This window comes from Eretmochelys imbricata, chromosome 4 (genome assembly GCF_965152235.1).
Source record: "Eretmochelys imbricata isolate rEreImb1 chromosome 4, rEreImb1.hap1, whole genome shotgun sequence".
In the NCBI taxonomy this organism is placed as follows: Eukaryota; Metazoa; Chordata; order Testudines; family Cheloniidae; genus Eretmochelys; species Eretmochelys imbricata.
This window is the reverse complement of record NC_135575.1, coordinates 137,145,597-137,289,775: the sequence shown is the minus strand read 5'-3', so window position 1 is coordinate 137,289,775 and position 144,179 is coordinate 137,145,597. Positions and strand designations below refer to the sequence as shown.

Below are 144,179 nucleotides of genomic sequence, written 5' to 3'. Positions count from 1 at the left end.
CCATAGGGCCTAATCACATCAGCCACACTATCAGAGGCTCGTTCACCTGCACATCTACCAATGTGATATATGCCATCATGTGCCAGCAATGCCCCTCTGCCATGTACATTGGTCAAACTGGACAGTCTCTATGTAAAAGAATAAATGGACACAAATCAGACATCAAGAATTACAACATTCAAAAACCAGTCAGAGAACACTTCAATCTCTTGGGTCACTTGATTACAGACCTAAAAGTGGCAATTCTTCAACAAAAAAACTTCAAAAACAGACTCCAATGAGAGACTGCTGAATTGGAATTAATTTGCAAACTGGATACAATTAACTTAGGCTTGAATAAAGACTGGGAGTGGATGTGTCATTACACCAAGTAAAACTATTTCCCCATGTTTATTCCCCACCCTCCACTGTTCCTCAGACGTTCTTGTCAACTGTTGGAAATGGTCCACCTTGACTATCACTACAAAAGGTCTCCCCCGCCCCCACCCCCAGCTCTCCTGCTGGTAATAGCTCACCTTACCTGATCACTCTCATTACAGTGTGTATGGTATCACCCATTGTTTCATGTTCTCTGTGTATATAAATCTCCCCACTGTATTTTCCACTGCATGCATCTGATGAGGTGAGCTGTAGCTCACGAAAGCTTATGCTCAAATAAATTTGTTAGTCTCTAAGGTGCCACAAGTCCTCCTTTTCTTATCACTAAAGTGGAAACTTTTCCTTTAATTTCAGTGGCTGACAGTTGGGGCTTCTAAGGGCTATTTCAATACAAATTATTATGAAGTCCCAGCTTGTGGAAAGATCAGGCACCTGACTGAGGTAAGGACAGATACAGGAGATAGCCTTAGATTTAAATGTGGAAAAAAATTAGTGGTCCTGGTTCACTGTGTTCACAGCACAGAACCCGTCCTATAGTAGGTACTGCCTGGCCCCTAGGCTGGCAGCCTCATTAGATAGGCCAGAATTGATTGAGCATGGAGACAGAGACCCCTCCTCATGTTTAGAGGCTGGTCCCTCACACTATCTATATCTTACCTGCCCTGGATAAATAGAGGACTTTTGTCACCCAGGGGGCTATCAATCCAGCAGTGTACTTACAAACAACCACCATATTTACTTCCAGAGAACTTGAATGGTACATTTCTTCCCATAAGTAATAAGTATGAGATTTCTCCCTCACTGACTGAGTTCTAATCCCTGTGGAATCTCTAGCAGATTGACCTGCAGTGACAGTGGCTGGGAGAGAACGGTCTGTCACAAATGCAACATTGATTAGCTCTAGTTAAATGCTAACTTATGTTATTGGAATTCAGAGGTTTGCAGCTTACATGGCAAATAGCGAGCAGCTTAACAGCAGCAGCTGGGACTGTTTTCTTAATATCTACAGACTGCAAGAGGGTGCTGGCTGGGATGCAGTTTGACGACTATCAGGAGTTTAGATACGACCGTGGCTGACGCAGTACAGAGATCTAGGCCGAACAATTTCTATATACTGTTTTAGTTGCCTAAGTACATGATCTGCAGGCTTCAAGAGAATGTTTCCGGATCAGAGTCCTACCTGTTTTGAAGAGAGAGTACGGTTTCATGCCATGAGCAGGGGGCTAGGAACCAGGGCTCTTGGCTCTGCCTAGATTTAATTAACCACTTATAAGATGCCTATCGGTGTAGTGTCTAGGCTGACTCACTGTATGACCTTGAGCAAATTATACAGGATCAAAGGATCAAAAGCAGCCACTCACTTTGGGAGTGTCCACTTGGCAGTGCCCAGTTTAAGATATTTTTGGCCACGTGTCCTAAAGGGCTAAGCACTCCTGCATGGGGCCAGGTTTTCAAAGGTGCTTGGCTTCCATTTAGGCAACCAAATGAGCAACCAGCTTTTCAACAGAGGCCAGCATGCTGGGTGCTGAAGGGTTGTGAACACCTGGCCAAAGGAGCACAATACATTGCTGCGGGGTGCTCAGCAGTTCTGAAAATCTGGCTTGACTTTGTTCCTAAATGCAAGCTGAGCTCTTTTGAAAACATGGGCCCAATGGTGTGCATGAAGGGCCCAATTTGCAAAAATGTACAGCTTGAAGCCCATTGAAGTTGAGTACTCAACACCCTTGAAACATTACCTCATTAACCTCTTCCCTCCCATTTCTGTACAATGGAGTACTCCCTGCCTCACAAGGAGGCATTAGTATGTGTAATTCCCTCCAAGATCCTTGGCTGGCAGATACCACCTGCAACTAAGTGAGTTGTTATTTCTTGTCCTGTTCTTCCAAAGGGACAAAAGAGGAAGTTGAACCAGCTCCTTGGCTGGAGCCAGGCCTTCCTTCAGTTCCGCTCCCATTCATGACCTAGGTTTCAAAGGGTGGAACCAAGGGCTGTCGATTACTCGCAGTTAACTCATGCGATTAACTAAAAAAAAAAATTAGTCATGATTTAAAAAATTAACCATGATTAATTGAAGTTTTAATCGCACTGTTAAACAATAGAATACAAATTGAAATTTATTAAATATTTTTGGATGTTTTTCTACATTTCCAAATATATTGATTTCAATTACAACACAGAATACAAAGTGTACAGTGCTTTATATGTTCATATTATTTTTATTTTATATTATTATTTTTGATTCCAAATATTTGCACTGTAAAAATGATAAACAAAAGAAATAGTATTTTTCAGTTCACCTCATACAAGTACTTTAGCGCAATCTCTTTATCATGAAAATGCAACTTACAAATGTAGATATTTTTGTTACATAACTGCACTCAAAACCAAAACAATGTAACACTTTAAAGCCTACAAGTCCACTCAGTCCTACTTCTTGTTCAGCTAATCGCTAAGACAAACAAGTTTGTTTATATTTATGGGAGATAATGCTGCCCTCTTCTTGTTTACAATGTCACCTGAAAGTGAGAACAGGCATTCACATGGAACTTTTGTAGCAGACACTGCAAGGTATTTCAGTGCCAGATATGCTAAACATTCATATGCCCCTTCATGCTTTGGCCACCATTCCAGAGGACATGCTTTCATGTTGTTGTTGTTTGTTAAAAAAAAATCATGAGTTAATGAAATTTGTGAATGAACTTCTTGGGGGAGACTTGTACGTCCCCTGCTCTGTGTTACCCACATTCTGCCATATATTTCATGTTATAGAGTCTCAGACGATGACCCAGTACATGTTGTTCATTTCAAGAACACTTTCACTGCAGATTTGACAAAATGCAAAGCAGGTACAAATGTGAGATTATTAAAGATAGCTACAGCACTCGACCCAAGGTTTAAGAATCTGCAGTGCCTTCCAAAACCTGAGAGGGACAAGGTGCGGAGCAAGCTTTCAGAAGTCTTAAAACAGCGACACTCCGATGCAGAAACAACAGAACCTGAACCCCCCCAAAAAATCAAAAATCAACCTTCTGCTGGTGGCAACTGACTCAGATGATGAAAATGAACATGCGTTGGTCCACACTGCTTTGGATCGTTGTCGAGCAAAACCCGTCATCAGCATGGATACGTGTCTTCTGGATTGGTGGTTGAAGCATGAAGGGACATAGGAATCTTTAGCGCATCTGGCACATCAATATCTTGTGACACCAGCTACAACAATTCCATGTGAATGCCTGTGCTCACTTTCAGGTGACATTGTAAATAGGAAGTGGGCAGCATTATCTCCCATAAATGTACACAGACTTATTTGTCTGAGCGATTGGATGAAGAAGAAGTAGGACTGAATGGACTTGTAGGCTCTAAAATTTTACATTGTTTTGTTTTTGAGTGCAGTTACTTTTTTTACATAATTATTATTATTAATAATTACATAATTCTACATTTGTAAGTTCAACTTTCATGACAAAGATATTGCACTACAGTACTTGTAATGGGGGAACTGAAAAATACTATTTTTTGTTTTTTACAGTGCAAATATTTGTAATAAAAATAAATATAAAGTGAGCACTGTACACTTTGTATTCTGTGTTGTAATTGAAATCAATCTATTTGAAAATTTAGAAAACATCCAAAAATATTTAAATAAATAATATTCAATTATTAACAGCACAATTCATCACAATTAATTTTTTTCAATTGCACGATTAATCACAATTAATTTTGTTAATAGCTTGACAGCCCTAGTGGACACTGATATTAGACCTGACAAACACAAGCCTTTTCCTGTAACATTTTAAATTATAGCCTCACATAGGTCTCTGGGCACTAGGACATAACTTTGTCTGCTGTTTTACATCTGACAGCAGAAACTCTAGGCGCAAAAGCCTGCAGCTACAGTAGAGCTCTCTGTGTCTACGGACTTGTGTGTTCTGTTGTTGAAAGGAAGAAGGGATTTATCGTGTCTGATCAGACCAGTTATGCTCCAGGTTCAGTATTGTGCTTTCTGCAATGCCAACTTGCAGTACAGCGTGGCAGCGGTCCTACCACCCACAATCCACCTTTGCAATTTTTCAGCATGCGGCATACCTCTCTCCTGACCCCTGCAGCTTTTGCCCTGAAGCACAGGATTTAATCATGTCTACCACAGTAGCCAATCTTGCTTCCACTGAAGCAATGGAAGAGCTCCCATTGACTTCAGTGGCAGACAGATTACACATCCTAATGGCCCAAACACGCTGGGCACGGTCGTGCAATTAGCCAGCTCCCATACCATATTTATTTGTAGACCCAGCATTGATGCCTGCTGCAATGTGTGTGTATTCACCGGACATGCTGAGAACCAGCATTTGCACGGCGAAGGCAGCATTCCTCAATGCTAAGCAGACAATTGCGCCCACAGCTGGGCACTCAATCCATTCGGAGTTTCCAAATACAGTGATTTTGTTGATACAACGGAAGTGAGAGCATTTTGTACTGATGCATTTACTAGGTTGGCTGGTTGTATCAGCTGCTGAGCCCAAACATCAGCAAAAGAGGTCGAAGATCATATCCTCAAGTGCCTCAAAAGAGGAAGTGCTGTGCATGTGGAAACTGTCACACAGGCAATAACCAAGACACAGACTACTGCTGGAGTTTCTAATGGCCTGACTTCTAGTAACATGTTATTGTGCAAGTTAAGAGAAGGGTAATTAAGAACAAGGCTTCAGGGTGTAAACTGATCTTGTGCAAGGATCAGAAGGGGTGCAGTGGTGTGAAACCACTCTCCTATTGTGCCATTGATGACAACTGTACTGCTGGCCTTGGCATACAGTTGTTTAATGGTGAGAATAAGCTTACGACCAACATTGTACTTCTTCGTGGTTGCCCAGAGAGCTTTGTGCCATACTCTGTCAAATGCCTTCTTGAAATCAACAAAGATGTGGTAGATGTCCTGCTGGTGGTGTAAGTACTTCTTCCACAGAACACGAAGGTTGAAAATCTGTTCTGTGGTACCTCTTCCAGCATGAAAGCCAGCCTGTTCTTCAACGATGACATTCTCTGCTTGTGGCTTCAATCTATTCAGTATGACTTTCAACATCACATTGATAGGCTGGCTGATTAGGCTTTTGGTCTGGTAATTTTGACACAATTGCAGGTTGCCTTTCTTTGGCAGAGTGATGATTAGTGACTGTGTCCACATGGAGGGCCACTCACCAGTGAGTACATCTACATCGATTACTATTTCTTCTCTGAATTTCATCAGTTCAGCTAGGATGTTGTCAATACCTGTAGCCTTTCCATTCTTGAGTGATTTCACATCTGTCTCCACTTCTTCAGGCAGTATTGGAAAGTCATCCTCCTCTGTTGAATCTGGGCTGTCTAGGACACTAGGATCTCCATTTGTCTGGTGATTATGTAGATCAGAGCAGTGATTTGTCCACCTATTGATGATGTCCTTTTCTTCTGTAAGACTGTTCCCTTCTTTGTCTTGAATTGCATTAGCTTTGGTTCATCTTTCCTTCGTCAGATCTTTTATAACCTGGAAGGCTCGTTTACTATTTTTATTATTGATACACTCTTCAATTTTAGCAAAAAGAAAAGGAGGACTTGTGGCACCTTAGAGACTAACAAATTTATTTGAGCATAAGCTTTCGTGAGCTACAGCTCACTTCATCGGATGCACCTTAGAGACTAACAAATTTATTTGAGCATAAGCTTTCGTGAGCTACAGCTCACTTCATCGGATGCATTTGATGAAGTGAGCTGTAGCTCATGAAAGCTTATGCTCAAATAAATTTGTTAGTCTCTAAGGTGCCACAAGTACTCCTTTTCTTTTTGCGAATACAGACTAACATGGCTGCTACTCTGAAACCTTCAATTTTAGAGCATTCTTTTTCGATCCATATCTCTTTGGCCATCTTCATTCCTTTCTTGATCTTTCTGTCAATTGCTCTGTATTTATCAGCTCCATCAATGCTGCTCTTGTCTCTCTTGAGTTCTCTTCTAATGTCACATATTTGTAGTATTTCTTTTGTGACCCATGGTTTTGTCTTCTTATGGTATTTCCCAAGAATTTCCATTGCTGCCTCATTCATTATAGCGTTGAAATTGTTGTTCATTGTTTCTACATCTTCCTCTAGAGCAAGCAGCGGAGCAAATTTTCTGCCAATCATTGCTTGGAATTACTCTGCAATGTTTCGGTCTCTAAGTGTTTCTAAGTCAAACTTGATTCTGGTGAACTTTGGCCTAATGATTTTCCTTAGCCGCAGCCAAAAGTTTAGCATCAAAAGGTCATGATCACTTCCAATATCAGCATCTGTGAAGCTCCTTGTTTTAGCTCTGTTGATCTCAGAACGAAATCGGTTTTGCACCATGATGTAGTCGATCTGACTGTGATGTAAACCATCAGGTGCATGCCACGTTGATTGTCTAGATGCTTTATGTGCTCCTAATGTGTTTGCAAGAACCAGACTGTTATAGTTGGCAAACTCCAAAAGTCTCAGTCCTCTCTCATTGGATACCGCATTACAGAAAGGGCCACAATTATCTCGCCAATCTGCCTGGGCGTTAGTACCCACTTTAGCATTCTAATCTCCCTGTACAGTCAGGATATCTTTCTTGTGTACCTTATCGATGATGTCTTGGAGCTGATTGTAAAAATCTTCAATTTGCTCATCGTCATAGTCTGTTGTAGGGGCAAAGACTTGTACCACTGTGATATTGAACGGTACTGCCTTTAGACGGATGGAAATAAGCCTGCTGGATATTGGGTGGCATCCTAATACTGAATTCTTGATATGTTTTTATGCACAAGAAATCCTACGCCATTGACATGTTTGTCCTCTTCACTGTAATAGAGTACATGGCCTTCTTCCGTTAGTGCCTCTCCAAAGTTCTTCCATCTGACCTCAGAGATTCCTAGGAAGTGCCAGGTGTATTGTTCCATTTCGTACATGAGTTCTTTCAACCTGCCTATTGGTTTCAATGTCCTTACATTCCCTGTGGATATGGTGATGTTATCTCTTCCACGGTAGAGAACCTCTTTGTTGGGGTTACACCAGTAGTATACTTGTCATGTCCGCCCTGGTGGGAGATGATTGCCGCAGTCATAATTAACCCGAGACATGGAACCTTACGGCAGAACTTGAATGGAAAAACAGGTAATAGAGATGAGATTCTTCTGTAAAATCCTGGGCATCTTCTACTTGGACCACATCACTAATGAAGAGGTCTGCAACATCATCACCCAACGCGCTGGGTCATATGAAGACTTCCTGATGACTGTGAAGAAGCACAAGCTGAAGTGGTACGGCCATGTAACACGATCATCTGGCCTATCCAAGACCATCCTCCAAGGGACAGTACAGGGGAAGAGAAGAAAGGGTAGACAGAAGAAGAGATGGATTGACAACATAAAAGAGTGGACAGGAATGGACTTCACGGAGACTCAAGCACTGACACACAATCATCAGGGATGGAGATAATTGGTTGATTGCTCATCAATGATGGTGCCCCAACAACCAATGCGGTTATGGGAGTGATGATGATGATGATGAAGAAGCAAGAGTTACAGAGTCAGGTATGGTTCCAAACAAAACAAAACAAAACAAAACAAAACACGCTTTCTAGGGACTGAAACTCAGTTGTAGCAAGTACAATCTTTGCGTAGGCAGTTTTCTCTCTTACACGCAGTGATCAGCATCTCCAGCCCTCCAGGCCAGAGGATCCAACGTTCACAGAATCAGAGTGTGCCACACGCTTTGTTCCCTAACTGAGGAATAACTAAGGAGTTCTCTCTCCTTTTTATAGTCCACTAAACCTTTGAAATATATATTTGCAAAGCAAACCCAGACAAAGTTAATCTCTCCTGCTGTGGTGTAGACCCCATGCTGTCTTCCTCATCCTCTGGTCAATTTGCTTTTTCTATTGGCTTAATCACTTTGTTTACCGTAGATGTAAATGTACTTCCATTGTCTCTGGCTTCACCTTGCTCCATTTACATTGGAGATCCAGGTGAAATAACATTCCTTTGTCTCCGACAAATGTGTTTATTCTCTCTGCTCAGATTGCTTGGTCTGAACCTATTTTAGGAACATATTCCCAGCACACACACAGTTCTTTACACACCAACCATACATACATCACTCACTAAAATATTAACAGCCAGTGTGTTGCTGGTTTGTATATGACACCTTACAAGACACTGGCTAAATATTGGGTGTGCCCTTTGCCAGTTGGCATAAAGGGGCTCTTAGGGTCACAGTCAACCCTGACTATTGACCCTATAACTTGCTGAAATAGGGCTGGCCATGCCCCCTACACTCCCCCTTAACCTGGTACAGAGGAGGCATCCATTCTTCCTTCTCCTATCTCATTAGAAGGGGCCTAAATAGCTCAGCCAGGCCCTCTAACTCACAAAGACAGGTGGCTACCAGATTACCTCAGGGGGATTTGTAGGCTGTCTCAGTGGGTGTTGTGTAGCAAGCCTGGGGAGTGGGTAAGTGTCGAGAGAGGCCACTGTGTCATGATCTCCATTCTCACTCTGGGATGTGACCTCACACCAGCCCTGCCTACCCTGCCGTTCTTGGCTACAGGATCTGGCCTTCTGCCCCCTCCTCTGGCTCCCCTGGTGGGTCTGGCTTTCCTAGGCTGGCTGCCATGAGGCAATTTTTAAAGTGAAGCCCCTCTTTTTATTTGCCTGCGGAGCGGGTGAGAGGCTAGAAGACACCTTGTCTTGGCCCATTGCTTGGAGGAGGGTGTAAGGGATGCTGTCTCTTCGCCTCGACCATGCAGTGACCACAGCACTTAACAATTGCCTGCCAAGTGCGAGCTGAGTTGTGCTCTGTACCTCCCCTCTTGCAGGGGAGAGAGAAGGCCGGAGAGTCTGGCTTCTCCCCTGCTGGGCAATGAGTGCCCCAGGACAACTGGAGTTCACTGTAATCACTCTCCTTTTCCTGAACCATTGCCCCACATCTTGACTTCCCTTTATCTTAGCTCTGACTAAAAGCATTCTGGAGGCAGAGAGCATCCATTATAGTGTTGTGGAGTGCCACTTACAACTGCAGAGCTACCTAAGTGAGATCAGTAATAATGAAGCTTTGCTGGGTTAGCTTAACAGAAGCCCGTGTTATGCAAACAGTGAAAAAAAATCTTGGTTGAAATTAATTCTTGCCCGACTCCTGTAAGCATCAGGGAAATGAAACCTGGTGCTTAGTCCCCAAAGCAACAAGCATCACCTACCCAAGCATTCGAAAATCATGAGTCAGACCCCACAAACTCATGAGATTTTAAAAAAATAATAAGTATAGGGCACTTTTGATTTGCCTTCTGGTTTCTGAGCATTTAGGCTTTATGTCTTCAAGCTTTACTCTGTAACCTGGAGAGCTAGACAGTTACAGGGACTTTTGTTTCAGAGGGGTAGCCGTGTTAGTCTGTATCAGTAAAAACAACGAGGACTCCTTGTGGCACCTTAGAGACTAACAAATTTATTTTGGCATAAGCTTTTGTGGGATATAACTCACTTCATCATATGCACGGAGTGGATTTTTGTGTGGTTATTTTAAATGAAAGCAGTGATCCTCATATAATTACTTGACTCAAAGAGACAGTGCTTTAACAAAATACCCAATATCATGAGACGCATGATAAAATAGCGAGGGAGATCTTTCGAAAGGTGCAAGATAGCTGAAATGCAGCAACCAGAAGTCAAGGTTTGCCAGAGTTGAATCGGGTTAGAAGGGACTGCAAGGGTCATCTAGTATAACCCCATGCCAAGATGCAGGTTTTGTTGTGTCTAAACTATCCAAGACAGATGGTTATCCAGCCTCCTTTTGAAAACCTCCAGTGAAGGAGCCTTCCACAACCTCCCTAGGCAGTCTGTTTCATTGTCCTTAACACAAATATAAAGGGAAGGGTAACCACCTTTCTGTATACAGTACTATGAAATCCCTCCTGGCTAGAGGCAACATCTTGTTACCTGTTGAGGGTTAAGAAGCTCAGCTAACCTGGATGGAACCTGACCTGTCATAAATATAAAGGGAAGGGTAAGCCCCTTTAAAATCCCTCCTGGCCAGAGGAAAAATCCTCTCACCTGTAAAGGGTTAAGAAGCTAAAGGTAACCTCGCTGGCACCTGACCAAAATGACCAATGAGGAGACAAGATACTTTCAAAAGCTGGGAGGAGGGAGAGAAACAAAGGGTCTGTGTCTGTCTGTATGCTGCTTTTGCCGGGGATAGAACAGGAATGGAGTCTTAGAACTTTTAGTAAGTAATCTAGCTAGGTATGTGTTAGATTATGATTTCTTTAAATGGCTGAGAAAGGAACTGTGCTGAATAGAATGACTATTCCTGTCTGTGTGTCTTTTTTGTAACTTAAGGTTTTGCCTAGAGGGATTCTCTATGTTTTGAATCTAATTACCCTGTAAGGTATCTACCATCCTGATTTTACAGGGGGGATTTCTTTACTTCTATTAAAAGTCTTCTTGTAAGAAAACTGAATGCTTTTTCATTGTTCTCAGATCCAAGGGTTTGGGTCTGTGGTCACCTATGCAAATTGGTGAGGATTTTTACCAAACCTTTCCCAGGAAGTGGGGTGCAAGGGTTGGGAGGATTTTGGGGGGAAAGACGTGTCCAAACTACGTTTCCCAGTAAACCCAGTTAGAGTTTGGTGGTGGCAGTGGAGATCCAGGGACAAAGGATAAAATTAATTTGTACCTTGGAGAAGTTTTAACCTAAGCTGGTGAAAGTAAGCTTAGGAGGTTTTCATGCAGGTCCCCACATCTGTACCCTAGAGTTCAGAGTAGGGGAGGAACCTTGATATGACCCAAAGGACCAATAAGGGGACAAGATACTTTCAAATCTTGGGGAAGGGGGAAGGCTTTTGTTTGTGCTCTTTGTTTACATGGTTGTTCTCTCTTGGGACTGAGAGAGGCCAGACAGAAATCCATCTTCTCCGACCCATCCTAATCCAAGTCTCCAATATTGCAACCAGTATAGGTAAGCCAGGCAAGGCGGATTAGTTTATCTTTTGTTTTATGTGAATTTTCCCTGTGTTAAGAGGGAGGTTTATTCCTGTTTTCTGTAACTTTAAGGTTTTGCCCAGAGAGGGATCTTCTGTGTTTTGAATCTGAATACCCTGTAAAGTATTTTCCATCCTGATTTTACAGAGATGATTTTTACCTTCCTTCCTTTTCTTTCCTTCCTTTTCAATAAAATCCTTCTTTTAAGAACCATTTGGTTAGGATATTATTCTCAAGCCTCCCCAGGAAAGGGGGTGTGTACGGCTTGGGGTGACATTTTGGGGGAAGACGTCTCCAAGTGGTCTCTTTCCCTGTTCTTTGTTTAAAATGCTTGGTGGTGGCAGCATACTGTTCAAGGACAAGCCAAAGTTTGTACCTTGGGGAAGTTTTTAACCTAAGCTGGTAAGAATAAGTTTAGGGAGTCTTTCATGTGGGTCCCCACATCTGTACCCTAGAGTTCAGAGTGGGGAAGGAACCCTGACAGTCCTACTGTTCTTACAGCTAGGAAGAATTTCCTGAAATTTAATCTAAATCCTGCTATGTTGTAGTTTGAGCTCATTGCCTCTTGTCCTGCCCTCTATGTCAAGAGAGAACAACTTTTCTCCATTATTTTTATGGCAGCCTTTCAAGTATTTGAAGACCACTATCATGTCTCCCCCTGAATCTCTTTTCCAAACTAAACATACCCAGTTCCCTCAGCCTTTGCTCATATGACTGCCATTCCATCCCTTTGATCATCTTTGTCACTCACCTCTGGATCCTTTCCAGTTTCTCCACATTCTTTCTTTACGTTGGTGACCAAAACTGGACACAGTACTCCACCTGAGGCCTAACCAGTGCCGGGTAGAGTGGTGCTATCGCCTCCCGTGACTTGCATGCTATGCCTCCGTTAATGCCACCTAACATTGCATTTGCTTTTTTTAATCTGCAACAGCATCGCATTGCTGACTCGCGATGAGGTTGTGATCCATCACAACTCCCAGATCCTTCTCAGCAGTGCTGCTAGCAAGCCAGTTTCCCCCCATTGTGTATTTATGCATTTGGTTTTTCCCTACGTGTAGCACCTTACATTTGTCTTTGTTGAATTTCATTTTGTTGACAATAGCCCAGTTCTTCAAATTATCAAGATCCCTCTGCATTTTAGCTCTTTCCTCCACAGTGTTGGCTTAGCTTTGTGTCGTCTGCAAATTTGATCAGTATGCTGTGTATATTCCTATATCCAGGTTCTTAATAAAGATGTTAAACAACACCAGGCCCAGAACAGATCCCTGTGGAACTCCACTTGAAACCTCCCTCCAATCTGACACCATTCCATTAATAGTTACTTTTTGGTTGCCGTTGTTTAATGAATTATATATCCACTTAATGGCAGTTCTGCTGAGCCTGCATTTCTCCAGTTTACTTATCAGAATATCACGTGGGGACTGTGCCAAAAGCCTTGTTAACGTCCAGATATATCATGTCCACCGCATTTCTTGCTATCCACCAAACCAGTTACCCTATTAAAGAAGGAACTCAAGCTGGTTTGGCATGATTTGTTCTTAGTAAATTCATGTTGGCTGCTAGTGATCACCCTTCATCCTCCAGGTATTTGCAAATTGAATGTTTTATACATTGCTCTTGTTGCTTCCCAGGTATCAAAGTCAGGCTGACTGGTCTATAGTTCCCCAGCTCCTCCTTTCCCCCCCTTTTTAAAGATGGGCACCATGTTAGCCTTTCTCCAGTCTTCCGGGACCTCTTCTCTTATCCATGAGTTTGCCCATGGTTCTGAGATTTCTTCAGCTAATTTGTTCAATACCCTTGGGTGAATTGTATCAGGCCCCGCTGATTGAATTCATTCAAATTGGTCAGATGATCTGGCATGTTCTTTACTTCTCCCGATCTCCATCCCTTCCCCCTTATTGTGTATTATAGGAACTTCACTGGTTGTCTGATCATGTTATTTTTTGTGAGAAGATTGAAGCAAAGGAGGCATCGAGCAGCTCTGCCTTCCTATCATCTTCCATTACCACTCACCTTCTCCACTGAGCAGTGGGCCCACGTCATCCCTGATCTTTCTTTTTTGTCTGAGATATTCTTTTGTCTCTAACATTTCTTGCCAGCTGTAACTCATTCTTTGCCTTTGCTTTCCTGATTTTGTCCCTACACACTGGCACTATTCCCATATATACTTCCTTGGTGACATGTCCCTCCTTCCATTTCCTGTATGTATCCCTTTTGGCTTTTTAGATCACTAAAAAGATCCCTGTGCAGCCACATTGGCCTCCTGTGGCTTTTCTTATCTTTCTTCTGCATCGGAATAGCTTGATGTTGAGCCTCTAATGTTACATCTTTTAGGAACTGCCAGCCCCCTTACACGCCTTTTCTTCCTAATTGGTCTTTCCAGGGGACCTTCCCTACCGTTTCTCTGAGTCAGGTGAAATCTGCCTGTCTGAAGTCCACTGTCCTTGTTTTGCTGTTCTCATGTTCTCCTTTCCATAGGATCTTGAATTCTATCAGATCATGATCACTTCCTTCCTTGAACCTCCAAAGTTTTGAATTTTCCTCTCTGTTTAGAACCTATGATCTGTGAACAGGTTCTACATGTGGCAAAACAACTTCTCCTCATTTGGATACAGACACCTTGAAAAATATTTTAAAGATTGGGATAACACTCAACAGTGAGAGCCCAATGACATCTGCCCCTGCACAGGGGTGTCAGAAGGAGCTCAGAGAGTCCCTTCCACCTCATCTAGTCTGGCAGAGAAGGCAGATGTGGTTTGGCTAGAGGCTGTGTGCGTGTGGGGTATTGGCTAGCACTGATCCAATGCTCCAGAAGGGGTGTGGGTGTCTAGGTGGGATCATGGCCCTGCCCACAACCGCTTCCCTTGCTGCTTGCCGGGAGACAACTAGCTGGCTGCAAAGGAGTAGTAAGTCCCATCGCTCCCCAAGGGGAGGGATAGTGTCTTTTGACAGCATAATGCATCTTGACACTGACATTCTAGCTGTGCACCTGCTCCTGCTCTCCAGAACAGCTTTGCTGCTGAAGAAGCATAATTGAGCCCTTGGGGATGGAGGTTTTTTATTTGGGGCTACATGCTTGATGATCAGGATAAGCAGGTATTTATTGCCTCTAACTTTTCCCCCTGGGCTATGTAGTGACTCTGTTCTTTGCCCTTCTCCCTTTAGGGAGTTCCCTCCCCACTCATCTAACAGCATCAAACCACACTTTCCTGTTAATGGAGGAGGCTTTCCCAACCCCTTGGAGGGCACATTTGACATGTGGCAAGGACAATGATGTCAAGAATGGTTGCCGAGGCAACAGAATGTCCATAAAGAAATGCAGTTGTGGCTCAGGCCTGGCCTCTGGCTTAGTTTTGCCTGAGCATGAATTTCTCCTGAATGGGATCCAGGCCGTGGGTGAGATGTCTGGAGGCAGGCGCCAGCCAACTCTAAAGGGAGAACGGCTCCAAGAACTACACTGGACACAGGGAAATGGTTTTCAGACAGATAAGTGACTTCTGTATACAGGAGTAATTGGATCTCTACAATGGTGGGACCTCATCTTGGAAAAATGCAGTGACTGGCAGTGTCTGCATCTCAACAGAACCGGAGCAGAAAGAGAAAAGGTGCAGAGAACAACAACAAAATGATTGCAGGGTGGGGGCGGGGGGAAGGTTCTGTAAGAGTTTTTAAGGAACAGAGCTATTCAGGAGCTGAGCCTGTGAATACACAGCCCCTCAAGAGACTAGCTGAGGGCCCTCAGGTCCCATAGACAGCAGTGGCCCTCAGCACTTCTCCAAGAAATGCTTAGTTTCTCGCAGATTTGGTTCCATTACACAGGAATACCCAATGGTATAGGAGAGACTAACTGGGTGTTCCTGAAGTCCCCATCCCATTATGGAAGATTAAGAGACCACTCAATAAAATTAAAAGGGCAACTAATTTCAAAAGGGTAAACGAGAAACATTTTTACCAAGTACGTTGCAAGGAATTGGCTACACTTTGCACCACTGCTCCCTCTGCAGGAGAGAGAGTCGAGCTGCTCAGCTGTATGACATCAGCCTTATGCGGCTAATAACGAATGGAAATTCTTTGTCAGGGCGGGAGCCTGTGCTTTTGCAGTAAGAAGGAGCCGAGTTCTCTCTCTGCTGTACCCTTGAAGTTCCAAGTGGCTGTGATGGTGTACGGCATGCTATTAACTGGGGAGGTTGTCAGATGGCCATAGATTTATTATAGCATAACCCTTGGAACTCCCTGAAGGCTACATTGATGCAAATACTGAAGTATCGTAAGTTTCCAGAAAAGATCTGCCACCTATGAATAAGAATAGTGTCCTTCAGTTGCGTTAGCTAACCAAAAAAAGATGCGGGCTATCAATATTCCTCCTTTGAACTGTCAACTCTTTTCAGCTGGAATCACTGAGAAACCCCCATGGGTCAGTACAAAATGTTGTTCATATGCTGCACTACAGGGTCAGCACTGTGTTTGTTTTTCACACATTTTCCACAGAAGCATTTGATATTGGCCCTTGCTGAAGGCACCACGTAGGCCTAGCTGGAGCTGGAGAGCGTGACCTAAGGAAGTAACTCATGGTTGCTTTTGAGCCTGAAAAGTTCTCTGGCTACTTCTGAGGACAATGTCTTACAACTGTGACTGTAATTGGCCTCCGTGCAGAGGACCAGCCTAGTCATAGTAGTGCTTCGGTCCCAATTTACTAGGCGCCTACATCCAAATCCACAAAGGGACTTAGGCGTTGTGACATTCAACCGCTATATAAAGAATGGGGGGAAAGAGGTGCTTAAGAAGGTGACCCACAAAAGTCAGCATGCTAAATGGGGAGCTGCCTAGAGTAGCCAATGGGAAATGCCAGCAAGAGAGGTGTGTCCCAAGTCCCAGCCCTCTCTCAGAGTTAGGCATCTAAGTCCAGGGTAGAGGGGGGTGCCTCACTTTGCTTGCGATTCACAACCTGGACCCCCTCGCCTGGAGTCAGGCAGCGTAGGTACCTATAGTGTTTCTTGTGAGAATGACTTAGGCACCTGCCGCACTCCACCAAAGCAGTAATGATGCCCACCCTGTCACTGTTAGCCCTGTGGTTAGAGCAGTCACATGGTATGGGGGAGACCTAGGTTCTATTCCTCCCACTTTGCCTGGGGAGGAGGACTTAGTCGGGCATGCGCTTAACTTCAGGCACATGACACATTTTAGTCAATGGGACTTAAAAGTTAAGCATGTGGTTCAGTGCACAGCTGAATTCAGGCCTCAGAGGGCATCCAGGGCAGGGAGGGGCAAAGGGCAGCTACACATCTCTCACTGAAGTAGAGGAGAGTCAAACTGCTGTGTGTTCTTTAACCAAAAGACAAGAGAAGCTCTGCTCTAAATAGTAAAAAAAAAAAAAAAGAAAAAAATAGAGTCCTCCGTGCACCCCCCAAAATACCCCTCACTTTAATACACTGATGCAGTGAAGTGTGAGGGCATTCTCATAGTTGCTCCAGCCCGACCAACGTGAGGCAGCTTGTTTTAATGGAAAACACACGTGTTATGGATGCAATTGATCTGATGGCTATAGCACAGCGAAGCTGATTAGATCACTTTAACTATATGCAGTGAAGTGTCATTCTTGCTTTTATAAATAAAGGTCAAGCGCAAGGCACTTCCTGTTACTCTTGCTGACACGTGGCTGCCCTTTAATGATTCATAGTCTCTACACGCTGCTTGGCAAACAGATGGGTTTGCATTTGTTTTGTTTTTGAAACAGTTTTTGACGTATACAAGCACAGCACAGGATCTTAAAGGGACATGGTTAGATCCATACAAAGTGCAAAATGTATTCCAAAAAACCTCTTCACAAAATCTAACCTCAGTAGAAACGAATCCGTAGAATTGGTTACACTTCTACGGAGATTTATTACTTTTAAAAGAATAACATTTCCTTGCAGTGTTTGCAACACAAGCATTACATCAGCAAAAATGCTGTATGAGAACAAGAACCTGAAACTGATTAGAAACGGACAGCATCAAAATATTAATATCTTGCACTTTACATAATGTTTTTATTTATATAATCTTAGGGCTGTCAAATGATTAAAAAAATTAATCGCGATTAATCACACTGTTAAACAATAATAGAATACCATTTATTTAAATATTTTTGGATGTTTTCTACATTTTCAAATATATTGATTTCAATTACAACACAGAATACAAAGTGTACAGTGCTCACTTTATATTTTTTATTACAAATATTTGCACTGTAAAAAGAAAAGAAATAGTATTTTTCCATTCACCTAATACAAGTACTGTAGTGCAATCTCTTTATCATGGAAGTTGATCTTACAAATGTAGAATCATGTACAAAAAAATAACTGCATTCACAAATAAAACAATGTAAAACTTTAGAGCCTACAAGTCCACTCAGTCCTATTTCTTGTTCAACCAATCGCTCAGACAAACAAGTTTGTTTACATTTGCAGGAGATAATGCTGCCCGCTTCTTGTTCACAATGTCACCTGAAAGTGAGAACAGGCGTTCACATGGCACTGTTGCAGCCGGCGTCGCAAGATATTTATATGCCAGATGTGTTACAGATTCATATGTCCCTTCATGCTTTAACCACCATTTCAGGGGTTATGCGTCCAGGCTGATGACAGGTTGTGCTTGATAACAATCCAAAGCAGTGAAGTCCGACACATGTTCATTTTCATTATCTGAGTCAGATGCCACCAGCACAAGGGTGATTTTCTTTTTTGGTGGTTCAGGTTCTGCAGTTTCTGCATCAGAGTGTTGCTCTTTTATGACTTCTGAAAGGATGCTCCACACCTCATCCCTGTCAGATTTTGGAAGGCACTTCAGATTCTTAAACCTTGGGCTGAGTGCTGTAGCTATCTTTAGAAATCTTACATTGGTACCTTCTTTGAGTTTTGTCAAATCTGCAGTGAAAGTGTTCTTAAAATGAACAACATGTACTAAGTCATCATCGGAGACTGCTATAACATGAAATATATGGCAGAATGCAAGTAAAACAGAGCAGGAGACATACAATTCTCCCCCAATGAGTTCAGACAAAAATTTAATTAACACATTATTTTTTTAATGACTGTCATCAGCATGAAAGCATGTCCTCTGTAATGGTGGCTGAAGCATGAAGGGGCATACAAATATTTAGCATATCTGGCACGTAAATACCTTGCAATGCTAGCTACAAAGTGCCATGCGAACGTCTGTTCTCCCTTTCTGGTCGCATTGTAAATAAGAAGTGGGCAGCATTATCTCCTGTAAATGTAAACAAACACGTTTGTCTTAGCGATTGGCTGAACAAGGAGTAGGACTGAGTGGACTTGTAGGCTCTAAAGTTTTACATTGTTTTGTTTTTGAGTGCAGTTATGTAACAAAAAAATCTACATCTGTAAATTGCTTTTTCATGATAAAGAGATTGCACTACAGTACTTGTATAAGGTGAACTGAAAAATACTATTTATCATTTTTACAGTGCAAATATTTGTAATAAAAATAATAAAGTGAGCAGTGTACACTTTGTATTGTGTACTTGTGGCACCGTAGAGACTAACAAATTTATTTGAACGAGCTGTAGCTCACGAAAGCTTATGCTCAAATAAATTTGTTAGTCTCTAAGGTGCCACAAGTACTCCTTTTCTTTTTACGAATACAGACTAACACGGCTGCTACTCTGAAACCTTTGTATTGTGTGTTGTAATTGAAATCAATATACTTGAAAATTTAGAAAAACATCCACAAATATTTAATAAATTTCAATTGGTATTCTATCATTTAACAGTGCAATTAAAACTGTGATTAATCGCGATTACTGTTTTAAATTGCAATTACTTTTTTGAGTTAATCACGTGAGTTAATTGCAATTAATTGACAGCCCTAATATATCTTAATGCTTAACAAAAGCGTATAAGCACTGCTATTTCTAACATGTAGATGGCAAAAACTGAGGCTCAGAGAGGTAAGAATGACTTGCCAAAGTTCACCTAGTGTGTCAACAGACTCAGGTTTCCTGATTCGCAGCCTGGGCCTTTGCCACAAATGTAAAATTCACAAGATTGATTTAATTATCCAGGCAGAAGTGCAAAAAGCTTGGATGTGATTTTAAGCTCCTTAGGGAAGGGACCATCATTTTGTTCTGTATTTGTACAGCACCTAGAACAATAGAGACCTGATCCATGACTGGGGCTCCTAGGGACTCCTGCAATATAAATAATAAAAAGCAAGCAAATGACATTAATAGTGAAAAGTGCATTTGATTTTAAAAAAAATTCTATTGGATTTAATATCTGGTGCATCTACTAGTGACGTAAGTAATGAAATCTTTTATTTTAAAAAGTTGATATTTGACCCCAATAGTAGTGAGAGTGCAAAACTGTGGGCAAAAAGTCTCATCCAATCCTTGGATGCATAAAGAAATAGATGCATAGAGAAATCTTGAATTGGAGTAGAGAGATTATTTTACCTCTGTATTTGGCACTGATGTGACTGCTTCTGGACTGTTGGGTCTAATTCTGGTGCCCACCATTCAGGAAGGACGTTGATACATTGGAGAGGGTTCAGAGAAGAGCCACAAGAATGATTAAAGGATTAGAAAACCTGCCTTATAGACTCTTAATCTAATCTATTTATCTTAACAAAGAAAAGGTTAAGGAGTGACTTGATTACGTGTATATGTATCTTCCTGGGGAAGAAATAATGCTCTTTGACCTAGCAGAGAAAGGTATCACACAATCCAATGGCTGGAAGATGAAGCTAGACAAATTCAGTCTGGAAATAAGGCATAAATGTTTGACAGTGGAAGTCATTAATCATTGGAACAACTTACCAAAGGTCATGGTGGATTCTCCATCACTGACCATTTTAAAATCAAGACTGGATCTCTATCTAAAAGATCTGCTCTAGGAATTATTTTGGGGAAGTGCTATGGCCTGTGTTATGCAGGAAGTCAGACTAACTGCAGTGGTCCCTTGTGACCTTGGAATCGATTAATCAAATTTAAATGAATAATCAAACTTTAATTTTATTTGAAAAAAACCTTTCCATTTTATATTTTAATTTACAGTCCACTTACAGTAAAAGCTGTTTTATCCGGCATGTTGGGGGGAGCCAGTAAGTGAAAAATTCTGGTTAACTAAGAGGGAGGGAATTTGGATGTGGGAGGGGGCTTGGGGCAAGGGGTTGGGGCGCAAGAAGAGGTGCAGGGTTGTGGGGTTCTGGATCTGGGCGCGCTCACCTCAGGTGGCTCCTCTCAAGTGGTGACCTGTCCCTGCTGCTCCTAAGTGGAGGTGTGGCTAGGCAGATCTGTGCACTGCATCTGCCCGCCACAAGTGCTGGCTCCGCAGCTCCCATTGGCCAGGAACTGCGGCCAATGGGAGCTGTGGGGGCAGCGCTTGTGGGTGAAGGCAGCATGCAGAGGTGCCTAGCCACGCCTCTCCCTAGGAGCAGCAGGACAGATCGCTGCTTCCGGGAGCCACTCAGAGTCAGGTAGGGAGCCTGCTGGCCTTGTGCCAACTGGACTATAAACCGGCCTTTTAATGAAGATCAGAAATGCCAGTTTAGAGAGCTTTCCTGGTGGTAAAGTGCCAGATAACACAACTTTTATTGTATATAGCTGAAACACAAGCCGATTCTGATTTAAAGATAACTGAATTAGGAAGGGTGTTCTCCTTATAAAAAAATAGTAAAGCAATGGCCCCAAACACTACAGTAAACAGTGCCTTGAACATTAGCATTTTGGATTGTGACTGAATGCAGAAGACTATAGTAGCTCTTTTTATACATCATCAACATTTTCATTATACCCTGATAGAGCTCTGCTAGATCTCTTATTCTAATTAACAAAACCAAATGAGTTGATCCTAAACTTTCTTGCTGAGGGGGAGGTGCTAATTAGAATTGGGCTAAGATGCAGGAGCTGGGAACCGTGTGTGAACATTAATTCACATACGAACCATAATTTCTCTTTGATGTTTGGCCCTTTCAATTCATTTTTTGGAAACAATTTTATTTTATTTTCTGTCTATTCACTAGGAAGTGCAGGGAAATAGAGAGAGCCATGATTTCTCATGCAAATACTCTTGTGTGAATGTTCACAGCACTTTCTTTTTATTATTACAGACAAGGACCCCATTGTGCTGGGTACTGTATAGACACATAATGAGAAACAGTCCCTGCTATAAAGAGCTCACACTCTAAACAGAACACTCTAAATAGAGGCATGAAGAGCTGAAGTAACTTGCCCAAGGTCATGCAACAGGTCAGTGGCAGAGCTGGGCACCATAGCCCTATCCACTAGATTAGTGGTTCCCAAACTTGTTCTGCCACTTCTGCAGGGAAAGCCCCTGCTGGGCTGGGCTGGTTTGTTTACCTGCCACGTCCGCAGGTTCGGCCGATCGCGGCTCCCAGTGGCTGCGGTTCGCTGCTCCAGGCCAGTGGGAGCTGCTGGAAGCGGTGCGGGCCGAGGGACGAACCGGCTGCCACTTCCCGCAGCCCCCATTGGTCTGGAGCAGCGAATTGCGGCCACTGGGAGCTGCGATCGGCCGAACCTGCCGACGCAGCAGGTAAACAAACCGGCCCGGCCGGGGCTTTCCCTGCACAAGCAGCGGAACAAGTTTGGGAACCACTGCTCTAGATCATGCCACTTCAAGTAACTTACTAAAAGCTGCTTCCTGGTTAGGGAGGCGAATCAAATAGCATGTGATTAGGTCACAGAACACAAACATCACACTAGAAATAGCAAATCATTGCAGCAATACGAATAATCCATAGGCTGAAATTTAATCACCAAAATCATGTCCAACGGCTTTGAAAAAAATAACAAATCTGTAGAAATCCAAGTCTGTTTTTGCATCCTTTGCGAACAGAAGTTATTCTCTAGGCATAGTTTGCCCAGCTCTGGTATTAATCTGAGGTCCCCAATTTGTGATGGTGTTTGCTGAGATCACATCACAATTCTTGCTGACCTGAGGTTCTTTTTTGCTGTTGGCAGAACAAAGCCGTGGGACAGTGTTCACGTACTGTTTGCCTAATGTCACGGTAACAGGACGCTCAGCACCTAAAAACACCATGTTTCATCAGCCTTTTTTTTACTTTGACACTTAACGCAAAAAAAAAGTAAGTGTAAACCAAAACATTTAAAAAAAAGCAGATTACGGGTATGTTTACACTGTGATTAAAAAATCCGTGACACCAAGTCTGAGTCAACTGATTTGGGTTGGTCGGGCTCGGGTGCGGGGCTAAAAATAGGAGTGTGGACGTGCAGGTTCAGGCTGGAGCCTGGGCTCTGAGATCCTCCCCCCTCATGGGGTCTCATATGCTCAAGCCCAACCATCTGCACTGCTATTTTTAGCCCTCCAACTCGAGCCCCACGAGCCTGAGTCAGCTGACCCGGGCTAGCCACAGCCGTGGTGTGGGTCTTTTATTGCAGTGGAGACGTACCTTTAGAGAGAGATGAAACATAGACACTTGACCAAATTCTAATCCAGCATAAATCTGGATTTAAACCGGTGTAACAGAAAACAGAATTTGGCTCCTAGTAATAATGATGCTTTCTAGTAGGCTTCCAAGTTTACATTCCTTGTTACCCGCTTATCTGCCTCAGGATATACTGAAGGATGCGTACAGAAGAGGACTAGCCAGACTTTGGGCCCAATCCAAATTAAGTCAAGGGCGGAATTTCCACCGACTCCAGTGAAATCAAGACTGTAGTGGTCCAATGTGAGGTCTGTAAAAGAGGAATAGAATTGGCCAAACTTTCATCCCTCCCCGGCATGGAGTTAGTACTTAATGAATGTCCTAGCACAGTGTCAGGGGCCAAGAAACAGATAGCGAATTGAGATTGTGACTCCTTATGGCTATTAAGGAGCTCATAGGGATTTTTATATCTACAAGAATAGGGTTGCTCTGATGTGCTAGCCAAAATCCAATCTGGGTAATTACATCCTATCTACCTAAAAATCTTTGGTTTCATTTGCACACAATATTCTTCCCTTCTTGACCTAATCTGTAGTATGATGCTGCTTTCTGTGTCCCACTCCATCTGGCAGTAGAAGCAGAGCACCAAAGTCCAGGTATCCTGGTCTAACTGCTAGGCATTACTGCCTCCTTTTTGCACCTTCCTGGGAAAACATAAAATAATCTAGCAAATTTGTCATTCTTATTTTAGCAGTACTGCTGCTTTTTCCTTTTATTCTACACGCTGGACACACATCAACACAGTCTGCAACTTCTGAATTATGTTATAGAGATTTTAACGTCACAGCAGGCAAAACAGTTTAACAAAGGAAAATTTTGTGCCGACTTTAAAGAGCAATAGCTTGCTAATGTTCTCTTGGGAACCAGCCATCAATCTAGCTTGCTGGATTCCTTACTGAAGTGTGTGTGGGAGGGGAAATTCTACTTAGAAATAGTTCTCATGCACAGGAGGGATGCAAGGTTCTTCATCCTTCCCTGGTTTTTAAGCTGGTTGATATGGACCGGTTTTTGACCCTTGAAGTGCCCCTCTTTAACAAGGGGGAGGGTGATGCTCTGACATCTACTTGTGGTGGCTTTCGGCTGTGCTGCTGCCGGCGTCTGACTGGTGTGTGTGATGGAAGAACAGACTTCTATAAATAATTCATCTTTTGGGGGAATTTTAGCTCCAACTGCCAGTATGAGGAAATACTGGAAATCCATTGTTACCTGCTTTTTGGTGCTATAAATAGACTTCTGTCCTGGAGGTCAAGAATAGTCCTTTCCTAGCTGCCCTGAGGGTCATGTTGCAATGACTATATTTCCACATTTAAGATGTTGCTTCTGTTTTTGCTGTCTTTCTGCTTCCTCCATGCATCTGGCCCCTTTATGCAAGGGGTGGCCCGTCTGGATGCTGTTGCCTTTCTCCTATGTTGAATTTGGCTGGCTGGTTCTATTTTTCTGCCTCTCTTTTAAAATTCAGTATTATTTTTATTGGGTCAGGTTAATGATGCATGGATCTGCTGCTTTCCAGGTAGGGGTGCTGCTTCTACACCTCTGTGTCTCTTCCCATTGCCCCACACTGATGCTATGATTGGCTAGAATGCAGCATCCCAAATCTCCTCCCAACAGAGGGAGTAGTCAAGGAAAATGCTGCATAGGGAATTTCAAGAGATTTCCTCCTCCCTTGTTTGGTTTAACACAGGGGTGACTTGAGCCATTGTTTGGTATTTAGATGATTTACCATTGTTAGATTTATTTACAATGCACTTATCCATCACTCTAGACATCTTGCAAAATGGTTATTGAATAGTAGTAGGGATTAGCCTTCCTTAATATAGCTTAATTATTGTAGCTGTGTATGGAATGGCAGATAGCGTAGAAGGCCTTTGAACAAAGGACAGTCAGTCTCTGTGAACAAGGTTTTTGGAACCAATCATAGCTTGCTTTGGGATATCCTTCACATATGATTTGAATGAAAAAACTTTTAAAGACAGCCTGCCAGGTTTTTCAGGTCCGAAATGTAGGTGTTGTAAACCTTCTGTAGAAATATTGTCTTGAAATCGAGGAAGAGGCGGAGAAAGTCAATGAGAACTGGGTTGTTTTTTTTTATTGTCAACATTCCACTGTTGTTTGTGACCCACATTCTGTAGCATTGTGCTAAGTATTCATCCATGAGCACTGCCTCAGAAAAAGAACGTAGTAGTAGAATGTTGTATCTATTTTAGAATATTTCTCTCTAGCACACATTTTGTGGTGTAGCACTCTGCTCTACTTTTAGGTTTTGTCTTATAAGTGCTGTGACATGGGTAAACGAACTGCTCTGGCTCTGGCCAAGGTCATAGGCGCTAGCTAAGAACTGACAAACTCCTAGTTGGAGACCAAACCAGCTCACCTGTATGTTCGTTTTGTTAAAATAGATATTTGTCTTATAAGAATGTATTTAGTGTTTAGATTCTATGAAATGCTTGTAAGTTGCTGCATGCATTAATCTCACTTGTAAAGTCTGTATTCCATTCAACAAGGTAAAATATAAGGCCAGGTTTACATTACAAATTTACATCAGTATAAGTCGCTCTGGGGTGTGAAAAATCCACACGCTGGAGCAACAGTTATATTGATCAGTGCTATGTCAATGGGAAGGCTTCTCCCATCAAGGCAGCTACTGCCTCTCGTGGAGGTGGACTGACGACACCAATGGGAGAAGCTCTCTTGTCGGTGTAATAGCGTCTTCACTAATGTGTTACAGCCGAGCAGCTGCAGCGTTTTAAGTGTAGACCTGCCCTTAGTTTTATAATTGTAAAAATGCCTGCTCTGAACTTGTGAACTCAGGGCAGCTCTACACCTTAAAATGCTGCGTCATCCAGCCGCCGTTTAATGAAGACGCTCTAAGCCAGTGGTTCTCAAACTTTTTTTTTTTGCGGACCACTTGAAAATTGCTGAGGGTCTTGGCGGACCACTTAATGATCTTTCCAAACGTCATTTGTACCGTTAGCTAACTATTGTAAAGCACTTTGGATAAAAGCGCTATATAAAACAAATGTTAATTAATGGGTTTTTTTCTACAAATAAAAGCACACAACTCATATTTTAATATCTGTAGTCTTACCTTTCTAATGTGATAAATATGCCCTCTCTCCCCTGCCGTAGCAATCCCCAAGCTGGGTCTGGAAAGGAGAGCGGTCTCTCCCTTTCTCCCCAGCCACAGCAGCTCCCGAGCTGGGGCTGGAAAGGAGCGGGGGGGTCTCTCCCTCACCACAGCAGCCCCTGAGCTGAGGCTGGGAAGGACTCCGTTTCTCCACAGCAGCCGCAGCCCTGGAGCTGGGGAAAGTTGCCTCTTTCTCTAGCCGCTGCAGCCCTGCATGTCCCAAATTCCCCTCACCCCCTCTTCTCACCCCACTGCTCCCTCCCACCTACCCCCGATTCCCCCCAAGACCACCACTTCACCTTACATGTGCGTCTTCTCCAGGGTCCAGGCACCTAATTAGTGAAGCCATGCCTGCATGGCTCCACTAATTAGGTGGGTGGCCCTTCATTCTGTTGTGTGCGCGCACCTTAGAGGGCACCTTAGAGGGAACTATCTGCGGCCATCTGAATGAAACTCTGTCCGCGGATCACAGTTTGAGAACCTCTGCTCTAAGCCAATGGGAGAGAGCTCTCCCGTTGGTTTAGTTAATCCACCTCTGCAAGAGGCAGTAGCTACATATCACTGTCTACACCAGTGCTTAGGTTGGTATTACCACGTTGCTCAGGGGTGTGGATTAGTCACACTGCTCAATGACGTAGTTACACAGAAGTAATTCTGTAGTGTAGACCAGGACTCAGATGGGATCATAGGACAAAAGCTTTAATTGACCCATCCACGCATCAGGAAGTATGTGTAGAAGGCCTCATCCCAACAGTTTGAACACTGGAAGAGGGAAATAAAAATATCTGACAGGTAAATGTTTCATCTCTTTGCTGTTTGAACTCTCAAAGGGCCAGACACATTAAACTAAGGCAAAAATCCCTTGTGGTTACCCCTGGGTCCACCCTGAAAAACCTTTTGAATTAACAGATTATGACTTCTCTGTCATCTTTCGGAACCGCAGATGGTAACTCATGTGTGTGTATGCTTGCTTGCTATAGCCTGTAAATAACTCTTGTTTCTTTTCCCTAGTTAATAAGCTGTTAGTTAGTTTATTACAGGATTGTCTATAAGCACTGTTGTTGGTGTCAGAGTAACAGCCGTGTTAGTCTGTATTCGCAAAAAGAAAAGGAGTACTTGTGGCACCTTAGAGACTAACCAATTTATTTGAGCATGAGCTTTCGTGAGCTACAGCTCACTTCATCAGATGCATACCGTGGAAACTGCAGCAGACTTTATATATACACAGAGAATATGAAACAATACCTCCTCCCACCCCACTGTCCTGCTGGTAATAGCTTATCTAAAGTGATCATCAGGTTGGGCCATTTCCATTGTTGGTGTGTGATCGGAGATACAAATTGATCTGTGTTATTTGACTGGTCCCTTGGGACTGGAAGAAACCTGAATATTTTGTGATCTTTGGTATGGAAAATCAGTTACCATGTCCAGCTTGCCTGGGTAGCAGAATAGACCAGAGACCCTAAGGGGACTGTCGTGACTCCATGGTAAGACTGTTATAGTGATCCAGGAGTTTACATTTGTTACTGGGTTGGTGAAAATTTAATTATAGGACATACCACCAATTTGGGGTGTCTGCCATTTCTGACAGTCTGCCCCAAGGTTGGCACCCACGGTTGTAAGCTGCTCCAGACATTGTGACAGTGGTGTACATTTTTGCTTGATTAGTCAAATGTCACTAAAGTGGGGACTCAATCAGAGAAATGCTGTGGATTGAAGGCATAATAAAATACTGTATCTGAGATTTATAACTACATTTGCTATGTCTGCTTGATCTTTGCCTTTTTTATATTTTAATGTTTAATTTTTTTTAAAGATTGCAGAAAGCAAAATGGGTTGGTCTTTTCAAAATAAACAAAACAGCATAAGTGGTGAAAAAGTAAATTGGACTGTTCTGGATTATTCTAAATTATCTAAAGTATAACACAGTTTATTTTTAAAAAAGTTATTATTTTAATCTGACAATGTCCCTTTTGAGTAAAAATTATGCCCTGATCCTACAATGACTTATGCATGTGCTAAGCTTTAAGCATGGTAATAAGTCCGTTAACTTCAGTGGGCCTGCTTGAGTGGTTAAAGATAATCATGTGCATAAATCTTTGCATGATTGGAGCCTTAATCTATAAAGCCTGGTGTGGCCCAGTGGATTGGGCACTGCAGCTGGAACATCAGTATTATTAAACTATTAATTAGTAAACTTAGAGGATAATAAGGTGATAAGCAATAGCCAACATCGACTTGTCAAGAACAAAGCGTGCCAAATCAACCTAGTTTCCATCTTTGACAAGGTATCCAATCTAGTGGATAGAAGGGAAACAGAAGATGTGATATATCTGGACATTATTAGCGCTTTTGAGACAGTCCCACGTGAGATTTTCATGAGCAAACTAGGGAAATATGGTCTAGAGAAAATTACTATAAGGTGGTTGAAAGACAATGCTCAAAGAGTAATTATCAATGGTTCACTGTCAAATGAGAGGATGGATCAAGTGGGGTCCTGCAAGAATCCATCCTGGGCCCGGTACTGTTCAGTATTTTCAATTACTTGGGTGATGGGGTGGAGAGTATGCTTATAAAATATGCAGAGGTCATCAAGCAAATGGGAGATAACTAGCAGCAGTGCAGCATAAGAAGACTTGGGTCCAAATTGTCCACATCGTTCTTAAAGTGTGGCACCCAGAACTGGACACAATATTCCAGCTGAGGTCCCCTGAGCTCTAAGTAGAGCAGAACAACTGCCTTCTATCCCTTATATATGACACTGCTGTAAATGTATCCCAGAATATTAGCTTTTACAGCTGTAACACATTGTTGGTTCATATTCTATTTGTGATCCATTATCAACCTCAGATCCTCTTCTGCTGTACTAACTGCCAAGCTATTGTTCCCTATTTTGTATTTGTGCATTTGATTTTTCCTTCCCACATGGACTACTTTCCACTTTTTATTGAATTTCACGTTACTGATTTCAGAGTAATTCTCTGATTTGTCAAGGTCATTTTGAATTCTAATCTTGTCCTCCAAATTGCTTGCAACCTCTCCCAGCTTGGTATCATCCATAAATTTTATAAGCATACTCTCCACAGCGTTATCCAAGTCATTAATGAAAATATTGACTAGTACCAGACCCAGGACTGACCTCTACATGACATCACTAGATACGCCCTTCTAGTTTGACAGTGACCTATTGATAACTACTCTGAATATGGTCTTTCAAACAGTTATACACGCACCTTATAATCATTTTCATCAAGACCACATTTCGCTAGCTTGCCTATAAGAATGTTATGTGTGACAGCATAAAACACCATACTAAAATTAAGATATACCATGACTTCTGTTTCCCCCATCACTAGGCTAATACTGTCAAAGAAGGAAATTTGGTTGGTCCATGGGAGGGGGTGGGGTGGGATGAGGTATCTGGGGGATGGTGGTTGAGGATCCATTGGGTATTGGTTGGATGGTGATATAGGGAGGATGGAGGGCTGGACTTGGAGGGTGTATTTGGGAAATGGTGGTAAAGGGGTCTTGGAGGATAGGGATGGTAGCATAGGGCAGTAGTTCTCAACCGGAGGTCTGTGGTTCCCTAGGGCAGTGGTCTCCAAACTTTTTGAATTGTGCACCCCCAGGGCCAGCTCTGGGGAAACAAAATAACAAAAAACAAGAGCGGCTGCCGAAGACGGAGCCGGGAGAGCCGAGGTGCCGCCGAAGAATCAAAGGTCCAGGAGTGTTGTTGCTGCCGTGCCGGAGCGCTCCTTTGGCGGCGCTCCTCCTGCCACGCACCCCCACAGACGGTTTTGCGTGCACCCCACTTGGGAGACCACTGCCCTAGAGGTCCAGGAGCCCTTTCAGGGGGGCCGCAGAGCCCCACGGCAGAAACCCAGTGGGCCGAGCCCTGGCGTTGAAGCTGGGAGCAGCGCGGGGCTGAAGCTGGCAAACCTTCCCCAGCCTCCCCAAGCCAGGAGCAGTGGGGGGCTGAAGCTGGGAGCCCCCCCGCCCATACACAGCCCCTTGATACCCCCAGCCTGCACACAGCCCCTAGCTACTCTCTGCCTGCACCCTGAGCGGTTTTCAAACTTTTTGAGCTTTGAGTTATAGTTTTTTGGTTGCGTTCCCCCCACAGCGCAGACATGCTCAGCGGCCTCCCGAGTGAGTCAGGGGCTGGAGGTGGTGCTCCCTCCCTGGATCCCGCTGGGAGGAACAGGCTTGAGCCCTGCCAACCCTTGCCCCCCCTATGCCCAAGGGACCCCCCTTCCCGCCCCGGAGCTCCGAGGCACCATACCCGCCATGGCTCCGACACCAGGGGTTCTCAACCTTTTCCTTGCTGAAGCCTGCCTTAACATGCTATAAAAACGCCAGGGCCCCGGGGGCAGGGACAGGGTATGGGGAGACTGGGCACTAGGGGGCTGGTGATGTAGGGGTCAGGGGGTTGTGCCATGATATTGGGGGACTGAGGTATGGTGGGGCTGGGTGGGGTACCAGTGATGTAGGGGCCGCAGGGTATGGGGTGGGCTGGCTGGGGTACCAGTGGTGTAGGGGCTGTGGGGGAGCGGGTGGGGACAGGGTATGGGGGGGTAGTACCGGGGGGCTGGTGGCGGAAGGGGCTGGGGGGAGTAGTACCGGGGGCGGGTGGCAGAAGGGCGGGGGGGCAGTGCTGGGTGGCGGAAGGGCCCGGGGGGGGGAGCAGGGCCAGGGGGCCAGTGGCGGAAGGGCCCGGGGGGGGGGTAGTACCGGAGGGAAGGGCCCGTCGGGGGAGCAGTTCCGGGGGGCTGGGCAGCGGAAGGGCCGGGGGGGGCAGTGCCGGGAGGAAGGGCCCGTCGGGAAGGGGGAGCGGGCCGTACCAGGGGGAAGGGCCCGGGGGGAGCAGTGCTGGTGGGCGGGGGGCGGAAGGGGCCGGAGGGGGGAGTAGGGCCAGGGGGTGGGTGGCGGAAGGGCCCGGGGGGGGCAGTGCCGGGGGAAGGGCCCGGGGGGGGAGCAGTGCCGGGGGGCGGAAGGGCCCGGGGGGGCGGGTAGTACCGGGGGGGGGAGCAGTGCCGGGGGTCGGAAGGGCCCGGGGGGGCGGGTAGTACCGGGGGGGGAGCAGTGCCGGGGGTCGGAAGGGCCCCGGGGGGCGGGTAGTACCGGGGGGAAGGGCCCGGGGGGGGAGCAATGCCGGGTGGTGGAAGGGTCCGGGGGGGGAGCAGTGCCGGGTGGCGGAAGGGTCCGGGGGGGGGGAGCAGTGCCGGGGGGAAGGACTCGGGGGGGGGAGCAGTACCGGGGGGCGGGTGGCGGAAGGGCCCGGGGGGGCGGATAGTGCCGGGGGGCGGATAGTGCCGGGGGGCGGAAGGGTCCGGGGGGGCAGTGCCGGGGGGCGGGTGGCGGAAGGGCCCGGGGGGGCGGGTAGTACTGGGGGGAAGTGCCCGGGGGGGGGAGAGCAGTGCCGGGGGGCGGAAGGGTCCGGGGGGGCAGTGCCGGGGGGAAGGGCCCGGGGGGGGAGCAGTGCCGGGGGGCGGAAGGGTCCGGGGGGACAGTGCCGGGGGGAAGGGCCCGGGGGGGGGAGCAGTACCGTGGGGCGGGTGGCGGAAGGGCCCGGGGGGGGGAGCAGTACCGGGGGGCGGGTGGCGGAAGGGCCCGGGGGGGCGGGTAGTACTGGGGGGAAGTGCCCGGGGGGGGGGAGCAGTGCCGGGGGGCGGAAGGGTCCGGGGGAGCAGTGCCGGGGGGAAGGGCCCGGGGGGGGGGAGCAGTGCCGTGGGGCGGAAGGGTCCGGGGGGGCAGTGCCGGGGGGAAGGGCCCGGGGGGGGGGAGCAGTGCCGGGGGGCGGAAGGGTCCGGGGGGGCAGTGCCGGGGGGAAGGGCCCGGGGGGGGGCAGTACCGGGGGGCGGGTGGCGGAAGGGCCCGGAGGGGCGGGTAGTACTGGGGGGAAGTGCCCGGGGGGGGGGAGAGCAGTGCCGGGGGGAAGGGCCCGGGGGGGGGGAGCAGTGCCGGGGGGCGGAAGGGTCCGGGGGAGCAGTGCCGGGGGGAAGGGCCCGGGGGGGGGGAGCAGTGCCGGGGGGCGGAAGGGTCCGGGGGGGCAGTTCCGGGGGGAAGGGCCCGGGGGGGGGAGCAGTACCGGGGGGTGGGTGGCGGAAGGGCCCGTCGGGGGGGGGGCAGTACCGGGGGGCTGGGCGGCGGTCCCGGGGGCCGGGGCGCTTGGTCCGTGCTCCGGGGGATGTGTCCCGCTCGCTGCGGGGCGTGTCGGCGCCGGGCTCCAGCTCCACTCCCCCGGCGCGGCGCGGCGCGGCGCGGTGGCGGCCCCCGAGGCAGGGCCGGGGCCGGGGCCGGGGCCGGGGCCGTGCCCCCGCGGGCTCCAGGCCAGGCTGCCGGGCCGGCGGGGGGCGGGCGGGCGGAGGGCCCGAGGCGGAGCCGGGGCGGGCCGAGCGGGGAGGAGGCTGCGGAACAGGCCGCCGCTGGTTGTCGCCTCTCAGCGCAGCAGCCGGGCGAGCCGAGCGCCGAGCCGAGCTGGACAGGCTGCAGGAGCCCTTCGCCGCCGGCCGCCGCACAGCCAGGTACCGCCCGGCCTCCGCGCTTCTCGGGGGCGGCTTGGAAGCGGGGGGCAGCCGCGGAGCCCCCAATTCCCAGGAGCAACTCGGCCCCCGGGGCCGCTTGGGAGGGGGAAATTGGGGTGCTCCGTCCTGTAAACCCCCCCAGCCTTCCCTAGGGGACCACAGACCCCTTCCCCCAGTTCTACGTGGGAGGGGGAATTGGGGTGATCCAGCCTGTAACCGCCCCCCCCATTCTTCCCGAGAGAATTCTCCCCCACACCCACCCTTTCCCTAGAGGAGCCCATACCCTGGCCCCCCTGGGCACTGATGTTCTGTCATAGCTTCAGCTGCCCCAGGAATTGAGGGGGGCTTTCACCCTGGGGATCTACATATGAAACAGCCTGTGTGGATAAGGTGATCAGATAGCAAGTGTGAGAAAGCAGATGGGGGTGGGGGGTAATAGGTGTTTATGTAAGACAAAGCCCTGAATATTGGGACTGTCCCTATAAAATCAGGACATCTGGTCATCCTACTAAATTACTGGTAGATATTATTCTCTCCCCCCCCCCCCCTTTTCAGAACCCTGCTTTGGTGTGTTTGTTTCAGATTCTTCTTGTGTCAGAGTCAGACTCCTGCCACGCAAATGCTGTGCAGTTAGTGCTCACTGAGGCTCCTTTCTTGACCTCTTTATGGTCTTCTGTTTTTGTTGATGTTGCAAATTGATGGATGGAGAAGCAGTGAATCCTGAAACAAAGCCGGTTCCTTTCCCCCAGTCGCATTACTACACAGGGTTTTGACACTGACTACCGCTGCGTCTCACTGCAGTTTGAGATGTGCTCCACTTAGATAATGCACAGTGAACTGTGTGTGTTTATGCATGCACGCTCCAAAGCATAGAGTATATAATAACCATAATAACAATGGCGGGGGAGGGGGGTGTATGTTTGGTGGGTTCATGTTTCATTATATAGAAGTAGTGAGAAATCTGTGGAATATCTGATGTAGCTCAAGGCCAGACTTAAAAAATTGTCTTGGAAATTTACCAGACACCCTCCAAAATTTCCCAACTCTTCTGTGCTGAACCTTGATAATATTAAGGAAACAGCTAATTATACTTTGACTCATTCGTTTTTGAACAAAATTGCTCCAGGCAAGTAGAATTGTGCAAGGTGGGAGTGAGACAATTATTAATGGCTTCAACCTTATCTTTATGTCAGCTCATAAAGTAGTTGTGTGGGGTTGGTTATATATGTGTGTGAATATATTTATATTAAGGAGTTTTTCTGGTAATAACATGACAACAAAGCTCCAATAATAAATGTCATCAAAACTTCAAGATTATTGATGTAAATTATGATCTGCAAATGTTTTAAGTGTGCATTAGGTGTTTCTTGTTTGTACATGGGTTTAATAATGCTGTGGTTTTGGCACTAGTTTCTGATCTCCTGCACTCAAGTAATTTAATTGATGTCGGGTGGAGTTATACAGATTTACATTGGTGTGACTGAGATCAGAATTTAGCTCCAAAGCTGCAGTCTTATAATACCTTGGTAGCACTGTAGTGTCAGAGTCACCGTAAAACACCTTATGTAAATTACTGGCTACGAAAGATTTGTATTTACATAAATAATCTCAGGATTATGGTGACATCATGAGACTAAAGCTCAAGTAGTATCAGCAGAAACATCCTAATAAAAAGTGTGTGTGTGTGTGTGTGTATATATATATATATATATATAAAATAATACCCCACCTCCAAATCCACTTTGTAATCTAACCAAGATAAGGTTTGTGCTTATCAATAATTGTCCTCCTGTATATGATACAATTACACACACACACATTAAAATTCACTTTGCTTATGTATGTATAAAATTACACACGCACACTTTCTGATCTGCCATAAAGACAAGGTTGAGGCCAAAACTCTGTCCTTACCTCACCCTGGTGATGCAAGCTTTACTTAATATGCACAATATAGTATGTAGTTCTGAGAGTAACCAGGCTGGTTGAGTTAAGGACATGGTGTAAGCCTAGAGTCATCACAGTGTATTGTGTAAGAATCCTGTGTGTTTTGAGTCTCTAACAAACTCAGTTTATTGACATACTGATAATACTTAGCATTTATATAGCCCCTTTCCTGCTTTTAGTGTGAACCTAACATTCATTAATTCCTTACAAAACCCTTAGAGTTGGTGAACAGTTGTCACCATTTTATAGTTGGGGACATTAAGCCATGGAGTTTGATGTGGTCAAGACCACTCATGGAGTCAGGTTCATAAATGGAGATTAGAGCCCTCTTTTAGTCATTACCCCTCTGGACCATGCCTCTATATTGAAAACAGTCTGACATTGCCATCCTTCAGCACTACAGATATTTTAAAAAAAGAAGCAGCAGCTAAGATACAAGTTTAACAGTGGACAGGCCTGTCCAGGACTGGCAAAGTACTTTAACGAGTTAATTACATTACCACTGAAATGCAACCACCCCTGGGGTGGAGGATAGAAACCAGCTTGCGCATAATGTTGTCTGGGGTGTGGAAATTGTGGATGAACTAGTTTGAAAAGTGCCATGGGATCTCTAATGTCCATATTTAGCAGACAGAATGTCTGCTTTTTATGGGTTCATTTGCAGGACCCTCTGCTTTTAATTACATGCATGGAGCTAACTTATTCACCTCAGCCAGAACCAGACTTAACATTTTGGGTTTGGCCTCGGAGACAACTTTTTGTGAGTCCTCACTCCTAAAATGTACAGGGATGGCCTAGGAAGGTTGGAGAGGGTTAGTAGGGTGACTCCTTGGGTACGTGTACTCTTGAGCTGATGGTACAACTTTCAGCATGGGAATATGTATATACATTAGCTTTGATAGAGCGAGTGTGCTAAAAAATAGAAGTATAGCAGCAGTGGTGCAGGTAGCAGGGTAGGGCATCTGCCTGAGAAAGTACCTAGGATCTTGGGATGAGGGGTGGGGGGGTTGTATTCAGGCAGCTAGCCCATGTTGCTGCCTACACTGTAGCAACCACTTCCATTTTTAGCACATTTTTAGCTTGATCAAAGCTAGTGCACGTACATCTGCTTGAGCTGTAAGAGCCTTCAGCTCAAGTGTAGACATACCCTTTGGCACACATAACTGGCTCATTTTATACTAATGGTGGTTTGTCCACCCCTGCTGCAGAAAACTCTCTTTCCAGGAAAAATGACTAGATTTTTTTTAAATGAAAACTGAGATTCCTTTTTTAATTTCAAATCAGAAATGGGAAGGACAAAAGCTTTGACCTCTGAAGGTTGAAGCAATGAGTCAACCCTGCAGGGTCTTAATTTATATGGGCACATATTATATATCAAAAGAAATACAAATAAAAAATTCATATCCCCTGCACTGGGTGCCTTTGACAAAATACTAAAGATAGATTCTACTATATTCACAGACCTAGCAGCCTCTATGACCACCACTAACCAAAACTAATAAATGTAGAAATATACTCACCCATGGCCATAGCCACCACTCCTTATCATGCTTTCTCTCCCAAAAAGGAATGAAAATATATTGAAATATTGGGTTTCACAGAGTCCAGGTGTTCCATACGTTGGAGTAGGGGGTGTATTTGGCTATGAATAGTAATAGTTGTACTCTCACTGGTGGTCACCATGGCAAGCCTTTGCAATTGCCACTTGCAAGTAGCTAACATTACTATGGTATTTCCTGTAACAGATTCCAGGAATAGTGTGGGTGGTAACATGAACTATTTACAACAGAAGATTTTGATGGCAACCACTGCTAGAGCCAAAGCCCCATGTGCTGCACAATAAACTAGGCTTAAATGGTGTAGCAAGATCTTTGGGTTGTGTATCACAGTAGCTTCATTTAAAGTGAGGTTCTACTCTGAAAAGTGCCCTTGTAAAAATATTATTGTGAGGTTCTTTTTCAGCAGTGCTCTGTATACATGTACAAATATTTTGAGATGTGTGGTTCTCTTCCCTCCTCCCACCCCAAAAAGAAGAAGAAGAAAAAACCCTGCTAGCTTTGCAAACTCAGCCTGAGTTCTGTTTGCACATCATACCTATAATAAAAGTTCTGCAGGTTAAATTAGCTCCTCATTGACACAAGCGCAACCCATTGTCTTCCACTGGAATTGGCACCCATAACTTTTTGAATAAACCGGTGTCTTTTTTTTTTTTAACTAATTTTTTTTTCAAATAAAAAGGAGGGTCTTTGATGAATTTAGTATAAATGGCCTCTGTTGTCTGGATATGTTTATTTTGCATTTCCCCCACACTTTCAGTTCTTGATGTGCTGTAGATTTTTTTCTTGACAACCTACAACTGCATCACAGAAGTTGTCAAGGGAAATGCTGCAGGGAGTGGTTTGGCAGCTGGGTAGAAGACATTTGGGGGTTTTGGCACCTGGGAAGGCATGGGATGCAGTTTGGATTGGGAGATAAGAACATTAAATGGATACCTCTGATAAAATGACCAGAAGCGAAATACGTAATGTTGACTTTAAATTGTTATATTCTGGTTTCATCACTGAGCTGAATGGAATAGGACGCTGTTCTCTAGAGCCACTGTTTAAGGTTTTCTGCAGATCTCAGGAAGACAACACTGTTTATTCTGTATTTATGTTTTCAAGGTTACCTTCAAAAGCCTGAAGACTAGAAATTTAGGCTTAGATTCTGAAGCACTGCTTCACAGGCAGAAAGATTTGCAGCCATCGATTTGAGGCATACTCAGGGCCTTGGTTATAGAACATTTGCTCTTCAAAGATAGGTTTCAGAGTAGCAGCCATGTTAGTCTGTATTCGCAAAAAGAAAAGGAGTACTTGTGGCACCTTATGCTCAAATACATTTATTAGTCTCTAAGGTGCCACAAGTACTCCTTTTCTTTTTCAAAGATAGTTTCCTCATTGCCCCTCTAGGATAAATATTATCTCCATTTTGCAGCTAGGCAGGGAGGTGAAGGCTACATAGAAAATCCGTAGTAGAACTGGGATTAGAGTTTTGGGGCCAAATCTTCATCTACTGTAAGTCAGTTTAACTGCATTGGCTTCAAAAGAGCAACATCAGTGGTCTCCAAACTTTTTAAGCACACGAGTACTTTTTAAATTTAAGTGCAACCCAGGATCTACCTCAAAGAAAATGTAGAAATAACAGTAATCACACAAACCCAAACACCCTTGCCCTGTCCCTGCCCTGCCCCATCTCCGAGGCCCCACCCTGCTCACTCAATTCCCCCTGCTCCCCGTTGCGCGCTGTCTCCTACCCTCATTCACTTTCACCATGCTGGGACAGGGGGTTGAGGTGCAGGATGGGGTGTGGGCTCTCGGCTGGGGCCGAGGGGTTTGGAGTGTGGGAGGGGTCCTGGGCTGAGCCTGGGGCAGAGTTTTGTGGTGCAGGAGTGGGTTGAGTGCTGGGGGACGGGGTTGGGAGGTGGTGCGGGGTGCTGGCTCTGGGAGGGGGCTCAGGCAGCGGGTTGGGGTGCAGGGTGTAGGCTCTGGGAGCGGGCTGGGGCAGGGGGTTGGGGAGCAAGAGGGAGTGTGGGGTTCTGGAGGGGGCTCAGGGCTGGGGCGTGGGGGGGGCGGGATGCAGGCTCTCACAGGGAATTTGGGTGCTGGGGGGGGCTTAGGGCTGGGGCAGAGGGTTGGGGTGTGGGATGCAGGCTCTAGGAGTGAGTTTGGCTGCAGGAGGGGGTTGAGGGCTGGGGCAGGGAGTTGGGGTGCGGGAGAGGTTTGGTGTGGGGGCTCCGGCTGGGCGCCGCTTACCTCAGGCGGCTACCAGGCGATGGCGCAGCAGGGCTAAGGTAGGCTCCCTGTCTGCCCTGGCCCTGCACTGCTCTCGGAAGTGGCTGGCATGTCCGGCAGTGGCTCCCGGGTGGGGAGGGGCAGGTGGCTCCCCCCCATCCACAGGCACCACCCCTGCAGTTCCCATTGTCCGAAGTTCCCCGTTCCTGGCCAATGGGAGCTGCAGGGGTGGTGCCTGCAGGCGAGAGCAGCATGCAGACCCCCTGCCTCTCCTCCGCCCCAGGAGCCCCTGCCAGACATGCCGGCTGCTTCCGGGAGCAGCGCGGGGCCAGGGCAGGTAGGGAGCCTGCCTTACTCCCGCTGCGCCACCAGACTGTTAGCGGCCAATCTCCCTATTTGGCTGCAGGAGAGTTGGCGACCCTGTCGCGATCAACTAGTTGATCTTGGAGTCTGTGACTGAGATCGACTGTCAGAGGCTCCATGATCAACCAGCTGATCGTGATCTATCAGTTGGTGACCACTGAAGCACTTAGATGAGAGGAAAGTGATCAGGAACAGTCAGCAACAAGAAGGATGTGGAGAAATAGGAGAGAGTCCAGCGAAGGGCAAAAAAAATGATTAGGGGTCTGGAACACATGACTTATGAGGAGAGGCTGAATGAACGGGGATTGTTTAGTCTACGTAAGAGAAGAATGAGGGTGGATTTGATAGCTGCTTTTAACTACCTGACAGGTGGATCCAAAGAGGATGGATCTAGACTATTCTCAGTGATAGCAGATGACAGGACAAGGAGTAATGGTCTCAAGTTGCAGTGGGGGAGATTTAGGTTGGATATTAGGAAAATCTTTTTCACTAGGAGGGTGGTGAAATACTGGAATGCGTTACCTAGGGAGGTGGTGGAATCTCCTTCCTTAGAAGTTTTTAAGGTCAGGCTTGACAAAGCCCTGGCTGGGATGATTTAGTTGGGATTAGTCCTGCTCTGTGCAGGGGGTTGGACTAGATGGCCTCCAGAGGTCTCTTCCAGCTCTGTTATTCTATGATTCACTGAGCTACACTTATTAGGAGGATTTGACCTCATGAATTCATAGTTCAACTGTGTGAAATTTCTGATCACAGTTTTTTTTATTAAAAGTGCCATATTGACTTTGTTGACATCCTGTATCAATTTCATTTAAATCTGCCTTTCCTTTTCAAAATTAACAAGGTAAAGGTGTGTGAAAGGAGAGGAACCACCTAAAACAGAAAAATCGTCATATTCTCACAGTTGATATAACTGCAGAACTGACAAACAGTGGTAGATCTCTTCCAAAGAACTGATAATTGTGTGTTCTGTTCTTCATGGTTCATTAGTTTGCTGTGTAATGACAAATTTGTTTAAGATGTTTCTCCATAATTAGCTAAATTTAATTCACCAAAGTATATTATTGGCCTGTTTAGAATTACATGTTTTCATGCCGTGAAGAAAAGAATAGGTTTTATTTTTAGGTTTGGTGCAACACTGAAGTTAAACAAACATGTAGTTCACTAATGCAGAAATAGTCAGTTGCAGCTACCTTGTAGCTGAGGTGTCGAGAATAACCTATGTTGTCTCAGCAGAGAGAGCTGAAAGCAGTACAGTCTTACACTACCCCTAATCCAACTCTCCTGTTCATAGGGAGTACTTCTCCCCCATCCCCAAGAATTTAGGATCTGTATTGTAGATGTGGCCTATGGCAGCCTAACTATGCCAGCATAACCTGCTAGCATAGACATAGCATATGCCAACAAGAGGAGTTCTGACAGCATAGTACCGCCACCCATAGGCGGCGACTTCCTTTGTTCCCGGGGGGTGCTTGACCTCTGCTCTGCCCCAGGCCCTGCCCCCACTCCATCCCTTCTCCCAAGCCCCCACCCTGCTTCTTCCGCCCCCACCTTGCCTTTTCCCTCTCCATTCCCCCACCTCTTCCTGCCCCCACTCCTTCCTCTCCCCTCCAGCACCTCCTGGTAGCACTGAACAGCTGATTCGCGGTGCGCGGAAGGTGTAGAGAGGGAGGGAGAGGAGCTGATTTGGGGGGGAATGGGCATCTGCACATCTACCAATGTGATATATGCCATCATGTGCCAGCAGTGCCCCTCTGCCATGTACATTGGCCAAACCGGACAGGCTCTACTTAAAAGAATAAATGGACACAAATCAGACATCAAGAATTGTAACATTCAAAAACCAGTAGGAGAGCACTTCAATCTCCCTGGACACTCAATAACAGACTTAAAAGTGGCCATTCTTCAACAAAAAAACTTCAAAAACAGACTCCATTGAGAAACTGCAGAACTGGATTTAATTTGCAAACTTGACACCATCAAATTAGGCCTAAATAAAGACTGGGAGTGGCTGGGTCACTACAAAAAGTAATTTTCCCTCTTTTGATATTCACCCCTTCTTGTCAACTGTTGGGAATAGGCCACATCCATCCTAACTGAATTGACCTCATTTGCACTGACCCCCCACTTGGTAAGGCAGCTTCCATCTTTTCATGTGCTGTATATTTATACATGCCTACTGTATTTTTCACTCTATGCATCTGATGAATTGGGTTATAGCCCATGACAACTTATGCTCAAATACATTTGTTAGTCTCTAAGGTGCCACAAGGACTCCTTGTTGTTTTTGCTGATACAGACTACCAAGGCTACCCCTCTGAAATTTGACAAATTAGATGTCTTCAAGTCACCAGGGCCTGATGAAATACATCCTAGAATACTCAAGGAGCTGACTGAGGAGATATCTGAGCCATTAGCGATTATCTTTGAAAAGTCATGGAAGATGGGAGAGATTCCAGAGGACTAGAAAAGGGCAAATATAGTGCCCATCTATAAAAAGGGAAATAAAGACAACATATGGAATTACAGACCAGTCAGCTTAACTTCAGTACCTAGAAAGATAATGGAGCAAATAATTAAGCAATCAATTTGCAGATGCCTAGAAGATAATAAGGTGACATGGATATGTCAAGAACAAATCCTGTCAAACCAACCTAATAGCTTTCTTTGACAAGCCTTGTAAATAGGAGGGAAGCTGTATATGTGATATATCTTGACTTTGGTAAGCTTTTGATATTGTCTTGCATAACCTTCTCATAAACAAACTAGGGAAGTAGAACCTAGATAGTTGGAAAACCATCCCCACATCCCTAGAGAGTAGTTATTAGTGGTTCACAGTCAAGCTGGCAGGGCATATTGAGTGGAGTCCCACAGGGATCAGTTCTGGGTCCAGTTCTGTTCAATATTTTCATCAGTGATTTAGATAATGGCATAGAGAGTTCACTTATAAAGTTTGTGGACGATACCAAGCTGTGAGGGGTTGCAAGTGCTTTGTAGAATAGGATTATAATTCAAGATGATCTGGACAAACTGGAGAATTGGTCTGAAGCAAATAGGATGAAATTGAATAAGGACAAATGCAAAGTACTCCATTTAGGAAGGAATAATCAGCTGTACAAATACAAAATGGGAAATGACTGCCTAGGAAGGGGACTGCAGAAAGGGATCTGGGGATCATAGTGGATCACAAATTAAATATGAGTCAACAGTGTAACACTGTTGCAAAAAAATAAACATGGTTTTGTGATGTATTAGCAGGAGTGTTGTAAGCAAGACATGAGAAGTAATTCTTCCGCTCTACTCCATGCTGATTAGGCCTCAGCTGGCATAATGTGTCCAGTTCTGGGCACCACGTTTCAGGAAAGATGTGAACAAATTGGAGAAAGCCCAAAGATGAGGAACAAAAAATACTAAAGGTCTAGAAAACATGACCCATGAGGGAAGTTTGAAAAAATTGGGTTTGTTTAGTTTGGAGAAGAGAAGACTGAGGGGGGACATGATAGTTTTCAAGGACATAAAAGGGTACAAGGAAAAGGGAGAAAAATTGTTCTCTTTAACCTCTGAGGATAGGACAAGAAGCAATGGGCTTAAATTGCAGCAAAGGCAGTTTAGATTGGACATCGGGAAAAACTTCCTAACTGTCAGGGTAGTTAAGTTTGGGAATAAATTGCCTAGGGAGAATATGCCTGTGGAATCTCCATCACTGGAGATTTCTCAGAGCAGGTTAGACAAACGGCTGTCAGGGATGGTCTAGATAATACTTAGTCCTGCCATGAGTGCAGGGAATTGGACTAGATTACCTCTCGAGGTTCCTTTGAATCCTATGATTCTATGATTACATGATTTAATATTGTTCATTGTTGAGAATGCTGACTCACACATGTATGTTGAACCAAGCATAGTCAAAAAGTTAAATGCCATCTTCCTCAAGTGTGGATACTTGGAGTTCAGCACAAGAGTTGTCCAGAACATTTCAGATGTACTTTGTATGCCGCACCTTAAGCACTTCATCCGCTTGTAAATCAGTACACTCTAGCTGTGGTTTTGTTTTTTTCAACATCTGGAAAGGATGCTTTTGCTTGATCACACCAAGTGCCATTTGCATGTACCACGAATGCGTTCCTTACAAATAGGAAGATGTCATTAACACTTTCAAATTCTTGGAACCTCTGCTGGAAGTTTTGAAGAAGCCTGTCTAGAGATGATACCATCTGATTTACGTCTGGTGTGTCCTGGCAATTTAGCAGCGTTGGGAAATGCAGCATCTCCCCAGTTTCCAAATTGCTTTTGAAGAGACTCAGTTTGTTTTGATAATGGGGATCCACTAGATTGTGATTTTGTCCTCTGTAGCTTTAAGTTGAAATCATTTAAGTGGCCTGTCAAAGGAACAAGGATGGCCAGGATGCTTATGGTTGCAGCATCCCTCAAAAATGCATGTAGCTCTTCTGCCTTTTCCCTGGAATGTTATGTAGATATTCTTCCACGTGAACTCAAATTTCCCACAGCCTTCTTAGACTTGCCCCCTGCTCAGCCAACAGATATCATCATGAGCCAATAGGTCATCGTAATCTGCAAATATTTCTGAAAGAAAGCTTTTGAACTGTCTTTGTTGCATTGATGACTTGGACCGAAGGAAGTTGACAACTTTAATCACCATTGACATTACAGTAGCATACTCCTCTCTAACCTTTGCACAAAGTGCAGTTTGGTGGATTGCACTGTGATAGGAAATCCAATTGGGGTTCAGATCTTGCAGGCGTTTCACAAGCCCTCAGTGAGTACTGAGCAGGGCAGGAGCGCATTCTGTTGTAATTGACACAATCTGAGTCACATCAAAACCTTAATTAGCCAGAACAGTTTGAACAGAATTTAAACATATCCTCGCCGGTTGTGTGATTGCTGTGTGGTATAAAGGACAACATATCCTCCACAACTTTATCTCCATCAAAAAAATGTACATACAGCGCTAGCTGTGCTGTGTCCCTGATATCACAGGATTCATCCCCTGCCATGGAAAAATTTCTAATTTTCAGTTTCTCACACAACTGCTTGAAAACGTCTTGTGCCATCATCTCAGTGCACCTAAAACCTGTGATGTCTGAGAGTAGCCGTTGTCTGAAGACATCAACAATGTCTCTCTTCTCCACAGAAAGGGTTTCAGCTGTAGAAATGATACACTGCTTAATAATGTCCGCATCTGGAAAAGGGTTTCTGTGTTTTGCCATTACCCACACACCCCCCTCAGTGAATCTTCAGTAGCTTTTTCCTAAGCACAAATAGCCTTTGAGATAATATTTGTGCTCTGAAAATATGCATCCTTTAATGACGTGATCTTGTCTGATCTTAAACGGAAGCCCAGTGGGTCTTTGTGGTCAAAATCCATGTGCTTCGTTTCGTAGCGCCTTTTGGTGTGGCCGCTTTTAACAATAGCCACAGTCTCTGTACAAATTAAACATACGGGTTGACCATTTGGATGTTGTGGCAAAATAAAATAGTAAGCATCAGTCCACTCTTCTTTAAACGAATGATTTTTGGTGTCAACTTGCCCTTTTTTTTTAATGCCATTTTTAAACACGGTGCCATTAAACACTGAAAGTCCCAGAGCTGGGACTACCTTGGCTCACCTTTGCTCCTCCTGCTCCTCCTGGGGCTCTTCACCTCTCCCCCCACAGTCCAGGGAGGGAGAGAAGAGGAGGGAGCTGCACAAGAGCCGAGCCCTTCCCTTCTCACAGGAGTAGAGGGAAGGGAAGAGCAGAGCTGCTGGAAGCCCCTGAATCTTTTCTTCTCCTTCCTGTCTCCTGTAAGAATTTGCGCCTGCCGAGGGGCAGGGGCAGAGAGCGCTGCCAGCTATCTGCAGCAGCCCTGATTGGCAGCAAGGGAAAAAGCAGCCAATCAGAGGAGGTTTCTCCAAGACAGACGGGAAATATGCACCCTCAGAAGCTTAGGTGGAATTGTGGACATTTTAATTGCGGGGTTTGTGACCCAGGGGCGCCATTTCAGACTGTGATTGGGGCGAAGGGCGGCAACTTTAACTTTGGTTCATAGGGTTGCCTCCCCCTTCGCTTGCTGAATTGTCTCAAAGAGCCTGCCCGCAGGTAGGAGACAGCCCTGGCTGAGCATGGGCTGGTGCAGGTTAATGACCTGGTGTCTCCCCCTGCCCCACGGTAATGGGATTTTTGGTTTGGGTGCCATTTAGGGTTGCCATGTCCCCTTTTCGACCAGACTTTGGGTGGAGTGTGGGCGTGACTTTGAGAGGAGACCGAGTGGGGGCAGGCCTCAGGGCATGGCCACGGTTTGGGCACATCCAGCCTCCCCAGATGGAAGAGCCATGCACCGGCCATGGTAATAAACCATAAATCCAGTGTTTTTATTAAGCCTGTGATTTTTAGTGTCCAGCAAGGTTATGAATTTAAATTCCCAAGCTCATCTTTTGAAGGTGCTGTGTGGATTTTCTTTGAGAACAATACAAGAGAGGTTCGATGTGGCGTTATTGCTTTGTGAAAAATGTTTGCCAGTGGGTGATATGGTGTTTTTATCTTTTATCTTTTTTCTGTGCGAGTTCATTCGAGAGAGTAGTGGTTGTCCTATTTCCCCCACATAGTTGTTATTGGGGCATTTAGTGCAAATGTTCCTCATAGATTCCCACCACAGCTTCAACAACCACCATCCATCCATCAGTCAGTCTCTCTCTAGAATACTCCCTGTCAAGGTTCCTTCCCCACTCTGAACTCTAGGGTACAGATGTGGGGACCTGCATGAAAACCTCCTAAGCTTACTTTTACTAGCTTAGGTTAAAACTTCCCCAAGGTACAAATTAATTTTACCCTTTGCCCTTGGAATTTCCACTGCCACCACCAAACTTTAACTGGGTTTACTGGGAAACGTAGTTTGGACACGTCTTTCCCCCCAAAATCCTCCCAACCCTTGCACCCCACTTCCTGGGGAAAGTTTGGTAAAAATCCTCACCAATTTGCATAGGTGACCACAGACCCAAACCCTTGGATCTGAGAACAATGAAAAAGCATTCAGTTTTCTTACAAGGAGACTTTTAATAGAAGTAAAGGAATCCCCTCTGTAAAATCAGGATGGTAGATACCTTACAGGGTAATTAGATTTAAAACATAGAGAATCCCTCTAGGCAAAACCTTAAGTTACAAAAAAGACACACAGACAAGAATAGTCATTCTAGTCAGCACAGCTCTTTTCTCAGCCATTTAAAGAAATCATAATCTAACACATACCTAGCTAGATTACTTACTAAAAGTTCTAAGACTCCATTCCTGTTCTGTCCCCGGCAAAAGCAGCATACAGACAGACACAGACCCTTTGTTTTTCTCCCTCCTCCCAGCTTTTGAAAGTATCTTGTCTCCTCATTGGTCATTTTGGTCAGGTGCCAGCGAGGTTACCTTTAGCTTCTTAACCCTTTACAGGTGAGAGGATTTTTCCTCTGGCCAGGAGGGATTTTAATGGGGTTTACCCTTCCCTTTGTATTTATGACACTCCCACATCAACATCACCTTCTTGGACACCACAGTCAGCATCAGCAATGGATCCCTATTTATAAGAAACCTATGGATTACCACACTTACCTTCACAGATCCAGTAACCACCCCAAACACACAAAGAAATCTGTTATCTGCAGCCAGGCACTCAGATACCACAGAATATGCTTCGAGGAGAAAGTCTGGGATACGTACCTTAACACACTTAAAAACCACCTTCACTAAACAAGGATATTCCATCAGAAAAGTAGATTGCATCTTGGAACGGACCACCCAAATACCCCGAGAACTTGCTTCAATACAGGGAAAAAAACCCCACCTCTCACCACACACCCCACTTGTCAACTACTGCCCTACACTGCAACGCATACTGGGTATCATTAAAGAGTTAAAACCTATACTTGATGGGGACTACTACATCCTGAAAGAAATCCTTCCTGAACCTTCTCTTCTGGCCTTCAAACAACCCACCAGCCATGCCAAGCTCATTATTAGATGCACGCTCCCCACAGATCAGGACACACCAACTCGAAGCAGCACCAGACCCTACCATAATAGCAGATGCAAAACCTGCAGACATATCTCCACTGTTGCGATGATCAGCACCCCCCCCCCCCCACAACACACCTTTCATGATCCATAGGTCCGACAACACCTTAAAAAGATGAGCCTGGGAGCTTAAATACATAACTTTGCTGGACAGTAACAATCATGGACTTGATAAAGACACTGGATTTATGACTTATTAGAACAATCTATAACCCTCTAACTCCCCTTTTTTGTTCTCTGGCTGCAGAGATGTTGATTAGTCACTTCTCCTTGAATGGGGTTTTTTGCTAAGTGATCTGTTCCACCTTGTATTTAGCTGTGACACTCTGAGTACCTTTCCCAGACCTGAAGAAGAGCTCTGTGTTAGCTCAAAAGCTGGTCTCTTCCACCAACAGACATTGGTCCAATAAAAGATATCACCTCACCCGCCTTGTCTCACTGAAAATACAATGCTATTATATAATTCCTGATATGCTCTCACCTGGAATATGGTGTTCATTTCAGGTGATCCCAAGACAAAAATAAATAAAAAACGCAGAAACAGAAAGGCTTTAGAGGTAGGTGACAAAAAGGATTAAGAGACAGGAAGTTATATTTGCCTGGGCAGAGATTGAAAAGACTGAGGTTGCTTAGTTTTGAAATTTGATGAATATCAGGGGCTGTGAGAGATAAACGGGGCACTCCTAATAAATTTTTTTTAACAGTACAGGAACAAATGGACCTTCAATGAAATTGAGGGCCAGGAAACTTAAAACGGACAAAAGGAAATAATTTTTAACACATAATTAACTTGTGGAGGTTATTGTTGAGATATCACTGCGGCCAAGAACATAGTAGGGTTTTTAAAATGATTAGACATTTTATAAAAAGAAAAGGAGTACTTGTGGCACCTTAGAGACTAACCAATTTATTTGAGCATAAGCTTTCATGAGCTACAGCTCACTTCATCGGATGCATACTGTGGAAAATACAGAAGACGTTTTTATACACACAAACCATGAAAAGATGGGTGATTATCACTACAAAAGGTTTTCTCTCCCCCCACCCCACTCTCCTGCTGGTAATAGCTTATGTAAAGTGATCACTCTCCAGTGCATATATCTTATATATCTTCTTACTCTATGTTCCATTCTGTGCATCCGATGAAGTGGGCTGTAGCCCACGAAAGCTTATGCTCTAATAAATTTGTTAGTCTCTAAGGTGCCACAAGTACTCCTGTTCTTTTTCCCAGTATTTGGTCACACACAGCTACTATTACACACTACTTTTCATACGGGGCATAGAAGTTTGCGTGAATTACTATAGAAATGTTGAAGAGAAACCTTTTACTCTGGTGTCACTGCTGCTGTGTTTGTGTGTGTACAGATATATCTCATGACTTTATATCTTTTGACGCATTATAAACCAATGCACAGGGTGGGTCGGGTTTTCACAGTTCATGGGAGCCACGTGCTGCAGGAAATAGTGTTGGTAATGCTCTTCTTTAAGAACTGATATTGAACCAACTCCTGAACATGGTCCTCTTCTGCTTGAGGTGCTGGCTCTTCTATGGGATGTAAAATGTAGGTCCTGATCAGCTGTGGCCAGTTAGAATCTCCTGGCACTCTTCAGGCTGTGCGGCGGACCAAAATTATACGGAGTTATGAACACATTGGGAATGGAAGTCTTCGTAATTCTGAACAAAATGTTATGGTACTTTCAAAAGTTTAAGGCTGATCATTGACTTAATACAGCTTTGAACCTTTATGATGCAAAAGAAAAATGCTGCTTTCCCTTGCTGCTACTAGTTTACGTTGAACACAGGACTGTACTGTGTTTGCTTTTTTTTTTTTCCCTGTCATCTCTTCTACTGCCTGATTGTATACTTCAGGATCCAAATGAGGTGTGTGGTTGACTGGTCAGTTTGTAACTCTGGTGTTCGTAACTCGGAGGTTCTACTGTGGTTTGGATAACCATGTTCTGCCTATCTAATCTCTCCCTTCAATTTTAGTTGGACAATGATAATCTGCTTCACTTCATATCCTAAACTGTTATGCACCATAGTGTCACCAAGGGCTGTTAAACAGCTGATGCATTTCACCCCAGAAGTACATTTCAGTGGTGGGTGAAATTATTGCTTTGCTTGTAGGATTGGTAATAGTTGGGCATTTGGGGACGAAAGATGCTATTTAAACACAAGACATTATTATTACATAGCAAATGTACGGGGACAAATGTTAGAAACATTATTTATGAAGATAAGCTACTAAACCGAGGCATGTATGAAATCTGTAACATATAATTGCAATTAAACTACATTTAAGCACATCATTTGAAATCACAGCTGTCCTTTAAATATACATGATAATTTAAAATCTCAGCCAACCTCAATAGTAACATATTTAACTGGTGTTTGATAATTGTCATTGCTTGATCATTATGTCCTTAGTAAAATGATTCTGAGAAGCAATTGAGTAACAAAGGAAGCAATTGGGTTGGCATTTGATGGCTCTTGGTGGTTCTATGTGAAATGAATTCGGCCTTTTCTGGTTTCAAACAGACAGGTGTCTACATCACAGAACACCTCAGTGGCACTAGTTGAAATCTACGTGGGACATCTTGCATATTATGTTCATATCAATTATGGGGTTTTAAAAAGAATATTAATTATTCATGCAGAAGGCAATAGCTCCACTGTAAACTGAAAAATTTAGATATATTCATTTGAAACTAAAGGGGAAATTTTATATAACAGAATGTCATTATCCCAGTTGAAATTGAGCTACTCCCATTTACAAGATTAACCCTTAATTCAGATTAATTTTCCTATGTGTCCCTGTGTAGACAAGCCCCAACAGTGTACAAAGGGTGTTTTTATGGGATTAACTGAGGGAGCTAACCCCATTGTAAAGGCTAGCCTGGATATTCCTGAAACATGCAAGCGACAAATGTTTGTGGATTACCCCTGGGATTAATTTATGTACATCACTTACTCCCCCCCCATCTTGCTATCAGGGAGGATTGATTTAAATCAAAGCCATTTAAATCACCAATTTTAATTGTGATTTCCATCAGCAAGCAGGAAACCTTGATTTAAATAATTGATTTTGATTTATTTTGAATTTGTACTTTTTATTTATTTTCCTAAAGAAAGGTGGATTCTCATTGGTTGGTAATTATTAAAAATATTGATTTGCAACTAAACTTAGTCTTTACGCTAAATTTGGTGCTTCTTTTTGCTAACCAGGATAATATATCTATACACATTTATTTAAATAATTCTATAGTTTAACATATATTTATTCAGATTCTTAATTTTTACATTTTTATTATGTTAGAAAATGGTGAATGATGCATTTCTCATTGGCAAGATGATTAATTTTGTATTTGCGTCAAGCTCTATTTGGATGGACATTCAAATTCCTTAAAAATGCACAAAAACAGCATTTTAAAATTTTATTATTAAATAAAACTACGTTAAATGTGCTGGATACATAAGAAAAAAGTTTATCAAAGAGTTTATTAAAACAAGTTTTGCATTTAAAAGTAACTGATTTACTGAACAAAGAAGGTTTCAGAGTAGCAGCCGTGTTAGTCTGTATTCGCAAAAAGAAAAGGAGTACTTGTGGCACCTTAGAGACTAACCAATTTATTTGACCATAAGCTTTCGTGAGCTACAGCTCACTTCATCGGATGCATCTGATGAAGTGAGCTGTAGCTCACAAAAGCTTATGGTCAAATAAATTGGTTAGTCTCTAACGTGCCACAAGTACTCCTTTTCTTTTTGAACAAAGGAAGTTATTGAATTGAACTGATGGTTTCTGGTCCCCCTGTCCTTCAAGATTTTAGAAATAGAAGATCTCATAGTCTCTCACACCTAGTTTTTATTCATAGAAAGGAAGAGGAAAACAAGCTTTCCTGCTTTTTCAACTCCCAATTGGTTTCTTAACTGTGATTGAACTAGTCATTGAACTGAACTAGTTGAAAAAACTGAAATGAAGAAAATATTCTCTCTGCACCAGCAGAAGCGGCTACTGCTGTCAAAAGCTGGTTTAGCACTTCAGTAAACTCTGGTTGCAAGTGCTTAGCCAGTGACTTCCACCAGGTCAGTGGCTTGAGTTTCTTTAAAGCTTCAGCAGCAAACATGTACTGCTTAATATTTTTTGTATTTAATTTAAATGACTTAATGGATTATAATAAATTGAGACCTGCTCAAGTCTGGTCCTGCTTTGAGCAGGGGGTTGGACTAGATGACCTTCTGAGGTCTCTTCCAACCCTGATATTCTATGATTCTATGAGGCCTTATCATAGGTTGTCAATTTCAAATGTAATTTTAAATATGTGTATTTTAAAAAATAAACTTTAATTTAATTTGAATAAAATAATACAATGTAAAATTTTTGAAAAATTGTTTTTCTTTTTCTTCTTTTGTTTTTTGCTTGCTGTTAGTTCTTATGGAGCTTAACCTTACATCTGCTCAGACAAGACACGTATTCATATACATCTTTTATATGGTACCTTGTCCAATTTGTATCTCCAGCTTTCCTTGAACTTTGAAACATCTGGCTGTGGTAACCAACAAATACACTTGCATGATGTCAAGTATCAGGGGGTGCCATGTTAGTCTGTATCCACAAAAACAACAAGGAGTCCGGTGGCACCTTAAATCTGTTAGTCTTTAAGGTGCCACCGGACTCCTTGTTGTTTTTAACAAATACACAATATTTTCTCCTTTAAAAAAATTGTTTTAGGTGAACTTAATGCTGGCAAAAAGTAATTTTATTGACAACCTTTGACACCAAAGTCCCGTTTATCACTGAATAGGTACAGCACAGTCAGCCGTTGTGCAGACTTCCTCGCCAATGTGTCTTTACCCTGATCTGTGGGGAGAGGTTGGGTGGAGTCCCTCTGACACTTTCAAATCTTATGCCTCTGGAGACTTGCTAACAAGGGTGTTGGTTAGGATGTATAACAGGAAAACAACTCTGGGCTTGTCTACACAGGGAATGTATTCTGGAATAAAATAGGGTGTGAATTTAAAAAGCAATAGCTCCCAATGTGGATACTTAAAAAGAAGAATGCCTTTTACTGATTTAGCTTAATTCACGAAGTGGATTCTGGTCAATTTCCCTGTATAGACAAGCCTTAAGACCACAACTGAGTTCTTATAAGCCACTGAACAGCTGTCAGATACATGAGACTGTGTTGCAGCTGACTTGGCCAGATTTGAATTTTTGACCTACAATACAAGTGAATTATAGCTGTTTGTTGTGCAGTGTGAGCGTGTCTGAATTGGGTTGACAGATGGTGGTTACACAATTTCCCATCAGAATTTAGTCTGATCATTTGCTCCCCTCTCTTTCCCAACAGCCCCCCACCCATGCCTGACTAATTGGCCTGCCTCGCTGAGCCCCCACACCAACTCTCAGTAGTAATGCAGTACACTCTGAGCAGTTAGTGTACAGCGCTAGTAAGAGAAGAGAAGAAACACTCTTTCCAGCCAGGCTAGTGAAACTAGGTCATTTAAACAATTTAAAAATCAATTTCATGTACGCATTCCCTTACTGATTCTAAATACCGTCAAAGAGTTTCTCCTTCTGCCTGTGCTGTTGTCTGGACACACAACCTGTTTACAGATGTTTAAGGCCTTAAGGGACCATTATGATAATTTTATCTGACCTCCTGCATAACACAAGACAACTTCATCCAGTAATTTCTACATTAAGCCAATAACTTCATCCAGTGATTTCTACAGTAAGCCAATAAATACAGCATCATTTTTAGAAAGATATCCAGTCTTGATTTAAAGGCTTGAAATAATGGAGAATCCACCAGATCCCCTAGATAAGTTTTTCAGTGCTTAATTTTTCTATTAAAATTTTCCACCTTCTTTCTAGTCCAGATTTGTCTAGTTTAGGCTTCCAACCATTGGATTTAATTATACCTTTTTCTGTTACATTAAAGAACTGTCTGTTATCAGAAATCTCTTCCTCATGTAGGTACTTGGAGACTGTGAGAGAAACCTTCTTTTGGGTAAGCTAGATCAGTGGTACTCAAAGCCGGTCTGCCGCTAGTTCAGGGAAAGCCCCTGGTGCGCTGGACCAGTTTGTTTACCTGCCGCGTCTGCAGGTTTGGCCGATCGCAGCTCCCACTGGTCACGGTTCGCCGCTCCAGGCCAATGAGGGCTGCGGGAAGGGCGGCCAGCATGTCCCTTGGCCCACGCTGCTTTCCGCAGCCCCCATTGGCCTGGAGCGGCGAACCGCGGCCAGTGGGAGCCGCGATCAGCCAAACCTGCGGATGTGGCAGGTAAACAAACTGGTCCGGCGCACCAGGGGCTTTCCCTGAACAAGCGGCGGACCGGCTTTGAGAACCACTGAGCTAGATGGATTGAGCTGCTTTAGTCTGTCATGGCTCGGCAAATTTCCCAGGCCTTGAACCATTCTTGTAGTTATTTTCTCTACCCTTTCCTTTTTGTTTTGTTGTCTCTTCTTTTTTCCCATCTGTCCCACCCCACCAGGATCTTGTAGTTCTTATTATGATCATATTTGGATTTCAAGCTGCATGGGAATGGAATTTTGTCTTACTTTTTAACTCCATGCATACACCTATGGCAATATAACTCATAGATTCCAAGGGTAGAAGGGATCATTGCAGTCATCTAGTTTGGCCTCCTGTACAGGCCAGAGAATCCCCCCCCAAATAATTCCTGGAGCAGGTCTTATAGAAAAAAACATCCAGTCTTGATTGAAAAATTGTCACTGATGGAGAGTCCATTATGACCCTTGGTAAATTGTTCTGATGGTTAATTACTCTCACTTTAAGAATGTATGCTTTATTTCCAGTCTGAATGTGTCTAGCTTCAGCTTCCAGCCGTTGGACTGTGTTGTTAGATAGACTGACAAATATTTCTTCCCCATGTAGATACTTATCGACTGTAATCAAGTCATCCCTTTATCTTCTCTTTGTTAAGCTTAGATACACTCAAAGAGCTCAATCACTATAATGCATGCTTTCTAAGCCTTTAATTATTCTTGTAGCTCTTTTCTGAACCCTCTCCAATTTATCAACATCCTTTTTGTATTGTGGGCAGCAGAAATGGACACAATGTTCCAGCAGTGGTCACACCAGTGCCAAATACAGAAGTAAAATAACCTCTCTACTCCTATCTGCGATTTCCCTGTTTATGCATCCCAGGATCACATTAGCTCGTTTGAACACAGCATCACACTGGGAGCTCATGTTCAGCTGATTATCCACCATGACTCCCAAATCCTTTTAAGAGTCATTGGTTCCCAGGATAGGGTCCATTAACCTGTAAGTGTGGCCTACATTCTTTGTTCCTAGATGTAGACGTTTACATTTAGCCATATTAAAATGCACATTGTTTGCTTGCGCCCAGTTTATCAAGTAATCCAGATTGCTCTCTTTCAATACTGCTCCCCCAATTTTTGCGTCATCTGAAAACTTGATCGTTGACGATTTTATGTTTTGTTCTAAGTAATTGATGAAAATGTTAAATAACATAGGGCCAACAACCATCCTTGTGAGACTCCACTGGACGCACACCATCTTGATGACAATTCCCAATTTACAATTATGCTTTGAGACCTGCCTGTTAACTGATCTGTAATCCATTTAATCTGTGCCAAGTTTATATCATTCCAATTTTTTTAATCAAAATGTCATGCTGTACCAAGTCCAATGCCTTGCAGAAGTCTATTACATCAACACTATGGCCTTTATCAACCAAACTTGTGATCTCATTTAAAAAAAAGATACCAAATTAGTTTGACAGGATCTGTTTCCCATAAATCCATGTTGATTTGCATTAATTACATTACCCGTTTTTAATTCTTTATGAACTGAGTCTCATATCAGCCACTCCATTATCTTGCCTGGGACTGATGTCAGGCTGACAGGCCTATAATTACATAGGTCATGTGGATGTAAGAACCATATCTTTGCTACTTAAGGTTCCAGTCCTGCTTCTTTTGAAGTCCATGATAAAACTCCCACTGGCTGGAATGAGAGAAAGAATAACTTCATCTGCTTCTGTTGTGTAAACTTCGCTTGAAGTCACTGGGTCAGGTTCTGTTCTCTGTTAGACCAATATATGTCTGTCTGAAATGTCCATAACAATTGGCTGTTGGGGAAACGTCCTAGAGTTAGTTGAAAAAATGTTGATGGAACAGTTATCCATTGAAAAATGCTGCATCTTTGCAATTGACATTTTTGCAGGGAAGGTGTTGATTTCAATATAATTTTTGATGGTAAAAATTTTTAAATTATTTGATATTGAAATGGGAGTATTTCATTTCAGTTTCCTTGTTTCAATTTATTTTTTAAAATGTAATTTTAATATTTCTGTATTTACATATGTAACATTTTGACATTATCAGAACAAAACATTTCTGTTGGGATTTTTTTCATGTTTTCTAACTGAAATATTTTTGGAATTTCCATACTGCACATTTTGACTTTTCATACCAATTCGGGTTGAAGTTTTTTCAAAATGTCAGTTTTCTCACCAGCTGTAATTTGTCCATAAATGACTATGATTTTCAATATGGGAATAAAAGGTAGGAGTAGTTGACTTCTTAAGCCACAGTGTGATGGGGTGTGCAAACCCCACACTGAGCAACAAGGGCTTAAGGGCTCATTTTGGGCTCAGCCAGCCCTGCCTCGCCACACCTGCAGCAAATGCTCCATCTTCTGGAGGAATTAAAAGGTGGCAAATTAGCTCAGTTGGTGAGCAGTGCTGAAGGTGAACAGACCTGCAGCCCACAGCTCCAGCAGAACAGAACAGAACAGAGCAGAGCAGAGTGAAACCTAAAGGCTCTGATGCACCTGCTGAAAGGGGTCCTCCATGAGGAAAGGGAGGATCCTTCACAGAGAGAGCAGAGAGGGAAGTATCCTGTGGCCCTGGACAGTGGCGACTCCCTCTTGCTTCCTTTTGATTTGAATTTTCCCAGCAGGCAAAGGCCTTGGACTGAGGTGACTCCAGGGAGGGAGACGAGAAGAAGAGGCCCAGGGAGGACAGGTCTTGGTTGCCAGGTTTTGGTTGCCAGGTTACTGGTAGCCCAAAGGGCCCTGGGTCAGAGCTCAGTGGAGTGGGAGGGCTCGGGCTCCCCTCCCCACAACCCCCTTGGCAGTCCAGGGTTGTGGCCATGACCACTAGGCCACGCTTCCCAACCAGACCCTGAGTGGAGACCATTACACATAAGCAGTCGGAGCCCAATTCTCATCTCACACTGGTGTGAACTGGGCATAACTCCATTTTCTTCAATAGATCTACTCCTGATTTACAGTGGTTTAAGTGAGACCAGAACCAGGCCCCCTGTCTTTATAAAGAAGCACTGATAATTAATGAAGTTTTGTTGCAGTTGTGCCCAAAGACCCCATTCAGGATTGGGGTTCCATTCTGCTGGCTGCAGTGCAAACAAAAGCATGTAGTCCCTTCCCTAGGGAGTACACAGGAGAAGAAAATGAAGTGCTGGAGGATGTGGGGCCATAACTTAGTACTCTGCTGCTTGGCTTGTCTGGTTTATTTGTTGCCATTTGCATCCTCCTATTCCAAGGCAGATTGAATGTGATATTCTGATGCCATTATGAAGTGTACTTTCTATTATCCAATTAAACAACTAGCTGGATGTGAGTAGCAGCACGTAGGCACAGTAGGCTGGTCCAGACTAGACATGTTCCTTATTTCTCCTGCACTTGCAGAAAGTGGTTTAGGGTTAGTTCAAAGACTGCTTTGAAGACTGGTTTTGTATAACAGTTTAATTTCATTTTAGGCCCATAAATGCAGCACGTTTGTTTCCGTTTGAGTTGTCATATGGCAGCTGTTCTGTTATGAAAAAGTTCTGAAAAATCTGGTTTAGCTCACATTTTCACTTCCAGTATGGACAGGGCAGACCTCTCCAAAGTTGGGACTGCCAATAATAATAGACCCTGTCTATGCTAGCAGCATAATGATGTTTAAAAACACGTAGCTGTTTTAATTATTAAACCCCCTTTTAAAACCTTTTATTAAAAGATTAGCTATTTAAAATGGTTAAAACTCCATTTGGACCCCAGGGCATTTCAGCACTGGGAAGCTACCCTATTATAACATGGTACTCTGACATGTAGCAGAAACATTATCTCAAAAAGCTATATCATAATATGGAAGAAAATGTAGTGTAAACAGGGTCAGGAGGCTTGCAAATACCAGAATACAGTAATTGGAACAAAGAATTCAGTACTCAGAAAAAGTGAACTTTTAAAACCTCACGATTGCTCCAGAAGTCTTGCTTCCCTTACTGAGAAGGAAAAAAGGTGGTGCAATAAATTTGTCCCAGGAACAAATGCGGATAAACTGGCCAGGAATAAATTTAGGCTGAAAATTAGAGGGTTTCTAATCATTAGAGAAGAGAGGTTCTGGAACAGCTGTCTAATGGGGACAGACAAACTAGCTAGTTTTCAGATAGAGCTTGACAAGATTTTGAACAGGATTTTATGATAGAGTTGCATGTGGTAGCAGGGGACTGGACTTAGTGACACAGGAGATCCCTACCAGTTCCTATGTTAAGGAGTTTTACCTTTTTGGAAAGGTTTGTAGATGAAATGACTTGCAATAAAATTTAAGACTCTATATAGAATAGATTAGATAAGATTAGAATAGGAAGATATTGTAATATCCACTTCATTCTTTAGAGGTGCTTCCTTGAGAGTTAGAGCTTTCATCTTGGTAATAAATATAATAATGGTCATGATTTTCAAAAGTGACTAGTGATTTTTGAGAGTGTCTCTTTTTGGGTGTCCAGTCTAGCATCTTAAAAGGAACTGCGTGCTGAGCACCTACCCCTTTGAAAATCAAGCCCTGTCAAGATGTCTCAATATGAGCATACAAAAATCACTAGTCTCTTTTTTTAAAAAATATTGACCTATATTCGTGAAGATGACATTGTAAAGAGGAGGACCACTTGAATTCGTGTGTTCCCAACCAAGTACTTTCTATTATTATTGGTTGAGAATGTTAATCAGGACTTTTTGTAGATTGAGGAGACTTTGCTTCCTCCCAAGTTTTCAAAATAAGCTTTCCAAAAACAGGGACTGTGCTTTATTCAAGTGTATTTTTTTTTTCTTTTTGAACTGGAAGTTAGCCCAGGGGAAAAAACAAACAAAACCAAACCTCCCCAACCTTCTCTGTAGGACAAACCCTCATGGTTGCAATGGAAAAATGAGGTGGGTCAGACTGGCTAAACAGGAAGGGGAAATAAATAAAACCCTCACACAGGGTAAGGGAAACTCTCTAATCTAAGTTTAAAATAGAGTCCTCCTGTGAAATACCTTAGATTTGCATTGTCTTTGAAGCATTATATTTTGGCTGACATTTACATCTGTCTAATCTTACTGTATTTCTTGTGGACATGTCATCTGATCTGTAGTAATGCATTCACCCTGTAGTTTCGGGCTTAATGTAAGAATTAGTAATTGAAATTATATGGTCCTGTGTTAAGGAGGTGAGTTAACATCTTAGATGTACACTTAAGGCTTTTGGAGCCCTGTACAAATATGAATGAAAACACCCTTTTGACGTAGCTAAATATTATTCCTTTATTACTCATGAGGAAACTAAAGTGTAGAAAGGATAAAGTGCAACATGCTGAATGCAATCAACTCTCCTCAAAATACATGGAAATTGAGGGTACTTAGTAGTTCATGGTTAAAATTTTATGTTTATTATCCCAGATCACACAGAAAACCTGTGGCAGAGCCAGGAATAAAACGCAAGTTGTCTGATTCCTAGTCCTCTGTGTTAGCCACGTGGCCATACTCCCTGCCCTACCAAAACTTCCCCTTGGTCTAAAATGTCACTTTCCTCCTTAGCCTATGCTTAACTTTTCTCTTTTTGCATAATTATTTACTTCTAAAGGCAGTTTGGGATATAGTTTATTAAAGATGTAACACAAGATAAAGTTCCATTTGTTTAAAACGCAGTATATCTTGGTAATCATTAAGAAATGTCACTCTGATTTAGTCAATGTCACTCTAATTAAGCCATGGTGGGGAAAACTGAAAGCCGTATTGTACAGATAAATAATCCATAGTTTATGTACATCCTAATGTACATAAGCCTGGGATCCAATGATCTCAATCCGAGAGCTCCGCTGTCCCCAGAGCCCCAGGATAGAATTTCAGTCGTCTACTCTGTTTTGGTGTAGGTAATAATATGGAAACAAAGAACTGTCTGTTGTTACCATGCATTACTAGTGCATTTCCATCTCTCCCTTCTCATGCTGTCTCTCTTTACCCTTCTGTTCTTCTCCTCTCCCATTTCACCAGCTAGGTCTTCTCTCTCTGCTCTGGGTCCAAGCACTAGTAATCATGAGAGCAGTGCAGAGTGGCTTCTGGAGCTACAGCAGGGATAAATTTGGCCTTTTCAGTATAAGATGATTTCCCTTCATGGTAACATAGTGATGATTTGTCTTATTTCCTACAGCTGTCACCAAACAGTAGCTTCTACGTGTCTTTGCCACAGAAACATCTGTAAGATAAAAGGATGTGCATTTCATATTCAAAAACACACCCTTTGATTGGCACTGGGGAGATGCCTTAATCTTCAGTAAGAGGTCCTTGATTGAAACTTCATGAAGAAATTGGGAAGGAATCTAGTCATGGGTGTATTATAAATCTCAGAAGCCCATCCATCAATGTTTTCAGAGAATTTAGGTCTGGTTTACACTAAAGTGTTAGGTTGACCCAGCTATGTCACTCAGGGGTGGGAAAAATACATCCCTCTGAGCGATATAGTTAAGCCCACCTAACCCCCGGTGTAGACAGTGCTAGGTCGATGGAAGAATTCTTCTGTCAACCTGGCTACTGCCTCTCGGGGAGGTGGATGACCTATGCTGACAGTAGGACCCCTCCCCTTGATTTAGTTGGGGTTGGTCCTGCTTTGAGCAGGGGCTTGGACTAGGTGACCTCCTGAGGTCTGTCCAACTCTAATCGCCTGTGATTCTATGGTGTTGGTAGTGTCTACACTGAAGCATTGCAGTGTTGCAGCTGCAGCATTTCAAGTGTGGACAGGTCCTTTCAGGAAGTCTCTTCCCACCTCACCCCACCCCACCCTACCCTTTTTCAACAAATTAACCTTGTACTGTATGTTCTTCCTCCACACACTACCCTCGTGACACTTGCTGCAGCAAGAACTGCTTTGGATTAATGATAATTCTCCTCTGTAAGAAAAATTTGAAATAACATCTGCTTTGTGTCTGTTTCTAGTTAATTATATTTATCAGGCCTTCCTTCCTGCCTTACACCTGGAATTTTAAAGTGAGATGTGGAGTGTTAAGGTTTATGTTGTAGGTGTTTCACAGTCCTTAAGTTAGTCTCTTGCGTGGGGCTAATGCAGGGGTGGGCAAACTCCCTGCCTGCCCTGGCCTGTGCCGCTCCTGGAAGCGGCCGGCACCATATCCCTGTGGCCCCGGGGTTGGGGGGGGCAGAGGGCTCTGTGCTCTGCCCTCGCCTGCAGGCACCGCCCCCCACAACTCCCATTGGCCGGGAACGGGGAACCACGGGCAGCCTGCCTTAGCCCTGTGGTGTGCCACTGCCACCCTGGAGCCGCTCAACGTGAGCAGTGCTGGGCCAGGGCCAGAGCTCGAACCCCTCCTGCACCCCACACCCCGCACCCCTCCTGCACCCCAACCCCCTGCCCTGAACCCTGTCCTGCACTCCGCACCCCCTCCTGCGCCCCAGCCCCTTGCCCTGAGCCCCTTCCTGTACCCCGCACCCCCTCCCACACCCCGCACCCCCTCCCACACACGAGCCCTACATTCATGGCCCTGCAGGCAATTTCCCCACTCAGATGTGGCCCTCGGGCCAAAAAGTTTGCCCACCCCTGGACTAGTGAGAATTTAGGATTCTGCTGCTTCCTCCCATGACAGTACTTGATGGGCAATTATAATTCTAGAAGAAGTCAGGCAAGGGAGCCCTTCTAAATCTGTATCTACTCAATGGGTCAAATCCTGCACTGATTGACTTCAGCAGAAATAGGCTAGGTGTGAATGATATTGTTGTGGGGGTGAATTACTGTAGAATCTGGCCACGTATATGTTTGTTTAAAAGCCAGGGCTTCCATTATATTTAATTATTTTTCCTGTGGTTTGCAAGGGAAAGGTGTGGTTACTGCTTAAGGGTAGCTTTAAATCAAAGACTCGAAGTGTGTGCGGCTTTCAGATATAGCATAAATGATGCTGTTTATAGAACTGGGCTGCTACTTCATTGCAGTCTGTAATGTCTGGATTCTAGGAAGTGGTTCTTTTGATGTAGTGTCCTTAATGCAACGTGTCCTGAATAGGTGGTCCTGCCTATGCTGTAGACACAGTGAACATAGCTTCCTTAACTGACTCACCTCCCTTTACATTGGTGAGTTGTACTCAGAACTCAGGCATCGCTCCTTTGCTTATTGTAACTCGTTTACAAAACAGTCAAAATCCCAAAGCATTCCGAAGTGTAATGTGAATAGGGGCATCTTCATTTATTTGGTGCAGACCCCATTTTGCCCAGCGCTGTATAAACATTATAACTGAGGTCAGGAATCTGATTTTAAGACTGATATTATTGAGTTAATAGGAGAGAGAACAAGAATAAGGTTAATAAGATCATGTGGTTATGTGGGCTGGGTAATGCACAGCTGTGTCCTGGTTGTGTTACAGATACAAGCACCTAAGGGAACCTAGCTGCAGCACTGGTCCAGTTTATATCAAAACATGGTTCCAGTTTCTAGTGCAGACTGACCCTCAACTCGCTCTCATATTGCCTCTCGGTTTATTCTCCAATTTACATCAGTTGTCTCATGGACCAAATCCCCTCCTGTTTGCAATTCCCAGGTGTTTTTCCCTTCTGTTCATGATCTTGTACCATCTCCATGACAACTACATACTTACCTTATCTGCCTGTTTTACTGTTCCAGGGATCTCCTGTATCCTTTTAACATGTCTTAGGCCTGGTCTACACTACAGAGTTAGGTCGGCTCAAGGCAGCTTTTGTTGACCTAACTATGGAAGTGTCTATGCTTAAATTTGACTCCCACCGACATAAGTGTTCTGCTACACTGGCTTAATAACTTTATCTCCACGAGACGCTTAGAGTCAATGTCAATGTAATTAGGTCGATGCAGTATCAGTGTAGACACTATGTTGCTTACGTCGACTGTTACTGGCTTTCAGAAGCCATCCTACAATGCCCCGCACTGACAGTACAATCGATACAAGCGTTCCTGTTGAGGATGCTCACCGCCGACACAAGGAGCATAGTGTAGACACGCACAAGCGATGTAATTACTGCGGTGGCTGTATGCCATTGTAAGTTAGGTCGACTTAATTTTGTAGTGTAGACATGCAGCTAGAAATGAGGAGAAGAGTTAGCACCATGTGAGCTTACAGCAGACCCCGAGGGTCCATGGACTGCAGTCTGAGGCATGCTAGCAAGTAACATAGGCTTAGGAATTTGGGGCTATATCATCCTTTTCTTCTCCAGGGGTAGAGGGGGAAGCTTCCCATTTCCTGTGGCAATGGGGACACATTAGAATGGTCCAGGAGCATTGTTGCTGCTGCTTCTCCCATAGAAAACCACAGGTACTGGGCTGTAGCAGGAGATGATGTAGTGGGAATGGGGGATGGCTGCTCTGTGTGTTACTGTACCCTTCCCATCTCATAGGACGCTGACCCCTCAGCATTAACTTACTTGTGTTTTCCTGCTCCTTGTTGTGGAACTGGGGATGAAGGGGAGCAGGGGATTCACTGGCAGCCCTTGCTTTTCTTTCAGGAGACACTTCTATGGAAGGATGTGGGAGAAACATAGTTAACAGTAAAGGCATTCAGAGTGAGGTGGGCTTTAAACTAGGCTTGATGGGGACAGGAGACTAAAGCCCCTGAGTAAGATCAAAACATGGAGACCCAGGGGAAGGGTCAGAATTTGGGGGGAACCTGGGCAATCCTAGTAGGGACAAAGGAGAGACAAAAGGGAATATAGAGGGGAAAACCAGTGAACATCTTAGATTTCTGTGTCCTAATGCAAGATATTTGGGGAGTAAACAGGAAGAACTAGAAATACTAGGGAATAATCATAATTACAACACAATGGGCTTCACAGAAACTTGGTGAGATAATTCACCTGACTGGAATATTGGTATAGAAGGATACAACTTGTTCAAGAAGGACAGGCAGGGGCAAAAAAGGGAAGAGGTGTTGCCTTGTATGTCATAGATGTTTACACTTGCGCTGAGGTTGAGAGAGAAGTGGGAGGCAGACCTATTGAATGTCTCTGGGTAAAAATAGAAGGGGTAAAAAAACAAGGGTGATGTCATGGTAGGGGGTCTGCGATAGAACATCTAACCAGAAAGAAGAGCTGCAAGGGAGGTTTAGGTTGGACATTAGGAAAAACTTCCTGATTGTCAGGGTAGTGAAGCATGCAAACAAATGGGCTAGGGAGGTTGTGGAATCTCCATCATTGGAGATTTTTAAGAGCAGGTTAGACAACACCTGTCAGGGATGGTCTAGCTAATACATAGTCCTGCCTCAGTGCAAGGGACTGGACTAGATGACCTATGAAGGGCCCTTCCAGTCCTACATTTCTATGATTCAGTGAACTGTACCAGGGAAAGAACACACTGAGCCCAAAGTTATACCCTTGCTGCAAATGTAAAATTCTCTTTCACTGTATCCTGTTTAATGCTGAATCCTCAGGCACATTACTCAATGAAGGACCATTGCATAAGTATTCTGACCTCATAAGCTGGGTGGACAGAGGAATGTTTGTAACCCAGGCCACAGAGCATAGGAGAACCATTGTTGTCTCATTCCAAGACAAGCTAGCAACCTTTGGATGTTCAAAGAGCTAAAGGTTGCATAAAATGGTATTGAAGGGTTGTGGAATTGAAGCTTCTGCAAGAGCTGGCTGACAGCAGCTAGTCCATTTCCTGCCAGTGGAGGAGGCCTCTGCAGTATGTTCCTCAAACCCTATTAGGTTAATTCTTAGCTCATACCTCTGGGAATCATTGCAGGATGGTCACTGACATATGGGCAGATGGATTAAGACTTCCTAGCATAGAGGAAATACTCTAGGATTTACCCTCATTGGTGTAACTTCATCTCCACTTATCCTCAAGCTCTGCATGTCCCTCTGACTGAGCTCCACTCCAGGAGCTAGTTAGAGGGGTGTGACATTCCCCTGGTGTTATCTGGACCAGTGATCTGCTTGGTCACTCCAATCCTCGACTCTGGGAGCCAGCCTTACCCCGCTCCCGGGCTGTTCACGCACAGCCTCTGGCATGTAAGCTGCTTCCAGCTGCGTGAGCGAGCACTTTTGGCCAGCCACTACTTGGGTTGTGCAACCGAATGACACTAGCCAATATCTCTGGTCCCAGACACAACCCTAGGAAGCTCCGTCTTGCAGTGTCCAGTTATGCCCACTGGACGCTGCAAGCTTATATGAGTTTGTCAGTTTAACAAAGAAATTGATATGTACCAGACTTGTTATCCCAAGGGGAGTCTCTGACATGCTTCAAACCAAATGCATTGCTTCAGGTATAATAAACAAATTTATTAACTGCAAAAGATAGATTTTAAATGATTATAAGTCAAAGCACAACAAGTCGGATTTGGTCAGTGCCCTTACAAACTTAGATGCTTCTCACCACAGGCTGGCTGGTTGCCCTTCAGCCAGGCTCTCCCCTTTGATCGGCGCTTCAGTCGCTTGGTGGTGGTGCCTGTAGGTGTAGGTGGAAGAGAGAGAGAGCATGGCAAATGTCTCTCCCTTTTATCATGTTCTTTCTTCCCTCTTGGCTTTGTTCCCCCCCTTCAGAGTCAGGTGAGCATTACTTCATCGTAGTCCCAAACTGACCAAGGGAAGGGGGGTGACTCACTTGAGAGTCCAACAGATCCTTTGTTTCTGCATGGGCCATTATCCTTTATTCCTGTGAGGCTGGGCTGGGTTTGTCCCATACATGCCCTGGTGAGGTGTGAAGTGCCCCTCTGCTCCTGGAGAGTTTTGTCTGGGCTTGTTTTAAGCTATGAGGACACATTTTCAACCTCATAACTATACACATGGAATTACAGCCTATAATATTACTATAACACCAATGCTCAGTGTATCATGAGCCTTCCAAAGACACCCGACATGACAAACTTTGCATTGGATACCACACAATCATGTTATAAGGATGAACATGGGCGTGCAGGGTGTTCCCCTGAGGTATAGAGTGTCAGAAGGGGTATTTAGAAAGCAGTGCAAGGTGTTCCGCTCACCCCCTGGAGCTGGCTGAGCATGCTGTATCTGCAGCACACCCTAGCCTCAGGAGCAAGTTGAGGAGCCAAGTGTGGGCCACCCAATTATTTTTTCCCTCTCTCTCTGAGATCAGAAGGGTTGAGAAAACACACAATGGCAGGTTTTATGAGTGTTCTAAACAGACGTGAGTCACACTCTGAGCACCTGGCATGATGTTCTTCAACTTATTATTTTGCTATTCAGCTAGTTTGGAGCACTATATGGAAGTGCCCTTTGGCAGAAAAATCTGTTCTGCCCATATGTTAGCTTTTATAAAAAAAAAACCCAGGGAAGTCTTTAGACTGCAGGCCAAGATGCCTGGGAGCTTGTTCAATATCTTCAGCTTAACAAAAACTGAATTTAATAAATTGCTTTCATGTGAATCAGCTTCAGATGAGTTCATTTTACCCCGGGGATGTTTGGAGACAGTAAAACAAGTCCAATCACACCTGGTAAAAATGTGCAGTGCTTTGATGATCAAAAGCTCCATCCAGTGGCCTTTGTTTAAAAAAAGAAAAACAGTCTGGGGCAGAGAGATTTTACAGTTAGCAACTTTCTGGCGATGTTTGGGAGAGTGGGGAAAGTTTGTTGGGTCAAATGCTTCTTAGCAGACACTAGGAAATTATTAGAACCATATGCTTAGTATTGAATATTGTAGCTATCGTCACCTTCTAGAGGGATCCCAAAAGACATTACAGTCTCAATAGAGGCATTGCTTCACTCAGCAGTGGCCTGTGGATTGCAACACGGGAGTTCTTTTTGATGCTCAGCAGCATTACACAATGATATAAGGAAGAAAATGAGGAACCGTTACTTATCCGACTGAAACGGCATGGAGTGCTCAGATAGGGAAGAAGTAATTACTGTGACTGGGACTTGTGTAAGATACCAGGGTTATCCTTTTGCTTGCAAAAAGTGTCACAGAATCTCTAAAAAGCACAAAAAAATGGCAAAGTCAGGATCCCTGGTTGCTGTCCTAAAGACAGAAAATCAGCAGCCCAGTACCCATTGCCATGCTGATTGGTGGGAAATGAATGCCAAAAACTGTATCACCAGAATCCAGAGACTGCCTTGAGGTTCCCCAGATGAGTATTAGCCATAGCCAACTCTGCTTATCTGAGAGCACCTAAAGCCCAGTGTCAAGTGGAAGTGATCCGAAAGATTCTTAATGTAACCTTTAGTCACTGGAGATGGAATAGGACTGCAACCTCACATTCTGATTTCCTCTTTGTTACTGTACAGGTGCTAGGAGGAGATCAGGGACCAGATTGAGTCCTCATATAAGCAGGCGTAACTCCATTGGAGGGAAGTGGCTTTTTTACAGGAACTCTGTGTTATTGTTCAGTGGGATTCGCCCTATAGGACATGAGATCCCCAGCAGCATAGGTGGGACCTGAAGGCTCCCAGGTGGTGGCTGATCTGTTATATGTGAATGCTGTAAAAATTACAGATTTTGTGACTGCATGATGCTTTTGTGATTTTAACGTATTGTTTTGTTGCATCAACCGCTTTAAAAATTAAATTGAAAGCATCTGTATTCAGAACCTCTTTTTGTAAAACAATATTTGTTCATAAAATTCTCCCCGGTCTTTTCGTGGTGCATTGTGCTCTTTGTTGCTGTGTTCACCTTCCCAGCCACCCGCCTTGTTAGCTGTGCAAGTCATCTCGCTGTGATGAAGTTTGCAAGCATTTGATAAGCACGGGAAGTGAATCATTGCAACACAATCCTGTCCTGTCCCGGGACATTTTGAAGACCATGTCGTCACCCAGGGGAATGTTGTTATATTTAGGTTTCACTCATTTGATGGCTTGTTTTACTGATTAGTCAGATACTACACACTATCTCACTTCAACTCTGGTTGCGTATGAGATTCTGCATAGCATCTGAGTAATCAGTGAAACAGTCCGAAGAAAGGGTGAACTAGTGCCTATTGGCTGGTGGTAGGGCTTGCCTGGAGCCTTTCACATCTTGTTTGCATAGCTGTAAATACCTTTAAAATGTAGGATTTGAGTGTTTAGCTTTCTCTCCCTCATATTTTCCCTTGATGATGTAGGAAGAGACAAAGGGAATGGCTGTCTTGGATGACTTTTACAAAAATATATCTTGGTTTTTTTGTCTAAGAACTTAAACTTTTATGTTTATTTTTCTATGAAGTTTAAAGACTTCAAGTGCTACTCTTGATGTATTATATTGAGGTCCTTTGTCTCTATAGTATCTAATGTTCATTAGTATAATACTTAAAACTAGAAATTAACTTTACAAAGATGGGTCTTTATTATACCATTTTTGGTGGGTGAGGGAAACTGAGGCACAGAGCTGAAGTAGCTTGCCCAAGGTCACACACTGCATCAATGGCCAAACTGGGAATAGGAGCCCAGTCTGGTGCCCTAGTCACTGTGTTAATAGGAGTTTTATGTATGTATTGAAGGAGCAGGTTCTCAGCCTGGGAGATGCAAACATGTGTCAGGGGATTGTAGTGCCCCTGCCTTTCTGATAATGTTAAATGGGGGTGGAGGGTGGCTAGATGGAAGCAGAGGGACCTCAGGGGTAGGGTGGGTTCTGACATGGAAAAGGGGGTCCTGGTCTAGAGAAAATGGGGGTTCACTGTAGGCTGCTCTAGAGCAGGGGTTCCCAAACTTGGTTTGCGGCTTCTTCAGGGTAGGCTCCTGGCGGGCCGCGAGACGCTTTGTTTACCTGAATGTCCGCAGGTACAGCAGCTCGCAGATCCCAGTGACTGCAGTTCACCAACGTTCCCGGCCAATGGGAGCTGCGGGAAGAGGTGGCCCAGCCCGCGTCGCTTCCCGCAGCTCCCATTGGCCGGGAATGGTGAACTGCGGCCATTGGGAGCTTCGAGCGGCCGTACCTGCGGACGCTCAGGTAAACAAAGTGTCTTGCGGCCCGCCAGGGGCTTACCCTGAACAAGCCGTGAACCAAGTTTGGGAACCCCTGCTCTAGAGGGATGAGCTTGTGCTGCTCCCCCTTTGCAGACCCTGGCACAAGGGGGAGTGCCCAGGCAGGCCTGGAGGTAGGGAGGCAGGAGGGGTGATATGCTTGTAGCTTCGGTGCTATGAGGATTCTGGGCTGCAGAGCAGGTGACATGCAATCCTGGTAAGGCTGCCTTTTTAGGCCCTCAGGAGTCCAGAATCTGGGCAGGACAAAGGTGGCTTAAAGCTGTCCTTCTGCCACCTTCCTTTCCCCGTCCTTCTGGGCTGTGTCTTTTGGGCTGCATCATTCAGGTGACACAGCACAGAATCTAGCCTGAGGTCTCCGTGCTGCCTCCAGATAGGCTGGCTTTGAGGTGATGTTGGGGCGAGTTGGGATCAGGGCCATAGGATCTGCAAGTGTACAAATCCCGTGGCCTGAAAACCATGCGTGGGGGACATGGGAGGGCAGTGGAAGCCGCTGTTCCAGCCAATAGGGGCATGTGCTATGCTGTGTGCATAGCTAGTCTAAGTGAAAACATGCTCATATCATCATCCTCATTATCCTTCCTTGTCTGTTTGTTTCATCCGCCTATTGTGTCTTGTCAGTAAACAAAACTGTAAGACTAAACAAGACTTCGTGACAAGGACTGTCTTTTTGCTGCAAACTTGTGCAGTGCCTGCCACGAAGGGGACGTAATCCCTGGTTGGGGCCTTTAGGGGCTAATGTAATACACATACAATTGATTTGCATTCCCCTCAACATCTGCTTAGCATCCCGCACAAAGCCTGATTGCTTGGGCTTTGTGGGGGGAGGCTGACTTTCACCAAAGATTAAAATCATAGGAAAGTTATCTTTTGACTTATAAACTAACCACCAGCCCTGTAAATTTCATCAGCACTCTGGAAATCAAGCCACCTTGTTTCTGCGTCTTGAGTCGTCGCTTTGGCGTCTGTAATGGGAATACAGCCAGTGAAGCATGAAGCAGAACAGGTCATGCAGTGCTATCAGGAGTAAAAACTTGTTTCTTTCACCTAAATAAGCGGATGTGAATGCAGAGGGAGCTGATGTGAGTAATAATACTTTGCCCTTGTATGTATCACCTTTCATCTGAGGATCTCAAAGTACTTTACAAAGCTGTATTAGAGTTATTAGAGTTTGGAGATGGGACACTTGCTGGCGGTAACATATTTGGTGGGAAAGGCAGGAATGAATCCCTCGAACACAGTCCCTTGCTTTACTCACTAGCCAGTGCTGCTTTCGAGTAAGGAGGTGCTACTTTTTATTCTCCCTGCAGTATAACAGCATTTTAACGTTTAATACCCCGCATTTAACTATCTGCAGTGTATTTATTTATTGCCCACAATGAAATGCTAAGTACAAGGGTGTGAGTATTGACAAAGGAGAGTAAAGAACCAAATCTGAATAAACAAAGTCAGAGGCCAAGGATGAAGATGGTGAAATGACACTGAGTGAGGGGGTGGTGTTACAACTGGAATTCAACACACAGGTGTCAAGTTGCAATAGTTAGATATATAGGAATTTTATAACAGCATCAGACTGATGTGGTGTACTTGAGTTTTATTTATTACTTATTCTGCCTTCAGTGAAATGGTGCTGGTACTTAACCTGTGCTGGTGTAAACAGTTGTGCTGAAAAGCATCGTGAATGGTCTTAATTTGGCTGCCAGCCTGGGAGCTTGGGAAAGGGGCAGGGGAGGGGGGGGAATCAGGATGATATTTCAGTTGGGCAACTTTAGTTTTGAGAGCACTGAGATCATGTTTCAGAGCAACAGGCAGTGATGTTTAATGCACTTGTTGTTAGAGGACTAATTAGAGTGTACAAGAGGGAGAAATTACAAAATGCTTGTTTATTGTTCTGGGAGACAGGATGACTGCAATTAAGATGCGGGAGGTACTGGCGATAGGCAGCGTAGCAGCAAACAGTACGATCCTCCTGCCACTCTGCCTGCTACTTCAGGCGTATTTTTTAATCTGTTAAAAAGCACACACTGTTCTGTGCCAGGCAGTGTATATCCAACGGACAGCCTGCATTTTCAGAAAGGAGGGGGCATGCAGGGAGGTAACTGCTGGCAGCCTGAAGATGTTTATTATCCTTCCAAACACTTCCTTGCCCTTCCTTGGTTTAAAAAAAGAAAAAGGAAAAGAAAAATGTACATTAGAGAAGATAATTGAATACTTTCTCAGTGCAGTTAATTAGATAAAGGTTACTCATTAGAGCCTGGCTTGTTATATGTTTGCTTGATTCGAGTAGTGCTAGGCTACTTAATGAGATAATAGCCACACTGTGCATTATCTTTACATCTGCTAAATATATTGCCATTCCTGCTTCTGTTGTGTGAACCTTATGTATATGGATTCCATTAGCTCTGCTTTCAAATAACAATCTTTTTTTTGGCAGGGCGGGGGGAGAATAGCCTGTTGAAAAATGCATTTTCAGTCCATTTATTTAAGATTGTTTTGGATTGTTTGGAGAGGAGGAAGCATGCTTCTGGGTATTGTGTAATCCTTTATTCTTTAAGGGACACTGAGAACAGCACACACTCCCATGTGTGTTGGTATATTATATGGACACAAATTAAACATATTATTTTACATACATACACGTTTGTGTGCGTAGTTATAGATTTCCTAGATTAAGGCCAGCAAGGGCCATTATGATTATCTAGGCTGACTTGCATAAAACAGGCCACAGAATTTCTCCCAGTAATTCCTGCATCAAGACAATCACTTCTGGCTGAGCTAGAGCATATCTTTTTAGAAAGACACCTTGCCGTGATTTAAAAACTTCAAATAATGGATTTCAGAGTAGCAGCCGTGTTCGTCTGTATCTGCAAAAAGAAAAGGAGTACTTGTGGCACCTTAGAGACTAACAAATTTATTTGAGCATAAGCTTTTGTGAGCTACATGAGAGCTTATGCTCAAATAAATTTGTTAGTCTCTAAGGTGCCACAAGTACTCCTTTTCTTTTTTCAAATGATGGAGAATCCACTGCAGCCTCAGGGGAGTTGTGCCAATGGTTAATTACAATTACTAGTTATTATTTAGCAACTTGGTGTCCTAATCATGGGCCAAGACCCCACTGTGCGAGGTGCCGTACAAACACAGAACAAAAACAAACAAAAAATGGTCCCTGCCCCAAAGAACTTAACCATCTAAATGTAAACCAAGAGACAAGCAGATGAATACAGACAGGCGGGGGAGCACAAGTAAACAGTGATACAATACAGGTCATATTCCTAGTCTGAATTTGTCTAGGTTCAGCTTTCAGCCACTTGCTATGCCTCTGTCTGCTTGCTTAAAGAATCCTCTGCTATCAGAAATCTTCACACTATGTAGGTATTTTTGGATCAAAGCATCTCTTATGTAGTATATACTATGTGAGTGTGGTATCCTTACAGATATTGACGATGTCTTAGATAATTAAAATTATTTAAATGTAAGGTCCTTCTTTTTGTCTTATGCGTACTGTGTTTCTCTCTTCTTCTTCCATTGGACTGTACAATGAAAACTGAGTTAGTCTATTTCATTTTGCTGTCCCACACAAACCTGGTGCTGGTGTCTAGGTTTCCAGTGCAGGATAACCTTTCAATCTTGTTTCACTGAAATTAAAAAATACTCCATGCAACTGACTGTGTTAAATTTGTCCTTTTGCGCTTGAGGGAGTCGGTGGGTCAGGAGGGATTTCCCCCCCCGCTGGTTGGATATAGCTTTTGTTAATTTTAGCACCTCAACAGGCACCTTTCATAAGCGCTAAGACGTTCATTCGAGAATAGTGTCTAAAAAACCAAACCCACACAAATGAGCCTGGGAATAGTCTGTAGAGACACAACTCAGAATTTGTCCCATTTGTCCATTATTACAGCACGGTAGTATGCACCTACTTCAGCATGCAGCTCATACGTGTGGCTAGTGCATATTCTACAGTCTACTTTAGGTGAGTTAAGGACATTGTGGCAGCTTTGGCTCAGAATGGCCTTGTTTGCTTTTTTAATTTTGTCTGACCCTTGGCAATATTCCTGCCAAGTTTGCTTACTGGTTTACTATTCTCTTTGATATCTGCTCCCTCAGGATCCTAGAGAAACAAAGCCATATCAGGAGAGTGCCACATTCCAAGAAAACAGTAAAGAAGCAGCTACGGACTACCTTAATCCTCTGGGTTTAGTGCTGGAATATAATTGTCTGACTTGTGTACTGCAGGATTTTGCTGACAAAAGTCTGATAAGATGAGAGGAAGTTTATAAAATGGATAGATCTCTAGGCTTGTTCAGGACTGTAGCTGTAGCTGCTGAATTTGGAGCACAGAAGACTAGCATCGGTTTTTGCTTCTCTAGTGTTGCTGGGGTGGACTTCTATGTGAATAAGTGGGCAGTGCAAAGAGTATGGATGCAGGGGGTTGTCTTGCATGTGGAGGAGGGAATAACTTAGAGAAACCTATTATCGTTTCTTTTTAAGGGAAAATGCTGCTGGAGCAAACCTTAGCTGAACAGTCAGTCCTGATTTGTACACAGATTTTTATACCAGTATAACTATTTTCAGTTAGGAGTGTGACCTTTTTTAACCTAAATAGCTATTCCAGTGCAACTTCTTGATTGGATGCAGTTATACCATTATAAAGGCCTCTTAGGCCTGGTCTACACTACGAGTTTATGTCAGATTTATCAGCGTTAAATTGAATTAACCCTGCACCTGTCCACACAACGAAGCCATTTTTTTCGACATAAAGGGCTCTTAAAACTGATTTCTGTACTCCTCCCCAAGGAGGGGATTAGCGCTGAAATCGACATTGCCGTTTTGAATTAGGGTTAGCGTGGACACAATTCGAAGGTACTGGCCTCTGGGAGCTACCCCACAGTGCACCATTGTGACCGCTCTGGACAGCACTCTGAACTCAGATGCACTGGCCAGGTGTACAGGAAAAGCCCCGGGAACTTTTGAATCTCATTTCCTGTTTGGCCAAGCGAGCTCATCAGCAGAGGTGACCATGCAGAGCTCATCAGCACAGGTGACCATGCAGTCCCAGAACTGAAAAAGAGCTCCAGCCTGGACCGAACGGGAGGTACTGGATCTGATCTCTGTATGGGGAGAGGAATCTGTGGTATCAGAACTACGCTCCAAAAGGCGAAATGCCAAAACATTTCAAAAGATCTCCGAGGCCATGAGAGACACAGGCTACAGCAGGGACGCAACACAGTGCCGCGTGAAACTTAAGGAGCTCAGACAAGCGTACCAGAAAACCAAACAATCAAACGGACGCTCCGGGACAGAGCCCCAGACATGCCACTTCTACGCTGAGCTGCATGCAATTCTAGGGGGGGCCGCCACCACTACCCCACCCCTGTCCGTGGACTTTGATGATGGGGTACTCTCTGCCATGGCTGAGGATTTTGCGGATGGGAAAGATGAGGAGGAGGAGGACGAGCTTGAGGAGAGCACACAGCACACTGTTCTCCCCGACAGCCAGGATCTTTTTCTCACCCTGACTGAAATACCCTCCCAACCCAGTGAAGCCGGAGAAGGGACCTCTGGTGAGTGTACCTTTTTAAATATAATATATGTTATAAAAGCAAGCGTTTTTTAATGATTAAGTAGCGCTGAGGACTTGGGATGCATTCGTGGCCAGTACAGCTACTGGAAAAGTCTGTTAACGTGTCTGGGGATGGAGCGGAAATCCTCCAGGGACATCTTCATGAAGCTCTCTTGGAGGTACTCTAAAAGCCTTTGCAGAAGGTTTCTGGGGAGAGCAGCCTTATTCCGTCCCCCATGGTAGGACACTTTACCACGCCATGCTAGTAGCAGGTAATCTGGTATCATTGTATGACAAAGCCTGGCAGTGTATGGTCCCAGTGTTTGCTGGTATTCAAGCAACATCCGTTCTTTATCGCTCTGTGTTATCCTCAGGAGAGTGATAGCGTTCATGGTAACCTGGTTGAAATAGGGGAATTTAATTAAGGGAACATTCAGAGGTGGCTGTTTCTGCTGGGCTGTTTGCCTGTGGCTGAAAAGAAATCCTCCCCGCAGTTAGCCATGTGGTGGGAGGACAGGGCGGGCATTGGTGCTGAGCTGTTCGTGTTTGGCTAGCAGGTATCTTCCCTGATACCAGCCACATGGTGGGGGGAGGGGTAAGCAATCATCCCAGAGAATTGGATGGGGGCGGGGGGTTAGTTTGGTTTCTGCTGCTCCACGTTAACAGGAAAACTGCAGCACTAAATGGCCAACACAACGTGCTTTGCTTGGTATGGGAGAGGAGGGCGCTGCTGTTATGAAGGTTGCAGAAGCCAAAAGACTATGGCTTACCATGGCCGCCTGCAAGCCGAATTCTGTTGCCCGGCCCGGCGTGTGTGATCGCTAACCCCAAAGCCACAGGCACTCAACATAAGATGCAAAATGTGACCTTGTACCAAAATCACACGTGCTCTGTACACAGGGAAGAAAGGAGAGCAGCAGAATACGGACCCTGGACTTCAGAAAAGCAGACTTTGACTCCCTCAGGGAACTGATGGGCAGGATCCCCTGGGAGAATAACATGAGGGGGAAAGGAGTCCAGGAGAGCTGGCTGTATTTTAAAGAATCCTTATTGAGGTTACAGGGACAAAGCATCCCGATGTGTAGAAAGAATAGTAAATATGGCAGGCGACCAGCTTGGCTTCACAGTGAAATCCTTGCTGATCTTAAACACAAAAAAGAAGCTTACAAGAAGTGGAAGACTGGACAAATGACCAGGGAGGAGTATAAAAATACTGCTCGGGCATGCAGGAGTGAAATCAGGAAGGCCAAATCACACCTGGAGTCGCAGCTAGCAAGAGATGTTAAGAGTAACAAGAAGGGTTTCTTCAGGTATGTTAGCAACAAGAAGAAAGTCAAGGAAAGTGTGGGCCCCTTACTGAATGAGGGAGGCAACCTAGTGACAGAGGACGTGGAAAAAGCTAATGTACTCAATGCTTTTTTTGCCTCTGTCTTCACGAACAAGGTCAGCTCCCAGACTACTGCACTGGGCAGCATAGCATGGGGAGGAGGTGACCAGCCCTCTGTGGAGAAAGAAGTGGTATGGGACTATGTAGAAAAGCTGGATGTGCACAAGTCCATGGGGCCGGATGCGTTGCATCTGAGAGTGCTAAAGGAGTTGGCGGATGTGATTGCAGAGCCATTGCCCGTTATCTTTGAAAACTCATGGCGATCGGCGGAATTCCCGGATGACTGGAAAAAGGCTAATGTAGTGCCCATCTTTAAAAAAGGGAAGAAGGAGGATCCTGGGAACTACAGGCCAGTCAGCCTCACCTCAGTCCCTGCAAAAATCATGGAGCAGGTCCTAGAGGAATCAATTCTGAAGCACTTAGAGGAGAGGAAAGTGATCAGGAACAGTCAGCATGGATTCACCAAGGGCAAATCATGCCTGAGTAATCTAATTGCCTTCTATGATGAGATAACTGGCTCTGTGGATGAGGGGAAAGCAGTGGACGTGTTGTTCCTTGACTTAGAAAAGCTTTTGACACCGTCTCCCACAGTATTCTTGCCAGCAAGTTAAAGAAGTATGGGCTGGATGGATGCACTGCAAGGTGGGTAGAAAGTTGGCTAGATTGTCGGGCTCAACGGGTAGTGATCAATGGCTCCATGTCTAGCTGGCAGCCGGTGTCAAGTGGAGTGCCCCAAGGGTTGGTCCTGCACTTAGGACGGAAGAATCCAATGCACTGCTACAGACTAGGGACCGAATGGCTAGGCAGCAGTTCTGCAGAAAAGGACCTACGGGTTACAGTGGACGAGAAGCTGGGTATGAGTCAACAGTGTGCCAAGAAGGCCAGTGGCATTTTGGGCTGTATAAGTAGGGGCATTGCCAGCAGATCGAGGGATGTGATCGTTCCCCTCTATTCGACATTGGTGAGGCCCTCATCTTGAGTACTGTGTCTAGTTTTGGGCCCCACACTACAAGAAGGATGTGGAAAAATTGGAAAGCACCCAGCGGAGGGCAACAAAAATGATTAGGGGACTGGAACACCTAACTTATGAGGAGAGGCCTGAGGGAACTGGGATTGTTTAGTCTGCAGAAGAGAAGAATGAGGGGGGATTTGATAGCTGCTTTCAAGTACCTGAAAGGGGGTTCCAAAGAGGATGGCTCTAGTCTGTTCTCACTGGTAGCTGATGACAGAACAAGGAGTAATGGTCTCAAGTTGCAGTGGGGGAGGTTTAAGTTGGATATTAGGAAAAACTTTTTCACTCGGAGGGTGTTGAAGCACTGGAATGCCTTACCTAGGGAGGTGGTGGAATCTCCTTCCTTAGAAGTTTTTAAGGTCAGGCTTGACAAAGCCCTGGCTGGGATAATTTAGTTGGGGATTGGTCCTGCTTTGAGCAGAGGGTTGGACTAGATGACCTCCTGAGGTCCCTTCCAATCCTGATATTCTGTGAATAGTGTTGTTCACCGTGAAAGAGTATAGCTATTGTTCTGTATAATGTATCTTTTAAAATACTTCACTCCCTTTTTTTCCTCCAGCAGCTGCAAATGTTTCAAGCCTCCCTCCTCTGACCCAAAGGCTATCTCAGATAAGGCGGCGAAAAAAACGCACACGCGATGAAATGTTCTCTGAGCTCATGCAGTCGTCCAGCACTGACAGAGCTCAGCAGAATGTGTGGAGGGACACAATAGCAGAGTACAGAAAAGTGGCTGATGAATGTGAGGAGAGGTGGCAGCAGGAAAATCAGAGGAGGCATGAGGCAATGCTGGGGCTACTGCGGGAGGTTCATGAATGGCAGCAGGATCACAGACTGCTGCTGCAGCCCCTGTTTAACCGCCCTCCCTCCTCCCCAAGTTCCATAGCCTCCTCACCCAGATGCCCAAGAACGCGGAGTTGGGGGGAGGGGAGGGAGAGGCTCCGGGCACCCAACCACTCCACCCTAGTGGACAGCCCAAGTAAAAGAAGGCTGTCATTCAAGAAATTTTAAAGTGGCCTTTTCCTTCACTCCCACCCTCCTCCCACACCCCACCAGGGCTACCTTGTGAGTTATATCCCTATTTTTATAATCAATTAATAAAGAATACATGTTTTTTAAATGATAGTGACTTTATTTCCTTTGCAAGCAAGCTGTGATTGAAGTGGGGAGGGTGGGTGGCTTACAGGGAATTTAGAGGCAACCAAGGGGGTGGGTTTTCATCAAGGAGAAACAAACAGAAGTGTCACACAGTACCCTGGCCAGTCATGAAACTAGTTTTCAAAGCTTCTCTGATGCTCAGCGCTTCCTGCTGTGCTCCTCTAACCGCCCTGGTGTCTGGCTGCGCGTATTCAGCAGCCAGGCGATTTGCCTCAACCTCCCACCCCGCCACAAACATCTCCCCCTTACTCTCACAGAGATTCTGGAGCACACAGCAAGCAGCAATAACAATGGGAATATTGGTTTCACTGAGGTCTAAGCTAGTCAGTAAACTACGCCAGTGACCCTTTAAACGTCCAAATGCACACTCTACCACCATTCTGCACTTGCTCAGTCTATAGTTGAACAGCTCCTTTCTACCATCCAGGGTGCCTGAGTACAGCTTCATAAGCTAGGGCATTAAGGGGTAGGCTGGGTCTCCAAGGATAACTATAGGCATTTCAACATACCCAACAGTTATTTTCTGGTCTGGGAAGTAAATCCCTTCCTGCAGCCATTTAAACAGACCAGAGTTCCTGAAGACGCGAGCGTCATGAACCTTTCCCGGCCATCCCACGTTGATGTTGGTGAAATGTCCCTTGTGATCCACCAGTGCTTGCAGCACCATTGAAAAGTACCCCTTGCGGTCTATGTACTGGCTGCATCCGATGAAGTGAGCTGTAGCTCACGAAAGCTTATGCTCAAATAAATGGGTTCGTCTCTAAGGTGCCACAAGTACTCCTTTTCTTTCTGCGAATACAGACTAACACGGCTGCTACTCTGAAACCTCCCAAGATAGGGATATGCGTTCCATCAGTAGCCCCACCACAGTTAGGGAATCCCATTGCAGCAAAGCCATCTAGTATGACTGGCACATTTCCCAGAGTCACTACCTTTGATAGCAGCAGCTCAATGATTGCGTCGGCTACTTGCATCACAGCAACCCCCACAATAGATTTGCCCATTCCAAATTGATTACCGACTGAGCGGTAGCTGTCTGGCTTTGCAGGCTTCCACAGGGCTATTGCCACTCGCTTGTGAACTGTGAGGGCTGCTCTCATCTTGGTATTCTTGCGCTTCAGGGCAGGGAAAAGCAAGTTACAAAGCTCCATGAAAGTGCCCTTACGCATGCGAAAGTTTCGGAGCCATTGGGAATCATCCCAAACCTGCAACACTATGCGGTCAAACCTGTCTGTGCTTGTTTCCCGGGCCCAGAATCGGCGTTCCACAGTATGAGCCTGCCCCAGTAACACCATGATCTCTAAATTGCTGGGGACTGTGGTTTTAGAGAAATCTGTGTTCATGTCTTCATCACCGCGCTTCCGTCACCTCCCCGCCTGGTTTTTCAGGAGCTGGTTCTGCATAAACTGCACGATAATGCTTGAGGTGAGCTGAACGGGCTCCATGCTTGCTGTGCTACGGCATTTGCTCGGGCGATCCAGGGAAAAGGGTGCGAAATGATGGTCTGCTGTTGCTTTCATGAAGGGAGGGAGGGTTGTCTGATGACATTTACCCATAACCACCCACGACAAATTTTTGGCCCCATCAGGCATTGGGAGCTCAGCCCAGAATTCCAATGGGCAGCGTGGACTGCGGGAACTGTGGGATAGCTACCCACAGTGCACCGCTCGGAATGTCGACGCTTGCCACGGTACTGTGGACGCACATCGCTGAATTAATGTGCTTAGTGTGGACGCATGCACTTGACTTTATACAATCTGTTTCCAAAAATCGACTTCTGTAAAATTGGAGTACTTTCGTAGTGTAGACATGGCCTGCTTTGTTGTCTTTCCCTTCCCTTATGTGGATAAGCTCTACTGGTAAGAGCATCTTTATACTGATGTAACTGTTCACATTACGCATGTTGTACCCCTTTAACTATATCAGTATAGTTAGTGGTACATCTTTTGTGTGTAGAGAAGGCCTGTTTGTCTCCACTGTGAGGTAGACACACATTATAGCAATGAAGGGGTTCTTCCATTACTGTCGTAAGTCCACCTCCCTACACGATGGTAAGTTGGTCAAGGAAAGAATACTTCCCTTGACCTAACTGTGTCTACACAGGGGATTAGATTGGCATGGCTGTGGTGCTCAGCAGTGTGGATTTTTCACACCTCTGAGTGCCATAGCTAAACGGACCTACATTTCAAGTGTAGACAAGGCATAAGAGTGGGTAAGAATTTGAATGGTAAGAAAAATGAGAAGCCCAAGATATGGGCCAAATGCTGAAGTCTTCACTCAGGTTGAACTTCCGCTGAAGGAATGTTGAGCACAAAGTGCTCAGTGGGAGTCTGCTTGAGTAAAAGGGAGTATGGACTTCAGAATTTGATTGTAAACTCTTCAGGACAGGGCGAGTCTTTTTGTTCTTTGTTTGTACAGCACCTCGCACAATGGGGTCCTGGTCCATGATTGGGGCTCCTGGGTGCTACACTGTTACTAACCACATCATGATAATTTGGCTTGCCCAGAATTAAACAGGTTGTGCTGTATTGTGCTCAGTTTGTAATGACTATTTATTTGTATTTTGGCAGGCCCCATTATGCTAGACACTGTACAAAAAGAACAGAAGATAGTCCCTGCCCTGAAGGCCTTGTATTCTGAAAGATAAGACAGAGAAACAGAAATAAACAAGTAATTATTAATAGCTGTATTAATTATTTATAGAGGGACCAAAGTAAGCTAGGTGCCTTCAAACAAATAAGACTTTGTCCCTGCCCAGAACTCTTACAACCTAAGACCCTGATCTGCAACTGGATCATCTGCTTGGACTTCCCCTCTTGCGTGCTGTCCTGCTGGAAGTCAAAAAGGCTATGCACAGGGGCAAGGGCCCACCCAAAGGGAACCAGGTGCAGGATCGGTTGCTGAACTGAGATGACCACTGGCGATAAACGTACAGGGAGTCCATAGGCGGTGAAGAGAGCAAGCATTGCAGTTACAAGCCCTTGAGTTTGCTTTGATGTTTCCATGCACATCTTGGTGATGGATTTATTTTTGCAGACATGTGTCGGTACTTCTTGGAAGCAGAATCATGGCTTGTTTAACTCTGCGAAGTAGGAATAGAGAAGAGGGCAAGCGGTGAGGGGAGCTGAATGAAAGTAGGTGGGGTGGGTGAGGGAGTATGGAGTGGAGAAGCAGGTGGAGGAAGGCGAGCAGGGAAGTGCAGGTAATTAAAACCAGAATGGAGGCAGTAGTGGGTAGATGAGGCTAAGTGGAAGTGGGGAGATGGTGAAACTAAAGGCTCTGTCTTCCCTGCAGAAAAGTTGGGAGTTTTTACAGCAGGATAAAAATCCTAGTGGAGATGAGGCACTGCAGTTTGACTGGAAGGTGGCTGCGGGAGGTCAGCACTATACTTGCCTGGTTTACCTCGTGGTCAAACTACAGATGCCTTGTCTCCACTGGGATTTTATCGCAGGCTAGCTAATGTGCGCTAGTTCTCTCATGGAAAAAACCTCCCCCCCCTTTTTTTTTGTTTTGGCAGTGAAGACAAAACCTTAAAAGCCCAAACCTTGCAAACTTCTTTCAGTGTTGGAGTGAAGGGTTACACTTACACATTGGCTTTGGTGCTGTCTTGCTGCCTGGCAGATACTGAAGGTATTATGTCCAATAGACCCATGATTCATGCGCTCCTCTTTCTTACGAGCCCAACACACTATATTAATTGACAGTGAAATAATGTGCAGTGCGGAATTATAGATTTTTATATAGTATCGTCATTTTACTGCATATTATGGTTTGGAAGACTAGGATCCTATTATTTTAATTGTCTTCCCCTCTGTAAGTTGTATAGTAAAATTTGAGCAAGCTAAATAATGGTGGTTTCTACATTGTACATGGCATATGAAATACCCTGTTATTGTCTCATCTGTCTAGACAGATCTTGTAAACCAAAATGAAAATGCTGAACAGAAAGGGAACCCACATGTTCTTTAAGTTTTTGGTGGCGTGAGAACATCCTCTTTATTAAGTTGAGAATGCTGTACTGGAGATCTGAGACAGTAGTTCCTGTTTAAAGCTTACAGTATTATAAACGGTAGAGGGGACTGTTCCATATCCAGGCCTTTATAACATACTCATCAATACAGTATCTGAGAGTTCCCACAACTGGCATGGAGAAGATGATTGTTTGAAGAATTTTTAAAACTCATGTTGATTGCATTAAATCCTAAAATACATCACCATATTTTACCTGAGTGAAAAAAAGTACTCAGTTTTAATTATAGTATAACCTTTATAACAGACGTTACTTTACACTTTGTGCTTTACACAATGGTAATTAAGCTTTAAACTACCTCTGAGACTTTTATAACCCAGTTTGCAGATGGATAAACTGCAGGACAGGGAAGTGATATAATTTTCTCACAATGATCCAGTGGCAGAACCCAAGGATCCTGGCTCCCTGTCCGTCTAGTATTTCAAAGAAATTAGGGCTGTCAATTAATCGCAATTAACTCAAAACAATTAATCGCACTGTAGAATAGAATACTAATTGAAATTTATTAAATATTTTTGGATGTTTTGCTACTTTTTCAAATATATTGATTTCAATTACAACACAGAATACAAAGTGCACAGTGCTCACTATACTTTATTATTTTTATTACTAATATTTGCACTCTAAAAATGATAAACAAAAGAAATAGTGTTTTTCAACTCACTGCATAAAAACACTCTTGTGCAGTGGTTCTCAAACTTTTTTACTGGTGACCCCTTTCACACAGCAAGCCTCTATATACATTAAAAACACCTTTTAATGTATTTAACACCATAATAAATGCTGGAGGCAAAGCGGGGTTTGGGTGGAGGCTGACAGCTCCTGACCCCACATGTAATAACCTCGCGACCCCCTGTGGGGTCCCAACCCCCAGTTTGAGAACCCCTGCCCTAGTGCAACCTCTTTATCATGAAAGTGGAGTTTAGAAATGTAGATTTTTTTTTGTTACATAACTGCACTTAAAAACAAAACAGTGTAACACTTTAGTGCCTACAAGTCCACTCAGTCCTACTTCTTGTTCACACAATTGCTAAGACAAACAAGTTTGTTTACATTTACGGGAGATAATGCTGCCTGCATCTTATTTAAAATGTCACTTGAAAGTGAGAACAGGTGTTCATATGGCACTTTTGTAGCCGGCATTGCAAGGTATTTACATGCCAGATATGCTAAACATTCATATGCCCCTTCATGCTTCGTCCCCTATTCCAGAGGACGTGCTTCCATGCTGATGATGCTCGTTAAAAAAAAAGTTTTAATAAAATTTGTGACTGAACTCCCTGGGGGAGAATTGTATGTCTCCTGCTCTGTTTTGCCATATATTTCATGTTATAGCATGCCATATATAACATGTTATCGATGATGACCTAGCACATTTTGTTCGTTTTAAGAACACTTTCACAGGAGAATTGAAGGTACCAATGTGAGATTTCTAAAGATAGGTACAGCACAAGACCCAAGGTTTAAGTATCTGCAGTTCCTTCCAAAATCTGAGACGGATGAGGTGTGGAGCATGGTTTCAGAAGTCTTAAAAGAGCAACATTCTGATGTGGAAACTACAGAATCTGAACCACCAAAAAAGAAAATCAACCTTGTGCTGGTGACATCTGACTCAGATGATGAAAATGAACATGCATTGGTCCACACTGCTTTGGATTGTTATCGAGCAGAACCTGTCATCAGCATGGACGCATGTCCCCTGGAATGGTGGTTGAAGCATGAAGGGACATATGAATCTTTAGTGCATCTGTCACGTAAATATCTTGCGACGCTGGCTACAACGATGCCATGCGAATGCCTGTTCTCACTTTCAGGTGACACTGGAAACAAGAAGTGGGCAGCATTATCTCCTGCAAATGTAAACAAACTTGTTTGTCTGAGCGATTGGCTGAACAAGAAGCAGGACTGAGTGGACTTGTAGGCTTTAAAGTTTTACATTGTTTTCTTTTTGAATGCAGTTTTTTTGTATATAATTTGTAAGTTCAACTTTCATGATAAAGAGATTGCACTACAGTACTTGTAATGGGGGAACTGAAAAATACTATTTCTTTTGTTTTTTACAGTGCAAATATTTGTAATAAAAATATAAAGTGAGCACTGTATACTTGTATTCTCTGTTGTAATTGAGATCAATATATTTGAAAACGTAGGAGACATCAAAAATATTTAAATAAATGGCATTCTATTTTTGTTTAACGGCGCGATTAATCACACAATACATCTTTTTAATCTCTTGACAGCCCTAAAAGAACCAAAAGTGTCTGACTTCCTACCTTGAGCAGTGTAAGATTCTTGAATTTGTTTGTTTGGAATTGGTAGGAATGGATCCTTGATTGATTTTACAGGCCACTGGTGCACATTGGAACAGCAGGAATTGAGAAATCTATGAGACACCTTCTATCGGGAGGTGGGTGAAAAAGAAATGAGGTATGGGTGAGGGATTGGTGTTGAGGGGAAGGGGAGACACGCCATGGTAGGAAGCCCAGTCAAATAGCATATCAGCCTCTGGCTCCTAAGTATCTAAAACCTGAAGCTGTAACCTACCCCCAGCTGCTGAAAGAAAGGAGTTTTGTGTCTTCGCCCTACTCAAGAGCTTGTATGCAAAACGAAGGAAAGAGTTCTCTGCTACTCCTTCAGCCTCCGATGTTCGGCTCCAACTTCCCCATAAATAACTCCAGTGCACACTCCTGCTTGCCCATAGCCAGCAACAATGGCCAATAGGTTCTAAATAACAGCAATGAAATTGACTAGAGTCTTGTTAATTAAACATTGCTGCTTAGAAATGCGTCCACACCATGAAGACTACAATCTTTTGCTGGTGTACTGATATTGATCAGGGGCGTGAAGAGGTGTGATTTGTGGCAATGTGACAGGCGTTGGTCAGTCCTCTGAGCCCCTAGGGCCGATGGAGAGCAATGGGCTCCGGGGCAGGCCTCAGCCACACCTTCCGGGTGCTGGGGAATTAGCGGGGAAGGTGTGCTGGCACGAGTCAGTAGCGCGCCCCTCGGGCAGGGGAGTGCTGGGGCAGGGGAATGCAGGCCCACCCAACTCCACTGCGTTCCAGCCCAGGGCCCCGACAGTGGCGGGAGGCAAAAGTCCCGCCGCTGGGTCAGCGGGACCGTTCGCGCCCGCTGACCAAACACACTCACCCCACGGTGTAGTTCGGCCCCTGGGCTAGTTCCTACCCGGTCTCTCAGGCGGGTCGCTCCGGTCCCTCCATCTCCCCCGGGTATTCCGCTGCGGGCCACTCCGGTCCCTCCATCTTGTCCAGGTCTTCCGCTGCGGGCCACTCCGGTCCCTCCATCTCCCCCGGGTATTCTGCTGCGGGCCACTCCGGTCCCTCCATCTCCCCCGGGTATTCCGCTACGGGCCACTCCGGTCCCTTCATCTCCCCCAGGTATTCCGCTACGGGCCACTCCGGTCCCTCCATCTCCCCCGGGTATTCCACTGCGGGCCACTCCGGTCCCTCCATCTCCCCTGGGTATTCCACTGCGGGCCACTCCGGTCCCTCCATCTCCCCCGGGTATTCCGCTGCGGGCCACTCTGGTCCCTCCATCTCCCCCGGGTATTCCGCTACGGGCCACTCCGGTCCCTCCATCTCCCCCGGGTATTCCGCTGCGGGCCACTCCGGTCCCTCCATCTCATCCAGGTATTCCGCTGCGGGCCACTCCGGTCCCTCCATCTCCCCCGGGTATTCCGCTGCGGGCCACTCCGGTCCCTCCATCTCATCCAGGTATTCCGCTACGGGCCACTCCGGTCCCTCCATCTCGTCCAGGTATTCCGCTGCGGGCCACTCCGGTCCCTCCATCTCCCCCGGGTATTCCGCTGCGGGCCACTCCGGTCCCTCCATCTCCCCCGCGTATTCCGCTGCGGGCCAACCCCGCTCCCCCTCGGTATCGGACTCCCGCTGGCCCGGGCTGCAGTCAGGCCCCTCCAGGTCCTCTGGGTATTCAGCGGCGGGCAGCCCTGGTTGCCACAGGCCTTCCCCCCGGTCAGGCTCCTCCTTGCCCAGGGCTTCGCCTGGGTCAGCAGCAGGATCGCGAGGGAACAGCCGACAGCCTGTGTCTGTCTTCCTCCCTGGTGCTCTCTTCACTGGGCAGAGGGCCCCGCCCTTTGTACTTCCTGTCCCACCCTTTTCCTTCCGGGGATTGGCGGAAGCTTGGCCTGGCCCCGCCCACTCAGGCTGCAAGGGTGGCTCTTTACCCTCTGGTTCGGAGGGGAGCCACCCTGGCTCCCTACAGGCAGACATAGCAGTGCTGGGAAAAGCCTTTATTGTAGATGCAGATAGACTGGTAAAACTGTCCTTTTACTGTTATAGCTTATTATGCTTAGGAGGACTGGAATGAATTATAGTGGCACAAGCACTGGTTTGATGGTATAAGCTGTGTCCATACTAGGGTGACGAGATGTCCTGATTTTATAGGGACAGGCCCAATATTTGGGGCTTTTTCTTTTATAGGCACCTCTGACCCCCGCATCCCGTCCTGATTTTTCACACTTGCTATCTGGTCACCCTAGTCCACGCTAGGAGTGCTTTGCTGGTATAGTATAGCTATACTGGCAAAGGATTCCAAGTATAAACCTGGCTGAAGTTGCACCAATTTCAAACCAGTTTCTAAACTGATTTAAAATGGCACAGTTTCAAGAAATAGCATCTGGATGCTAGATGGATGCAGTTTTGCTATTTATACCACCGTTTACATGACTGCTGAACTTGGACCATCATCTGTCTCCTCCATATCTGATCTCTGCATACTGCACAGAGGTGGAGAAGTTTAGTTAATATGTGCAAAGTGCTTTGAGATCCTCAAAGGAATGGTACCTCAGAAGTGAAAAGTAGTGTGACTGTTTTGTGATCATTAGTGCATTTAGTCACATTTCTTAACAATGCAATAATCAAATAGCCCTCTAACGAGCAAACCCAAGATTCTCCTCCCCACCTGCACTTTCCGTTCAGCTATTGGTTTGATATCTGGTCTTTCTGCTTTGAGCTAAGTCCCATTTACCTAGTATCATATTTATATGATCTAAAGCTTATGCTTTGTGGTTGCCACAGAAGCAGAATAAAGTTACATTACTTCTTTGAACAGCTAGTTGTCACAGGGTGTGTTTTTTTTCTCTACCACAAAATTGCCACCTCAGTAGGTTATATAAAGAGACAGGAGGTCAGAAATCCTATGAATTTGCTGGAAATTGTTACATGGTTACAATATAGAGGGTGGAGACTGCAATAGGTTCAACTATTGATGCTCCAGAGTCGAGACCAGAAACTCTTACATTCCAGGCTGATCTTTGTTGCCCTTTCTGTGGTTCCCATTTGAAAGGGCTTGTTCTAGTTCATAGGTTGACTTTCTTTTCTGCTAGTCATATATCTAGAGGCACCCCCAAATTTGCTTCTGTGCTGAGAGAAGAAATCTTCGTGAAGCGTGGAGAGTTGTTGGCTTAGTTCCTTGAACCTGTTTGTTTGCTTTTCCCTAGATTCCTTAGAAGGAGAGCTTGGACGGCATGCAAAGTTGTGAAACATCTTCAGACAGCACTGATGATCCTCTTAGTAGTGGCCTACGGAGAAAACGACAGCCTCGAATAGTAGTTATTGGTGCTGGCCTTGCGGGCCTGTCAGCTACAAAATCTCTCCTGGAAAACGGTTTCACGGATGTAACAATCCTTGAGGCGTCTGACAGAATTGGAGGCAGAGTGCAAAGCGTCAGACTTGGTAAGGAAAATGTTTTTGTACCGTTGTATCAGACTCTCTCGTCTCACACTTCCGGCAAGAGTTTGTATTATTACGAGGGTTAATTTGTTAGATATCCTCTTAAAGCCATTTCCTGGTCATTTGCACCTGCAAATGTGTATTTTAGCATGCAATTACCCGGCTTCTGGGTGCAATGGGTTATTGTTCATGTGTGGGGCACAGAGCTTCCCAAGCACTCAGAGCTTTAGATGAAAAGCTCTGCAGAAGTGTAAAGTATTATTGTGAAGTGAAGGTGTTGGTGATCAATTGGCTTTATAAACAGAGTTCAGCGTGGCTGAGGGTAGGGAAGGGTATTTTTCTCCAGTAACTTGAATGTGTGAACTAGGAAGTCTCATCCTCCCCAGACCAGCCAGGACTAGCAGCTGAGCCTGGCACAGGGTAGGGAGCCGGGACTTCCCCAGTCCCACCCCTTACCCCACAGTGATTTACCTCTCTGCTGGCTGCCCTGGGCACCTGAAACATACTGCTGGGGAGAGTCGCATGACCGCTTTTGTGGCTTCCCTTTGCTGCCCCATCAGAAAGTCATTTTAATACGGGGAGGCAAAGAAATCTGCGGGGGACATACATTCTGCGCATGCACCGTGGCACAGAATTCCCCGACAGGAGTAACATTAACACTACCAACTGCCCTGTCTTCATTAGGCATTTGCTTCACATTACTTATCATGAATTAGCTAACGTGGGATAGGAATACGAATTCTAATCTGATCTCATCCCAGCCCAGGTAGACGGACATGCACTAGCTCTACTCCAGCTAGCATGCTAAAAGTAGCAGCATGGATGGTGTGGCTTGGGCGGCAGCCCGGGCTAGCCACCTGAGTGCCAAGCCAGGGGGTCAGGTAGCCTTTCCCTCAGGTGACTAGCTCGTGCCGCAATGTCCACACTGCTATTTTTAGTGTTCTAGCTCAGGCAGAGGTAGCGTGTCTGTCTGCTCGGCCTGGATGACTCACTCCCAGCTGCAGTGTATGTGTACCCCAAGATACCTACATTCTGTGGTCAGCAGATTACTGAATGTTCTTAGCCAAGAGCAAAGGTTGGATGCCATAGGAGAAAACTTCCTCTTCCGCTGCACAGCATCTGGGGCTGGGTCAGACCCTCCCCCAGCTGCAGAAAGCTCTGTAAACTACACCCCACCACTTCCTGTACCCATTGCTCTTCAGCTGCAGGGGGAGGGATCCCTGTACAGCTGCTGCTCCCCCATCCACCCAACCCCCATGCATCTGGACCCCCTCATACCCAGATCCTCCCGTCAATCCTCACCCCCTGTGTTCAGAACCTCCCTGATAAGCCCCACTTGCCCTGCACCTGAACCACCCCGATGAGCCACCGCATCTGGATCCCCACCGCACTGAGCCCCAGTCAGTTGTACCTGGATTCCCACCCCACTGAGCCCCACCCCCGAACAACTGTACCCCCCACTGAGTTCCCCAAACCCAGACACCCTGCCTAGCTCTATCCCCCACACACACAGACCCCCCACCGCTGAGCCCCAACCACCTTCACCTGGACCCTCCTGCAGAGTCCCATTACCATTGTGCCCAAAAACCCCCAACAAGGCCCTGTGCATCCAGATCCCCCCACTGAGCCACCTGCACCCTGATTGTCCCACACAGAACCCTCTCAATCCACACCTGGATCCCCCCACACTAAGCCCCTCCACACTTGGATCCTGCCTGTCCACACCTGGTGCAACTGGCATGGAAGGGGGTGGTGTTCCTGGGGCAGGTCCAGTCCTCATGCTGTGTCAGGGTTGGGTGCAGCCTCACTGCTGAGTCCGTTTCCCAGGGGTGGGGGTGCTGCAGGATGGTCTCCCACATTCGTCCAACCAGTGGCCTGTGCTTCCCAATGCCATGCTGGAGCCTCCACATTTATTCAACAAATAAAATTTGCAGAATTTTAAAATATCTTGCGCAGAATTTTTAATTTTTTGGTGCAAAATGCCCCCAGGAGTATAACGTGTATTAGCTAGTTGAGGTAAACCTTAGGCTCCAAATTGCCTGTCTTCACTAGGATTTTTCCTTGTGTTAGTTACCATGTGTTAGCTAACATGAGGCAAGAACACCCCTTTCTTCCTAGAGAAGGCAAGGCCACAGAGTAACATAGTGAACAGGGAAGGCAAAATTAGGCCCTATATTAGTACAGTACAAAAAATTCCACAGGGAAAATATTGGCTCTTTAATATTCCAGACCTTTAACACTCCCCTCCACTCACATGCATGATCAAGGATATCTTGGACACAGCCCACAGGGAGTAAATGACACATTTCCCATTCTAATCTCTGTGCCAAGTCTCGCCAGCATTTGAAGTGCCCTATTCAGACTCCAGAGTTTAGATTTGTCAAATAGCCTTTTCATTCATTTCCCTTCTGAAAGGTCACAGGCACTCATGTTTATTTACTGTGGTGAGTTTATAGAGTAAAATACAGTAAGTGACGTAAGGCCGGGCTAAATAAAGTGAAAGAAGACCAGCTAGAGGCCCAAGTTAATGAATACAGAGAACCTGGTCAAAAATTAAACTAGTTAGTTGGCATTAGGGAGGTGATTCCATAAGACCCACGAGGTTCATTTACCTACTGGTAGCACAGAATGTACCTTCTTGTCTAATGTAGATGCACCTGTGAGTATCCCCTTTGCTTCTGTACAGGAGCAAGGCTGCCAGATTCTGGCTCAGAGGGCCTTTCATCTCCGGATCTCCAGTCTCTTTGAAAACATTCCTCATGGTTTAAATATTCAAAGCCACATCCTTAGCTGGTATAAACTGGTTTAAGTTTGACTTCACTGGAGTCACGCCTGTGTGTACCAGCTGGTGATCTGGCCCTCTGTATTTGAGGGCATATTGTTCCTGGTGGAGGGTTCTTGGCTGTTGAATTCTTTGCTACTGGTGATCAGGAGTAGCTCAAGTTTTCCTCCTATTAGGTCAGCTTGCAAGGCCTTTATACGCAGCCCCTCCTCCTCAGTGACAAAGCGCAGGCGTGGCCTAGTGATCTCTTCCTTGGGGTATGTCTTCACTGCAGAGGTAACTCAGTGTTTTCTTTAGTGTTGCCCCTAACCCCCCTCGTGTCCACACACAAAGCCCTCTCATCCGAGGTTGGTAGTTCTTTAAACCTGGGCCAGCTGGCCTGACTGGAGGTGTAGGCTAGAACTTGGGTACCACTTTCACTTGAGTGGGTAGCCCACCCATTTGACAATGAGGATGCAAGCTAAACCATTCAATTGCTGATAGTCCTCCAGTGCCTTCCCACAATTCCCCTCATGTTCTCTGAAGCACAGACAAGTTTTTCCATAAGTCCATTGGGAAAGAATCAAAGCAGCTCAGCTTTCTGCAGCACAAAAACTCATGGGATATGCCCCCTGAAGTCCTAGTGACACATGCAGGGGAGCATAGCACCAGTTAGGACACAGGCTTTGCAGTGTGTTTGCTCGCACCTGGGCTAGGCTAAGCTGTGTGCATAGATCCGGGTGCTGATAACTCAGGTAATCTGCAGTGAAGACATACCCTTGAAGACAGTTACTTAAGGTCTAAATTCAGATACCCTTACTTAGTAGCTGCAGTTCCAATGAGACCACTCGTGGAGTTAGTTGCAACTCAACATAGACAAGTTTTTCAGAATTCCACTCAGGGCAATAACAAAGAAGAGGTGGAGTGTTCTGCTTTGATTATATATATATGGCTTCTGCATTGGTCTGATATACACATAGTAACAGTCAGGTGCTGCATCACAGTGGTGCATGGGAAATACATATTATAGCTAAATATGTATGTTAATGGGAGCAGCAGACCTATTTTATGAGGACTGTATACTATTCGCTTACTAAGGACTTGTCTACACTTACCAGGGGATCGACGCTCGGCCATCAGTGCATCGGCAGTTGATTTAACAGGTCTAGTGAAGACCTGCTAAATCAACTGCAGATCGCTCTCCCGTCGACTCCTGTACTCCACCAGATCGAGAAGAGTAAGGGGAATCGAGTAAGGGAGAGCGTTTCCTGTCAACATCCCATAGTATGGACCCCGCAGTAAGTAGGTATAAGCTACACAGCGACTTGAGTTATGCTAGTCATGTAACTCAAATTGTGTAGCTTAGATCGGTTTTTCCCTGTAGTGTAGACAAGGCCTTATTCAAATGAGATTGGTATTGGAACTACTTGATTTTTCAAGCCCTGAAGGGCCCTGGAACTAAATGGAGTATCTGTGTAAAAGAATATAATTAACTGTGTAAAATTATCTGTGTAAAAGAATATGATTAACTTCACACTTCTAAAGAATTTATCATGCCACTTACTTCAGGAAATAACTGGCTTATCTGCTTTGAGTAATGTCAGTTAATGAGTTTCTAAATATACAGGTGAGCTAGACTATTTTTAGTTTCCCTGTACGGTATTTAATTACATTCCTCACAACGCCTCCTCACAGGAGAAAATGAAAGGAAATGGCTTTTCCTTTTTCGTTTGTGCTGTGACAGCAAAATTTGGTAAAAATAAAGAAGAATATGCTAGTATTTTGTGCTACTTTAAAAAATGCTGATGATTGAAAGAAAAAGAGCAAGATTCTATTTGGAAGTCAGTATTAATGCCAATTCATACTAGTGGAATGAGGACCACAGACTGACCTACATGTTTTATATACTATTCCTGCTAATAATCTTGTATGCTATGGATTGTATGAAGATCCCAGGTAATAAGATCACTGTCACTTCAAACCTGAAATATTTATGAGCACTGTACCATTGACTGCTGGTCTGAATCATTTCCACCAGACTGCATGCTCTGTGGGTATGTTCAGAAGTTGCAATGCCTTAAATATTAACACATTTAGGCCCTGATTTTGCAAAGACTTGAGCACATGCTTTATGTGCCCATGTAAGTCTTTGCACATTCAGGGCCTCGACGGATAACTTCCACTGGCACTTTATTTCCTTTTGAAATTGTTCTTGGCTTGGAAAACCAAATGTCTGGGGATTTGCTTTGAAATAGTGACTCATTTGTACAACTTGATAGCATCACTTCTAACAGTGAACCCACTGTAAATGTTAGCATACTTGGAATGGCATTTTTCAGAGTAGCAGCCGTGTTAGTCTGTATTCGCAAAAAGAAAAGGAGTACTTGTGGCACCTTAGAGACTAACTCTAAGGTGCCACAAGTACTCCTTTTTTTTTTTGGAATGACATTATGACTGAATTTACATGTTAAGCACTATCTGATGGTGTAATCCAGCGGTTCTCAAACTGTGGGTGGGGACCCTAAAGTGGGTCGCGACCAGTGATGAGCTGCCAAAATCTTAACAACGGGTTCCTTCCTCACCCCACGAGGGGGTCGTTGCCCACCCCCGCCGCCCGGGACTCCTGCCCCATCCAGCCTCCCAGCGTTCCCTGATGCCTGCCCCCCCTGGACTCCTGCCCCATCCACCCCCCTCCCCTGTCCCCTGACTGCCCCCAGAACCGGGCAGGAGGGTCTTGTAGGCCATCATAGTGGGTGCCCACCCCACCCCTAAGAGCCAGAGGTACCTGCCAGGGGACGAGGTGAGGAGTCCCGGAGGTGCTTACCTGGGGCAGCTCCCAGGAAGCATCCAGCAGGTCCCTCTGGTTCCTAGGGGCAGGGGAGCGTAGCTAGGGGGGGAGCGGCTGCTCCCCCACTGATCACATCAAAAGTGGCGCCTTAGACGCCGACTCCGTGGGTGCTCTGGGGCTGGAGCACCCACTGGGAAAATTGGTGGATGCAGAGCATCCACTGGCAGCTCCCCACCCTGCGCCTGGCCCCAGATCACCTCCGCTCTGCCTGTGCCTCCTCCCCTGAAAGCACCGCTCCGCTTCTCCGCACCCCCCCCGCCCGACTTCCCACGAATCAACTGTTCAGTGAGAAGCCGGGGCAGGCTGAGAAGCAGGCAGCGGCTTCCCGCTCAGGCCCAGGGAGGTGGAGGTGAGCTGGGGCGGGGAGTGGTTCCCCTGCGGGTGCCCCCCCCCCAGGTTACCTGCTGCGGCGTGGGCGGCCCCCCTCGCACCCCCCTGCCCCAGCTCACCTGCGCATCCCTGGGCCTGAGCAGGAAGCCAGCTGATTCGCGGGAAGCCTGTGGGGGTGGAGAAGTAGAGTGGGGAGGTGAATTCAGAGGAGGAGGCGGAGGTGGAGCGGAGGTGAGCTGGGGGTGGGGGGGGGAGCTGCCACCCACCAAATTTTCACCTTGGGTGCTCCAGGCCTGGAGCACTTATGGAGTCGGTGCCTAAGGCGCCACTTTTGGCCAGTTAAATTTAGAAGCCCTTTTAGAACTGGTTGTCCCTCGTGGAACAACCGGTTCTAAAAGGACTTCTAAATTTAACAACCGGTTCTAGCTCACCACTGGCCGCGACCCCATTTTAATGGGGTCACCAGGGCTGGCATTAGACTTGCTAGGGCCTGGGGCTGAAGCTGAAACCCAAGCCCCACCATCCGGGGCCAAAGCCCTACCCCCACCGCCTGGTGCAGTGGTGGAGTTCAGGTTACAGGCCCCTTGCCCGGGGCTGAAGCCCTTGGGCTGCACTTTGGCCCTCCTACTCGGGGCAGTGGGGCTGGGCTTTGGCTTTGCCCCTGAACCCCACCTGGGACAGTGGGGCTCGGGCGAGCTCAGGCTTCAGTTCCCTGTACTGGAGTTGTGTAGTAATTTTTTTTGTCAGGAGGGTGTTGCGGTGCAGTGATGTTTGAGAACCCCTGGTGTAATCAATTGCACGATTCTTATCTTCTTCAGTAGGAAGTTATTGAGAGTGAAAACATCTAGGCTAGTAGCTAACCTGCTAATTCCTAATAAAATGTCCACGGAAACTGCAGGACATGCTGCATTGCATGGGGTTGACCATGATATTAAAGGGACAGTGCTGGGTCAAATTTAGTCCAAACTTTTGTTTTTGTACAAGTGAGCTTTTACAAACCCTAACTGTAAAAAGAAATAATCCCATAAATTAAGATAAAATCCTCTAGAAATAGTGTTTCTTTTTAACCTAATAAATATCCCCCTGTGTTGTTATCAGCTTAAATTTTACAGAATTGGGCTAATACATGAGAGTCTGAGGGCAAAACTGATGAGACCTAGACTACAGAGAACCGCGTAACTGACCAATCAGTTTGCATTGTCCAAACTGAGAAATGCAAAAAGCAAACAAACAGCTTAGGTAGTGAAAAATAAATGATATTTTTTAATGTGACAGTGCATCTTTTTAAAGAAATCTTTCAAAGGCACAAATAATAAAATATGATCTAATTTTACCTTATGGATATGCAGGTATCTTGAGTCCTTTTGGTAAACAACACACATTTTTAATTGCAGAAGAAAGCTTTCCTGCATGCTAAAGTAAGCAGCCTCAGGCTGCCATTACAGGACAGTCTCAGTCTTTCCTGAATTCCTCTGCTTTAGTGGAACAGATGCCTTTTTGCTCTGTACTTGAATAACAATCACCTTCCCTCCCCTTCCCTCAGACTAAATTTGATGTTTGAAGGCTTTGGGTGGCCTACCGATGCTCTTATTCTTTCCCTACCACTTCTTCAATATTTATGTAAGTATTCATTTATATTCTGTTTGCAGTTGTACAGTACAGATAGCCAACTCCTCTTTTCGTCCCCTAACCCCTCACACTTTCTGAGCAAGAGAGATCAATACACCCTCTGGTGCACTAAATTCTAATGATGTTCGTAGGACAGACACCATTGAATTCTGCTGTTACACTGCTCAGAATCTGATACCAGGATATATAAAATACTCACATAGCTCTTTTGAAGATATAAAGCACTGTACAGAGGTCCTTCTAGCATCCTTGTGGTAGGTAAACGAATAGTATTCCTATTTTATAGGTGGGAAGGATGAAGTAGAGAGGCTAAGTGGCACCTGTTGAGCTAGTGACAATCATGGATTAGGACCTGGAGTTAGGGCTTCTGCATTGTTCTTGAACTATTAGAGACCATTGCTGCTACATACCTTGGAATCTCTTTAGGGAGCACCCTTCTTGTGATTGATCCCCTTTTGTAGCACTGTATGACACTTGTTGTGCAGAGACCTAGGATAAACAAACATTAGTATGACACTTAAACCTGTCCTTAAGTGAAAGCACTTCTTCAATTCTTCAGGTTTCAGAGTAGCAGCCGTGTTAGTCTGTATTCGCAGAAAGAAAAGGAGTACTAGTGGCACCTTAGAGACTAACCAATTTATTTGAGCATAAGCTTCCGGTGAAGTGAGCTGTAGCTCACGAAAGCTTATGCTCAAATAAATTGGTTAGTCTCTAAGGTGCCACTAGTACTCCTTTTCTTTCTTCAATTCTTCAGTGTTGTTTTTTTGGTGATGTGGCATCATTGGGTAAATGTCCTATTTGTGCTCTATTTACTGCTCTTCATGTGTAGACTGGGGTGTGACATACAACATCTCTTTTTAAACGAGTTCATCGTATTGGTCTAATTGGATTGTTCCCCCCTAGAGAACGCCACTTTTGAACTGGGAGCTACGTGGATCCATGGTTCAAATGGAAACCCAGTCTATCATCTAGCAGAAGACAATGGCTTACTTGAAGAGACTACTGATGGTGAGAGAAGCGTTGGCCGTATCAGTCTTTACTCCAAGAATGGGGTGGCTTATCACCTTACCAACAATGGGCAGAGGATTCCGAAAGATGTGGTTGAAGAATTCAGTGATTTATACAACGAGGTTGGTATTTAGCAGTCCCCTCCAGTTGTACATTGGTCTGAAAACCACTAGACACTTGTCAGTGCTGAGACAGTAGAAAAAAAATTTTAATGCCTTCAGTTTCTCTACTTAAAATAAGTTTTGGATTTTTTAAAACCAATATGGTGCTTTCTGCTTAATTCCGTCACCGGTTAATGTGACGGAGCTCCTGGAACCAAATCACACCCTAGAAGAATGCCCCTTCTGTCCTGCCTTATCATTAGTTCTGATCCCTTCTAGCAAATATTGTGGGATAATTTAATCAATAGCTGTAGACTTGCCACTTAGCTAATAATAAGGAAGGGGCCCAAATGAGGCAGAACATAATAACTTAGGAAGACCCAACTAAAAGATGTGGCAGTGAGACATTATTATTGACATTATAACTACTACACTATGCTGTGTAAGTTATGACATTCATCCTGATATGAATTACAAGCTCGATTTCATCACAGGTGCTGTGACAAATGTTACAAGGGTTAAATGTCATTTCTCTTTTGGAGAGAGCTTTCATTTTTATGGTTTGGAAGCTACTTGTAATGTTCATTCCTCTATCTTAAATGGTTTTCTCCAAAGATCTATGTAAAACAGTGCCTAAGCTCATGATAGAGACTCCAGACCAAGGAAAAATAGAAATGAAAGCACTAAAAACATTAATAAAGAGAAAATGGTGGAATAAAAGTGGAAATACAGGTTCAGTAATGAAACGTGTCCTAAGCAAATACCCAAGGAAAAAGTGATCTTCGGTTTTCTAGATAGGTAGGGTCAGTCTCACTTTGGTGTAAATGGGTACCATTCCATTGATTCTAGTGGAGTGATGCCTGCTTCTGCTCAGGGTGAATGTGGTCCCTGATACTTAATTAATGGTTGAACAGATGTAAAATGGCATTACTTTTGTACTTTTATAATACCAAGACTTAGACTTAAACAATGCTAAAACAGCTTGCCAGGTTTCACTCTAAGTATTCTCCTGATTTGTTTCCTCTATTTCTAATTATATTTGGGTGAAGGGCCAATATAAAATTTCCCCAATCAAAATGCTCTCAGAGTGGGTTACATAAAATGGAGGTGGAGGGTGGGGAATCATCCTTGCCAAGTTATAACCATTTGTAGAGCCCTCAAAGTTTGCAACTGGATCTGAACTTCACCAACACTTGTTTGGGTAAATCTTTTTTTATAATGTCACACTCTGGGATCAGCTGGACATCGTATAATATATATTTAAAAATATGCACATGGATATTCAAACCGACATTGGTAAAATCCTTCACTAGAGGCCATTAAGGAAACAATAGTCATGGGGGGGAGAGGTAAAGTGCTATCATGGATCAGAGACAGAGTGGAAATGCTGATTTTCAACATAGAAAGAAGTTTAGCATTGTGCCATGACTAGGGCTAATGAATACATGGCCTATAATTAATTGGGTTAATAGAGAGGATTGTGGGGAACATCCAAGGGGTCTAGTTAAAATAGGCAATTGGGCAACACAGCGGCAGATGAAATCCCACTTGGACAAGTGCAGGGTGGTACACTTTGGCAGGAATAGATTGAGCTGCTTTTACTTATTACTAGGTTCTAAAATTAACAGTAGCCCCTCAGAAAAAAGAGATGAGCTCAGAGGAAACCTCAGTTCAGAGTGCAGCAGTGATCAAAAAAGCAAATAAAATGCTGGTCCGGTTCAAAAAAGAGAGAGAGGGAATAACACTGGAAATGCTGCAATGAATGACATTGTATAAGCAAACGGCCTGCCATTGCTCTGTATACTGGTTTCAGTTCTGATCATCCTATCTCAAAGATATAGAAATATAGGAAGTGTATAGCAAAGGGGAATGAAAATCACTAGAGGCCTAGAATGACCTGTTGTGAAAAGCGAACAAAAAGAGGTGAGAGGTTTAGGGTAGCAGCCGTGTTAGTCTGTATTCGCAAAAAGAACAGGAGGACTTGTGGCACCTTAGAGACTAACAAATTTATTTGAGCATAAGCTTTCGTGATGAAGTGAGCTGTAGCTCACGAAAGCATATGCTCAAATAAATTTGTTAGCCTCTAAGGTGCCACAAGTCCTCCTTTTCTTTTTACAGTTTAGAGAGAAGACTAATACAAGTTTACAGAGGGATACAAAGTGAATGCTGAAGAAAAGTCAGTTTTGCACTTGGGGTTATCCTTTCCCATAATACAAGAACAAGGGGCCTGCCAGCAAAACTAGAAAGCAACAAACTTCAAGTTGATCTTTTTTTTATGCAAGGCATAAATAGCTTGTTACTACCACAAGATAACCTTGTGGCCAAGAGCTAAGAGTCAGAAGAGGATTTGACATTTATATGGGTAGTAAACACATCTGCTATTACATGTGCTGGGATAAAAATTTATAAGGGATCTCAGCACTCTTACTTTAAGACATAAATCAACCCTCAGTTGTCTGGGACTCAGAAGTAACTTTCTCCATACCCGTGTTGCACCATTATTGCCCATAATGGGAGAGTTCACACTCATCTTTGAAGCTTCTGGTGCTGGCTGCTCTCAAAGGTGGATGCTGGATTAGGTGGATGATTGTACTGGTCGGCTATGGCGAGTCCTGTGTTTCTCCTCTCTCTCTATTTTTGGGAACAAAAATAACAGAAGTTATTATGAACTCTTGAAAACCTAAATTGCAAAAGAAACCATATGTGCAAACACACTTGCTGATGGATGAAGTAAATAGGAAAGTGTGTAGTATGTGTGTGTGGCTTCAGGACCCTTTACTCTTGCATAACGCACAGACAAGAATGTGTTTCTCTTTACACACAGACTGAGTTAGCATGTTGCATTACTTGTAGCTTTTATATTTTTGGTTGTGTTGGTTCCATATGGTTTTAATGCTCTGGATGATTTGCAGGTTCTTGTGCCACATTTATAATTAAAGGGGAGGGGGAATGAAAAGTGGGCAGCCTGCTTCAGTTTGTATCTTGTCTTTATTCGTTGGTGGGATTGTATGTTGGGACATTTTACAACATCCCTAAAACCACTCTGAGCAAATAACCACTGCACTAAATCAGTGGCAAATAAGGCAAATCTGAAAACTGGGTGCACGTGACATATTTAGCTTTCCCTCAGGGTCATCTCCTGGGTCCTGACATACCTTTCCCACACAGGGTGATCTCCAGGCCACTTTCTGAGCCCTGAAAGTCCCCCACTGTGATCGGAGTTTCAGGGGGGCCACACCGAGATTGCTTAATCAGGGAAAACTGCAAAGAATAGGGAAGACGATTCCCAAAACTGGTGGTTATTCTAATACTTAGCTTTACCAGCCAGCAACAAAACAGCTTCTACAATACCTTACTGAAAAAACAACGAGGCGTCCTTGTGGCACCTTAGAGACTAACACATTTATTTGGGCGTAAGCTTTCGAGGGCTATAACCCACTTCATCAGATGCATGGAGTGGAAAATACAGTAGTCAGGTATAAATATACAGCACATGAAAAGATGGGAGTTGCCTTACCAAGTGGGGGGTCAATACTAACAAGGCCAATTCAGTCAGGATGGATGTAGCCCGTTCTCAACAGCTGAGAAGAAGGGGTGAATATCAAAAGAGGGAAATTAAGTTTTTGTAGTCACCCAGCCACTCCCAGTCTTTATTCAGGCTTAATTTGATGGTGTCAAGTTTGCAAATTAATTCCAGTTCTGCAGTTTCTCATTGGAGTCTGTTTTTTAAGTTTTTTTTGTTGAACAATGGCACTTTTAAGTCTGTTATTGAGTGTCCAGGGAGATTGAAGTGCTCTCCTACTGGTTTTTGAATATTACAATTCTTGATATCTGATTTGTGTCCATTTATTCTTTTAAGTAGAGCCTGTCCGGTTTGGCCAATGTACATGGCAGAGGGGCATTGCTGGCACATGATGGCATATATCACATTGGTAGATGTGCAGGTGAACGAGCCCCTGATGGTGTGGCTGATGTGGTTAGGTCCTATGATGGTGTCCCTTGAATAGATATGCGGACAGAGTTGGCAACTGGGTTTGTTGCAGGGATTGGTTCGTGGGTTAGCGTTTCTGTTGTGTGGTATGTAGCTGCTGGTGAGTATTTGCTTCAGGTTGGGAGGCTGTCTGTAAGCGAGGACTGGCTGTCTCCCAAGGTCTGTCAGAGTGAGGGATTGTCCTCCAGGATAGGTTGTAGATCCTTGATGATGCGCTGGAGAGGTTTTAGTTGGGGGCTGTAGGTGATGGCTAGTGGCATTCTGTTAATTTCTTTGTTGGGCCTGTCCTGTAGTAGGTGACTTTTGGGTACCCTTCTGCTCTGTCAGTCTGTTTCTTCACTTTCCCAGGTGGGTATTGTAGTTTTAAGAATGCTTGAGAATGAAAGCTTATGCCCAAATAAATTTGTTAGTCTCTAAGATGCCACAAGGACTTCTCTCTGTTTTTGCTGATACAGACTAACATGGCTACCCCTCTGAATACCTTACTGATTACCCAGAAGCACCAAACTCAATTCCCTTAAAACAATCCAGTCTTGGGCTCCCACCCAGACAGCCAAATCAAATCTAATGAGGATTACTGAAAATCTTATTCGCCGTGTAAAAAGTTCTACCAATCCCAAAGGATCAGACACATTGCCCACCAGGTCAATGAATATTTTAGATCTTATCCAAATACACGCTTACAGCCAATTCTTATGAACTAAACTAAGATTTATTTAAAAAGAAAACAGAGTGTAGGTTAAAATATCATTATACGTACTGGTATGAATAGAGTTCTTAGGTCAGTTTCATAATAGAGATGGTGAGCTTTAGAATTGCAAAAGGTTCTCTCAGCATAAGTTCCATAGGTTATAGCCCAAGGTCCAATATCTGGGTGATCCTGACTGGGACCTCAGTCTTGCTACTCAAACTTCCCCTGAAGAAGCTTAAGCAGATATGAGATAACAGGATCAGGGCCTAAGAGTTCCTTTTATAATTCTCTTGCAGCCTCTTGACAGCAGGTGAATAATAGGTGAAAAATTGTGGCTTTGAAGTAGAACTCCTGTTTCCTCAGCATCACGAATAATCAGCTACATAGATCAGCATAAGGCAACTGCCTATCTCCTGCCATTTACAAGTAGTTTATTACATACTTCAAAGAGAAATGAAGACAATGATATTACCACATTCACAGTTCATCTAAATGTTAATATTCCCTTTTGATCTTTGAATCAATGAAACATAGTGGCAGACAGGAGCCGTCTGGTTACATTGTTAGTATCTAACAAGATAAAGGTAAACATAGACGACTACAGTCACTATCTTTTCCCAATTCTTTAACAATACAAGTCTACATTTCAAAGCTCTTGTTTATCTAACATGGCTTTGCTAGCTATTTACAAGGAATATCCCTAATTACCATTTACATACTTTCCTAATATGTCTTTAAAGGTAGAATTTGGGTCATTTAGCCTGCAAGTTGCTTAACCCTTTCTGGCTTAGTGTCATACCCACTTTTACCCCTTTTAACTTCATTCATCTCCCAGGATGTGGTGTTCATTGCTGGAAAAGGTGTGTTTTATATTGATGTAAAATTCTGGAAGAGACAAGGCACAGGTAGTTTCCACCTTGATGGAGCTAGGCGAGGTAAACCCTGGGTGAAGGGGTGGTGTAGTGTTGATCTTGATTAGCTACCTCAAGGTAAAAACAACAGGGCCTTGTCTCTGTAGGATTTTACACTATTAACAATAATAATGTAAGTACCATAGTGCCTAAGTGCCCCATCTTCAGTTTCAAAACACGCCTATCTTGTGCAGTGAAAACATAGCACAATCGGCCCCACCTCAGTGACCCTTTTTCTGGTTACTATAGTTAATGGCCTCAGAGTCAGTCAGCATTCCCCTGTGTGGTGGACGGTTGGTGGGTGAAGGAGGTAGCTGGAGAATGACTAAGTTCTCTTCCCCTCAGGCTCCCACCCTCTGCTGGGCTTTATGCCAGCTCAGGACTAAGCTGTGGTCCCCTGCATCATAGTCTATTGCACTACCATTTGCCTGGCCCATTAGATACCGAGGGCCTGGTTTGTACTGGGGTTACACTAGCATATGGCTAGCATGAGACAGTGGTATAAATCAAGCCCTTAGTTTTAAAACCGAGTTAGAAAGAGTGCTTGAGGTGAGTTCCGACAATCCTTAGGAAACTTTTGGATTGAGATGTGCCATCCTGGCCTTCCTAATTCAGCACTGAATAATTTATAAAATTCGCTCTTCAACATCTGATCTCCCGGAGAGACTGCCTCTTTCCCTGTGGGACGCAGCCAAGGTTGCGATGAGTGGAGATGCTGATGCCCTGCCTCTCTCACTCTAATAGAGAAGGGGCTGTTGGCAGGCGCAAGGCTCTGGAATGCCCTTCTGTTCCTAGTCTGAAATAACCCAGATCGGCTGATTTGGGGCACGGAACAGGACCCATTTGTTCTTCTCAGCCTCAGAGAAGAGTTTGGCCAATTCTCCACTCTGCCCTGTTTGCTGGTGTGTTACCGTCTGTATTTAGAGCTGCCCCTTGGTGGAAGGGGTAAGATGATGTTAATATTTGACTTTGGAGTTTTTGCTAATTGGCCTGGTGCTGTCGGACCCTGCAGACATTTGCTTTCTAAATGTGAAGAAAATCAGTAGAATCTTGTACACGGTCCTGTGCATTACATCTTGCCAAGCTCTTTGAAATAAACCTTGCTTGGAGTCTCTTGGGTATGCTTTGGTAGCTATGTGGTAGCAAACATAAAATTAGGTGCTTTTCTATGTCCTGTATTTCAAAAATGCCATTTCCCAGTAACTTTAAATGGAGTCTTGTAAACTCGTTGATGTTATAGTTGTTCTCAGGTTTTCGTCTCCAGAGACCGCCTCGAGGTATCTCCAAATGGATGAATACAGTTCTGTCTCCCCTTTATTAGAAATTTTCATGAAGCTCACAGTCTTGGTTTGACCTTTGTATGGTCACTTACAACAGATTTTGCTCTGTGTGTGTGTATATAAAGGACACACTTCCGTTTTTGTGTGTGCGTGTGTGTGCACGCACATTCTTTCCATCCTTAGAAGCGTAAATATCCCTTTCCACAAGTAGGTTTAGGAAGCGTGTTCAATCCTAAACTCGGTCAATACTCGCTACGTTATTAAAAGGTACTTCACTGTAAGATTCTCTTGGCATTTCCAATCTCGCTTCTTTGCATGCTGCTGCTGAATGAGCTGCAATTCGCAAAATCATTTAGCAGTGCAGGCCCGTGCCTGGGGCTCCTTGGTGCTACCCTAACAAATACTGATGAGGATATTTTCCTGTTGTCTGACCAGCTGGATCACATACTTAAGGAAAAAAAACTCATTTGGTGTTTTCCCCACTGAGGGAGAAATATGTTTTTCTCTTCTTTCCTCTGGTGCCCAGTGAATACTACAATGGACAATGAAAACAAGCCTATGGCTAATTTAGTCTCTGGGCCAAGGGGTAACTGGACTTTAGTACAGCTTTTCTTGTCTTGTGAATGTGTTATCTGCTTATCGTCTGCAATCAGCTTATGAAATTATGCCGAGGCAAGGTCTGCGGCAGCTTTGAGCAGTACTTGTTGGAAGTGGTTAGACCTCAAATCTGTGCCACAGTGTAGGCCCATGAACTGCTGTGTGTTGAAATTCCACAATACTTCTGATGTGGGGGCGGGGGAGAGAGACCATTCCCCCCCCATCCACTGCTAGGGACTCCCAACCTCTCTTGTTTTGAAATCCTTGTGCTTTGGGACAGCTCTGTGCCGCAATCAGTACCCCAGGTCCCTTCTCTTTTCCTGTTTTCTACCGGTTTCCTGATTCTATTCTGTGTTTCTTCCCTTCTTATCATTTCTTTTTCTATGGTTTGGTTTTTTCTGGTACTGCTCCTTCATTTTTTTTCTCTGCCCCCGGCCCCAGTTCACTTCCTGTCTCCTTTCTCTCTGTCCATGTTTATTAAATAAAACTTCAAACCAACCTGCCCAACGGGGGGCAGTACACAGAGACAGAAAGGAAACATCCAGCCCCCTCCCCCCGACTTTACTTGAGACATAAAAGATCAGTTTGATATCATAGTCCCCAATGCCGATTGCCATTTTGCCAAACTCATCTGTTTTTTCTTACATGTTTTTAGCAGCTGAATTACTGCACAAATAGCCTGAACTAAAGTTTCAGGTGAGCCATCCTGTGCCTGGAAAAAGGCCATACAGCAACTCCTGCATTAACAACTGCGAGGGTTTCAAGGAAAATACATGGCAAATGTCCGTCCTTCCTTATCTAGGTAGATGCTGAATCCCTGGGCGCTGGAAAACTCCAAAAGCCAGTTGTCTGTAAGTCTGGCCACGTGACAGCAGTCCTCTGAGTTTCGAGGCCAACAGATCCTTTCTCTCCCTCTGCAACCACTGGCTTGTGTTTTGTGTCTCACGCTGCTCACTGGCAGCCAGACCTTTGTAGTGCACTGAGGGACTAGGATAGAACATGGGGCCTAGCAGTGGCCCCTGGAGCTTCTTATTACAAGCCACAGGGATGGGCGTGCCAGGATCCTCCCACCTCTCTTCTGGCTGGGAATTGCAGCTATATGGAAGGTGCAAGGGGCAATTAGTTTTAACCATTTTCCATAATTACTCCTCAACCCTGGTACGTTGAAATCATGAATACCCAGTTGTGTCAGAGAGGTCAGTAGTTTTAATCCAAATACCTTAGATGGGAAAAAATCTTCAAGCAGAGATCTTGACTCTCTGCTTATAAAGCACTGTGCTTCCCTGTGGTGCTAGATCAGGGGTAGGCAAACTACGGCCCGCAGGCTGGATCGCTCCCCATGGTGCCGCAGGGCCCGCGCTGCTCTCAGAAGCGGCCAGCACTACGTCCCTATGGCCGGGGGGAGGGGAAGGCAGAGGGCTCTGTATGTTGCCCTTGCCTCCAGGCACCACCCCCCGCAGCTCGGTCGGGAATGGGGAACCGCGGCCAAAGGGAGCTTCGGAGGCATGGCAAGGTCAGTGCGCGGAGCCCTGTGCCTCCCCCTCTGCCAAGGGCCACGCAGGGAGGTGGTCCGGCCGCTTCCTGGAGCGGCGTGGGGCCAGGGCAGGCAGGCAGGGAGCCTGCCATGGCCCCGGTGTGCGCTGCTGCCACCCCGGAGCCGCTTTAGGTAAGCGGCGCCTGGCCGGAGCCCAAACCCCTCCTGCACCCCGCCCTCCAATTCCCTGTCCTGAGCCCCCTGCCTGCACCTCGCATCCCTCCTGCACCCCAATTCCCTGTCCTGAGCCCCCTGCTGCTCCCCGCACCCTTCCTGCACCCCAATTCCCTGCCCTGAGCCGCCTGCCGCACCCCTCCTGCACTCCAACCCCCTGACCTGAGCCCCCTGCTGCACCCCGCACCCCTCATGCACCCCAACCTCCTGCCCTAAGCTCCTTCCCACAGTTTGCACCCCTGCCCTGAGCCCCCTCCTGCACCCCAACCCCCTGACCTGAGCCTCCTGCTGCACCCCGCACCCCTCCTGCACCCCAACCTCCTGCCCTGAGCTCCTTCCCACAGTCTGCACCCCTCCTGCATCCCTGCCCTGAGCCCCCTCCTGCACCCCAACTCCCTTCCCTGAGCCCCCCATACACTTCGCACCCCTCCTCTGCCCCAATACCTTGCCCTGAGCCTTTTCCTGCACGCTGCACCCCTTCCCACACCCCAAACTCCCTCCTGCACCCCAACCCCCTGCCCCAGCCCTGCATACAATTTCCCCAGATGTGGCCCTCGGACCAAAAAGTTTGCCCACCCCTGTGCTAGATAAATGAGAAGGTGGCACAGATTCTAGACAAACAAGTTATTCCTGAGATTGGTTGTACTTCTGTGATTTATCTTTAAGGCTTTCCTGCCTGTCTTTGTTCTGGTAAGCTTTTCCTTTGATATGAAGTACCATGAATCACAGTTAAGCAGTTCTTGGAATCATCCAAACAAAAGAACAGGAGTACTTGTGGCACCTTAGAGGCTAACAAATCTAATAGAGCATAAGCTTTCGTGGGCTACAGCTCACTTCATCGGATACATAGAATGGAACATATAGTAAGAAGATATATATATATATATATATATATACATACAGAGAACATGAAAATGTGGTATGTATTATTGTGACAAAGCTCCTCCTCTGCCTTGGTGGGTCCTGCGCTTATTGGCAGATTTGCCCACCTCAGAGGTTCACGGCAGCCCGCAGTTTGGCCACTTTCATGGCTCAAATCTGCCGTTCACTCAGTTAGCTTCACCACTGGCCAGCATGGGGAAAAGGAAGAAGAACAATCCCCACAGTCTCTGCTGATCCATCTAGTGGATCGGGGAACAGGCCAGAGACCTTCCCCTCTGGTGGAACCCACAGTCCAGGTCCACTCCTCCGGTATCAAGTAGGGAGTTGCGGGGATGGAGGGATGGGGGGAACCCGGGCCCGGCTTCTACTCCGTGTTCCAGCCCAGGGCCCTGTGGATTGCAGCTGTCTACAGTGGCTCCTGTAACAGCCGCGTGACAGCTACAACTCCCTGGGCTACTTCCCCATGGCCTCCTCCCAACACCTTCTTTATTCTCACCACAGGACCTCCCTCCTGGTGCCTGAGAATGCTTGTACACCTCAGTCTTCCAGTAGTATGCCTTCTCGCTCCCAGCTCCTCGCGCCTCTTGCTCCCAGCTCCTCGCACGCGCATCATAAACTGAAGTGAGCTCCTTTTTAAACCCAGGTGCCCTGATTAGCTTGCCTTAATTGATTCTAGCAGCTTCTTGATTGGCTGCAGGTGTTCTAATCAGCCTGTCTGCCTTAATTGTTTCCAGAAAGTTCCTGATTGTTCTGGAATCTTCCCTGTTACCATACCCAGAGAAAAGGGACCTACTTAACCTGGGGCTAATATAGCTGCCTTCTATCACTCTCCTGTAGCCATCTGGCCTGACCCTGTCACAATATATATCTCTTCTTACTATATGTTCCATTGTATGCATCCGATGAAGTGAGCTGTAGCTCACCAAAGCTTACGCTCAGATAAATTTGTTAGTCTCTAAGGTGCCACAAGGTTCTTTTTGCGGATACAGACTAACACGGTTGCTGTTCTGAAACCAAACAAAAGGCTTGATTATTCCAGACGCGCACAAGTGGTTGGTGGTGATGATTGTGTTTAATAACAGCTCCCTCCTCACCAACAGTAACAATGACACAACTTGTTGGGTCATCTCGGATGAAACACCTTCTCCAAAAAAAGAATTCTAACTTGATATATTTTGATGAGATTACAGGGTTGGTCGATAAAGGCGATAGTGTTGAAGTAATGTACTTAGATTCCTGTAATGCATTTGACTTGGTACTGCATGACATTTTGATGAAAAAGTTAGAAAGTTATTAAATTGACATGGAACACATTAAATGGATTAAAAGCTGGCTAACTGATAGGTCTCAAAATGTAACTATAAATGGGGAATCGTCGTCAAACAGGTGTGTTTCTAGGGGGGTCCTGCAGAGATCAGTTCTTGGCCCTACGCTATTTAACATTTTTATCAGTGACGTGAAAGAAGACGTAAAATCATCACTGATAGAGTTTGCAGATGACACAAAAATGCGGGGATTGGTAAATGATGAAGAGCATGGGTCATCATTATAGAGCGATCTGAATTGCTTGGTAAGCTGGGCAGAAGCAAACAAAATGCGTTTTAATACAGCTAAATGTAAATGTATACATCTAGGAACAAAGAATGTAGGCCATACTTTCAGGATGGGGGATTTTATCCGGGGACACTGTGACTCTGACAGAGATTTGGGGGTTGTGGATAATCATCTGAACATGGGACATGCTGAACAGTGAAATATAGTGGCCAAAAAGGCTAATGCAGCCCTTGGATGCATAAATGGGAATTTTGAGTAGGAGTTGAGAAGTTATTTTACCTCTATTTGGCACTGGTGCGACCAGTGCTGGAATCCTGTGTCCAATTCAGGTGCTCACAATTCAAGAAGGATGTTGCTACATTGGAGAGGGTTCAGAGAAGAGCCATGAGAATGATTAAAGGATTAGAAAACCTGCCTTTATAGTGGTAAGCACTGCCTAAGGAGGGTGTCAGACATGGGGTCTACACCCAAGAGCATGCCTCAGAGACCCATAGCTAGGTATGGTGACCAGTCACTGTCCGGACCCAGGGGGCTTAGAAGTGTGTGGGAGTGAGTGGATGGATCCACTCACAGCAGACCAGTGTCCGTCCAAAGCATGTGACAGGGCCAGGTTGAGACAGTCTGAGAAACACAAAATCAGAAATAGCAAACCCAGTCACTCTCCCTACAAAAGAAGCCATTTCCCCAAACCAAACATTCTCCAATTCCATTTGCACCCTAACAAAAATCCAAACTTCAACCCTGCCTGTACAGAAGTAGTATTCGGGCATAGGTGCTCTCTGGTCTGCAACCATTAGAAGGCAACTGGGCCACAGACACAGTAGCAATATTGGTACTGTTGCTTGAATAGCAGGATTTAGCCACTTGAGGGTGCCTTGATTGCACAAGAAGCTCTGTCCCTTCCTCCAGTGGAAGGTAATGGTGAAACTCCCATATTTTGGGAGGACTGACAGACATAGTGTGTTCCGAAATGACCTGCCTAAAATGTTCTCCGGTAGCTAGCGTTCTTCAAGTTTGTCTTTGACCCTCTGGTTTCCTATCTTCTGCTGACTGGTAGAGCTGTGGGTGCATCCTGTGAAGGGCAAAATGAGATAAAATAAATTCCTAAAGCCCTCTGGTAACTTTTAGGCTTGAGCCTCCAGCTATGGAATTTGTTCCTCCACACAGTGGGGTGGCTTGAGCATACCGATCCTGGGCGAAGAGGAGTACGCACATTGCTCAGGGCTTGGATTCTGCACACTCGAGCTACTTATTGTGAGTGACTCTCTCCCTTTTTCGGTCCTGTCTCTGGCAGGTCTATAACCTGACTCAGGAGTTCTTTCAACGTGGTAAACCAGTCAATGCTGAGAGCCAGAATAGTGTGGGCGTCTTCACACGGGATGTGGTGCGCAAACGTGTGAAAGCCGATCCAGATGACTCGGAGACCACCAGGAGGCTAAAACTAGCCATGATCCAGCAATATCTTAAGGTATGTTTAAAAAGGCAGCTCAATCATGGGACATTAGAAACCTGGCTAAGACTTACATCCCATCACTAGGGAATTACTTATATTTGTCGTTTTTGCAGCTGGGATATTTCTGGTTCGTATATTACATTTTTCTCATAAGCTGGACATCTCCACAATGGGCTGGCAAGTTCTGAGATGTCTCATCAGTTCAGTTAAATTCTTCTGTGTGGTGTTATAACATTAAATCCTCTATCCTACCACTTACCAACCAAAGACAGCCTAATGCCAGCTCCATTTAGAAATGGATACCTTTTTGCCCCATACCTTGGACTGTGTGCTGCAGGCAGTGTGTCCTTTATCCCCTTTTGCCTTTCTCCAGAGCTTGGAAACCAGGAAAATTGACTCTGATAATACAATGCTGTTGGGGTAGTCCCTGCAAAATAAATCTCAAAGCATCTTAACATTCATTTGAAAGGGGAGAGAGAATCAAAGCAAAGGTAAACTGTGTTCATTAGTACCTCCACGCTACTTGCCAGGTAGATCCTACCTTCTATGTATTCTATCTTGAGGCTGGGACTTGTGCAGCACCAAGCACTTAACACAGAATAAACGTTAATAATAATTGGGCAGTTTTTGTACTTTGAAATTGTAAGGTGAATTAAAGGCTTATGAAGAAAGGCAGGGATGCCACACGCACAACACTCTGGCCCAGTAGGTAAGTATACGTATCCACAGTTTACGTATGGGAAACTGAGGCAAAGGGAGACCTAAGGTCACACAGGGAGTCTGAAAGCTGCTGTGACACTCTTCCCTCTGAGTCATTATTGAATCAGTAATAGCCACTTGTGGTCATTAAAGAACCCAGGGCCTTTCTGGTAAGAAAATGGGTGTTAACTCTGGTGTCTTGGCCAAATTCTAATCTGGATAGTTGCATTTTGCCTCCCCAAGATTGCTTCTGTAATTTTGGTGCGGAATCATTGTAATAACTTGCTTTTATTTATTTAGATTTGACAAAATGTTTCCACCATAGCCAGAACAACTTATACAACTGCTACCTATCCTCTAGCCCCAGACTGCAGATTGTCCCATAACCAGGGAAAGGAGAAGAGCAGAGGCCATCAGGGACCTCATTCTGCCAGCCTAATTGGGTTGATAGACGTTCAGATATTACACCGATGAGTTGGCACCCCTGGAAAACTTCAGGATAGATAAAGCAACTGTCGTTCTAAGTAGTGTACAGTAAATTAAATACAAAAAAGGACAAATTCCCAATATAAATGATATAAACATTTACTGTATTACTATATCTCTGAAAGCTGTCAACGCTCTTTGGGTCTTTCAGGATGGATTATAAAATTATGGCAGACTCCGAGTGGGAGTTGGGCAGCACTTGCTGCAGGTGACATGTACTTAGGGAAAAGGCATGTTTAACTTTTTAGGCTTAGATCTTGCAGCTGAACCCACACTGGTGTCTCCATGCCTGTGCAAAGCCCACTGACGGCACTTAGCAGGCGCAGGGCCACAGGCTGTATTTTCTTCAAGGCACTTACCATATCCTCTCTGCCTGTAAAGTGCTTAGCACTGACTGTGTGTCTGGCATCCCAGTCCACCTGAGCATGCAGACAGTGTCTTGCAGTAACTAGGAATGCAAAGCACAGTGTGTGGATGCCCCATGCTGAGAGGAGGCTGGGTCTGCCAGGCTTATAAACTACACTTGAAAAGCCTAGGTAATAGGCTAAAAGGTGAGATGGATAATTGTAATTTTCATAACTACATAAAACGTTGGCGAAAACGGTCACAGATGTGGAGATCAGATCCAGAAATTAGAAACCTAGAAAGAGAAGGTGGGAAGGATATAGGGCCACCATTCCCCAGGCACCACTGGAAACTGACAACAAAAAGGCAGGCCTAACATCCTGCCCTGAAACAGTGGGATCAATGCTAGCAATAGCTGTGCTTACCAGTTTTGATGGGGGTCCCCAAACTCTAGGCTTTGCTAATCAAAGTACACATAAGATTGATCCTCCCAACCTCACCATGTCTTCCCTTCCCACATGGTCACTGGAACACGTCCTCTCAGCTGCAGATCATTAGCTAGTTGAATACTAATATTTATGGCATGCTGAGATCTACCTCTGAGGGGGTGGCTTTGAAACCCTTTTGTTCTACTAATGTCTCCTTATGGAATGGGAATCTCTGTCAACATCGGCTAGTGAAAAAAGTGTTTAAATAAGCATGGCATCAGCCTCAGTTTGAGCAGCACATCATAGCTGATCCGTGTTCAGCACCCCACCCCTTCTCTAGCAGAAAAGTTCAATGGGATTTTTACGTGATCAAAAGTGGCCAGGGCCTTGGTCCAACATCATGCAGAAGATTTGAACTTCCCAGCAGTGTTGTAACCCATACAGCCATGCTGGGGCATGAGAGTACTATAGCAGAACACACTCAGTTGGTCCTTAGAGAGAGAGAGAGAGTTGGTAGGCAGTATAACAAGTGATCTGTTTTGTCTAGCTCTTTGGTTCTCCGGTGCCATATCGGTAAACGTCAGTGTGGCCTACTGCAAGGAACTGGGACTCAGGACTCCTGGGTTCTATTCATTTCTCTGCCATTAACTTGCACTATTCTGTCTGTACCATGGTTTTGTGTTGCTTTCACTAGGTGGAGAGCTGTGAGAGCAGCTCCCATAGCATGGACGAGGTCTCGCTCAGCGAATTCGGAGAATGGACTGAAATCCCTGGGGCCCATCATGTCATTCCTTGTGGCTTTATCAAGATTGTGGAGATCCTGGCCCATGCCATACCAGAGTCGGTCATCCAGCTCCGCAAGCCGGTCAAGTGCATCCACTGGAACCAATCGGTCAGCAAGGAGATTGAGCGTGTGGCCGACCACAACAGCGACCGCCTCGAGGAGGACCAGGGCTACCATGTCCTTGTGGAGTGCGAGGATTGCGAGTTCATCCTTGCCGACCATGTCATTGTGACCGTATCGCTGGGGGTCCTGAAGAAGTACCATGAGAGCATGTTCCACCCTGGCCTGCCTGAGGAGAAGGTGATGGCCATTCAGAAACTGGGCATTAGCACCACCGACAAAATCTTCCTGGAGTTTGAAGAGCCCTTCTGGAGTCCTGAATGCAACAGCATCCAGTTCGTCTGGGAGGATGAGGCGGAGAGTGAGAGTTTGACTTACCCTGAGGAGTTGTGGTACAAGAAGATCTGCAGTTTTGATGTCCTCTACCCACCGGAGCGGTATGGCTATGTGTTGAGTGGCTGGATCTGCGGGGAGGAGGCTTTGATCATGGAGAAGTACGACGATGAAACTGTGGCAGAGACGTGCACTGAGATGCTGCGTAAATTTACAGGTCAGCAATGCTCTCGTTCCTTTTGTTGGTGGAGAAGAAAGGGGGGACCAAGAGGAAGGAAATGCAATGAAGTAGTCAGTAGCTCCTTGGCTTTTTGTTCCTTTTGAAAGGATGTGCAAATGCTTTAGAAGCATCTGCTGCAGAGACGCACTCTATGTACTTGTCCAAGTGCCACTGCTCTAAAGGCTTGAGTGTGTTTTGAGACTCATTTATATAGAGATGATGATGAAGAACTGGAGAACACTACATCAAATGGTGGGTTGAGTGCAATCAGACTCCAAATGCTTTTTAAAAAAATCTCCAATATCATTTTATCAGCTTTAACAGTTACAGCGACGCACTGACAGTCAGGATTCCCGGGGCCAGATCCTCAGCTGGTGTAAATCAGGATAGCTCCATTAAAGACAATGGAGTTACACCAGTTGAGACCAGCTGAGAGTCTGACATTTGGATTCTGTCTCTGACCCCCACTCACTGCACGTGTAAGTCACATGGGACTAAATTTTCAAAAATGAGCCACCCGGGGCCTCACTTTTTCAGAGGCTCTGAGCACACTTCAGTTCAATGTTAGGTGCCAGTAGTTTACAGCAGTGAAAATCAGGGAGCACCCAAAAATGAAGGCACCCCAAATTAGTGACCTTTTAAAAATTCAGGCTGTAACAAGGCTATTTGTCATTTCTGCTTTACCTGTCTAGCTTAACTGAGGGAAGGGCTGTGTTTGTGGGGTGTAGTTCATTCATGCTGAAAAGCTCCGTGAGGTCCTCAGAGGAAAGGTGCTGTATAATTATGCAAATCATCACCGAGTCAGGTGTGTTTCTAGTGGGGTTGCCCAGGGATCAGTTCTTGGCTTGATGCTATTTAACATTTTTATCAGTGACCTGGAAGAAAACAAAATCCTCACTGATAAAGTTTTCAGATGGGTCAAAAATTTGGGGACTGGTAAATAATGAAGAGCTCAGCTCATTGTTATATAGCAGGGATCAGCAACCTTTGGCACGCGGCCCATCAGGGAAATCTGCTGCCGGGCAGGGACAGTTTATTTACCTGAAGCATCCTCAGGTTTGGCCGATCACAGCTTCCACTGACCACGGTTCACCGTTCCAGGCCAATGTTGGCTGGGAGAAGTGGTGGCCAGCACATCCCTCAGCCCGCGTCACTTCCTGCAGCCCCCTTTGGTCTGGAATGGCGAACCACGGCCAGTAGAAGCTGTGATCGGCCAAACCTGCAGACGCTGCAGGTAAACAAACAGTCCTGGCCCGCCAGCGAATTTCCCTGACAGTGCCAAAGGTTGCCAATCCCTGTTATATAGAGTGATGTGGATTGCTTGGTAAGCTGAGCACAACCAAACAATATGTATTTCAATACAGTTAAATGTAAACATATGCCTCTAGGTATAAAGAATGCAAGCCATACAATCCCCCATGGGGGATTCTATTTCAGGAAGCAGTGACTCTGAAAAAGATTCGGGGGCCACGGTGGATAATCAGCTGAACTTGGACTCCCTGGGTGATGCTGTGGTCTAGAGGGTTAATGTGATCCTAGGATGTATAAACAGGGGAATCTTGAGTAGAGAGGTTATTTTACCTCTCTATTTGGCACTGATGCAACCACTGCTGGAATACTGTATCCAGTTCTTGTGTCCACAGTTGAGGAATAATGTTGATAAATGGAAGAGGTTTCAGAGAAGAGCCATGCAAAAGATTAAAGGATTAGAAAACATGCCTTACAGTGATAGACTCAGGGAGCTCAACCTGCTTAGCTTAACAAAGAGAATCATAGAATATCAGGGTTGGAAGGGACCTCAGGAGGTCATCTAGTCCAACCCCCTACTCAAAGCAGGACCAATCCCCAACTAAATTATCCCAGCCAGAGCTTTGTCAAGCCTGACCTTAAAAACTTCTAAGGAAGGAGATTCCAACACCTGCCTAGGTAACGCATTCCAGTGCTTCACCACCCTCCTAGTGAAAAAGTTTTTCCTAATATCCAACCTAAACCTCCCGCACTGCCGCACTTGAGACCATTACTCCTTGTTCTGTCATCTGCTACCACTGAGAACAGTCTAGATCCATCCTCTTTGGAACCCCCTTTCAGGTAGTTGAAAGCAGCTATCAAATCCCCCCTCATTCTTCTCTTCTGCAGACTAAACAATCCCAGTTCCCTCAGCCTCTCCTCATAAGTCATGTGTTCCAGACCCCTAATCATTTTTGTTGCCCTCTGCTGGACTCTTTCCAATTTTTCCACATCCTTCTTGTAGTGTGGGGCCCAAAACTGGACACAGTACTCCAGATGAGGCCTCACCAATGTCGAATAAAGGGGAATGATCACATCCCTTGATTTGCTGGCAGTGCTCCTACTTATACAGCCCAAAATGCCATTGGCCTTCTTGGCAACAAGGGCACACTGTTGACTCATATCCAGCTTCTCGTCCACTGTAACCCCTAGGTCCTTTTCTGCAGAACTGCTGCCTAGCCACTCGGTCCCTAGTCTGTAGCGGTGCATGGGATTCTTCCGTCCTAAGGGCAGGACTCTGCATTTGTCTTTGTTGAACCTCATCAGATTTCTTTTGGCCCAATCCTCTAATTTGTCTAGGTCCCTCTGTATCCTATCCCTACCCTCCAGCATATCTACCACTCCTCCCAGAAGGTTAAGGGATGTCTTGATTACAGTCTATAAGTAGCTACATGGGGAAAAATATTTGATAATGGGTCTTCCGTCTAGCAAACAAAGGTATAACATGATCCAATGACTAGAAGATGAAGGTAGGCAACTTCAGAGGGGAAATGAGGCATAAATTTTTAACGGTGAGGGTAATTAACCACTGGAACAATTTACCAAGGGAGGTGGTGGATTCTCCATCACTGGCAATTTTTAAATCAAGATTGGATGTTTTTCTAAAAGCTCTGCTCTAGAAATTTTCTGGGGGAAATTCCATGGCCTTGTTATACAAGAGATCAGACTAGATTATCACAGTGGTCCCTTCTAGACTTGGAATCTTTGCAGAAATGAAGACCAAAGCTTTGTGCTGTCTTGGTCCAAGGATTTTCGGTTTTAAGGACTACTCCATACTGGATTATAATTTTTTTTAAAAAGAGGTGCTATCAAAGATGAGAAATCCTTCTGTGCTTCCAGAAGCTTCTCTCTTATTATTGACATATTCGTATCCACACATCCATCCCATGCTATCCAAACCTTACTTTCTGATTCACTTCCATCATGTCTCCCTGTTCTATTGACCCCCAGACATTTGAACATATTTTGTGTTTTCACATGGTATGAACCGTCAGGTTTCTGCTGTGCATACCAGCCAATCATGGTTTACAGCTTAGCTAAAGGAAGATGACAAGTTAGCAAAGTTCTCTTACCTGTCTCTTGGCTATGAACAATACTGAGATCTTGGGCAATGATAGTTGGATCAGCTATGTTGATGAGTACTTGCCAATTGTTTGCTGCCATTCAAGAGGCAAATAATAGCTTCTTGTGGATGTAGCCTCACTTGAACATGTAGACACAGAGTCTAATCTCCTGGGGTAGAGACCAGGGGTGAAATCCTGGCCTCATTGAAGTCCATGGCAAAACTCTTCTGGACTTCATTCAGACTAGGATTTTGCCCCATGTCTCCTCTTTAGTTTTGTGCCTCATGGAGTACCCTCTCACCATTCATATAATAGACTATTTAGCGGAAAAGGATAGCTGTTACTCTTTTCTCTTTTTAAATCCCTGGCTGGAGACCTTCTCCAACACTTCCTGTGAGGACATTCAGAATGTATTTAACAATACAGATTTGACTTAAATTTTACTGACGGTCAGGATTTATTATTCCTCAAGATAAATATTGGCCTAGACTTCCTCTGTCAATACTTATCCCTCCAGTCATCAAGCTTCAGCTCCAGTGCCATTACGCGCATGCACGCACATTCATCAACAGGAGTTGAATTGGGACCTAAATCTGGATACCCCACTCCGATGTAAATCAATAGCTGTTCACTCTAATAATAAGTGGGACTTGTTAGTGACCATAACAGGACAGAAGTTAACTGATGACTTAGTTGCTTTAGTTTGCAAGTACTGCAGCACATTCTCTTGGCCAGTGGTTTGTTGCTGGTTGAGCCACCAGGATACCTCAGAGCCATTTCTGGCAGTAGATTAAATTCATGTGGTAACTTTAAGAAGAGAAGGAGGACTTGTGGCACCTTAGAGGCTAACCAATTTATTTGAGCATGAGCTTTCGGATGCATCCGATGAAGTGAGCTGTAGCTCGTGAAAGCTTATGCTCAAATAAATTGGTTAGTCTCTAAGGTGCCACAAGTCCTCCTTTTCTTTTTGCGGATACAGACTAACAGGGCTGCTACTCTTTAACTTTAAGAGAAATCTATGACCTTTTGCTCAGCAGTCTGAAAGTTCACATGGCAAGAAACATTTCTCACCATGCACAGCATTAAGAACAGTCATGTGTGGTACTGGAAAATACTATGCCTTTAAATAGGGATTTAAAGCTACATTGCCTCCCTGAAATGGGGTGTTATCATCACCACTTCCTTCTTCTCCTCTTCGACTCCATCTGCAGCCAAAACTGCCTTAAGCACAAGCAAGACAAAGATCCTGCTTGGGGCCCAGTGTAGCCTGAGCAACTCATTATTTATTTCCCACCTCCATCTGTTTAGACTAGGGGAAAAATGCTTACAAGGCTCAATTTTCCATCCTCGGGACCTTCGAATTGCGAGGTTAATCCAGTCTGAACTCCACTCCACTGCATTCCACTCTTCTCCTCTTGTTCCCATCCCAGCCTCCACTGAGATTATAAACAAGAGTGCAATGGTACCTTAAAAACATCCATATACATTGAATTGAAATCGCTGTCCTTACTATTTACAGCAGGTCAGCTCCAACCTTCCATAAAGACCAGAGAAGGCTCTCTTCTTAACAACAAGTTGTCTTAGTGCTCCATGATGATGCTTTCCAAATCTTAGAAATAATCTTGATTGCCATTGTTCCTCCTATTCAAAACTGTTGAGCTTCTTTTTCTAAATTATTTTATTCAATGGGAACTAAATTCTTTAGCCTTCCTCCTCTCCTACTTTGAACCTACCCTCTTACAAATAAGGTTAGTCACGGAACTCTCTCTCCTCCCCCTCCCTCATCTTTTCAGGGAAAAATAGTTTGAAATTGGATCTTCTGTGTTCACTACAGTTGCTGTTCCAGATGATACAATACCTGCTCAGTGTCCATCAGGTTCCTCAGCCATCCCAGCTGTAACCCATCTTTGTGCTGTGTAGTGATCTAATCCTGGGTCAGAATCTCTGGTTAAATTTGCCAGGTATCTAACTCAAATCTCCACATCCAAACTGATCTCCTCCCTCTCAGGCACTCATCACTGCAGAGAAAAACGGGTTCCTGGAGCATTTCCATTATGCCTTGTGTCCAGTTTCACCGGTGCAATTCATTCCCCCCAAGCAAGTCTTTTTATCTGCGGGAAAGTTTTTCACAATGCTCATAGCTATTCTTCCACACCTCCCTGGGATAATGAGGAATTTTTTTCATTTGTGTGTGCTGGGTGAATTTTGGTGCTCCAAATCCATACTTGGATAACTAACTAAGCAGCCTGAGCTCCCACAGCCACTGTTCAAGCTCCCCCTTTTCACAGTCAAACCACTTATTCGGGTGCTTCAGACACCCAAGTCTGGAGATTTTGGCCTTCACCACTCTGTGTCTGTTTAAAATGACTGCACCCCTCTGTAAAGTGGGTGCAATACTTCCCTGCCTCACAGGAGAGTTGAGAGACATAATCAGTGTTTTGAGATGCTCAGAGGAAAATGCTCTATAAGTCCAAATGATTATTACTATTGCAGGAAGTGGGACTACTTGTGCGGTAACTCAGAGCTTGCCACCAGCAATCTAGAAATAACCATAATCATAGAATATCAGGGTTGGAAGGGACCTCAGGAGGTCATCTAGTCCAACCCCCTGCTCGAAGCAGGACCGATCCCCAATTAAATCATCCCAGCCAGGGCTTTGTCAAGTTTTTGACCTTAAAAACTTCTAAGGAAGGCGATTCTACCACCTCCCTAAGTAACGCATTCCAGTATTTCACCACCCTCCTAGTGAAAAAGATTTTCCTAATATCCAACCAAAATATCCCCCACTGCAACTTGAGACCATTACTCCTTGTTCTGTCATCAGCTACCACTGAGAACAGTCTAGATCCATCCTCTTTGGAACCCCCTTTCAGGTAGTTGAAAGCAGCTATCAAATCCCCCCTCATTCTTCTCTTCTGCAGACTAAACATCCCCAGTTCCCTCAGCCTCTCCTCATAAGTCATGTGTTCCAGTCCCCTAATCATTTTTGTTGCCCTCTGCTGGACTCTTTCCAATTTTTCCACATCCTTCTTGTAGTGTGGGGCCCAAAACTGGACACAGTACTCCAGATGAGGCCTCACCAGTGTCGAATAGAGGGGAACGATCACGTCCCTCGATCTGCTGGAAGTGCCCCTACATATACATCCCAAAATGCCACTGGCCTTCTTGGCAACAAGGGCACACTGTTGACTCATATCCAGCTTCTCGTCCACTGTAACCCCTAGGTCCTTTTCTGCAGAACTGCTGCCGAGCCATTTGGTCCCTAGTCTGTAGCGGTGCATTGGATTCTTCTGTCCTAAGTGCAGGACTCTGCACTTGTCCTTGTTGAACCTCATCAGATTTCTTTTGGCCCAATCCTCCAATTCGTCTAGGTCCCTCTGTATCCTATCCCTCCCCTCCAGCGTATCTACCTCTCCTCCCAGTTTAGTGTCATCTGGAAACTTGCTGAGCGTGCAATCCACACCATCCTCCAGATCATTTATGAAGATATTGAACAAAACTGGCCCCAGGACCGACCCTTGGGGCACTCCACTTGATACCGGCTGCCAGCTAGACATGGAGCCATTGATCACTACCTGTTGAGCCTGACGATGTAGCCAGCTTTCTATCCACCTTATAGTCCATTCATCCAGCCCATACTTCTTTAACTTGCTGGCAAGAATACTGTGGGAGACAGTGTCAAAAGCTTTGCTAAAGTCAAGGAACAGGAAATCTTTTGGTCCATCAGGCCCCACTATGAATGCTGTTGATTTTTATACCTCTGGGTAGCTTTCACATGGGGTGGGCATGGAGGGACAGTTTGGTGCTATCTCATGCTCCTTTATAAACAGAATACAGGAGCCCTTAGGACTTCCCTCTTCAGCTGTACATTTAAGTTACAGGCTCTGGTCCAGTGCCCATTGAAGTCAGTAGGACTCTTCCCATTGATTTCAGTGGGTGTTGGATCAGGCCCGTGTTCTATTATTTTAGGCTCAGCATAATTGTACTCTTGGTATGCTTCTTGGAGGAGGAGAGGAGATGATCTGCCTCTGGAAGCTTAAATTTCACATGCAAGTGAGTAATGGAGTGGAGAGTAGTGGATTATCTATATTTGCTGTGAAAGCCCTCTAGATTTTGCTGGCCTGAGAACCATTGACAATTTCAGGAATTCACAACTGGGTGTCTGAATAATGTAGTGTCCTCTAAATCTGATTAAAATAGGGTGCCTCTAGCCCATGGGCCTACTATGCCTGCTGTATTTGGGGTAGGAGGCAGCTCCAGCCAGGCCAATAGGGGTGTGTGGGAGGCGGGCGGAGACATGTTCTCTCTCTCTCTCTCGCTCCCCACTTTCGCTGGCTCTCTTCCCCCTCCTGGAGTGGTGGGCACTGTGGCGGGTTGTGCACTACCTGGGTTGCCGGTGCTGGGGGGGCAGCTTAACGGGGGAGCCCTGGAGGCTGATGCTGTCTGCTGTGCTGACCTGAGTGCGGGAGCTGTGACCACTCTGGCACCAGCTGTTGCAGCTAGACTGGATGCTGCCATTTTCTGGTGCCTCCCGGTGCTGCTGTGGCCACCTTCCTGCCGGGGCGGCTGCTGCTGCTGCTGAGGGGACACCTCATGCCGGGCTCCCGCTTCCCCACTGCACCGCACAGAGACATGCGGCAGCGTGGGGCCCACCAGGACCACCAAACAACCAGCACCCTGGGCTGCTGGTGGACAAGGAGGAGAAAGTTGGAGGTCAGGGAGCTGCTAGCAGGGGCCCAGCTAGGTGCATTAAGTTATATGCACTGATCCTTGCCCCCTGACCATGGCGCCTCCCTATAAGGCTAGCAACGCTCCCCCCCCCCCCCCCCCACACCCATGCTCTAGACAGTCTGAGGCCTTGTACTCATTACGGTGTTGGCTAAGTTCTCAGTGTTAAGAATTTGTATTTCTGGGAGCCTATGGCCAAGGCACTCACTCAGCCATGCAGCGTTTTTCTAATGCTGATGCGTGCTGTACTAAATTGTGCCCTCCCTGTGAATTGTGCTTTGTTCTTTCTGCATCATACATGCTTCAGCTTTTAGACTTCCACATTTTCACAATGTTTGCAAGTGCAAAATCTAAAATAAATGTTCAGCTGTGCTCATACTGTTCAGTTTAACTTTTGGTTAGGGTTTTAACATTACTGGACTTCCTGCAATAATGTACAACGCTCATGGAGTTCCAAAAGATATTCAAAGCTACAGCTGAAAAGCTTGACCCCTCAGTCTTCAGGAACACTTGGATCCTGGTCTGTATTTCGTGGGTGGCTCCTAACTCTACAATGGACCAAACTAAGGGCTTGATATAAAGCCCATGATGTGAATGAGGCTTTCCGTAGACTACACTGAGTCCTAAATCCCCAGATCAGAACACCACCCAACTTTTGGAGGAAGTTAGCTCTAGACCCATTTTTCTAGGAGGAACTGATCCAAAGGAAGTACATCAGCTCTGCCTACTCACTCTTAAGCAAGTTACAAGGCTGACTGACGCTGCAAAACACACAGGCAAAACTCCACTCGATTTCAGTGGGAGTTACTTATGTGTATTCACACACATTCATCCCTCACCAGGCCCTAAAACTATGATACCCTGGTTTGTGTACTGTAAATCCACCTATCCTTGCCTCATAACTAGTAGTATGAAAACAGAATAAAGAGAGGCTGGTTTGGGTTCCATGGATTCCCCCTCCATAGATTCAGAAATATGAACCCTGGTGGTATAATAATGGGTACACTCTGTGACGCTTCCCAGGAGTACTCGGGGTGGGGAGTCACCTCGCTACCACCTGCCCTGAGCATGAGGAAGCCTTGTCTGTGCCTTCCCGGGGTCTACGCCCAGACCCACCAGCCACAGGCAGCATGAGCACTCTCAGCCTAACCAGGCTCTGTCGTCCCTTTGCAGGTTAGTGATAGATACACGCCAGTCCCTGAGCTCTCTGAGCATCCGCTGGAGTATCCAGCCCCGGATCCAGTGCACGCTCACGGAATTCGCAGATCCAGTGCTCCCAAGGGAACAGCATGCACCGGACTATCAGTGTTACCTCAGGATCACCACTCCACTTAACACACGGCATTTAGATTTGTTTATTTGACAAGGAACAGTGATTGGAGAAGAAGCAAGTAGGATTAATAGAAAGAAATGATTAGATATAAAATAAAATCGTAACACACATTCTGGAGCCTAATCTCATAACTAGCAAGTTGTCCTCCTGTTAAATAACGTGTTGTTCACCCAAAGTTCTTCTCACAGTGTTTTTCAACTGGATGGCTGAACACCTCCCTTTTGTAAGACCAAGCCCGCCGCTGGCTTATCTCCCCAGATGGAGGATGCCAGGGTGTCTCTCAGCACCCCTCCATGTAAGAGACAAGTCCTTTGCTCTTCATCTGTAAACTGGTTTCTCCCCCTGCTGTTCACTTCTTCCAATTAATTTCTTCTGAAGTCCCCACAATCTTCTCATTAGCATTTGACTCAGTATGCAAACAGACTCCTGTTGTAAAACACATAATACACAAAGGTCAGCCAAGCATTTAAGAACATAATTTGCAGTATATATACACGTCTCCTTACATATTATCCACTCATACATTTTGCAAAGATTAGGATGACCAGTGTGACACAGGCTTTCAGTAGAGACCTGAAGTGATACTTTTTGGTGGAGTGGTATGTAAATACCACACCCAGGGTATACCTCTAACCCTTATGCATCCCTCTGCCAGTTGGCATCAAGAGGTTCTAGGGTCACACACTCCTATGTTAACAATAGCCAAAGTCTTTGTACAACCGTCATCTCTCTATTTGAATAGCCCATCTGTGATCCTTTCTTAGGGGTTTCCACATCCACATCAGTGCATTTATTTGATCTGTGGACAAACAGAAGCAGCCAGAATATCCAGCTATCTACAAAAAAATGTTATATGAGTATCCTGTTAGATGAGTTTCTTGACAGATTTTCCGCTGAGTTTTGCTTCCCTGCCAGGTTGAGGTAGCATTCCTAACTGGTTTTCTTCCTCTCCAAGGGAGCACTGCAACATTGTGGCTTGCGGAGTTTGTCTTGCATGTTCTCATTTTCCCTCAAATGGAGCCTCCCTCTGTCTGTCTGTGCAGTGCAGTGACTGGCCAGATGGAAGTTAAAGACACCGTAGGATTTCTATTGCAAGTTGAGGGATAGTCTGTTTCTTGACCAGCATTCCCCACTCCCCACAATTTCTCACCCCAAATGTAACAGGTTTCTTATATTTAAAGTGGCATGAATGCTTCAGTTAAATGCATAATAGATACTACTGTTTACCTACACCTCCACTGTACGCTGCCCTCCGACTTACGCAATCGTTCCATTCTGGAAAGCCTTGCATAACTCGAATTTGGCGTAAGTCGGAAATGTATACCTGTATGTTACGCAAAAATTTCTGCAACTCGAAAATCCTATTTCTGGCATATGGAAATTTTTCCGTAAGTGCAAATTTGCGTAAGTAGGGTCTTGCATAACCCGGGGAGTGTCTGTACTGCGAAGAGGCGGATGGTCTGAGCACAAGCACAGGGCTGAGAGTAAGGAGGTCTCAGATCTGCATTTGGCTCTGCCACAGATACTTCGGTATGACCACGGGCAAGTCACTTTATCTCTCTGTGTTTCAGTTTCCAGTTAGTGATATCGGAATGATGCTGCTTCAATCACAGGAGGACTGAAGCTAAACTCATTAGGGTACTTTTGGAGATCTTCAAAAAGGAAATACAAAGTTGTTTTTTTCACAAGTATCCAAGTCATTGCTTTATTAAGCACACTGATTTTATACAACTGCCATTCAGGCTAGAGATACCCCAAACTCTCTTCATTTCACAAAGTCAGTAGCTCCCTGGCTTCTGCAATGTGTTTGCATACTCCCCAAGAGCCTCTGAATGATCTCTTTCTAATTTCTGTCCCTGCTTTTGTATGATTCTCAATTTAAAATTCAGTACTTGTAAGGGCAACGTCATGTTCCCAGTGTTATCAACTTTTTATTATTGTTCTGTTATGTATTGACGCCTGCACCTAAAGGCCTCTGGGCACCTTGACAATATAAAATGAGAACATGCACCCTTTACAATGTGAGGGCAACAAAGGCTCATTTCTAACCACCTCCTCTTATTTGGGTTGGCACTGCACAATACATTGTGTGACTTTTGTGTAAGTGCTTTGGAATGTGCTCTGTAAGAAGACTTTAGAGTACAACAGTATTTGCATTGTGTTATGGCGCTTGCTATATGTTCTCTTGGGCTTATGCTCAACCTTTTAAAAATAAACTGTGACAGCAATTTCCTTGACAAATCTGATATCTGAAAATGTGGCTTCCTATTTCTGCACAGCTCAGACACTTCTCAGGCTTTTCATTTCAAACCCAAGTCATTGCCTGGAACCATTGCTGGTCCTGCTCCTAATTTTCCTGGAAGAGCATATTTTTAATTCCTTTGTTTTATCCTTGAAATTTTACTAAAATCTGCAGATGGCTGCGTACATGTTCCTTGACTGTGCAGGTTGAAGAATAAAGGTCTTGCTTATTTGTCCGTCTATACTATACATCAGTTCAATAATGCCACGATGTCACAACATACACTTCTGTGAAGGAACTTTCTGTTGTATGCCCACCTAATATTCTTCCAGCGTTGTAAGCATACAAGGGGTGAGCTGTAACCAGAGGAATAACCATCCCCTGTCCTCAAGAGAACTATTTTAGGCTTGTTACATATGGTTGTCAGGCTCACTATGGTTAGGCATTTATAGTTGTATTTTAAAAATGTGAAGAAATAACTAACTGCGTGGGCAGGTTGCTGAGCTCCCCAGTGGTCGCATCCCATGCCTTTGGCACATCGATGTTGTAGCCGCTTTTCTCTGGACTGTGTTTTCTCCTTTGGTTTTGACCCAGGGAATCCAAACATTCCGAAACCTCGCCGCATCCTGCGGTCTTCATGGGGCAGCAATCCCAACTTCCGAGGATCCTATTCTTACACCCAGGTTGGGTCTAGCGGGGCTGATGTGGAGAAACTTGCTAAGCCACTGCCTTATACGGAAAGCTCCAAGACGGTTGTAAGTATTGAACACTAGGATGGAGAGAGAGATAGGTTGGCTATGACTTTATTAAGGGGAGTTGCTATTTTCCAGCTCGCTAGATTCCATGGTTTGTAGCCTACTTTTGGTACAATATTTATACTGATCTGTGCGTGCCTCCACTCTCCTCTCCTTGCAGTTCTTTGTTTCTTTTACCTACTGGAAATCTGCCCTCAAATATTTTAAACCTGTTCTTGGGATGATTTTATTCAGAGAGGTTTTGCCTCCCTGCTTCACCTGCCTGTTCTTTTTACTACTGCTTTTGGGGGTGGCTTGGGGAAATTGAAGACAGAGAAGCACCTTCGGACGTTTGCTCCCCATCAGCCAGGGCAGGCACCTGTAAAAGAGAATCTCAGGTTGGTCATGATTGGCTGATGTGTTTTTAAACACTACTGTCTCTGTCTATGCTAGATGCAAAGTCCTGTTTGAAATTGTGGGTGTTACAATAGATAGTTTATTCATTTTAAAACACAACCTTTTTTTCATAGGTTTCAGAGCAGCAGCCGTGTTAGTCTGTATTCGCAAAAAGAACAGGAGGACTTGTGGCACCTTAGAGACTAACAAATTTATTTGAGCATAGGCTTTCGTGAGCTATAGCTCACTTCATCGGATGCATTCAGTGGAAAGCTTATGCTCAAATAAATTGGTTAGTCTCTAAGGTGCCACAAGTCCTCCTTTTTCTTTTTTTCATTGTGTTCCTGGGAAGCAGTGACTCTGAAAAACATTTGGGGGTCATGCTGGCTGTGCTCCCCAGTGTGGTGCTGTGACCAAAAGAGCTAAAGTGATCCTGGAGGCATAAACAGGGGAATCTTGAGGAGGAGCAGAGAGGTTATTTTACCTCTGGATTTGGTTCAGTGCGAACGCTGCTAGAATCCTGTGTCCAGTTCTGGTGCCCACAATTCAAGAAGGATGTTGATACATTGGAGAGGGTTCAAGAAAAGCCACAAGAATGATTAAAGGATTAGAAAAAAAAAAACTATGCCTTATAGTGATAGGCTCAAAGAACTCAATCTATTTAGGTTAACAAAGAGAAGGTTAAGGGGTGACTTGATTACAGTATCTACATGGAGAACAAATAATAATAATAAAGGGCACTTCAGTCTAATAGAGAAAGATGTAACATGATCCTAAGGCTGGAAATTGGAGCTAGACAAATTCAGACTGGAAGTAAGGTGTAAATTTTTAACAGTTAGGTTAATGAACCATTGGAGACCGGTTATTTTTGAATGAGGAGAGGATGTCTGTCTGAAAGCTCTGCTCTTGGAATTATGTTAGGGAAGTTCCATGGCCTGTGTATACAGGAGGTCAGATCTAGATGATTACAGTGGTCCCGTCTGGCCTTAGAATCTGTACATCTATGAATGAGTGTTAAACATGGCCTCAGTTGTGACTTATCCTGAGGGCTAATTCAGAATATGCCAGAGCAGTGTATGGAGAACTTCTGTGGCTGGGCTAGTACACTAAAGAGATCCTGCCCCTTGTTGTGAAGCTCATGCATTGGGAGTTCAAGTCTGTGTGATAAAATGGTCTTCTCAGGCAGTCCTAGTTGTTTGACTGTAGCGATAAGAAGACATGTGAGGTGTCAGCTATGTCTGTGCAATTTCCCAGGCTACTTGCTTTGTCTCAGGGTCTAGGCCCCCTTCCTAGAGAGATGATGACTTGTCAGACAACAAGGATGCAGAAGAATTGGAAAGAGTCCAGCGGAGAGCAACAAAAATGATTAGGGGACTGGAACACATGACTTATGAGGAGAGGCTGAGGGAACTGAGATTATTCAGTCTGCAGAAGAGAAGAATGAGGGAGATTTGATAGCTGCTTTCAACTACCTGAAAGGGGGTTCCAAAGAGGATGGATCTAGACTGTTCTCAGTGGTAGCAGATGACACAACAAGGAATAATGGTCTCAAGTTGCAGTGGGGGAGGTTTAGGTTGGATATTAGGAAAAACTTTTTCACTAGGAGGGTGGTGAAGCACTGGAATGGGTTACCTAGGGAAGTGGTGGAATCTCCTTCCTTAGAAGTTTTTAAGGCCAGGCTTGACAAAGCCCTGGCTGGGATGATTTAGTTGGGGATTGGTCCTGCTTTGAGCAGGAGGTTGGACTAGATGACCTCCTGAAGTCCCTTCCAACCCTGATATTCTATGATTCTATGAATCTGACTTCTGTGATCTTGTCTCTTCTTTTGGCTATACATTTTTGTATGATTGTGAGGGGCAGAGGTGCCTGTTAAAAGGGGTAGTTGAGATTTTGAATAATTTAAATTCTGTGAACATCTCTACTTCCTGTGGAATTCACCACTTCGAAGCCCATGAAGCCTTTTCCTCTTTCATATCTCTCATGTGTGGGGGAATTTAATTAATAAAATCTCTGGATGAACCAGAGCTTTTTCATATGTGGTCCCCTTAACAAGCACATAGATACTGTGGTGAGAGATGCTATAAAATCGAGAGAGATGCCACTATTCTCTAAGTCCGGGAATCTGGTGGCTTTGGGATGTATCTTGTCAAACTGGGAAAAATTAAACGTAACCCTCAAAAAGAATACAGTGAACATGGCATCGTGTGAGATGAAAGAAGCAGAAATTGAATCCGTGGAGAAGGTAAAACTTTCAAACCTCCTCTTGTGTAGATGTGCTGCAGTGGGATAAAAAATGATTTGCACCAGTACAGCTGCACTGGTGTATCCGTGCCCTCAGAGGATGGTACTAGACAGTCCCTCTAGCCAGTACATATTTGGCACTCACAACTGCATCTAGCTGTGACACATCTCTTTGGGGTGTAGAAGGGCAAGAGACTGTTTGACTCTTTCCCGGAGCTGTGATGGATGGAACTCTGCAACTTCCACTGACTTTCTTGTCTCATCTCCAGCCTATGCAGGTGATGTTTTCGGGGGAGGCCACTCATAGGAAGTATTATTCCACTACCCATGGTGCTTTGCTTTCTGGCCAGAGAGAGGCTGCTCACCTCATTGAAATGTACCAAGACCTCTTACAGTGCAGGAACTGAAAGGCTTAATGTTTGAGAAGGAACCACTAACTCGTGATACCTTTTACAGTTGTGTGTAGGTTTTTTAAATTAATAGTAGAACGATTTTTATCTTTTTATATAAAAAAGCCCTAACTGTTTAAAAACATAGTCACCTGTAGCTTATTTCCATTACTGGATTGTTAACAGAGGAGGGTGCTCTTTCTGTATGGTAAACTTTTTGTGTATGTATGTGTGTCATTTTAATTTCAATTGCACTCTCAGTGCCTCTTCAATTTTTTTCTGTATTGTAAGTGCCTTCTCTTCTAAAATAAATGTTGTAATAAAATATCTGAGTGGTCTGGTACATCCTGTGCACTTGTTTGGGAGCTTCTGCTCAATACCTTATTTTTCTCTTTCCAAAAAGCTATAACAAGGTATGGATTTCTGTTCCTTGCCATGAGATTTTGAATAGCAGGGGTCTTTTCTCTTAAGGTGTGTCTTCACTGCAGAGTTAACTTGGGTGATTGGCACAGCTTAGCCTAGGCCAGGTGTGAGCAGTCACACTGCAAAGCCCTGCCCAAGTTATTGTGTCTTCACTGGTGTAGCACTTCCATTGGACTTCTGGGGGCATATCCCATGGGTTTTTGTGCTACAGTAAGTTGAGCTGCTCTATGATTTTTCCAGTGAATTGTGGGAGAACTTGTCTGTCCTTCTGGGCACACGGGGAATTGTGGGAAGGTCCTGGAGAACTCTTGAGTACTTGAGTGGTTTAGCCTGTATCCTCAGGGCAAAGTGGGCGGGTTATCAGCCTGAGTGAAAGCAGCATTAACCTATATCTCCAGTTAGCCTGGGTTTAAAGGGCCACCAAATTCAGGTGAGAGCGTGTTGCATGTGGATGGGAGCAGGGTCAGGGGTAACACCCGGGTAAGTACCCAAGCTAACTCTGCAGTGAAGACAGATACTTAGTTCTGTTTGTTTGGTGGCAGTGCCCCAGATACGCTTTCCAAACAGAAGAAGACAAGGGGCCAAAGTCATTTGAAGTCTGAGACTACTCACAATAGTAAAGGCCATGCCCAGTAGCAGTTGTTTGCAGAATTGTGGATGGCTGGGTCCAACCATGTTATAACAAAACCAGGTGTTTTAAAAAGTATTCTGAATGCTCTAAATACACTTGTAGACATGGACCTGAGCTAGATCCCCAGCATCTAACCATCTGGAGGCTGGATCCAAGCTTTGCAGCCCAGGCCTACCTGTGTACATTTGAGACAGCATATCCTCAGAGGGGAGGGACCAGCTTCCCTCCTCGGCCTGTGCCATCTCTAATTCCCTTGGTCTTGTGAGAAGGAATATTCTGTTCACACACACTAGGCGGTACCCAAATGAGAATACAGAGCGTGGGCTCTGTTGTTTGAGGCGGTGCATACTGTACACTCAGGTTGGGGCTAACTGTTTTAAACATCTTTGGGTTGCCACCTAGCTTAATCTTGTAATATATGTGGGGGTAGGAGGATTTTAGTTTTTGCGTGTCTCAGTGATCCCTTTGTGAGGCCAGCTTTCTGTAAGAGGCCTAGGTTCTGGGGAAATCGGATAAAATAATGGCATGACACCTTCCCCCCACCTATGCTTTATTGAAAGCTCATATTCCATTATGTCTCGGACCGAGAGCCTGGCACTGATTTAACAATCCAACTCCACGTTCCACGAGGAGCCTAAACATCGGGCGAAAGATTAGGGAATCTCTCTGCCAAGGTTTGTTTATGGTGTACTGCGTCTCTTTCTCTTTGCTTGTCTGACCCTGGTGTCAGCACCGACTGGGATGGCACAGGTTTATCAGGGGAGCATCCCAAGGTGATGATATCAGCAGTCGTAATCCAGCAAGCTCAGCCCTAGCCACATTTGGCTTATTTGAAAAATGGTTAAAACTGAAGTTAGATTAAATTTCTAGCCCACAGGACAAAGCCTTGAAAATGTAATCAGAGCGGGAGAGAGCTTGAAAAATGATACAGCCAACTCTGGCACCACGGGCCTCTCAAAATGTCAAGGACAGCTGAGCTATAACTTACATTTTCCAGCACCAAAAGGACAGACCCTTCCCACTTGAGCTAAAGGAGAAGCTCGTAAGAACCTAAAAAAGACCACTCTGGATCAGACCAACGGTCCATCTAGCCCAGTATCCTGTCTTCCAACAGAGGCCAGTGCCAGATGCTTCAGTGGGAATGAACAGAACAGGGTAATCTGAGTGATCCATCCCCTGTCCTCCAGTCCCAGCATCTGGCAGTCAGAGGTTCAGGGACACCTGGAGCATGGAATTGTGTCCCTGACCATCTCGGCTACTAGCCATTGATGGACCTAGCCTCTATGAGCTTATCTAATTCTTTTTTGAACACAGTTATGCTTTTGTCCTTCACAACATCCCCTGGAAATGAGTTCCACAGGCTGACTGTGTGTGGTATGAAGAAGTACTTCCTTCTGTTTGTTTGAAACCTGCTCCTTATCAATTTCATTGGATGACCCCCTGGTTCTTGTGTTACCTCCATTAGCAACTAGCCATATAAACCGTATGGCATACAGTTGAACAGTTCTGTTTGCAGCCAGGAGAGGACAGTGTAACACATAGAGCTCTGCGCAGATACAAAATTTATATCCACATCTGATCTGTGACCCACAACAATGGTACACGGATATCTGCAGATTTGTAGGTCTCTACACATAGTCATCCCTCAGTGTACCAAATTGTTTCTGAAGGGGCACCTCAGTGATCAGGTTTTCCAGCTGTAGTTTGTATTCCAGCAATGCAGTCTGGACATGAAAATGCTTCACTGTGAAATGAGGAGGAGGGCACAAAATGCATAATTAGTAGAAACCATCTGTGCCAAATCTCCAGACCTACTTAACAGTTTAACAGAGAATTCTCCTAAGGTCTAATTAGGCTTCTCAAAAAGAAACTCACTGTTTATTTTAAAAATGTGCTTAATTGGGTATTCGCATTAGCAACAGGCTGAAGCATATGTGTGCCTGTGTGTGTCATTTACTTCTCTTGAAATTTTTTCCTTATTTGTGTAAAGCAAATATTTGCCAGAGCATATGTTCCTGTTTTACTGTAAACACAAATGGGCCATAAAACAAAACCCAACTTTTCAGCAAACACTGAACAGGGACCTGGGTGCAAATGCAGAGGTAGTTTTGGTTTATGCAGATTGTTGTTCAGGGTTTTTCGGCTCCCCTGAATTCTGTGGGCAGATGAGAAGCTTGACTAGATGGGTCTGGTTTAGACCCTTTATTGCAAAACCAAAAATCTATAGCTGAAGCCTATAATGTCACTCTGGTAATCACACACTCACATCCACCCCTGTCTCCTCTGCCGTCGGATTAGAACACCAGGAATTAACATATTGGGTCAGACCTAGGAACCATCTAGTCCAGTATCTTGTGTCTCGGACAGTGACCAGTATCAGATACTTTAGAAGAAGGTGCAAGAAACCCTGTGGTAATGAATCTTGAAATAACGTAATTTTGGAGTACAAATAATTTTGTTTTTCTGAGAATTATAAATCTTTTTAAAGATGAATGAACAAAAATAGACACGAGATTATCTTTAAAATTAACAAAAATGCTGTTCTAAACAAAACTTGTGGATCTCAGACGACACATGCCATGTGCCCCTGCTTAATCTCTTAGCTTGTTGTTGCATTCTGTCCACTGTCTGTCTACCTGGACAAGGGGATTATGCTTTGGCGCTAAAGTGAAGCATGTGTGCACATACTTGCAGGATTAGGAGCTTCAAACTATTAACTCTGTTAGATGGGGATCTTCTTTTCATGCATTTTTGCAAAGCACCTAACTTCCTGTGACTAGTGGGTAAATCATGCCTCTGCTGTGAACGTTCTGAGTGGCAGCAGAGTATAACGGAGCGTGGCCTTCCGATTCTTCCTGGGTATGTGTATAGTGAAAAATACCCCTTGCAAAATGAAGTTGGAAAATGTCGCCATTTCGTAAGGTGGCTCCAGTTTTGCAGGCGTTTGGCACCGAGCAAAACAAGCTACAGTAATTCTGCTGAGCGCCACAAACAAGACACGTTTGTGATGAATATTTCATCCAGTTCTAATATGGATGCCAGCAGAAAAGCCAGAGCAAGCCACACCTGGAGAGTTTATTGTCCCTGCACATGACACGCTCTGTATGTCACAATGACTCATTAGGATTATTTCCTAGCAGTCAGATCTATTAGAGGGGAATAATCTCCCAAATGAAGTAGTGGAAGCCCCATCACTTGAGCACACAATGTGGAGAGACATCCTATCTCTGGTGATTAGCTAGCGTCCCACACTGCATTTTTCAGGGGGCACACTCAGGGCTTGTCTACACTACCGCGCAGGGTCGATCTAAGATATGCAACTTCAGCTATGTGAATAGCGTAGCTGAAGTGGACGTACTTAGATCTACTTACCGCGGTGTCTTTATTGCGGTAAGTCAACAGCTGATGCTCTCCCGTCGACTCCGCTTGCACTTCTCGTTCTGGTGGAGTACCAGAGTCGATGGGAGAGCGCTCCGCAGTCGATTTATTGCGTCTATACTAGACATGGTAAATCTACCCCCATTGGATCAATCGCTGCCCGATCTGGCGTGTAGCGTAGACAAGCCCTCAGTTGCTACAGCATAGACCAGACATGGGCAAACTATGGCCCGCAGGCCACATCCGGCCTGCGGGACCGTCCTGCCCGGCCCTTGAGCTCCCAGCCGGGGAGGCTCGCCCCCAGCCCCTCCCCTGCAGTCACGCCGCTGCGCGGGCAGTGCTTTGGGCGGCGGGGCTGCAAGCTCCTGCCAAGCAGAGCGGCAGCGTGGTCTGTCTCCGGCCGGGCAGTGTGGCTGCCAGACATGCTGCTCTGAGCGGCATGGTAAGGGGGCCGGGGCTGGGGGGTTGGATAAGGGGCAAGGGATCCTGAGGGGGCAGTCGGGACAGGGAGCAGGGGGCAGTTGGATAGGTGTAGGGTCCTGGGGCCTGTCAGGGGGTGGGGGTGTGGATAGGGATCGGGGGACTGGGAGCAGGGGGGTTGGATAGGGGGTGGGATCTTGGGGAGTGGTTGGGGCAGGGGATCCTGGGAGGGGGTGGTTAGGGGACAAGGAGCAGGGGGGGTTGGATGGGTCAGGGGTTCTGAGGGGGCAGGAAGTGGGAGGGGGACGGGGGCCAGGGTGTTTGGGGAGGCACAGCCTTCCCTACCCGGCCCTCCATACAGTTTTGCAACCCCAATGTGGCCCTCGGGCCAAAAAGTTTGCCCACCCCTGGCATAGAACATATTGCCTCCATTCAAAGACTGCACCTGCTCCCTCTGTGCTTCTGGAGGCAATTTATGGTGCTGTCTCTCACCTGTAAAGCCATTTGTGGGTTGGGCCTTAGTTACCTGGCTTTTTCCCCGCGTGCCAACGTGGCAGCTGAGGTCATCCGGAATGTGTTCGCGGACCATCCCAGATGGAATGTCTGGGGCTGGAGACACTTTGTTTAATGGAGGGCCATTGCTCTGGAACTTGCTTCCCCAACTAATCCACCAGCGGCTCTGTCAATTAGCCTACAGCTCTGAGGCATTTAGTGGGTAGGTGGAGCCTGCAATAGTTTATTAGAAAGTGTCTTCCAGTGTAGACATTAGGACAGCCAGGTCTGTCTGTCTGTTTTGACGGCTTTTAGCTCTGCGCCTATGTGACGAACACACTTATAAATGAAATAAAAACAACTCTGTCTGCAGTGCAATACTCCATAGCGTCTTCATCTGCAGCGTAACCCAATCTGGTTGGCAGAGTCAGATGGTTACCAAACCAAAGCAGAGGCCCTGGAAAGGAAGAGAGCCTGGCAAAGAAGGGAAGACGGTGGTGGTTTGTGAGATGTGAAGGAAGCTGGGCTTGATGATGGTACAGGAAGGCAGTGCTAGATGGCAGAAGCTGCAAAGAAAGAAGGCACTTTCCCAACCAGTAGAGAGAAAGAGGGAGTAATACCCAAGGAGGTAGCTATGATCTGATCAGCACCCCTCTAGTAGATGTAGCTATGGGAGGAAAACCCCAAACGCAGATGCAGTTATGCTGACAGAAGAGTGCTTCTGTGGGCTTGGCTATTGTTTGGGGAGGTGGTGTAGCTATGACAGCAGAATTCCTTCTGTCGACTTATGTTGCATATCCACTAGAGGTCTCTGTTGACATATCCATATTGGCCAGGGCTCTGTAGTGTAGACAAGTGCTAAGATACAGCTAAGTAGCCTCCCACCTCAGAGTACAGTGCCTGCTGAAGGTAGTTCCCTACAGGAACACTGCCCTCTTTGGAAAGTCACAGCTAACCCCCTGGTCTGTTCAGCTTTGAGTCCATGCCCACTACTCTGAAATCTGAGCTCTGGGGGTGTAAATTGAGGAGGAACCTGATGGGCAGTTACACCTCACCACATTAGGTATGTGGCAGGCCTGGGAAGAGCGCCCCGGTCTCCTGGATGCCAGTCCTGTGTTCAATCCGTTGTCCCATGCTGCCTCCTGTTGAATGGAATTTCTTGTTCGCAATTAGTTGCTTCCCCCAAACAGCCTTAGTAATCACACATTTTTTCACCCCATCCTGACGCCCTAAATTTAGCAGTTGTTCCCAGACAGGCCCTGGGGAGCATTTGCAGTGGTCAGAGGGCATGAAATACCTAATAAAAGGTATTACAACTCCCCCTCCCCCTTCCCTACAACCTATTGCATGATCCAAGATACACACAGCAGACAGACAAACCTACAGATTCACCCAGATGGGCACTCATTATTGACCTGAACAGTGGAGGAAAAGGAGGGATGATGGCTCTGATCACAGGCAATCTCCCAGCAGCCCCCACTTACAGAGAAATGATTAGGGAAAGTTCTCCCTTAGTAGCTAACTCAGAAGAGCAACACAGAGTCAGAGCTGGGCCTCCAATGGCTGTTCGCTGTCAGCCTCCTAGCTGGTATAACGTTGTGATTGAAGCTGACCTAAAAAATGACAGCAACTGATCCAGGCAGCTGTAATGCTGCTTGATGTGTCACTTGTCAATGGAATCATCCAACCCCTACATGTCACTCGCTATCACAGAATTGATAGGTTTAAGCATCACCTGGTGATGAATGATTTATGTGTCTGGCCTGTGCTGGGTGGAATATGAAGTGCACCTGATTGTTGGCTCATTCTACAGGCTGGAAGAGGAGACTTTCTGTTTGAGCTCAAAAATGGCCAAACTGAGGGCTGCCTTGAAGCTCCAAGATGAGCAAATCTGCCAATAAGCGCAAGACCCACCAAGGTAGAGGAGGAACTTTGTCACACTGCCTATCCACTGGAGAGGCTGGAGCCAGATCCTGGAGCCAGCCAGCCAGTTCTCTCCGTAAGGAGTCAGCAGCAGAGCAGAGAGCAGCTCCTTGAGGCTCCAGCAGCTGCTCATCCGATGGCAGATGTGACACTGCCAGGTTTCCTTTTCAACCAGACTTTCTGGTTGAAAACCTGGCAACCCTACCTACCACTCATACCTGGGGCGTAGGAGGAGTTCATACACGAGGTTATTTCTGGCTCCAAAATCATGAGGTTTTTTTTTTTTTTTTTCAAAAAATACCTCATGGTTGTTTGGGGTCTGACTCATGACTTTTGAGTTTGGCCAGACAGAGTTTGCAAATAATCCCCCTGTGACATTCTGCACCCCAAAGCAATGCCCTGGTACCCCCATATTTATCATGGTGATATAATTATGATATGTTTTGTACAAAGTCTGGTTTGTGAGTTATTTTAAAAGTCTTGAACATTAATATTCTGTTGGATTGTATGTGCTGTCATTATATGGGAAGTTATGAACTTTTGATATGTGTGTGTGACTGAAATATGTGGTGAGGCTGGGAACACCCACAACCAGCCTGTCAGGTACAGCCAAGGAGAAGCCAGACAGCATGGATGGCCCATTAAGGGGAATCCGCACTGCAAAGGAGTAACCAAGGAACTGTACACAAGGAAAACCTCTCAGAGAGCGCACGTAAACAATGGACAGGGCTTGACTCATGTAATAGCAAAAGATCTCTCCAGCAAGTTGGAAGAGCCTATAAAGAGGGGAAGTGACATCATCATTTGGCCTCACATCATTTGACGTCATGTAGCCTTGCCCACAACCCAAAACCTGGAAACGCCTGGAGACCAAAGACTGAACTGGGGAGGTGGTCACAGGCTGGAGGGGATTTCCAGCTTGTGTATGGAAGATCTGTGACCTGCTTGTATTGTCTATCAGGGTGAGACACAGCTTGATTCAAATCCTGTCTAGTCTATAGAACTCAGATCGCGATTTTACTTTTTACTTCTTAGGTAACCAACTTTGATCTGTACGCTTACTACTTATAATCACTTAAAATCTGTCTTTTTGTAGTTTACCTAAACCAGTGTTTTTTGCTTGAAGTGCCTGGGGAATCTGCTCACGGTACAAAAGCTGGTGTACATTCTCTCCACACTGAAGGAGGGGCAGACTGGGTAATAAACATACACTGGTCAGGCTTCTGACCAGGGCAGGACAGTACAGCTCTGGGGTTCTAGGCTGGGCAGCTGGAGGAATTGGCTGGAGTCTTCTCTATTGTTGGTGATTAGGAGAAGCATTCACGCAACTCAGTTGAGTGTGTTCTTGCCTGTGGATGTCTGTGTACATGCAGGACCTGGAGAGGTTTGCAGCTTGTCACAGCATCACAGGGTGAGAGGGAGCCCAAGTTGGTGAGACAGAGGGCTCAGAGCTACCCCAGTTCTAGCTTGCAGCCCGGGGAACCTGTAACCTCCTGTTGGTTTTGATCCCATGGCCTTCCCCATCGTTCTAGCCACTGTTACTGCTGATGCCACTTCGCCTCCCCCAGCCAGGGGTTCCACGCTGGCCAGGTTCCCTAAGGGAGCATAGAGGTTGCCCAGCTATCTGCACCAGCTGCCTCAGTGATCCCTGGTGGCCAAACGGCAGCTCCCACAGGAGGATCCAGCTGGGCTGCTGGAACGCAGACAGGGCTCCAGGTGCATGAGCATCACATGAGATGCCTGACACTCAGCAGCTCCACCCTGTGCCAGCTAACACGACTGCAGCATTCCCCTGCAGGCACCCCAGGCTGCTGCTGTTCCAGCTGGTCTTGTTTGCAGGGACGCCGTACTGCGGTCTTTGCTGTTTGGAAGGGTTTGTGGTAGGGATGGGCCCAAGCTGCACAAGGCCCCAGACTTCAGGGGTGCTGGGATCTGAGTGTTGGGTTTTCCCTAATGTGGCCTCAATTACATCCCCCCTCAGGGTGGGGGAGGGGGTTCATGTCTGCTGTCCCCTTCCCTCCCCCCAACTCCCCTCTGGCCTCCTCATGCTCCATAGCCCACGGTTCATGCCCTCACCTTCCCCGGCTGTGCACTGGTATGGCTGACACACTGCTCTCCCCAGGGTGTGCCATCCCCTCAGAGATGTGGGGTCCCTAGGGCGGGCCGTGTGGCTGGAGGTGCGCTCCCAGTGTTGGCAAGGTGTTCTCCGCACAGAGGGGATGTGACGGTAGAAGTGGTTTGTACCTGCTGCCTGTCCCCCCGACACAGCCAGGCCCCAGAAGCCAGAGTTTCTCCTGGCTCATGCTGACTCTCCCTGTTCTTGTGGGGGCCAATCTCCTTGACTGGGTTGCAAGCCTCATTGATTGGCGACTCTAGGGGACCTCAGCAGCCGCCCAGGTCCCATGCCAGCACCTCCCTGGGGTTAGCTGTGGACTCTGTCCCCCACCGGTCTGTTCTTGGGGGCACTGCTAGCCCCACTGTATTACCCAGGTGAGGGCTTCTACCAGGCTGATTGGACTACTGGCAGATGCTTCTAATCTGTGGGTCAGTCTCTGTGCTCTTGTATCACACTGGGGGTGTCTCTTTCTCTGCAGAGAGACTCTGCCACCTACCCCTGTTCCTGGCCACCCTAATTAGGGGGCTTACAAAGCAAAGGTCACATCATGAGCTGTCTCTTATCCAGCTCCTCTCATTTCTTCTCACTCCTGGTTATCTCATCAGCTGGATCCCATATCAGCGCTGGGATTCCACTTTGTCGGACCCTTCGCTCAACAAAGCAGTCCCTGGGCACCATCTCCTGGAGAGCGTTAGGTAGTACAGCTGGGAGGATCTTAAACCGATATATTGAATTAGAGGCACTAATGCAGTTCTGCAGTTGATAAATGATATATTGGGGAAATACTTAAAACAGCACGTAGGTCACACTAACAAGCTGGGGCCTGAATTCCGGAAAGCAGTGACTCTGAAAAGGCTACGAAGTAGAGGCAACCCCCCCCCCCCCCCCAATTTCTGCAAACACTGAGCTGCCCTGGCAGGGCTTGCTCTGTTCTCATTGCTGCGGGGGTGAGGGGTGGGCTCAGTCCTTCTCCCATTGTGCCTCTTCCCTGCATGTTTCCAGCTCACTCGGCCCCTGTCCCCAGCATCTCAGCCTGGCTGGGGAGCGGAGGGGGTCGGCCACCGCCGCCTCCCCAGCCGGGCTCACTCACAGACAGCCATCATTAAGGTTAAGAGTTTGTCATGGATATTTTTAGTAAACGTCAGGGACAAGTCCTGGGCAATCACCAAAGATTCATGGAAGCCCGTGACCTGTCCCTGACGTTTACTAAAAATATCCCTGACAAAATGGGGACGGGGGAGGGTCCAGCACCTGCAGCGGCTGGGGGCTCTGGGGTACCCCTGCTGCCCAGCGGCTGGGAGCTGAGGGGGGGTGGGTGGCGGGGGGCGCTCCGTGATATAAGGCACACAGGCAGCAACACGGAGCGGCCACGCTCAACAGGTGTGAGAAGCGGCTCCTTCCTGCCTCCTCCGCTCCCTGCCCAGGCCAGGCTGCCGGGGTGAGGGGCCAAAGAAGCTGGAAACATATGGGAGGGTCAGCAGGACAAGGACAGAGCTTCCCCCCCACCCCCTGCCCACAGGTAACTTTGGCAGGGAGAGTGAGGCAGCTTCGGGCTGGGCGCAGGGCAAGGGGGTCACAGGGGAAGGCGCCGGGAGCAGGTTCCCTTTGGTCAGCTCTAGTTAGGAGCGTTGCCTATGCTCCCCCCTGCCCCCAATACACACACACTGAGGTGTCTGCGAGGGCCTGGGAGCTCTGGGGAGTAACTGCGTTATTGTGAGCCACCCCCACAACTGGGGCCAGCCCAGAGGCATGTGCTGCCTGCTCCTGTGGCCCCAGCCCCCCTGGAGCTGGTGGAATTGGCTGCCCTGGCCCAGGGAGATGGGGCTGGAACTCTCCTCCTAGAGTCGACATGTGGGGCGGTCATGTGCCCCCCCTTTACATTTAACCCCCTGCCCCCAGAATCAGCAGGTATGAGGTATCTCTGCCGTGGAGGCCAAGGTGGATGGACTGAATGTGACTCCCCGCCCCACACACACACACTGCACTGCTGTGGCGAAGAGCGCACACGTGAGTAATGGAGGTAGAACCAGAAGAACTTCGAGCAGGAGTAGGGAGGTGGGCTTAGCTCTGAACACAGCCCTGGAGGGACCATTGCTGGATGCTGAGTCCAGTTCTGGTGGCCCCACCTCAGAAAGGGTGTAAACCTGTGAAAAAGGGTTCAGAAAAGAGCCACCAGAATGATTCGTGGTCTGGAAAAACAATGTGCCCCGATGTGAGAGACTAGCTCAGTCTCACTAGTTTATCCCAGGGACGGATAAGAGGTGACTGGTTCCCGGTCTGTAAGGACCTATAGGGGGAAGAGACTTCTGATAGGAGAGGCTCTTGAGAGGGCAGGCAAAAGCAGAACCAGTTGTAACGGCTGGAAGCTGAAGCTAAGCAAATTAAGACTAGAAAGAAGGTGCAGTTGTTTTTGAACCATGAAGGTAATTAAACATTGGGAACATCTTCTCTAGGGCCAGGGTGGATTGTCCAGCACTTGAAGTTTTAAAATCAGAATGGTTGGTCATAAGAAATGCTCTGGCTCACCCACCAATCATGGACTTGATGCAGGAATCATGGGGGGAGAGTCTCTGGCTTGTGTTGTCCAGGAGGTCAGAGCAGATGATCACAATAGGCCCTTCTGGCCCGAGAACCTATGAATAAAAGCTAATGCAAACACAGCTGCACTCAGAGAAAAGCTTTCTGGAAAAATGTCACCACTTCCTCAACTGAACGACTCCCAGGATGAAATTCACCCGGTGCACAGAGCCAGCAGGTCCCTGCATGCCTTAGCTTCCACTTTGGTCCTCAAATTAGGACTTCAGTGGCACCCAGGCTACACGCTGGCTCTCAGCATGGGGTGAACTCCATCCCGTGTGTCTTTAGAGTCAGGTCCAGGTGACTTTCTTGTCCCAAACCAGCCTCGCCTCTCGCTGCCCCTTCAGAGCTGGAGCCACTCTGGGAAAGCAAGCTGCAGTTTCTCTGTGTTGATGTAATGCTGTCAATGTATCGACTGCACACAGCACAAAAGCTGTCAGGGTTTGTACATCTATTGGACAGCACCTGCTAAGCCTCACGTAGAGTACACAGACTAGGCCAGAAGGGTTCCTCAAGGAAACATTGGCGCGGCAGTTCTATTACTATCATAGATAATATATTGGCTCATCAATAATATCTGGTTACAGTTACTGGCTACTGAGGTCGGAGAGTGGGGATTACTTGGCCACATGCTCTTTTATACGGATGCTTAAAATAACTTGGGCCCAAGTGATTTGCCCCTGGGCATAGTGCAAATCACTGCAGCAAAGGGGCCAGATTCTCAGGTGAAGCCTGGGGGAAAAGGGGTCGCAAAGGTGGACTTTGCATGCCCTGATCTTGGGACCACTCTGTGCTGGGCTGGTCCCTGGGCACAGGTCTCTAACCTGTACCAGCTGACAATAGCCACAAGTGGCTGTTACAGCAGCTGGGGATTGTTGAGGTGCAGTGACACATGCTCCCTGGGCAGGCGGCAAGGCTGGGCGTGGGAGGGGTCGGGGGAAGAGCTATGACATCTCTGCTACACCTGAGCAACCCCCTACCTGTGGAGAGCCTCTGGGGACTGCATCTGCTGAATTTTGGGCTGCTCTTCTGGTTGTTTGTGAATTTTTGGACAAACGGTGGGGTTTTACTGCCAAAAAATGCTGATTTGTCAAAACCAAAACTGTTCATGAAACGTCATCGGTTTCGACGACGCTCCCAACTCCAAAAGATCGAGGGGTGTGTGTGTGTGTGCGTGAAGGAGTTCTACCATTTTCGGAATGTCCCGTTTCAGCATTTTTGACCTGAAAAGTTTTGATTTTTCCAGTTGAAACAACCTTTAAAGGCAGCATGGACCAAAACGGTCCTGGAAGGAGCAATTTGACACTAGCTAAAAGAGGGCTTTAATGACTGAATAGGTCTTTTCCATCTCGAACGTTAGAAGCTCCAGAGGTACCTATTACAGCCGTGTTAATTGGATTATGAAGTGACAACGCTGCCATCTTGTGGCAAATTTAGATAGCTATGAGATCTGGTTACAAAAATGAAAAAAACAACCAAACAGGGTCAAGTCGGGCATGAATTCCACAGGCTTGGGGTCAAGCTGTTTATTTGCAAGTAAATGATTCTTGTGCCAGGTGCTGATATCCACAGCATCATCTCGCACATAACAGTCAGGTAGTACTGAGCATGTTCATGATTCAGGATGGTTTCACTGATTCGTTTTGGAAGCAAGTCCTCCACTCTTTGCCCCAACCCTTTGTTGTTGTCCTGGTCATATGTTCCAGTCGCCAGGCTGAGGCTCCAATCCTGCAGTGAGATGCATGTGGTTTGACCCTTGTGCTTATGCAGATCCCTGTAGACATACGTGGGATTTCATGTGGGTTCAGGGAACCAACCTCATGGCATCACAGCAGCATCAGGCCCATGTGAGCCAAACAAAGGCCATGAATAACTGCAAACCGTTTGCAGGCTGTGGGCTGGGAATGGTCCAGCCAGTCTGTTTGGTGCATACCCACCAGTAACGAATCCATGCACAGCAATGGGGAATGGTTCACATCCCAAGTGAGCCAGGTGCCAGCGGAAAGTTCCCCATTCATCACATCTTTGTCTCAGTGAAGGCTATTCAAATAGCTCTGCTAGAGATGGGCGTTAGGGGCCTTATTCCTTCACCCACTTACTTCCCTGGTCCTTCTCGCATGAACAGAGAGCAACATTGAATGTTCACAGAGAAATGGGATATTGTCCAAACCAGCTTGACCACTTGGTATGGAATCAGGCAGTATGCCCTGGTTTGATTATTCACAGCAGTAAGATTCACAGATCCATTTGTGCACCATTTGTGCACCAAAGTCCAGATAGCAGCATGTAAATGTGTGTAGTTTGGTTATGGGCTGGTGTAATTGTGCCCCCAGTAATATGTACATTCCCAGCAAAACACCTTATACACAGTACACCCAATTGTCCACCCCTTGCATAGGCCATTGATCCTGCTACTCTATAGTCATAGGAGAGGGGCACATCCAAACATCTTCTATTGATTTACACTATTTTACACACCCCTCCATTGATTCCCAGTGAGCTCCTCCCCTTTTCATTAGTTCCATAGGGCTTGTGGGGGCCACCTTAGTTGCCATTCCATTTCCGGGTACCACGGTAGCTATTACACAGATGCTGGCCTCCTAGTTGAGCATTTTGCATTCCCATACACATCTTCCCCCCAAGGTCAGCCTTTTGAAGCCATCCCCCACCCATGTCATGAGGTTTTCTGTTCATTAAAACACAACAATGCTAGCAAGGGGACAAACACCACAGACAAACAACACAAAACATAGATCCATGGTATTCTGAGTTATTCTTCCACTGGAGCCAGCTTGCTTGTAGAGTGTCTGAAAAATAAAAGAAACAATTTCCACCCCCCTGGTGGGGACAGATTATTGCTTAATAATAATAATAATAATACCACTTTCTTTTACAAATTTCCTTGCTAATTGCAGGAAAAACAGAAGAATTACCTCCAGGCTGTCCTTATTTTGTTCTATAGTCAGGCTAGTGAATTACCTCACTCACTGGTCATTTATGAAAATTCATGAGGTGGTGTACCTCAGTTTTCCCTCTTGTACAACAGAGCATGTTTGCAATAGTTTCTCTGCTGTACCAAGCTTTAAGTTTATTCTCAGGTAATAGCTGAGACACAGCTTCAGATTTTAGCACTGTACACACACCCCCCCTTAAGGTTAACCTGTCCCCCCTTATTTTCAGGCTTGACTTGTTTTTTTCACCTCCCTTTCCTGAAGGGCCATAATCTGAGTCTTCTAGTAGATTGTTTGCTGACCAGATGTATTCGTTATTTGCAGCTCCTTTGTGCCCATCAGCTAGGTAATTTGCGTTTACACAGAGGCTTACTAGCTTGCTTTTGGATCCAAAGCTGTTAGCAGTTTAGAGAGTGTCTTAAAAGGGAAACATTCCACTTCCACTAGAGTTCTGATTACTTTCCACTTTCATCTCCTGCTCCAAAACACACAGATCTGAAAAAGAAAGCACAACCTATTGTGGCTCCTTTTGGAGCCCTATTAGGATTTTAATTAAATACCATTTTTATTTGCATTTCTTTTACCCTTCTCCAATATACACCGCACACGTCCTGGGAAAATGCAAATTCCTTCCATATAGTTTAACCTCCATAACATCATATTAGCCAAATTAATTTTACACAAGGTATAACTGCCTCTCCCATGCCCACAGAGTTTTCATGCACACCCACCAAAGCAACAATCTAATCCCCCAGAGCCACCCCAAGGCTCAGTGTTCCCATCATTCCTCCCCTTTTCCTTTTCTTTTTCCCATGCAAACACACAAAATTCTGTTTTGCCCAACATCCCTTGCCCTGTGATTACTCTTTTTACACAACTGTACCCCGATTACACTTCCATCTTGTACAATTAGACACAACCAGGGGCAGCCAAGTTAAGTTCCACTAGAAACCCCTTCCATCCTTTAGTGATTTTGATTACATTACCCAGAAGTCAAATAATTTTGATCAGATTCTCTCTCTGCCTGCTGCCTGCAGCAGTCCCTTATACACCATTTCTGTGGGAAAAGGGCCCATTTTCCCTCAGAATAGCTGTAAAGGCTTCTGGGGACAGAAGCATAGTGGTGGTAGTAGCCACTCTACCTGACCCCCTTGGAAAATTTAATTACCAAGCTTCCATCCAATGTGACAGCACAGAGTTGCACATACAGTTACATTTATATAACTGGGTTTTATCATTAAACAAAAACTTCCTTCTTGACATCTCACATAAGTATCCAAAGTACCCTCCATTAAAACTTCAGAAAAACAAAAGAGTGTGGAAAGGCAGGTTGCATTTTGAAACTTTTTTTTTTTCTCCACTCCCCCAGGACCAAGTCTCAGATCCAGTCTCTAAAGGTGGTCTGTTAACTCTGCTTTTGACTTTAAACCCTTTTGTGCCAAATCATCTTTAACTACCCCTAACTAATTTACAACCCTTCAGCAGCCCTTGCTGAAGCAGCACCAAACTTGAAAGATTACTGGCAGCTTCCCATAATGCTGCCCTTACTTCAAACCTCTCACAAGCAGGTTTCCCTGGAAGGCATTCAGTCCCCATGGGCAGGGACCTTCTTCCACTACCCATGTACCAAGGAGGGTGGGCTCCTCAGCCACCCCCCATCCCTCTGGGTCCCCTAACACTTCCTCCATTTCCTTTTTAATCTCATCCCAGGTTGACCCCTGTACCTGGTATGGGTCCTGGTTCTCCCTTATCCATTTATGCAAAAAATCCTTTACCCTGGCTTGCCAGAACCCGCAACTACCATCACGAGAGTTCGCGATACCCCCTCCAAGCAGCTGCGCGGACTGTTGGGGAGGGGGACTTACAGGCTGCCACTCACCTATCCAATGCGATGCATCCGAGTCACGGCACCAAGATGTTAGGGGGCTTATTCCTTCACCCACTTACTTCCCTGGTCCTTCTCGCATGAACAGAGAGCAACAATACCCAAAGTCCAAAAGTGCAAACAATTCGATGTTTATTGGGGTGAACTTCCAGCAAGCATGATTCCAGTTTCCTTCCTTAGTATCCTCCTTCCCAGCTCTGACA

At 45.5% G+C, this 144,179-nt stretch overlaps 1 protein-coding gene across 2 annotated transcripts; it reads left to right on the top strand.

Moving 5' to 3' along the window:
• Positions 1–32,381: 32,381 nt before the first annotated feature.
• SMOX (spermine oxidase) lies at positions 32,382–127,452 on the top strand. 2 transcript variants are annotated; one of them, XM_077816019.1, is made up of 7 exons: positions 32,382–32,488; positions 86,437–86,671; positions 95,140–95,366; positions 108,254–108,427; positions 111,065–111,764; positions 124,015–124,175; positions 127,061–127,452. In XM_077816019.1, the coding sequence occupies exons 2-7, from the start codon at positions 86,464–86,466 to the stop codon at positions 127,196–127,198; spliced, it is 1,608 nt and encodes a 535-aa protein (XP_077672145.1). In that variant the 5' UTR covers positions 32,382–32,488; positions 86,437–86,463; the 3' UTR covers positions 127,199–127,452. The 2 variants fall into 2 exon arrangements, with proteins under 2 accessions (XP_077672145.1, XP_077672146.1); XM_077816020.1 differs by lacking the exon at positions 124,015–124,175.
• Positions 127,453–144,179: the final 16,727 nt, after the last annotated feature.

Excerpts from the sequence above, each read along its gene's own strand:
- SMOX (XM_077816019.1), top strand. The coding sequence starts at position 86,464 with ATGCAAAGTTGTGAAACATCTTCAGACAGCACTGATGATCCTCTTAGT. Across the intron at positions 95,367-108,253 it reads TCAGTGATTTATACAACGAG|GTCTATAACCTGACTCAGGA; the intron begins GTTGGTATTTAG and ends TGTCTCTGGCAG. Across the intron at positions 124,176-127,060 it reads CGGAAAGCTCCAAGACGGTT|CCTATGCAGGTGATGTTTTC; the intron begins GTAAGTATTGAA and ends TCTCATCTCCAG.